Source organism: Orbicella franksi, chromosome 8 (assembly GCF_964199315.1).
Source record: "Orbicella franksi chromosome 8, jaOrbFran1.1, whole genome shotgun sequence".
Taxonomy (NCBI): domain Eukaryota; kingdom Metazoa; phylum Cnidaria; class Anthozoa; order Scleractinia; family Merulinidae; genus Orbicella; species Orbicella franksi.
The window spans coordinates 25,973,207-26,117,385 of NC_138152.1; the positions used below are offsets into that span (position 1 = coordinate 25,973,207).

The 144,179-nt window shown below is 41.4% G+C and overlaps 6 protein-coding genes, 1 non-coding gene and 2 pseudogenes across 7 annotated transcripts in view; 5 read left to right on the plus strand and 4 right to left on the minus strand.

Moving 5' to 3' along the window:
• The window catches only part of LOC145494020 (signal transducing adapter molecule 2-like), a 112,269-nt gene extending 75,926 nt beyond the window's left edge, over nt 1-36,343 (plus strand). The window contains exon 8 of the mRNA XM_081473488.1: nt 36,184-36,343. Coding sequence (XP_081329614.1) covers nt 36,184-36,270 — 87 coding nt within the window. The 3' untranslated portion in view covers nt 36,271-36,343. The remainder of the gene's footprint in view (nt 1-36,183) is intronic.
• LOC145495740 (uncharacterized) lies at nt 13,503-18,137 on the minus strand. The gene is made up of 3 exons (XM_081475334.1): nt 14,278-18,137; nt 14,094-14,161; nt 13,503-13,850 (listed from the first exon to the last, which is right to left on the minus strand). The coding sequence occupies exons 1-2, from the start codon at nt 18,135-18,137 to the stop codon at nt 14,095-14,097; spliced, it is 3,927 nt and encodes a 1,308-aa protein (XP_081331460.1). The 3' UTR covers nt 13,503-13,850; nt 14,094.
• A 9,703-nt stretch (nt 36,344-46,046) lies between the features above and the next one.
• Nucleotides 46,047-61,820, minus strand: LOC145494007 (hydroxymethylglutaryl-CoA lyase, mitochondrial-like). Its single transcript, XM_081473473.1, has 11 exons — nt 61,608-61,820; nt 59,823-59,894; nt 58,696-58,803; nt 58,088-58,183; nt 57,570-57,628; nt 56,697-56,786; nt 55,907-55,970; nt 54,623-54,695; nt 52,695-52,810; nt 52,157-52,282; nt 46,047-51,671 (listed from the first exon to the last, which is right to left on the minus strand). The coding sequence occupies exons 1-11, from the start codon at nt 61,725-61,727 to the stop codon at nt 51,555-51,557; spliced, it is 1,041 nt and encodes a 346-aa protein (XP_081329599.1). The 5' UTR covers nt 61,728-61,820; the 3' UTR covers nt 46,047-51,554.
• A 2,564-nt stretch (nt 61,821-64,384) lies between these two features.
• Nucleotides 64,385-64,456, minus strand: Trnah-gug (transfer RNA histidin (anticodon GUG)). The gene has a single exon. It is a non-coding gene; the product is annotated as a tRNA-His (tRNA).
• A 4,387-nt stretch (nt 64,457-68,843) lies between these two features.
• Nucleotides 68,844-69,674, plus strand: LOC145494019 (uncharacterized). The gene has a single exon (XM_081473487.1). It carries the CDS (start codon nt 69,081-69,083, stop codon nt 69,558-69,560), a length of 480 nt encoding a protein of 159 aa, XP_081329613.1. The 5' UTR covers nt 68,844-69,080; the 3' UTR covers nt 69,561-69,674.
• A 507-nt stretch (nt 69,675-70,181) lies between these two features.
• LOC145494006 (uncharacterized) lies at nt 70,182-71,340 on the plus strand. The gene has a single exon (XM_081473472.1). It carries the CDS (start codon nt 70,182-70,184, stop codon nt 71,271-71,273), a length of 1,092 nt encoding a protein of 363 aa, XP_081329598.1. The 3' UTR covers nt 71,274-71,340.
• A 5,453-nt stretch (nt 71,341-76,793) lies between these two features.
• Nucleotides 76,794-77,453, plus strand: LOC145494012 (uncharacterized; annotated as a pseudogene).
• Nucleotides 77,454-100,009: 22,556 nt separating this feature from the next.
• Nucleotides 100,010-106,922, minus strand: LOC145494003 (uncharacterized; annotated as a pseudogene).
• Nucleotides 106,923-130,975: 24,053 nt separating this feature from the next.
• LOC145494302 (signal transducing adapter molecule 1-like) lies at nt 130,976-140,885 on the plus strand. Its single transcript, XM_081473744.1, has 16 exons — nt 130,976-131,030; nt 131,736-131,844; nt 132,563-132,626; nt 133,004-133,094; nt 133,828-133,865; nt 134,294-134,380; nt 134,759-134,859; nt 135,885-135,976; nt 136,490-136,558; nt 137,164-137,198; nt 137,909-137,996; nt 138,341-138,395; nt 138,978-139,040; nt 139,356-139,470; nt 139,703-139,810; nt 139,892-140,885. Exons 1-16 carry the CDS (start codon nt 130,976-130,978, stop codon nt 140,261-140,263), a joined length of 1,542 nt encoding a protein of 513 aa, XP_081329870.1. The 3' UTR covers nt 140,264-140,885.
• Nucleotides 140,886-144,179: the final 3,294 nt, after the last annotated feature.

Sequence of the window (144,179 nt, forward strand, 5' to 3'; positions counted from 1 at the left end):
AGAAGCACGGCGTCTGAATCAAACTTTTGAATTAAGTTCGGCAAGCAATTAAGTTCGACAAGCTCTGCCGCGCTACACGACTCTGGCACGGCAGCGATTCAAACGTCGTGCTTCTCTCGCGCCAAACTAAATTCATAAATTATGTCAATGTGTTTTGGCGAGATTTCGTTCCCTCGGGGAGTTAGGAGGAGAATTGTTACGAGGCTTCAGTAAACCCTGGATTTGATTCGACTCTGGCACGACGTCTGAATCAGAGTTGATTTCCTGCCGTGCTACAGTCGAACCAAATTGCAATTTAGTTCGGCACGGCAGAAGCACGACGTCTGAACTGGGCCTAAGTAAGTTTTCAATCTTGAAGCGCGGTTTATCAGCTGTTTGATGATGTGACTGACTATGCAACCTGTAGGTAATTTGCTCTTTGAACTCACACGGTGTTTTAATTGTTTCATGGGATTCACAATCCCCTTTCGAATTGAAATAGGGAAAGCAAAATCGTTGTTGTTGTTGTAGTTGTTTTTCTTTGAATTTAGAGTCCGTATTTGGTTTTTCTGAAAGATTATGTTGCCAAAAGTCTGTTTCTCGTATTTCTTTATCTCTATATATGGTGTGAGAGGGAGAACCAAAGCTATTATATAAAGAATGGAACGAAGAGCGGCGAAGACTAATAATAATTTAGTGTATTTTCGCTCGTCGGGTTAAACTCCTTCACTAATGCGCAGGCTCTTTGGGTTCGTCTCGCGATTTGCCAGCGAAGTTTTAAGTTTGAGCACATAAAGACGACTTTCTGGGGTCTTTATTAATGTTGATATGTCAAAATAAGGAATAAAACTTTTAAGTCAGCTTCCCGGATCCTTTTCCCTTTGGAAGAGTTTCCATAAGATCGAAACCATCAAAACGACACCAACTATTTAAAGAGCAACAACAATAGCCTTATTAGACATTCAGGCTAAGATGTATTTCAGAGACAGACTGTACTTGTTACAATGTAATAAGGTAAAGGAAACAGAATTTCGAATTAGTTTCGATCGCTAATGATTACCTGTCTATCTATTTCCTCATTCTGTTCGTTTTTGAGTAGTAGAAAGCTGTTTGAAATTCCACACTTTTGTTTATTTTGTCTTAAAACCGTCCGGATATAGACATGACAGATCCAGAAGTGACAAGTAATAAAATTGTAGTGACTGAAAATGTATGCCTTTCTGAGCATTACAATACCGACGGCTAAGACCAACAAAGTACGATGACCGAAGGAGCTGGAGGGATATATAACTAGTAGTCATGTCTTTATTGACAAACGCAAAGCAAACTAGATTTCTTCATATACGTGTTTCTGGTTCAGGCCAAAACTTTCCTCCGGTACTTATCAGAGAGTACGTCGCCTAGGTAACAACCTGGACTTTAACCCTGTTTAAGCTATGCACTGATTGATCCGGGCTCGTACCGGGCTTGGCCAGATTAATAAAGACTTCAAATCCCTTCTCATCAGTTGCTCGCACCTCATTCGACGTGAAGGAGTAGAAGGGATGTGACTGCAGTTCTTGACGAAAACGGGATTCTCTCGACTCAACAGAAGTATTGAGAAACTCAGTAAGTATGAGATTCATGTAGAGTACGGTATCTGGATAAATGGGACTAGTATATAGGTGACTCACGATCAGTTGTATGAGAACGGAGTTCAGCCGCGTAAACATGCCTCGTGACAAAATAGGGCAATTGAATGGAAAAAGAACTTCATATACCGATGAAAATTTGAGCATGGCTTGACTACTTGGGAGCCGACTGATAAATGATGAAATAGGGGCACGCAACGGATCTGTTCCTTGAGATATCTGTTACTTCGCCAATTTCTTGCTGGCTGGCAAGCCCACGGAAACTGGTTATCCCCCCTAGAATGTACTTGCTGAATGGTTAAATTTCGTTTGTTTGATTCTCCCCGACGCAACCCCCACGCCCCCAATTTTGTTGTGCGTGTGTAAATTAGGGTGTTGTGTCTGCTAACTGGCAGCTTCTTGCAAGCAAGGTCGCTATGAAGCAGAAGTTAAGTCAATTCTGATAAGAAAAAAGGAAATCTTTACAGTTATGCATTTTCCAGCCATTGGAAAAAATCGTTTTAAAAATGTTAGTTTGTTCCTCTTTCGTGGCCATGATCTAGACAATGGTCCCAGCTGAATTATGACGACTTTGATAGCTCGTGACATGCCCATGCAGGAACTCCGACGCGTAAGATGAAACACTGCGTAGATTTGTCGGTAGTTCATGTGTGAATATTTTACTTCAGATTGAGACTTTGGCCATTTTATTCAGCGGTCTACCTTTTAAAGGCACGCCCTGAGATGGAGCACGGTTCAGGTTTTACAGTGTTTTTTTGTGTGGAGAGAAAATTAGATAATTAAGTACATTTTGCATATTCGCTTTCGCTGTCAGAAAATATAGAAATCCAACATAGATATATTTGTTTTGGTTCGTTTTGCATTTCTAAGTTACAGGTTACTGTTCCAGTTCATTGACCCTAACAGACACCTGCTAGTTTGTTGTAGGATCATAACTGTAATAAGCGTTGAACTGTAATTGCTACCTGCGATAGTCTTTTGTTAAACTGTTGTCTACCTGTGTTGTTTTGAAGGTTATTGGTCTTGTAAACGTTGAATTCCGTCATAGTCAATCGAGCTTTCTGAAATGTATTAGGTAATGTTTAGTTAAGAATTTTTGATAGCTTTGCGCAATCCTTTAGAATTGTGCTTTCGGCTTAAATAGTCGTGCCTTGTAAAATATTCCTTGGTTACATTCTGGCTGCATTCCGGTTATGTTCCGGTTGCATTCTGGTTGTGTTCTTGGATTAAAACGATATCGTTGGACCTAAGTTCTGAGTGCTGTTGACGTCTCTCAAGGTAATTCCCTGTAACAGATCCGGTACTGATCCCCGCAGCAAGAGAGTTTCCCAGGTTTTTACAGAAGTGCTTTCCCAGGCCAAAAACCTATTATCACATTTTGTCCTGGTCCCAATTACGGAATCCTCGGCTACTCGCCAAGAGCTGTTTGAAATAATTAACCCACTAAAAAATTTTTCGAATACTCTGCTTTCCATTTAGCGTTAACATTTGTCATTTCCCTGTTACTGAAGCGTTTGAAACGAAGCTGAGTGGCACAAAAACAAACAAACAAACAAATAAACAAGCATTTGTCTTGGCATGCAAGATTTACTTAAAATGACCATAATGTCACTCACGCAATTCCCTCTGACAGCTTTCTAGCAGCCTGATAGTATCAGCGCTCTAACTACAATTTTCCGAATATCTCTCTCTTTTCAATGTGAAATGACCAACTTATCGGCCAGACGCAACTTTCAGGGTACTGGCCAATAGCAATAGAATCGCAAAGATATTCCGGAATATTCTGCTGTTTATTTCAGTGTCAAATTTAAAGTTTCGTTCGTAGTCTAACCTGTCATAACGCGCAGGATTTATAAATAAACACCACAGAGTGTCATATAAGAACGTTTCACTCAAGGATTTCCATCAGATCGTGCCAATTGCTAATTCTTCCCCTTTCTTGTTCAGTTTTTGGTCATTTACTGAAATATACCAAAAGAGTTAACACCTAAAATAGGCCTGGAATGTTTATTGTGTCGTACCCAATCACCCGATCTTCAGACCACAGGAAACAGATTGGTTTTCATGGGTCACGGAACTAATTTCAAGATACACCCTCCTTCTTTTCATATTACGGAAATTCTAAGTAATTGCTTTACGTATTCCTTTGTATCGAGAACTACATCCCATAATTTAAAGTTGTCTTTAGTTGAACAAGAGTCTCCATTCATTTTGGCAAACGATTCCAATCCCTTTTGCCGAAAGAGACTGTGCAACCTAACACTAAACACCACAGCGCAAGGAATGTGTCTGCTCTCGGTTTGCATACAATCAGCTAAAAATTGCAGTATGCGTTCAGTTTCATCCATATCTCCCTTAACGTTTCGCTGTGCTTTATTTACGGCCTTACCTCTGTTAATATTGCGAAGATCTAAATGTTTGCATTGCGTACTAACTATATGTTGTATTTTAGTATAAATCTCCTAGCGTTCTATCACGAATACTTTTCTCTGATTGCCTACGCTACTCGCTACCTATTAAACAATTAGATTATGAGCTCGAGATAGAAGTCTAGTGCTCATAATCTAATTGTTTAGTAGATATATGAGTAGTCTAGCAGTGTGCGCTTGTTAACAAACTGGCTACCGCTCCTTTGCGCTTTCGAAAGTTCTGTGAAGAGGATTTAGATAAAGTTTTGAACGACTAGATTAGACTATGAGCTCGAGATTTCTATCGCGTGATATCTATCACGCATAGAAATCGAGAGCGAATAATCTAATTGTTTTAGTATAAATCTGCTGGTCTATTAGGTTGTGAGCTGGAGATTTCTATCGCGTGAAGCCCTCGTCAACTATCGGGCGATAGAAATCTAGAGCTCATAATCTAATTGTTTAGTAGATATATGAGTAGCTTTGCAGTGTGCGCTTGATAACAATTCAAACTGGCCACCGCTTCTTTGCGCTTTCGAAATGTCTGTGAAGAGGATTTAGATACCATTTTGAACGACTAGTAGATTTATACTAAAACAATTAGATAATTCCATGTCGATTTCTATGTGTGATAGTTGGCTCGGGCTGCGCCTTCGTCGACTATCACGCGATAGAAATCAAGAGCCCATAATCTAATTGTTACATATTGTATTATCAGGCATGCCGAATTTTCTTCACACATACATATGCTATTTACCGGAAGATAAAACGAAAATTGATCAAATCTGTCTTGTAACAAACAATCAGTGTTCACGTTTGCTGGTTGCGGTGCGATTAAAATCCGAGAACGCTAGCTTACCTTGCAGTTGCAAACATAAACTTGTGATCTGGCCTAACTTCCAATTTCTGTGATTTGAATTGGTATTTTAAAACAAAATGGTAACCAAATTTGATCCGAGCCCGATCTCTGAGGTCTGAAGGTCTCTCTTATGACTGGTTATAACACAATATATAACCATTCAACAAACATACTCAAAGCCATGACTGAACTTGGGGTAATAGGCTTGTAAGGATTACGTTATGGGTAGGAAAAATTTTACCCGGTCACGCAAGCCTCACCAAGTCCCTATTGAACTTTAGGTAGTGTAGCAGTTCTCGTAAGCTTGTAATTCTATTTGTCGTCATTGCAGCAGCTGTTGTGGTCTTGGGGCTAGGGGGCATTGTTTCTGTTCTTTGTTCTATTGCTATCTCAAAGGGTTCAGGCCATTCATGTGAGACCTCACGAGAGCTGCAACATGCAGAACTTTAGTCGCGAGGTTGCAAGCCTTTCTCCCAGTGGTGATCGAATCAAAAGGTTATCCCTCTTCATAATGGGCTGTTCTTGATCTTCTGAAAGGCACATGAGATGATGAAACAAACAAAAAAGTGGCATACGAGGCGATAGCCGAGTGTGTCACTGATGTTCTTGCCAAATTGTGACGTCGATCTTCTGTGATCTATTACTGAACAGACGCATGGCAACATGGAATCTGCTTGTTTTATATAATAAAGAAACAAAAAATGTTAATAACGTGATCTATACGTCTGACCTCCAATAGATAATAATTGAGAACCAATCAAAATGCGAGAATAATTTGACTTATATAAAATTACATGTACAGGTGTAGGCTGTGGTCTCGTCTTTATTGACATCTATAGCTGGCAATCTCGAGCACCATCACTAATAAAAATAATTTTACGATGTCAAAAGAAATGCAAGATCTGTAGTGAGTATTTCCATGCAGCTTATTTTAACACTACCATTGTAAGTTTTTATAAATAGTTATGTTTGTTTTGTTTTTGTTGTAGGATCTCTACTAAAGCTTTTAGTGATCAAAATGCGAGGTCATGAAGGTTGCTCGTTTCCCGCTTTTGACAACTCTTTTTGTAGTGGTTATGGCCGGATACGTCATTAGCCATTTAAGGTTGCGACCTCGAGGGTAAATGTTTTCGAATTTTCCTATTACGCTGTCATCACTGTTAAAGGATCGAACCAAATCGATTGATTGATCAAATCAAAATAGATATGTACCGTAAATCCTCAATTAGCGCCCGGGACGCTTATTTCAAATTTAGGAGAAGATGGGGCGCTTATTCAGGAGGAGCGCTTAACCGAGGTGAGGGGAAGGGGGACGCTTATTTAATTTTTTTTTTCCAAATCGTGGCCTGACATGATCAATTTTTTTTGATACATCATCTGCGCGTTACAACAACATAAGCTGTTTATCAACATAAAAATCTGATCCTTCAGTTAAAATCGCGGCACCGTTAGTACTTAACGTGTTCAACGTGTTCACTTGACGTGTTCTCAAACTGAAACAATGTACAAACCTAATACTGCACGACGAAAACTATACATCCTTTGTTGGTTCAGTACTCGTCCAAAAAATGAACAATGGTGAGGGGGGAGGGGGTGTGCGCTTATTCAAGGGGGGCTCTTATTTTAATTTTGGCCGATAGGAAGTGCGCTTATTCGAAGGAGGCGCTTACTCGAAGGGGGCGCTAATTCAAGGGTTTACGATACTTTACAATTAAAGAAGAGCAATGCAAAAAACTTGGTTCTGTGAAACACACACACACACACCAAACAAAAAACAACAAACGTAGCAAATACCATGCTTTGAATTACGTTACTGCAATTTTTCGCCATATAGTATCATCTTTATCCATCCCAAAGACTGATTCTTTGAAGATCTTGTGGGAAGGTGATACTCTCCGGGTCTACTCAAACGGCTACCGTCCAAAAAATTACTAAACTTGAAGTAATTGAAAGAATATACTGATACTATTGAATAATTTGATATTTTTCTCGAAAACTATTTGCAGCGAGCGAAAATGAAAATAGAAGCCGTTGATGTTTACGTTCCATATTAAATATTGTTCATTCGATGTTTCAGTTGTTAATTTACTGTTACGCCTTGGAACGTATGTTATCACGCACTTTTTTTCCTGTTTAATCATCATCACTTTAAATGTGACAGTCGCAAAACTGAATGAGACCTGGCTAAAATGCCTTTGAAAAAATTGACAAGTACGATGTCCCATATTTCCATGACCTTTTTGCAATGGAATCTTAGAAGCTTTGAATATTGACTAAATTCAGCAGAATAAATAAATCCATGGAGGTGCCTCAGTAAGGTAAGGTTTAAAATTCAAGACTCACCGAGGCACTGAAATCCTTGTTGGACTTAATTAAACGATGTTACAGGCCTGACAACACATGAAATCGAGTTTGACGTGGGATGAGCCCTTCAATGATCGTTCAGTGCCATTTTCCTTTTGTACTGAAGGCATGATCAATAATCCATGCAATTCTGATAATTTTAAGGTTTTTTTTGTTTTTTTTTGCAATTGAATAGCCTTCAGTTGCATTAAACCTGCGTTCCGGCGCTGCAGTATTTTACACAGGGTTAGGAACCAGTTGGCCCTCTGCTCGATTTCTTTTTTGTTGTCCAATTAGAATGAAAATTATTTTTAGAGGAAAAACGTTTAAACAGGAATAAGCCAAAGGTGGATGCTACGAGGCCGTGGGCCAGTCCTCGTTTAACAGATTTACAAATGAGAAGGCAACTAATTCAAGTTCTGGAAAGAGAGGCTCTCTATACTAAAGGTGCTTCCAGCTAAATACAGTTACATGTACTTGTGATTTTGCAGGCGGATGATACGCCTGGTCAGTCTATCTGTATGCCACTTTGTCAAGCAAAGAGCTGCAATGGAGAGGTCAGGATATATATAAGTTATTTGCCAATTGGGAGGTCCGTATAGTAAAAAACTGTGACCGAGGCTTTGGGTATTTTCAATCCCGAGGTCACAGTTTTTTACTAACACGGACCTACCATAGCCGGTAAATGGTTCAAAATTGAATTTAATTTTTCCCCCATCTTTCTCAAACCCTTGTGAAATGTTCGTGGCTAGTCTGACGCGGCGTTTCGTCTCGGCCAAGAGACTCTTCAGAGACCTTTAGAATTCAAAGGCAAACTCGTTGAGCATCACGCCCAAAGTCCCGTTCGCAAATTCTTGATGTTGACAGTCTGGTCCGCTATCGCAGAAGGATTCCCAACCATACGATAGAGGGCCAGACTATCAACATCAAGAATTTGCGAACGGGACTTTGGGCGTGATGCTCAACGAGTTTGCCTTTGAATTCTAAAGGTCTCTGAAGAGTCTCTTGGGCGAGACGAAACGCCGCGTCAGACTAGCCACGAACATTTCACAAGTATTTGACAATTGTTTGCTTTTGTATAAACTTTCTCAAACCACATTTATAATTGTTGACATTTTCCAAAGACACATCGTTCGCGTTCCCTTCCGTGACCGTGGTCAGAGATAGGAAAATCCGGACCGCGCCAAGAACCAATCAGATTGCAAGCTGATTGATTGTTTCAAACCAATCACTCGTTACCGCGCCCTGTTGGAACAAAATACACAGTTTATTATCTATTTTTGTGGTCGACGCATTTTAAGCTCTGAATTTTAATGAAGTATTAAGATTTGTTTTTCCTCTTGTTAGGGAAATATCAAAGTCTTCCACATGACGCCCTTATGGCTTGAAACGCACGGGTCTTGCATCTCTCTCGAAGACACAGCATCCGCTGCTGAAATCACTTTCAACGCGGGCTCATTAGCACTGGCTGCACTGCTCAAGGGTCCATTGACACCCGCAGGTACCTTAACAGATACCTTACAGCTGACTTGATGAGGTCACAGTCGCACATGACGTCAGAATTGGGCAAGGCACTGACAGCGATATCAAATATGGTATGTCAGACAGTACCAGATTTATCGGCTTTGCAACATGCGATAAGGGAAATTACGCCGATCATTCCCCCTGCTACGGAATGGAAGGCGTGTCCTGCGTCAGTTGAACGTCTATGAGACATGATCCAGTTGGTCCATAAACCAGCGACTCTTTCTACCCCGGTCAGTTTGTCTTCACTCTCAAGCTGGATGAACTCTGGGGATCGTGCTACACTGCGCATGACGCAGGCTTCGTGAGGTTCGCTGCCTACAACAAAAGACTCGTTCTCAGCAAGGGGCTCACTCTCGAGGTTTACAAGGGTGATGTAGGAGAGAGGGTCGGGATCAGGTTCATAATAGTCACTGTTACAAAAGATTCTTAGGCGAAAAAATGTAAGAAAAAGGTGATTTCAATCTGTACCTGATATAAATGCAATAAAATGACTTTATATGTCACCAGTATAAGGCCTTGAATATTAAAAAGTTAATTAATAAAGGTGCACTTCAACCGACGCTCAATTACAATTTTGGTGGAAAAGTCTCAAAACATGGTTGCCATGGCAACATAGGGTTACGTCGAGAGTAAAAAGCTATATTGGACCATATGCAAAAAAAGTTTCATCCATTAGTAAAGACTATTTAATAGAGCGGTTTTTTTAAGACCATATCCTTATCCCCGGTATTAAAAAAGTGATAAATGCTATTAATTTGCGTTTGAAAAGACTCCCCACATCATCCTCAGTTGCAAGTTAGTTCCAGTCCAATACCGAGTATACGAAAATAGTCTCTCGAGTGTCGTTAAACCAATAACAAAGCAATCACTCTGGCCAATCAAAACCACAGACAATATCCAATGAACCAATCAGAACTCTACGGAAATACATGTAGCTGATGCAAAGCGCGGGAAAACGAGTGCGAACGAGTGACGCTTGGTTCAGTTTTACTTCAATCGGCTGAAAAAGCAGTCAGAGATTGGCCAATCGCTTAGCGCTGTAACGCAAAACCAATTACTTTTCGAAGCTCAAGTAATTATTTTTGCCGGTTTTGCATTGCAGCCGTGCGCTTGTCTGTTGCGAAAGTATTACAATTAGAGTCACTACTTTGAAGACCCATCTTGTTGAAATCAGTGTCGCTTTCATCAGGATGTCTGAAGGCAATGGAGAATGAAAATAAACAGGACTAGGCCCTGTCAAAGGCCTTATTCCCACGTTAATCCCCATCAAGTTAATTAGAGCACTCTCGCTTTTAGAAAACCTAGGAGGGTTTTAGAAATATCCAGTACCGTGACGAAGATTGCACCCACGTGGACGGCCTAAAGGCTGATTTTCATTGATGATGGAGTCGTAGTCAGAGGCGTAATCGGAAGTGTAGAGCGTTACAATCTAGTGAAAATCAAACTGACGGAGCTGGAAGGAGAAAACCGATTCTGCTTATGAGTCGGTCGCTTATGATCCAGTCAAAACTAGATTGTCGGACTAGGAAGCAAAAGTGGAAGAATAAACCAATCACAATGCTCGATTTTGGGCCTTGTAATTGGTTGGTTCTTGCACTTCTGCTTCCGATTCCCACAATTCAGTTTTCACAGGATCATGAGCGACGGAGTCGTAAACTGAATCAGAAGAAATGGAAACGTTCTAATTCTTCCGACTTCTATTCCGTCGAGCTTCAGACTCCAATTTTCACTAGATCATAAGCGCTCTTCCGACTACGACTCCGACTCCGACTCCGACTCCGACTCCGATTCCGACTGTGGCACTGGTAAAACCCATCCTTAAGCGGCGTTGCGAGCGTTTTTATCCCCCTCGAAAACATCTACGCTACGCGAGTGGCAGCATTACCCACGAAAGAACTGGGTACCATGTCTAAAAATAACTTAAGAGAGATAACCTTGCGAATAAGGTCTTCATGGGGAATAATAGTCATATTCTTTATCCTTTATCCTTGGGTACACTATGGGCAAATACTCGCTCACAGATTGATCGACAAACATTAGTGAGATTACAAAGTCCGATAGCTGTGGCCAATGAATACATCATTGCTATGCATAAGGTAAAGCTTATGTCCAGCCCTTAAACATTTCTATGCTTCTCCCACCGCGGCAAGTGTAATAGACATAAACCTCACGCGCTTCCTTCAGAGAGGAGTACCTTTAAACGGCCACAAGCTTTTAATGTAACAATATTCTTCTGCCAAGATTTTAATTTAGTTACAGTTACGCCTTATCTAAATAGTCCATGCACAGCAGTGTGCTCTTTTTTACTAATTCTTTGCAGCATAATATCATTAAGGTGTTTTCAGCGTAAGGACATGTCTGCGTTATTAAACCGACGTTTTTCAATGTTTGCTGACGTTCCTAATAAAATAGGCAGGCTGCTTTGGAGAGGTTCGACTGTAGAATAGGAACTTTTCTTAATTTGAAAGAATGTCTGGTCATTTAAGAATTTAACTGGTTGGAGATTAGGTACAATTTCGTCCACAACTATTGCAAAGGATTACCGTGCCCTAATTTGCTTCTCCGATCAATTCGGTGACGAGTTCCCGCAGACATATCCACGTTACCCTGACTTAAATTGGCCCTTTTTTGGTCCTTAGGGACGGAGGTAGAAGAGAGCTTTTTAAGGCCCTAGCCTTGTAACTCTTATTAGAGAATGAAAGCTCTGATAATGAAATAAAAATGAAAAATATTTCCTTTGAGGTTCATAATTTGGAATGACGATTTCATATCACGTAGGAGTGTTGTCATTACTTCTAAAAAGTAGCCCTCTTGTATCCACCATCTTGAATTTCACGAGTTTTCAAACGTTACGAGATCACCAAAAGGGCTCAAATATACTCTAAACCGATGAAGAAGGCTAAAGTAATCCAAAAATGTAAAAGTTTACTCCAGAGTAATTTTTGCTCCAACCCTGAAAAATTCAAAATTTTGAAAACCATGCCCGTCAGAAAAGGCTGCCATTAAAAAATCAAGTGTCTTGACCAATCACGTGACATGCGAAACTGGTTCTCCAGATAAATTGAATGAAACTTCTCAACTTAATTTCTTCAATGCTTTTAAAATTACCAGCGTTAAAAACGGGTGAGGCTCTCCAAAGCTCTCCACTCCTATTTCAATAGAGCTATACTATTACTACGGTATACTATACTATTTCTGAGGTTAAGCTATACTATTGGTGGGAGAATATAGATCCAACAATAGGATTAAAATTAAAGCGAAAAAGTGTTTATAAAATGTGTTTGCAAATTGAATCCTCTTAACTGTACACAACAAATGAACAGTCACTCAAACAAGTCCTCAATTCATCTCAGCTGCCGAGTGTTCAAATTTCAATTCCTTCCTTCAGTTCCTTCCATGCAGATGGTAAACATTGTTAAGTCCTTCGGTAGAACAGTTCTGTGTCCATTAAGGTCCTCTGCTGTGTATGTACCATTCAGAAATACTTGGAGACAACAGGAACTCTTCTGTTAGGTCTGCATGTACTCCATGGCCGGATCGTGAGATTCTCTTCATGGCTGTACTGTCTTCTTTGCAAGATATGATTGAATGTGACTGGTTTACTTTGCTCCTCGGTCATGTCAATGTACGAAAACAGTTCTTCAATTCTTCGTTGCACAATGGATAAAAATGAGGCGATCATCTCCACAACAAGTAAGTCGAGGTCACTTGTGACAGCACGTTGAAATGCAAGACGTTGAGCACTTCAAACTATCTGCCTAAACTTGACTGAATAATATAATGATAATTATTTTGAAAACAAAATATAATGCAGCAAAGTTACCATATCTGTAACGAGCAAATGCAAAATTGCCCGGGAAATTGCCAACTTCGGTTTATCTGGTAAAGTTTTTTACGTTTTCATCCAGGCATGCCCATCCTTCGAAAATCTGGTCGGTAAACTCAGAAAAAGTGATTTAACTTATCTTAGTTTCATTTTCAAAAGTAAAAACCAAAAACAAGAGGTCTGTCACCAAGCGAAGAATAAAATTTAGCAGCAAAATACAACTAATAAAGAGGGTTGACGGGATTTTGGCGCGGCAAATTGAAATTAAAGCAAAATTTAAAATTGCGACATGTCAGTCCTTGGCAGCTATACGAGTCCAACCAGACAACGGCCCGGACTAAGCAAACGCCACTACTACCTAAAAAATGGAAATAGCTTTATACGTTATAGTTACAAATGAATGATAAAATCTCATTCGCTTTCCTAAAGTCTTTTTTGCTGATCAGGTAAAAGATCAAATCTTAGTCTGGAAATTCTTTTAAATATACCTTATGGCTGCTACCTGTATTAACAATTGTTGTAACTTTAATCTATATAGCTTTTAATTAGCAAATATTACTCAAAGGCAATGCACTACTGTCAACTTTATGACGATGTAAACTGAGACTTTCTTTGTTTTCTCTGCTCAATAAAACCAAAGTATAGAAAACAACAATAATGTATTCTTTGAAGTAAAAAACCATAAAAAAGTGTCATTACTATCTTAACATTCTTGAAAACGTTTTACGTAGGTTTCTGTTTAAACAGATAAGCACATCTTGTCAAACTTGAATAACGTTAACTATAATTCCCAATATATGTCAGGATATAAAAGTCTAAATACATAACGTTTCGCTATCTGTGTGCTCACTGACACTAGAACAAGTAAATAATCAAATCACCAACAACCTTCCTTCTTTTGCTTCTTTCTCATAGTCTCTATCAAAACGAACATTAAATCCGACAAAAAGCAAATTTAATCTAGAAAAAATGTCAGAAGGTAAACTTTTGTGATCACTGAGAATCGTGAGTGGCTTAATTTAAGAAAGGCTGCTCTGACCAATTTTTTGTAAGTTTTAGAGTATACTTGAGATTAACAATCTTAAGAGAAAAGTTACATCAACTTGTTACGATTATAAGACGTGCTTTGAATCTACAACAATGCCTCACACCAGCTAGTATCTTATAAAAATCATGTTTAAGCTTAAGCACCACGAGGAAAACACGGACTGCTGTAGGATATGATATGGGTCCAACTGGGTGGAGTTTTCTTCCCTGAGCTTGATTAGCTTCAGCTTCTGCCAAAAATATAAACAAAAGTTTTCAACAATAACTTGTGACTGTGCGGCATAGTTTGTAAGTTTCTTTACTTGTTTATTACTATTTATTTCGAATGTTTTGTAATTTGCTTTCGGATTAACACCATGGAGTATTTCTAATCATGGTCTAAACATGTTTGCATGCTTGGGAGATGACTAAATAATAATAGAGAACTCTTTTCTGATGGCTTATATTTTACTTTAAAAGTAATTATAACTCACCTCAATTGTCGTGTTGATTTAAGGATCGCCACAATTCAGGTGCATCCCTCCTATGCATACCGTCAACACTAAAATTTAAAATTTAAAAAGTACAAAATTAAACGGTAAACTAAAATTGCTAAGAACGGAAACTACATATTAAAACTACATAATTATTTTGAAATGACTCTAAAATACATCTTACCTACAATGCTCCTGCTCTTTTCCTCCAAAATCTAGTGTGACATCGTCACCAATGAGTACGAATGGAGCCCAGAACCTCACCTCATTAAACTTTGATGACTTCCGGAGACATTTCATGGCCTGGTTGAGGGACACATTGGCACTGTTTCCATTCCTCAAGTGCTGATAGAAGCTCTTCATGAACTCCATCGTGGCCTCGTCATCAATTGCCCAGAGAGACACCAGAACGGAGCGAGCACCAGCTCCCAGGAAAGACCGAGCAATACCAACCACTCCCTCAGCCTTGATCTCTCCTTCGCCACTATGACAGCAACTAAGCACAACAAGCCTTGCTCGTAGCTGAACAGCGTGTACGTCTGCTATCTTCATGATATAGTCCTTCTCCTCAGGATCCGAGTACCTCCGTTGTGTGTTAGGGGCTAAGAAAATTTCACCACTTCCCACTTTTCCATGTGCAGCAATGTGTACCAAAGCAACCGAACCAATCCGTTTCAGCACCTCATCCTTAGTTGCTTCCTTTCCCGTGAGCGGAGTGGTGTTAAGAATCTCGCCGATCATCTTTACTTCTTTTTTGGCATATGGCAACTGCGATATTTTGGGTTGACCAAAGATGTTTGTGATTTCCTCCAGACATGGATCTCCCACGAGAAGTACCCCAGTCTTACTGTGGTAGTCATCAGGACAATCAGCGAGCAGCTTCAAGCTTGTCAGCGACGGAATCATGCGGATCCTGAAAGATTCACTGAGGTATCTTGAAGCTTCATCCACAAACGCAGCAAAAGGAGCAAGGCCTAGTGGACCATCCGGGACAATGATTATTTCATTACCTTTTAGAAACTTCGCGATGGGGCTGAAAATGCTACGATACAAAACTTGCAAGGTATTGTTCTGGCAACATGACTGCTCTGTTTGGCAAGAGGCTTTTGTAACCTGTAGATCATCACCTCTTTGCGGTTCCAAAGAACGACCACACTTGTTTTCTTTGAAAGCAGCTTTTGTTAAGCTCATTACAAAGCTAAACGCATCTCCGTTGTGTACGTTGCTCTGTCTAAACTGAGCATCTTTTCCTTTGCTGAGTACCCATAAGTTGATCTTTTCACCCTCAAGTGCTGCGAAAACTATTTGAGAAGATGTATCGCTTGCTATGTCTGACATCATTTCTTTAAATTCAAGAGAAAAAGGCAGAGGTAATTTAAGGCCAGAATTTGATGCCATGAGATCCATTAACGCTTGAGCTCGTCCCTGTTCAGCAGCACTTAAAGCCTCGTCAGTCATGGAAAGCTTCAACAGAACTCTGACCAGACTGGTGTACGCTCCCTGACACGGATCACGAAAGCTCACTTTCCAGGTATCTTCAAACTCAAGAAGCATTCTTATGCCATTGAGAACGTTTACGCTGCATTGATAACAATCGAGAGCCTCCAACAAACAACCTGAATATTCACAACTTTTAGCTAGATGAAGATATGCACATCCCTCTCCACACATATCGCCGATTTCTTTAGCGACGTTGAGATGTAGCTTGAGGTATTTCTTGGCTAGTTTAAAATCACACAGTCGCAGATAGGCTTCTCCTAGACGACAATAGGCTTTTCCTTTGCCACTCTTGTCCCCTATCTCTTCCGCAATCTTCAGACTCTCTAGACAGTATTCTATGCTTCTCTTTGAATCACCGAGACTCCGATAAATGTCAGCCCGGTGTAAATAGGCAGCTCGTTGTCCGCTCCTGTCTCCCACTTCTTTGACAAAGCTTAGATGTTTCTCATAAAACTCCATGGCATTTCCCAATTTCGAAAGACAGTAATAACAATGGCCGAGACTGCCATAGGCACCTCCTTCTCCTGCCCTGTCACCCACTTCTTTAGCAATGCTGAGATGTTGCTCGTGGTACTTTATGGCTTGTTTAACATCGCCGAGACTGTCATAAGCAGTGCCGAGATTGCCATAGGCACGTCCTTCTCCTGCCCTGTCACCCACTTCTTTAGCAATGCTGAGACGTTGCTCGTGGTACTTTATGGCTTGTTTAAAATCGCCGAGACTGTCATAAGCATTGCCGAGATTGCCATAGGCACCTCCTTCTCCTGCCCTGTCACCCACTTCTTTAGCAATGCTGAGATCTTGCTCGTGGTACTTTATGGCTTGTTTAAAATCGCCGAGACTGTCATAAGCATTGCCGAGATTGCCATAGGCACGTCCTTCTCCTGCCCTGTCACCCACTTCTTTAGCAATGCTGAGATCTTGCTCGTGGTACTTTATGGCTTGTTTAAAATCGCCGAGTCCTTGATAAGCATTGCCGAGATTGCAATAGGCACGTCCTTCTCCTGCCCTGTCACCCACTTCTTTAGCAATGCTGAAATGTTGCTCGTGGTACTTTATGGCTTGTTTAAAATCGCCGAGACGTTCATAAGCATTGCCGAGATTGCCATAGGCACCTCCTTCTCCTGCCCTGTCACCCACTTCTTCAGCAATGCTGAGATGTTGCTCGTGGTACTTTATGGCTTGTTTAAAATCGCCGAGTCCTTGATAAGCATTGCCGAGATTGCCATAGGCACGTCCTTCTCCTGCCCTGTTACCCACTTCTTTAGCAATGCTGAGATCTTGCTCGTGGTACTTTATGGCTTGTTTAAAATCGCCGAGTCCTCGATAAGCATTGCCGAGATTGCCATAGGCACCTCCTTCTCCTGGCCTGTCACCCACTTCTTTAGCAATGCTGAAATGTTGCTCGTGGTACTTTATGGCTTGTTTAAAATCGCCGAGACGTTCATAAGCATTGCCGAGATTGCCATAGGCACCTCCTTCTCCTGCCCTGTCACCCACTTCTTTAGCAATGCTGAGATCTTGCTCGTGGTACTTTATGGCTTGTTTAAAATCGCCGAGTCCTTGATAAGCATTGCCGAGATTGCCATAGGCACGTCCTTCTCCTGCCCTGTCACCCACTTCTTTAGCAATGCTGAGATGTTGCTCGTGGTACTTTATGGCTTGTTTAAAATCGCCGAGTCCTTGATAAGCATTGCCGAGATTGCCATAGGCACGTCCTTCTCCTGCCCTGTCACCCACTACTGTAGCAATGCTGAGATGTTGCTCGTGGTACTTTATGGCTTGTTTAAAATCGCCGAGTCCTTTATAAACATTGCCGAGATTGCCATAGGCACGTCCTTCTCCTGCCCTGTCACCCACTTCTTTAGCAATGCTGAGATGTTGCTCGTGGTACTTTATGGCTTGTTTAAAATCGCCGAGACTGTGATAAGCATTGCCGAGATTGCCATAGGCACGTCCTTCTTCTGTCCTGTCACCCACTTCTTTAGCAATGCTGAGACGTTGCTCGTGGTACTTTATGGCTTGTTTAAAATCGCCGAGGCCTTGATAAGCATTGCCGAGATTGCCATAGGCACGTCCTTCTCCTGCCCTGTCACCCACTTCTTTAGCAATGCTGAGACGTTGATCGTGGTACTTTATGGCTTGTTTAAAATCGCCGAGTCCTTGGTAAGCATTGCCGAGACTGCCACAGGCATCTCCTTTTCCTGCCCTGTCAGTTACTTCTGTATTATTGCTGAGATGTTGTTCGTAATAATTGATGACTTGTCCTTCCCTTGCCCTGTTATTTACTTCTTTAGCAAGGTTCCGATCATGTTCGACAGGTACGCCACAGGTATCTTGTTTACCCTTTTCGCTGCTGACTTCCTTGGCTATGTGAAGATGTTGCTGATTTCTCGTAACAGCCTTTTCGTAATTTTCGTTGTTATTACCAGCTCTGACAAGGCGACCGTCGGCTTGTGTTTCTTTAACTGTGTAGTCTTCTTTTCTGATATTGCTTAGGCGTTGCTTCTGATGCTCTAAAATTTTCGATCTCTGTTGTTCCATTTCTGTGTTAACGGCAATGGAAATTGTTTAGCGTTCAAGTGGTTTTTTTATAGACATATTTCACAATAGATCACCAGGTTATTTCCGAAAGTAATACAGTCTAATAGTCTAGTAACCATTGGTAAAGTTTAACAATGTAACATAATTGAAGCTCAAAACTTTGAAGTCCTGCAGCCTATACACGTTTGCTGCCGAAAACACCTTTAGTGTTTCTGCTGCTTCTAAAGGATAACTCTCGCTAACTGTCTGGAGTGCATGGTTTGAAGTATAACATCTACGAACTACGTGCTGGCATTAGATTTCAGTGAGGTTAGCTAGTGTCATCAATGCTCTTCTCGTAAATGCTGGGAATTTTTTTTGTAATATGACATGGCTTTGCCAGCGAAGTCATATGCGGCAAGTCCTCCTCATCGTAGTCTCCGCTAACGCAGGTAGCAGCTGAGCGGTAGTGGCGAAAGGAGAGTATTCGGGGCCTTAATAAGACTTATTAAAGGGTCTGATTCTTAACTTCATAAAAAGCTACTTTACAGGTCTAGTCACAACATACATAAGAATAAGAAATTACCGGAACTTTTGACTACTGAGGGAAGGAAAAGGAAACCCTGGCCCTCCAGATTGGTAGTTGCGCGTGAGTCTTATCTAGTGTAATACAGACTACAATGGTTTCAGTACAATGCCGTGGCGGACTCTTGATGATGTCTTTATCAACTGGATTGACTATGAAAGAAGAAGAGGAACTCATCCATACTCTGAAAAAATCGCAGGCTGAACCAAAAATTAGCATGAACGTGGGATGTTGAAAAGTGGGTGATCAACACGTTACTGAGGAAGAGACCCCAGGTAAATTTGGTGTGGCAGGAGAGAGAAATGATAATTGGGAGCGCTTTAACTCCTTCTGCGCACTAAGCAATCTCGCCATTGTATCGACTATGTTCCCACACATTCGGTCTTCACTGAATGGCTAATATCTTAACCAGCAGCAGATCGATCATGTAGTTACCTTTACAGCCAATTTTAAATGATCTGTACAAAATGTTCACAATATGTTAGAGCATATAGAGGTGCGGACTGCGTAGGTGACAATAAGTTGGTGATCACTAAAACACTGCTTGAGTTTTACAGAACGGCCAGGAGAGTGTTACAAGTCAGAAGATACGAGACCAGCAAGTTGAACACGCCTGAAATTAGGAAACAATTTCAGTTGGAGTTAAAGAACAGGTTCAACTGTCTGTCAGTGGAGGACAAAGAACACGGAAACAGCTAGGTCTGAAGATGAGGATGAAGTAGCGCACGACAAATAAGTAGAGAAAAAGTGCACAAAGATCAGACAAACCTATTGTAACATTGCTCGAGGTGTGCTAGGTTAGAGAACAAGGAAAAGCAAAAGCTGGATCCGCCAAGAGAGCTGGAAAAGATTAGAGGAAAGGAGATGGCTAAAGCAAAGGTTAGTTCGTGCAAGGTCGGCAAGACTTAGCGCGAGGTTGCAAGAGGAATACAGCACGAAATACGTAGAATTGAAGAATAGTACGCAAAAGGGTAAGGGAGAATGGGCTAACAACATAGCCCATTGCGTGCAAATGAAAGGTGTATACGAGGCTACAAGGAGGCTGTGCAGCGAGCCACCTAAGAGAATTGACATGGTAAGGAACAAGGCCGGCAAGTTGTTGACAAACGAAGTATAGGTACGACAAAGGTGGAAAGAACACGTCGAAGAAGTACTGAAAAGACCCAACCCAGAGCATGTGGCTAGGAACATAGAGGTGATAGACGAAATAACCTCAGACCTAATAACTAAGGTAGAGATCAGGGGTGCTATCCCCAGCATGAGCGCAGAGAAAGCACCTGGTGTGGCCGGCATAAAAGAAGAGCTGCTCAACGCTGAAATGGCAACAGCAGTCGACACACTACACGATTTTTTTGTGAGGTATGGCTCTGTGGGTCTGTTCCTGCAGATTTGGGGAAGGGTGTTATCGTCAGAAACACCAGAAAAGGAGATATCGCTAAGTGTGGAAACTGTCGGGGTATCACTTTGATGTCTGTTGTTGCAAAGTGTTAGGCAAGGTGTTGATTAGAACAATATCAGATGTTTATGCAAAGTTACGGAAGGAGCAAGCTAGTGTTACGCAAGGAAAGAGCATGATAGAGCAGGTCTTTGTCCTTAAAAACATTGTGGAGCAAGCATTTAAATGAAATCCCAGCTTGTGTGAATGTTTCGTCGACTATAAGAATGCCTTTGATAGTGTTCACAGGGAAATCTTGTGAATAATCATGGAGGGTTTTAGTGGGGATTCCACTAAAACTTGTCGAAATGGTCAAGGCAGTGTATGATGGTAACCAATGTTCGGTACGCGATGACACAGGTCTAACAAGATGGTTTGATGTGAAGTCCGGTTTGAAGCAGGGCTGCAACATGTCGGGGTTTCTGTTCTTGTTTTTGATGGACTGTGCTAATACTGTTATCAGATGAAAATTGTTGTCCAAGTTAGACAACATAGATTTTGCTGACAATATTTCACTTGCATCTGGCACTAAAGCTCAAATCCAGAAGAACGTGTTGGGTTTCAGTACCAAAAGTAAAGCACTGGGCTGAAGATCATCTCCGAGAAGACAAAACTCCTCAGATTGAACGTAGCCAGCAATGAGAAGGTGCAATTTGACGAACAAGATGTTAAAGACGTAGAGAGTTTTGTGTTCTTGGTTCATACATCAGCAGGTCACGCGGCACGGAAGAACATATTCCAGCAAGACTAGGAAAAGCCCTTGCTGCGTATAACAAGCTAAGCAGGATCTGGAAGTACTATCAGTTTCACAGCAAAACCAATGGATGTGAAACGTGGCGAGTGACTAGAGCAGACGAGAAAAAGCTAAATGTGTTCTTGCACAAGGGCCTACATCGGATATTAAAGATCTACTTGTCAATGCGCAAAACAAACGAGGAGACTGAAATAAAAGCGGAGAGTGAACCAGTAAGCAAGCAGGGGGCAAAGAAGAGCTGGAAGTTGCTAGGTCTCATCCTTAGAATGGATCATCTTTTACATGTTCGAATCGCTCTCACATGGCTACCAGAAAACAGAAGGAATCGGGGTCGACCCGGAAAGACAAGCAGAAGAACAGCGGAAAGGGTTCTTAAGGAGAAATGGTTGGTGTTCTTCAATAAAGTTAAATAGGTGCGATTATTTGATTCTTAGTCGTAACTTTTGGAAGCGGAAGAACGTAATTGAACATTTTAAATGATTAATAGGCAACTTTGTAGAATTTTCGAGGGACAAAGAGATAGGGGGAATGTCACTCTTTTTCTTACACATACAACGGGAATTTTTTTTTCCGCCAACTGTCCACTTAGGTCGCGTTAATGGGGCATGTATGTGAACGATTTCTGGACATGCCCTATCATGGTTTCCTTAAAGTTGTTGTTGACCAGACGATTGGGCACGAGGAATAAATATGAGGCGTAAAAAATGACATATCCAGAAATCAGATAGAGTTTGTCTTCGAAAGAGCCCTTGCATGCAGAAACAGATCTACTTGTCGGACAGAACATGATCCATATCAAAGGGTATGGGAATGAGATACGGTGTTAAAAAACTAAGAAATCCAAAAATCAGAGAGGTGTTTTAAACTGACAAAAGTTCGATTGAGGCCTTACACTACTGTAAAACTATTGCAAAATTGATATTAAAATCTCCAAGCTTTCGCCGATCTACTGCATCATAAGGGATAAGAAAAAGTTTACCCCGTAAGGCTTATATACACATGTAAAGTAAACACGTGTGAAAAGCGAAAGAATGTGGAGAGTAAAATATATGAGGTAAACTGAATGAGGGATAAATATGGATAAAAATGAATAAAAAGCAATAATATGATCTAATGGGCGAGTGCCAAAGTACAAAGAGTCTCTAGATATGCTAAAATAGTTATTAGAATAAATGGTCCGCGAATTCACTGCATTCCTCCGGAGAGTTAAGAGCAGGTTTGTAGTTTCGTATATAAAACGCTTCGCACAGGCGTAGATTTGCGTGGTCGTTTTCTAGCACAATGGGCTTGCCTTGGACGCTTTTGTGGACTTTGTTTTGGCACTTTGAAATGTGTTTTTGGACTGAGGAGTTATCATTGTTCAGGTGTTCCTTACACGATCTTGGATAAAGCGTGTAGTGCTCCCGATGTAGTGTTGGTTGCAGTTGTTACAAGTGATTTGATAAACAGCGTTGCGTAGTAAGCACAGTTCGGTGCTGGAGATGGGGCAGTTGGCCCTCGTGCATATTCGTTCCTTGTTGTTGTGAGAGAGAGCTCGTCTCAGAGTGTAAGACTTGTGCGTGACACGTACTGGTATACCCTCTTTTCGGAAAATTTTAGTGATCCTGTAGTTGACTCGTTCGGAAATATATGGGATCTTCAGGTACGACCATTCTGTGATGAGAGATAGGGGGTCTTTGTGATGGCTCTGGGGGTGCTTTGTTTGGTCTATATTGCTTTCACGATACCGAGGATGTCGTCAAACATGTTTTGGTGTTTTGTGGTTGTCGTTTTTGTAAACCATTTATCTTCGATACGTTTTCACTCATTACCAATGAAGTTGATCTTTGACTTTTCCGGTATTGTTGATTGGTAGTGGACGAATAATGGTTTCTTTGCTGTCTTTCCTTTGTAAAATTTGAAAGAACTTTTGCTGCATTTCGAGATGGTAATTTGGAGATCAAGTAGTGATAGTGAGAGGCTATTGGGTGTTATTTCTGGTTTCCCAATTTCAAACTTTAAGTTAGGGTGCAGATTGTTCATTGTATGATGTAATTGGTCTGCCATTTCTTCACCAGTTGTCTGGAGATAAATGTCGTCAACGTATCTTCTGTAGGAGCTTATAGATAGTTGTGAAGAGAGAGCGGTTGTTTCCAGTCTGTCCATGAATAGGATTGCCAGAATGCCTGACATGTTAAAACCCATAGGTACGCCTTTTTGGGGGAAAACTTAACCATTGAAGGAAAAGTACATGTTGTTAAGCGTAACTGTGAGGTCTGTTATGTCTTGTTTGGCTAGGTGTAGTATTGGGGTGTGAAGTCTGTCGGTGGCGCTGGTAATGGCCTCTTGTATGGGTATTGGGGTGCATAAGGATACCACATCGAGGCTGCATGGATATGGTAGCGTTTTGTTGGTGGTGAAATTGCTGGCTCGGATGCACTTGATGAGCTCGAGGCTGTTTTCTAGGTGAGCTGGAATGTCCTTCAGCATTGGTTTAAGGGCTTTGGCGAGCAGCCATGACATGCACTGGGTTGGTTCACTGATGGTAGATACAATGGGTCGTATTTTAATATCTGGACCGGTTTTGTGGTCTTTATAACCTGATAGAAGCTTGGGAGATCGGTGTGTGCGGCGATGAAGCTTTTCCGGACATAAGGAGGCAACTCGTTCTGTAGGTAGATGTTTTTCCAAGTTGAGTTGACTTTATTCTCGACTGTTTTTGCTAACATGCGGGGTACCTTTTGATAGGTGTTGGAGTTTCTGAGGTGAGTTAGGGCTACGTGCGTGTACGTGTCGTGCTGTATTACGCAGAATTCTGTGCCTTTATCGCTGGGGAGGCAGATGTAGTTCTTCTCTTTGAGTTCTTTGATTGCTTTCCTATCTGCGTAGTTGATGTTCGACCACTTCCTTTGGGGTTGTAGCTCTTAAAGTGTGACTTGAAGTTTGTGGTGGATCCTCTGGAGTTTGTGGTGTCTCTTCTGGAGAGAGGTGTTTGATCATACAAGAGCCAAGAAACGGTTCTAGTTGCCTGACAAAAGATTAGCAACACAATTCTGACGACTCTTTGACAAAACGACTTAGAATGAAGCTGGGACAACCGCAAAGAGGCTTTTGATGCAACAGTGGAAAACGTGTTGAGCAACATGAAGAGGAAAAACGGTACCGAGGAAAACGGGAAAAACAAAGATTAGAACAAATAGCTATAAAAATGAAATAGAGAACGACACTAAAGAAGAAGATCGAGAACAAAAGTTCTGACAATAAGTTTACTGAACGATCCCCGATAAAAGACTTCAAATACTTCCTATGAAGACAGATGTCCTAGAGACTTAGGTAATAGGAGAGGAATATGTGGTGGAAAAAAGTTCGATAACGGAAGAGCAAAAAACTTGGAAATGGTGAAAAATAGAAGGTAGGCTGCCAATAAACATGAATAAAAGACGATGAGATAAGAAAGAGGAGTAGTGAACAGTTGCGATAGATGAAGCTGTCATAGGATGAGAAATACCAAACAGTGAAGAGATTAGGCCGGACCAGTAAAATCACAAAAGGAGAGATTAAATTGGCTGAGATTAGGTATGTAAAAAAAGGAAAAGTAGTAGGAATAGACTCCATCACCATTGAAATGCTAAAAGCAGAAGTACGCAGAATCGTAAGGTACTAGTACACATGAGTTATCGCAAACGTTTGGGATCAAAAGAAAAAGCTGAGAGATTGTGCCCTACAAACTAAAACAGCAGTGAGATCATTAAATTACCTACGAAAGGTCTTCTAAAAGTATGTGGAAACTAGAAAGGACTAACTCGTATGTCAACAGTAGCAAAGTTTATTTATTGAGCAGAGTGATCATTAAAAAACATACGAGATGACATCAATCGGCAGCTGTGAGTGGAGCACGCTGGATATAGAAGTGAAGAAGTACCACTGAGCACACATGTTTGAGTTTCCCAGTGTATATCATTGGACATGTTATTTAGTGGAATTAAGGTCTCTAGTTGCATCAATTTATGGAGTTTGAGAAAGCTTTGGATAGTATATACCGAGGCATCATTCGCACTATCCTGCTCGAAAAGGAGTTATAATTATGGATCAAAATATCCAGCCCAGGTTGGATTACACGTTAAACGTCCACGGAAATTTAACCAATGCGCTATGATGGGTGGGACCTTTCATTTAAGGTAGTCTGAAATGCTATCAAGGGTAAAGCATGGTTATTCTGTTTCAGGTTTCTCATTATCTACTGGGTAATGAAGAGAACAGTGGAGAACAACAAGGTTGGTATCAAATGGAAATGGATAAAAAACATCGATGCTTGCGATTTTTTGAATGATTTAGTTCTGTTGTCTAGAAGATGGAGTCAAGGCAATGCAAGTTTGCAAGAAAAGTACTGAGGTTAAACGTTCAATCAAGAGGAGACCAAAGAAACAGCACAACCCTGAAATGGTACGATTAAAGGTCAGTCGGGGAAAGAGAAGTGGAAGACGTGGAGAAATTTGAGAAACTCGGGCGAAGGAGGACAAACAGGCTGGCAGAAATATTGATACAAGACTTCAAATATGGGGAAAGTAGGAGTTGCATTAACAAGCTTCGAAGAGTATGGGAAAGCAGCCTGCTTAGGTGAAATACAAAAGGGTAATAATATCCATGAGCAGTGCGGTCTCTATTTGACTCTATGTTACCGAGTCATGGGGATAACCAAAGAGGATTAAAGGAAGCCAAGTGTCTTCCAGCATAAATGCGGAGATAAAATCCTGAAAGATTACTGGCTGATCCGGCATGTTGAAGGTCACTAATCAAATGATAACAGAAAGATTTGATGCAAGGGCAATCGATGAACAGATGACGATGGTAATGGTTAGGTCATGTTTTCAAGATGTCAGCAGACCAAAATATTAAGAATGCTCTAATACGGGCACCAGCAAAAAAAAAGCCTAGCAGGGGACACCAAGAGAGACTTGGTGGAGAACTATTAAAAATGAAACAAAAACCGTTGTATTTATAAATACAGTTAAAGCCTGGAGAGAAATAAAACTTGTAGCTAGAGACAGAGTAACTTGGAGTGCAAGATAACATAGCCGTACAGGCCGCTTTCAACTCTGTCTACCTGATCATGAAAACACACAACGTTTTAATTAGCCTTGGGAAATTTCTAGCTTTAACTCCTTTTTCAAAATTAACTAAATCAATGAAACGTTTTAATCCATTCTTTCGGCAATCACTGTACTTAAAATTTTACCTTACTTTACTTTACTTTTGTCAACAATGTCCACAACATAAGGCCGTCTAAAACGTGTTCTGTTGATTTTTGTGTCACTGACTAGAAAGTAACTCACTAAAATGGTACAGAATTCTTGATTTTTTGGGTTAATGTTTTGTCGTCAGCTAGTGGAGTCATGGCATGAATGACTTAGCAAAACTAACAGCGATGAATTGCACTGATAAACAGATTTGAAGACGGGAATCTGATGGCGATGTGATTTTCACTTTCTCAGTAATCTATCAATTTTCAAGGAGCACAACACCTTGTAGTGGCTTCCCTATACTTTCAGTTCCAAAGCGCACCATTCAACAGTATTTTAAAAACTACATAACTTTAGAGGGAACAACACAGGCATATATTACTCACATTATTGTAAAATGAAGTTGCAATGTCATTTTTCGCAATATTTCTTATTTGATGATAGAAATCTGAAGCCTCTCTTCTGCAACGATTAAGCTAAAATATTAGCTTGCAGTGTTCGTTTAAGAAAAAGGTGAATTTTAGGACTTCGTCAGATGTCGCTATTTATTTCACGAATTTAGGCAATATCTTTCAGTTTCGGGTTGTAGGTTTTTATGCTTTCGGATTTTACATTTCATTCTACAAATTTCGTCGAGCAAAGGTTTGAAACTTCTGCTGATGTTTTGACACTATCGTGACACTAGTTTAATCACTTAAAAGTTAGAGTTTTACTTACTGTTTTGACCCAACGTAACAAATCTTGGAGTTCACGAGCGAACTTGACCAACAAACTATAAGAGAAAACAAGCATATCAAATGTCCGCTTAGCAATCGCCATCGGCCATCGTCATTTTTTTTTCTTAAAAAAGAGCTTGTCAATTACAAAAGAAAATTAAGAACTTTAAGGAAAATCCATGTTGATCGTCTGCCATGACGTGGTGACCGACAAAAAGATAGTTCAACCAGATGTTTATTTACTGACATCATGGCAGGCTCGTTTCATAGTTGTCTTTTCATATCTAAATATCAGGAGATGCAGTTATTGTTAAATTTCCGTTTTCAGGGATGCAATAATTTTTCGAAAGTGTTTCCTTTGTATTAAAAATTTCGGGATAATTACAGAGCATGCAGATAGAAACTGAACTCTGCTCCAAGTGGCGTTTTCCATAACCAAGTACTACGAAAATAATCTTGAGAAAATTACAATATATGGCAAATAGGTACCATATCGGGGTGTTCTTCTTTGGGGAAGCAATTAATATGGCTGCCTTCAAGTTGTAACTAGATTTTATTAGTCATATCAGTACCTTCCTATTCATTCAATTATTATATCCCGTCTGAAAATTTAAAAGCAAATGCATAAAAATGTTCGCTTTCTCGACAACTCAGGAACATTATGCCATAATACTAGCTTAATCGTATCTATAACAAAATTCTCGATCGTGATTGGTTTTCCGTGCGCCTTTTGTCATGTATCACGCGATCACGCGGGCGTCCAACCGTTTTCTAATTGGATACCCCGTAATTCGCACGTCAATTACGCTCGCTTTAATGGCTTCGTCCGCATTGCTTCCTGCAGTTTTCAAAAGTTATAAAAGCGCAGGAGAAGTTCTAAATTCCGAAATTTATTATAGATACGATTAATTAGTAACTGGACCTCGTGTCGTACAATTCATGGAGTAATCGTACTCGTAATTTCGAATCTGCCAATATTATCAGGAAATCTGTATTATATTATATCACAATTTTATCATACTAGACTTCTGATTGTATCAATTGTTTGAAAGGAAATAGAGCACCCTTAAGACTGAATTAAGAGCCTACTCTTTTTTGGCTTGATGCGTGACAATATCGGGGATATTACCACATGCAGGTAAAAAGCGACTTACTTACAATGGAGTACTTCTGTTGCCTGTGTTTCTTTGAAATCTCTTTCCTGGAGTGACTGTGAGCTAAGCGATCTTTGTCTCTTTGCAGCCTAGTGGAATAATTTAGAATTTTGTTAGCTGTAGACATTTCTAAGTTTTATAAATATGGGCCTTTCAACTTTAGATTTTGATTTTCTTGAAGATTTGTGGTTTAGTTTTCAATTTTTTCTTAATCAGATTGATTTCAATTCCAATTGCAGCTTACTTACAGGTTCTTGTTCCAAAATAGCAACTCTTGTACTTCCTGGTTAAACTTTTCCAAAATACTGAACCTGCAAATAACCGATTCATACATTTAGTGCATACGCTTGGCGATTAAATTATCCGACAAAGACAAGGACTAAATGGAGTGTATCAAATTTTAAAACCAGAACAAGAACGGCAGAGTCTGAAATCTTCGCACAACTTAATTTTTTTTTTTAGGAAATAAGGGAACTTACCTTTTTTCATAAGATGTGATGAAATTATTCACAGTTGAAATTTCGATGTTAAAGGAATATAGTTCAGTTTCAAAGGGCTTGCGACAATTTTCTTCTCAACTCGACCTGTACATGTTAAAACCAGAACCAATCAATCAGTTCGAGAAAACTAGTCTTTGGACGTTCTGAATAACTGAAATACATTGAAAAATTATAGAACTGACCAAATTATGCCCTATCCTAAAATGCATTAAGAATCTGATGTAGAATTCTCTAAATATTCCGTTTTTTGAAAGATAGCTTATCGGTAATTCGTTTTCATTTCTGTAAAGTTTGTTATGCGAACTTTCCGTGTTCGTTCCGAAATGAAATCGCATTTGCTGTGCATGAGAATTCCTTTCCATGTGTTTACTATTGATGTATTTGAATAGTATTGCTAATATGTAACATTTAATTAATATGACTTACCAAAGTGACGCGTTTTCTTGTTTTCTGCAATAAGCTAAGAAATCAGTGTTCCTCTACCGACAAATGGATTTTTGAACGTCGCCGCTTAATTTTGAAATCTATAGGCTTTATTCTATTTTCAGGATTTCTTACTCTCGACATTGACAGCTATATATTCGCATTTGACGTTTAGATTTCGTTTTCCAAATCCACTTTCGATATTCTATTTTTTGGCCATGAGGTTGTAGCTTTCTGTTTCACTAACTGACGTCTGATTTCGCCGGATGTTGGTTTTCAGATTTCAAGATGTTTTTTTTTTTGTTAATTTCATTCAGTTTCGGAATTCAGCTGGTTTTTCAAGTTATTCATCAGCGTTTGTACCGTTTGTATCGCTCAAAGGTCGAAAACCTTAGCAAGCAGTAATTAGAGGACGGAAAAACAAATCTTGAAGTATTGCACAAAAGAGTTTACAGTTAACGTATTGCTGGTTTTCAGTGTCACGCAATTTAAAATAGATCAAAATAAAAATCAAAACCGGTCGATAGATAAAGTCCAGAATCTGGGAAATGAAAGAAGGTAAATATGCAAAGACTCTCGCCAAGATTCTGGTCACAGCAATTTTTCTTATGCGAGATATGCGGAGAAATTTTTTACCCAAATTTATAGAGATTTGTATGGAGACGCCATGCTGGTGCCCATCCGTATGGGCACCAACATGGCGGCCGGAAACCAACAGAAACATCTATCACTGAGTTTTGCTACAAGAGCGTGAATTTATCCCTCGAGGAACTCTAAAACATTCAAATAATACTTTTTCTAAGACATGAACTGTTCAGATAGCCAAGTTCCCCGAAATAAGTCACGTTTTTAACAATCATGACAGCTCTCTAGGCCGTCATGTAAATGCCGCGTCACGCAAAATCTTAGAAATTCAAGCGTAGTGTATCACAAAACCAAGAACCCATTCGGCGCGAAAATTTGTATGAATATTAGTTTTCCGCTGCTCTTATACATCATTTAAGTAAAATCTCAGGAAGATCAATAGTTTTGTAGTTCGAATTTTGGTGACGTCATGTGAAAACCAGCTACACCTCTTTTATTTCCTCAAATTTCTATTAAACCACTTTATACCCATACATGTTTTTAATCCTGTAAGATTTAAAAATCTTACAGTATCGAATCGTTATAAAGTGAAGTTTCCCCTTATTACCTGGGCTTCCGTAGGAAAGTCCGAGTCTTAAAATGCTAGCGTTTTGGTCGCCAAAAGGGTGGGCCACGGTCGCAGGCGTTCCATGCGTACACCATGGAAACTGGGGACGAGAGACGCGACATTGCTCGCTCTTTGTGACCGAATGCGGTGTTTTGCGAAGAACGTTTTGGCAAGAATCGCGCCTTATACGTTCATCTCACATACAAAGATGTCGATCGTTTTCAGAAAGGGTCGGTCCACGAATCATATTGCTTGAAAGGCAGCCAGGTAAGCAAAGTTCACGTTCGAAACGTTCTCGTGAGTTAACAGTTAACTGAGCCGATTGCGGTATGAGTTCAATCTACGAAAACACTGGCAAAAAATAGGCAGTCAAATGACGGTATGTGGCTACTGCTGTTATTATTTAGAACATTGCAGTAAAACAAATCATATTGCAATAAAACGAGCTAAATACGAAAACGTTTGTGAACTCGTAGCTAATTAAAAACATGTGACTTGCTTCTTGCACCGCGCGAAATATGTCGATCTCCAATGTTGTAAAGATAAGACTTTCGGTAACTTAAGTTAAATATCTTACCTCCAAGTTAGTTGGCTTTCAAGCAAGGTGCAGGAAAAAAATAACGTGTGAATCTGGAGGCACATTGTGAGGGAGAATTAAACGTTCGATTGTGCGGGGAATTGTGCGGGAGTATTGACGAACCAATGTTCTTGCCAAGTCTAAAGGAAAGTCTGCATTGACGATAGTTTAGCCAGTTATTTCACTAGTAGTTCAAATACTTATACTAATAGTGTCTGACGACTCTCTGACCGCAAAACAAAATCATGTTGCGTGACATGAACTAGACAAGAATGAAACCAAAATAAATAGCAAAACAGAATGCCGCATCTTCCCTTATAAATGAGAGTCCTTTTTAAAAAATACTCTTGTCTTGATTCAATAAAAAATGTGTAGCTTGAATATTTCTTCATAAACTGCGTTAAGGGTCGCAAATTCTTGGAAGTTATCCGCAAAACACACAACTTGAAAGTTTATGCAAATTATGTGCAATGCAATTTGAGCCTAGTCACAGGACTGTTGTTTTCGCGAAGGAGTTTATCATGATTCGTTTTGGCTCCCTCGAAAGGGATTATGCTCTCTCCAAAGAAGATATGACTCTTGAAAAGGGTTTAAGATCGCAACACGGCAGAGATGTTTAGCTACACAATTCGCCGCGACCAGTAAACAAACTTCGTACAATTTCTGCTAGCATGTACAAAGTAATCGCCATAAGTTGTAAAAATACCTCGAAAATTCTTTGCAAACAACTTCCCCATCAATGCGTAGACAGCTGTGCTTCATTCTTGAACCAAAATGGGTTAAATTCACAACTTGCGATAGGATGAGGAGGATACTAAACGAAGCAACTTGAATAGTAAATATCCAAGCGGAACTCTTGTGCTAAAATGTCCTGATTCTTTAGTTTGCTTTTATTGTGTCCAATACGCGTTTTCGTAAAGTACGATTTGATACTGTGGTACGAAGCCCGAGTAAACGCTCTTAGAGCGTTTAGTATTTTTACAGCCCTCGCGCATTTATTCTGATGCCGTTCACAAAGTCTAACTAAACGATCGTTAAGACGTTTGTGTTTTGTTCAGTGCCGTGGATTTCTTTTCCCTTTTATAGTGCAAAAGTTATACTGGGGAAAAAATGGCTGCAGGCGTCAGCTTCTATGGGGATCCGGGCGGGGCCATGCCCCCCCCCCCCCCGTGATATTTCCGATTTTACCCTCTAAAACACTATTTCCAGCATTCCTGACACATTTGTGAAGGCATACGCATGGTGTAAAATCTGCAGCCTTGTTCCCATGGCTTTCCCCCTTTTTTGGGGCCCCGGCCAAGCAAGGGAAAAGGCCATGGGAACAAGGTTGATAAAATCTGGAGTTTCCCGAAAAACAGTAATGCACTAATAAAGCAGTCGCGAAATATTCATTATCTTTTCCTAACTTGACGATCAGTCAGTTGTTGTAAGTGTCAAAAACTACGTTTAACACTATTTGTATTCTATTATTTTTATGATGAGTCAAATAAATAACAAAAAAAGATCCTCAAAAGTGGTGAGGGGGGGTGAGGGAGAGGAGTTGCAACTCACCCCACCCCTCCCCTTGATTCGCCTCTGCCTTCCACTTTTTAACGTTGAAAGACTTAAAAGCGGAGATGAATAGCACTCTTGTCAGCCTATGTTAGCTCAATTAGCTTGTACTTTGCCTTTTTGTTTGTTTAGGGATCCTTTCTCGTATGCTTCGCATGCTTTCCTGGCACGCATATTAGTAACGCTCCGTTCTAAGGGACCGTTCATTTTTTATCAGGTAGGGGGGGGCTGGTGGGATTTGGGGGGGGAGCATGCGAAAAAAAATGGCTTTCGAGGGGGGGCTATCCCAAAAAAATAAGGGAAAGAGGGGGGGTCACGTGAAATATTTTAGTAAAACTTTAAACTGGCATAATTGTTTGAATATCAAAAAAATTGCTATAGAATAAACATAGAAGGCAGGATACAAATATTACAAACTTTCCTTCTGCTTTAAAAAAATGTTTGGCGACAAAAAGCATTTGTAGCTACTGAAAAGAAGTATTTAACACAGTTATTTTCGAATGCAACTTTCACTGGCACTCATCTTCATCTTCGCTGTCGTCGAGTTCTTCGTCGCCGCTTGTGCTGCTATGGGAGTCTCTTTCACCGATGCTGCAAGAAGCAGCAATCCTTTCCGTCAGAGTGTACTCTTCAGGGTACATGAAGGTGTAAACATGATCTCTGACTTCCTGCTCAAGGTTGGTGGTGATTCTGCTTCTTGCAGCATTGGTGAAATAATTCCCTTCCAAGAGCTGTGCGATGTATGGCCCATCTCTTCTAAATAACGACGTGGCAACATCCTCAACTTTAATACACTCTTCCGGGACGGCCGTTCTAAGAGGGTACACAAGGCATTGTGGAAGATCATTTCCTAGCGGGTTTCCAACACAGATTCCATAAACTCGTTGGACGTTGTTTTCAGTCCGCTTCCTCTTTCTTTCTTTTGACTTTCTGCGGTTTTCTTTTTTCCTTCTCCTTTCGTTGATGTGCTGTTTGAGTATGCCCTTGAATATGCTGTTATAATTGCTCTTATTTTCTAGTGCTTCCATGTCCTGCGTGACCTTCGTCAACTTAGCTTCTATACATTTGATCTGTTTTACATTAAAACTGTGGGCATTCATCAATTCAGATGAGGGAGATGCCAATGAGAGGCCACCTGCCACACGCTCAGGGCGAACCATAATGAGGAGATCCGAAATTGACTTCTCTTTCTTTTGATTTGTTTTTCAAACAACAGCTCTCTGTAGTATAGGGATTGTAAATATTGTCTTCACAGTGAGCACAAAACGTGAAGTAGGGGTATAATAGAGAAATATTAAAAAAGTTGAAATCTAAATATTGTTTGTTCAATTTTTTTTGGGGGGGGGTCATCCCAAAAAATGACCGCTATAAGGGGGGCCACGTGAAAAAGTTGGTAAGCTGAGGGGGGTCATGCGATTTTTAAATGGTGCTGACCAAATCCCACCAGCCCCCCCTCCCTCATAAAAAATGAACGGTCCCTAACCTGCGTTCAGGCGTTCTTTTTTGTAGGCTCAGTCTCCAGTCGTGGCGGTGTTTCGGTACGCTCGCGATCCTCTCCACCGAGAGGATCGGGACCCAAGAAAGAAGACGATTGAGAAAAGTGCTAATTCACTTTTTTCCTGAGCTTCTCTCTCCAGCTCTTAAACGAGGTACGTTATTCGCTCCTTAAAATAGCTAACAGGTCAATATCCCAAACTCTAAAATACAAGAAAGGGCGGTTTTTATAACAGGCTGATAAAAAATGGATATAAGCGACCCAGTGATTTCTTTTAGCCCATAGATAACAGTTCATCGAGTAAGTGGAACCAAAAACATTACCGTAACGGTAGTTTGAATATCTCATCTTAATTAGCATAGTTTTTACGATTTTATATCTCCGTTTTTTTGTTAACTCGAAAAGTGTCCTTGTTTTTTAGAAGAAGCTGTTTTTTTTTATCATTATCAATAAGACCATCAACAAAAGCCCTTCACAACGCGTTTAATATCGGTATGAACTAGGCAAATAATTATAAGGCAGGTCTGAAACAGGGTATGGGTCAGGTCATAAAAAGGATATCGAATTTTTGGTCAGGTATGGAAATCGCAGATTTTGGTCATGAAGAGGATAATGGTTTTGTTAAAGCGGGCCGCACACCCCATGCAATTTTTCTGGAAGTTCTCCCGCCCCCCGCCTCCCGAGACGAAGTGTCCTCTGGACCTTCAACTTTTTCGTGTGACTTGCTTCTTTATCCTAACAGTTCAGTCAGAGTTTAAAACCAAAGTAAAACAAAACATGATTCCGGGGCGCGGTTTTACTCTGCTTTTTCGTTCTTTTGCATTGAAAAGTCGGAACATTTTACACTGGGCACTGGTTTTTTTTTCTGGAAATTGTAGAAGGTGCTTACTATTTCGCCAAAAAATCCGGAAATTTTGGTTGAAAGTCAAATGGAATAGCAATTTTCCCGAAAAGAGGCGCATGCTCTTCGCTGACCTTGCAAGAAGACTGTTTTTAAAACTACATTATGTAAGAACCCCTGACGAGTATATCGGTTATTAATAATTTTTTTTGCCAGCGGTTTCCCAGTGCAAAATATGCCTGCTATTTATTCATCACGTGTAAGCAAGCAAAACAAGCAAGGTCAATGATTCGACAGGTCCATGGATTAGGATTTCAAGCGTCTGTGTTGCACGTAGAGTTGAAATTTTTGAGGAATTCACAAGCTAAGTAAGTTTAAGAAGAACCTTTCGCTTTGAACACAAGATTGTATTTTTTATTCGAATTTGTATCCACTGGAAATGCTGGTTGTAAGAGAAAGCTCGAGGTAAGGTTAGCAAGCGAATGGCCTTCAAAACTCTCTGAAACGCCACAGTTTGATTTAGTAGCATGTGGATGGTTTCCTTTCTCGTGCTGGGCCTGAATTAATGTGACCTTTTATTTGTTCAGTTGTGCGTATTAAATAATCAAGGGTGGGAAACTTATTTTGGTGTAGAACTACTTGTACAAAAGTCAAAGAAGATGGTGGTTGTACATTTTACCATAAACGCCTTGCGAAATGGCAATTTTAGGCACATGTACATTCGAAATTCTTATTTTTGCGCAATTCTTCCCTGTACTAACAGCATTGTTCATTAAAGGTTTGCGATGTTTAGAGGTATTCTGTGGTTTAGTAGAGGGTGCGCTCAGATTAATTGCATGCAACCTAACCCTCCTCCCCCAACCCCAGGGATGTAAGGCTCTGACATTTGCTTCTTCTATAGAGAACAAATACGCCACTATAATTATGAGCCAGGTTCAGTTTGTCAATTGCCCTGCCCTCTGTTGGTTCATACTGGAAAATTATTTCATTTTTAAAGCTGTAAAATTTATTCACACACATCGTCTTCCTTTAATTTTTTTTAATCTACTGTACTATTTCTATTTTGTCTTACGACATAGGTGGCAACCAATATAATTTAGTTCTGTTTTGTGGACTTTTGTATTCTGAATGGCTAATTCCCTCTATGAGATGCTGCTGTGTCATGGTAATGTATTCATCATCTGGGACTGGATATTCAACTACAGTTGAACCCCTAGTAAACAGACACCCTTGGGAAAATGGATAGTGGCTGCTTTAAGAGGACAGGGGCCTGTTTCTTGAAAGCCCTGGAAACTTTTCAGGCCCGCAAAGCCATTTTTAGTTAATTGGTATTTAGAGACTGAGAGGTGTATACGCCTGAAACTTCCTGTATGAAGGGATCCTCTGTTCATCTTAAGAATATGTGCATAAAACAGCTCTGTAGTCATAAGGTTTGAGATTTTGCAACAGCTTTTCAGGTGCGAAAACTTTTCGGGAGCTTTGAAGAACAGGCCCCTGGCCACTAAATAAAGGTAAAAACAATAGAGAAGCCCTCATCGGGACTGATTACTGGCTGCCAAATAGGGGTGGCTGTTTAATAGGTGGCCGCCTAATAGGGGTTCGACTGCACCATGATTCCCTGCAGGTGCATCTCATAGAGGAAAGTGGCCATTGCAGATTACAAGAATTTCAGCAGGTACTCTGCAACTGCAATGTTTTCAAATTTTCTTAATTTCATTTTTTATTTTTCCTTGGATTTTCAATATCATCAGCAATTGAGAATGCAATGTACACTGTATTTACTAGAATACATGTACTTCTTTCAACAGTTTGTCGATGATTCATAATAATGGAACAAGTTGCAAATGATTGGGGAAAAGCCTCCTTAAGTTGTGTTCTATTGCATTACAGGTGAATAGTTTCTTCTCATAACACTAGTTAGCATAAATTATTTCCATACATCGAATATTGATATAGTCTCCTTCCTATGGTTACTAGTGTCGTCACACAATGCTTCTCTCTAGAGAGAAAACAGAAGTGCTGTGCAACAACCCAAATAACACCTCCACTATGTTAATTACTGTAGTACTTTTAAAGGTTCAATCATGATGATTATCCCTTATTTACAGTGGATGATGAATATGACCTACCAAAACATCTTACTTTAGTTTAAATGGTGATATCCCAACTTGGGCTAGGCAGGAAATAAGAGACTTTGATACTCAAGGACAACCTTACATGTATTTTACTCCATATAAAACAGACTGTAAAGGTACTTTAACATTCATCAAGCTTCCACCATCAGTTGTCAGTACAAAGTAAAGACTTGAGATAGTCCTTGTCACAGTTAGTTTTTCTCATTTGCATTGCAATGTAATCCAAGGTGGATTCGAGGCAATTTTGGGCTGAAACTACGAAACAGCCTAAAATTGTGTTGTACACGTGTTCGGTTATATTTTAATGCAAAGGAGAAAAGTTAACTGTGAAAAGGGCTAATCTTTAAAGTACATAACAGGCTAGATTGTTTGTGTTTTTTTTTACCCGCAACTTTATGCAGTTGCGTCAGTTGCCAGAAATTTTGGTCCTACAACATGCATGGCTCTGTCCAATTGCTACGTGTGTGTTTATCAATTGATAAACAAAGGTTATCATTGTCCTGTCTAATTCTTAGCTGGAAAGGATGGAATTTAATTATATTTTGTTATATTTATTTCTCCAACAGTTTCTGGATAAATTACTTCATTAATAATGTCAAAACTAAAAGATTGAGAGAGAAGTTAACAGTATCTTGATAGCATATGGTGAGTACAGTTTTCTTTTTTTTTTTTTAATAAAATGAGTATTCCTGAGAGACTGTTAAATGTTTGAATTTTCTTAGAAGAAAAGAAATACAGTCATGTAAATAACCTTTATTTACCGTCGGCAATGTTTATAGCACAAAGGCTAGTGGGGCTGAGGAAATTGTTCTGAAAAGTCTTGGAGGCTCTCCTTTGTTAAAGCAGCTTGTTTTCACTCCTTTTCAGGGCTTCTGATAGGTCGCGGAAGAAAAAGTCAAATTTTGCGGGATTTTCAAAGACAAATTCGCAGATAAAAGGGCTGATTTTGTGGGAAATTGTGGGAATTTTCAAGGCAAATTTTGCTGAGAAAGGATCGCCAAAAAATGGCTGATTTTGTGGGAATTTCCTGAGCAAATTTTGCTGGAAAGTGATCGGCTTTGCATTGCTTTGATGAACATTTTTACAATTTTTACGGCAATTTTACCATTTTGGGGGGGGGGGGGGTGGTGATGAGCGTTAATACCGACTACCTGTATTAAGTGTTGCCTTTCTATAACCGGCAATTTTGCAGGAAAATTTGGGCACCTCATTTGGACTATCGTATGTGTTTGCCATTTGTTTGACCACGAGGTTCTTTTTAACAGAGATCATGAATTTTAACAACAATATGCTCAACAAATTCGCCAATGGCAAAACTTTTTACATCGTGCCCACTGCCCAATTTTTGGCAACAGTTATTATCTAAGAATGCCTGGTAGTTTGGGGATGTTGTTTACTTATTGCAGTGGCAAAGTTTCACAATAAACTTGTAAGTCTTTGGGAAGTAAACAGCCCCAACAGCCATGTTAAGTTTCAAATATGTTGTAATGACATGCACTTGGTTAGATTCCCAGTGATCAATTTTGTGGTATTTGGCATGTTTTTGTGAATTTGGCGGGATTTCGCGGATTTACCTTGTACTTGAAATTCGTGGCCCCACAACTGGATGAAATTTCCGTAGACTGCCTTTTGGGTGGGACAAAGCAACATAGTTAATTTTCAGTAGGCTTGAAGTGGCTACTCGCTTCAAGAACTGAATTGTTTTGGAATCTTTTGCTTTAACATGTAAATACTGTAAGTTTAATAAATACTGGTATCTTGAATAAGAAAATAACAGGGTTTGTACGGGTCCTGGAAAACCTGGAAAGTCCTGGAATATTACTGTTGCATTTTCCAGGACTGGAAAGTCCTGGAAAAGGGCTAATGGTCCTGGAAAGTTCTGGGAATCTGTTAAACTCAAGTAAAAAATATGAAATGTATGCCAGACAGTAAGGAGAATTAACATTGAGATCTTGGGAGTGAAAGGGTTAATGTAAATTTTAGAGTCCTGGAAAAATCAATCTGAGTCCTGGAAAAGTCCTGGAAAAGTACTGGAAAAGTACTGGAAATTTGTTTCTTAAAAAGGGTACAAACCCTGAATAATTTACTGTTGCTGTTTTTGAAATTTCAGCTATAAATTTGATCTTATACAGGGTGGTAATTGTTTTCTTGCTCTAATCAGTGAATTGAAGTGCACTTTCCCTTCTTAATGCTGTGTTACTTTATACATGTAGTTTACAGGGAACATATGCCCTCTTTATAGCATTTCCAAATAAGCAGTTATAAAGTCAATGTACTTTCAATTGGTTTAAGATTTCTGATTCCTGGCCCTGTTATACATGTATATATGTTTTGTCCTGCAACAATAATGCAGTTACTAGAGGGTCTTACAGGGGGTCTCTGGCATGGGTCACGAATGGAAAAAATAGAGGATCACGGATTGCGGATATACTGTAAAAGTTTTGTTTTCCCAAATCACGAAAATAAGCAAGTAAGATACACTTTTTAATGACCTGTTCTTACACTAGAGGCAGTGTTTGAAGAAAGTAAAGTCGCGAATGGCTAAGTCAAGGCTCCATATTGCAAATCGCATACTTAAGTCACTCTCGATAGACGACTCTAATTATTCGGAGGACTTGCATCTGAAAATCACGTAGAATAGAATGGTAAAATCACGAATATCAGTTAATAATTCAGGTTCTTCACAGGTCACGCAAAATCTTCAGGTCAGGAGTCGCGAAGAATAATTTCCTAAATTCACGTTTCACGGAAAATAAAATCAGCTAATCACGCATCATGAGAATACCCTGTACGACCCTCTTATTGGTCAGCTGCCTGAAATAGTGGACTGGAATTCTGTTCATTACCTTAGTATAACATTGTCATCTCCTATAACAAGCTAGAGAGGACTGAGTTACTTGACTGTATTTTTTGGTTTTCCAACAGTTTCTGGATGACTGATGCCATTAACAATGGTCGGGTTAGGGATAGTTCCAGTAACTAACAAAAAAGATTGGAACAGGGAAGGACCTTATCTCCATCATAGGAAATGGTGAGTACAGTTTCATGAAATTTCTCTTTTTAGTAAAATGTATATTTTCCAGTGTATTTTTGTTAGTTTGTTTCTTTTTCTGAGGACTCCATGTTCCATCATCTTCTAAATTCTTCTGGGAAACTATTTAAATTTACTGTATCAATATTGGAGCCAAGAACCTGTGATCAAAGGACTAATCTTTTTTCCTTATGCAAGGCTGTCTTAACAGTACTTTCACTGCATAATTTAACAGACCTTTATTGTAAGCAAGTATATCATGGTTTGTGGTGAAACAGGATTTGTAATTTCTTGGTGATTATTTGCCAGAAATGATATGGGAATTATCCATAGTCTTTGAAACTCAGGCACCTGAATTAATTGGCAGTAAGATGGCTCACTCCGGTGGCTTTCACTTGCTTGCCTGTAGACCTTTGGAATGAGAATTATAAAATTATTTCATGCAAAGATTAATTACAAACTTCTGTCAGCATATTTCTGGCTTATTCCGGATACAATATGGTGCTCGGCAAAGGGAACACCAACAGTAATCACTTGCAAACTGTCTTCGGGGAGAGTTATGAATTTAAAATGGGAGGAAATTTTTTGTGGTGTTCAGTTGCGTCAGATGTTGTTATGTGAGTTTTTCGTGACGTTCCAGTTGTGACAAGTTTGTTCACTTGAAATGAGCTGGGAATGGAAAGTCCCTTAAACGTACATAATCATGTAATGTCAAAGCTAAGAAATTAATCTGACCAACCGTGTATATTAATTTTGAAATTTAACCACATGGCAGTTAATTTACATGTATTATAATCTTGCTTGGAGACTACTTTAAAAATATTTGCTTTTATCGAAGAGGCACAGACCACCCATGTTTTGTCATCTATGTACTTTTACGGTGTATGCCATTTAATTTTGGCGATATGGCCATCATTTCAATTTCCGTTGTTTTCCAAGTAAAGGAAGTTACCAATGTTGGTAACAATAATGTTCAGCATGGACCAGTTAATTTTAGTATAATTTTATTATTTTTATCTAAATCTAGTCAGTAGTAGTTTTGCGAAGCATAGATACGTATACAATGTATTGGGAATAATAATCATTTGTTCAGTCTGTTTAAAATGAAGGAAAAACTTCCACGATCACTGTGGGGATACCTTTCCCGCTATTAAAACACAGGAGCTACAGCTGTACAGCACTCGCTAGACATTGATATATTCATTTCTGGAACTTTATATGAGCACAACTGTATGAATATGAGACAGATAACCCAGTTCAAACAACAAGAACTGAATGAACGGCCAAGGAATGACCAGCCAAATGAACGTAAAGCAAATAAACACCCAAACACAACCCAACGAAAACAAACAGGCGGCTGAAAGCCCAGACAGATGCCAAGACCAGCTGTAGTGGTTTTACAAAGTATACATGGTGTGCAATGATAATAAATTAATACTTGATTTAAAGGCCACATGCAAAAATTTGTGACAGCTATTTAATTTGCTTCTAGCATTATTTCTCTGATACCCTCTGCCTCCCAATTCAATGTTGTTTAGGAGCTATAGTCTGTGCTGTCTAAGAAATAGACAAATCAGCATTGTTTGGGGGGGGAAGGGGGGGGGAATGTTTCCAAGACGTTTGAAAATCGAACTTCACTGCAAAGTGTCTCAACACTTTTGTTGCCCATTGTGCAGTTCCAGAAAATATCCATACTCCCCCCACAGAAGGCATTGGAATTTCTTCGGGGGTGGGGGTTCTGGAAGACCAAAAAATTCAAAGAGATGTATGAAGCTTAACTGGAATTTCCAGAGGGGTGGGGAGGTGTTAGAAAAAATCCCTTCCGTGGGGGAGGTATGGATATTTTCTGGAACTACACATTGTAGCTCTGTGATACTGAAAATTTTATAATTTTACTTTTTGTAATGTCAGGACTGTGAGCTGTTAGCAAAACTTCAAAGATAAGTCACCTTTTCACCTATGTGATAGCTTTTGCAAGCCACCATTATTAATAATGTCATGCAGCTAAATGTTTGGATATTTAAATGTGCCACATTTAAAAAAACTTATGAGGAACCCTGTTGCTTTAAACCGTTGTAAATCATCAAGTTCTTACTGCGTCTTATTATCATATGAAACTAAAAACTCAGAAGGATAGGTTAAATGTTTTTAAATTTGGAATGTGAGAAATCACATGTAGTGGAATTAAGGTAACCGCAAAACCTTGAACCGTTTTTTAATGCAACAAAAAGAAATTAATTATTTAGTTCGTATTTTTTTCCAAAGAAAAAAGTTGAATGAGACATTGTCTTAATGTTCATGTACATGTATCCTGAAATTATGTGGAATAACATAGAACAAATATTGCAGTCAGTAAGGAGAATCAACAAATTGAGCTAAGACGGTAAAAAGGTTCACCTAGTACATGTACAAATGAAATATATTCTCTTTACTCTTGTACTGCTACCTTAAATTTGGAAACATGTTGAAACTAAATTATAAGGAAATATTGAGGAAGTACATGAATTTTTGTATGCTTTGCTCTCAAATAAGATCACAAAATTCCAACTAGGTGAAGGATATCCCCACAAAGATATAACCTCACTCAGCGATCAGACTTTTTTTTGTTTTCGTTTTTTGTTTTTCTTTGTTGTTGTTGTTGTTGGAGAAGAGCGGCGGACAAGGGGGCGGGTAGCGGGGCGGAGGCGGCGTGGCTGGGCCCAGGGACTGATCTGATTGGCTACTATTGTCTCTGTTTTGGTTGAGCTTGCACAGGAGCCCCTTGCGTGCACCATTTTATATCCAGAACATTTTTTTCATGGAAATCAAGAAAGGATGATGTAAGAGAACCCACCCCTCATACATGGGGCTCTTCTCATGGTCATGTTTTCAATAGCCTGCAGTACAGGCGTATAGCGGGCTCTAGCGCGATACACAAGCGCACGCGAAGCGAGAGGCGAGAAAAATCCGCCTGTGGTCACACCATTGTTTATGCTCTACCGTCCCCTTGAAATGATTAGCATGAAAGAATGAGAGAGAACAAAGCAATTCAAATAACCAATTTACAAATGTATACATGACGCAAAACAGTCAACAGACGTGAACATCTAAATTTAGCTAAATTTAAATCATGTTGTGCCAGAACGAACAAAGGAGGTAAAAACCTAAACATTGAGCTCAGGAGACGAAAAGCTCGAACAAATTCAGGATGGAAGAAACAACTTTGACGACACAGAACGGATCTCCTTGACTACAGCAGTCTCTGGCGACGCCGGACAAAGCTAAATATGATCCGTGGTGAAAAGCCATATAGCTTAACAGTTTTAATCTAACAACCGGGCACGGCATCACAATATAGAATGCTAGTAGTCAACATTGATGCTCACCGATTTTGTCCCTCCGGAGCGAATATTTAAAGAGATACATTTCTGCAATAAACATACATTTCTACAATAGAAATGAGGCAAGACAAACCACACTACTCGGCACATGGCAAATTACAGAGGTGTCAAACTGAAACTATGCAGAGCTCTGACCTCTAACAGTCTATCGGCTCTACTCTACTTTAAAAAACTCATCCTGATAACACAACATTACGTGCCCTTCAAAAACAAGTGAAGAGCGAAATAAAAGGTTGAGAGGCTGGAATTTATGAGAGAACGTCAAATGTAGAAATGTCACGAGCTGTAGGAGTCCGTGTAGGCCTGTCATCCGAGTCAAACACATTTTGTTTTTTCTCGCGTCTGACGTCACGTGGGTGAAAGCAACCAATCAACAAAAACCGTTCGCCAGGCGAACGGTTGGAAGAGCATAAACAATGGTGTGACTACAGGCGGATTTTTCTCGCATCGCGCTTCGCGCGCGCTCGTGTATCGCGCTAGAGCCCGCTAATCCGCCTGTACTGCAGGCACATGTCGTGTTTACATTTGAGCTTTTACCAAGGTAAACAGTTACTAAGGTCAAGTTACTTAACCTTGGTACATTCGTCCAGTGTTTATACCGGCTCAAATAACTCAAGTTGATCTTTCAACATTCACGCGCGCTGCATTATCAACGTCATGAAATCGAACTTGGACGAGGATCCCACCGCAGTGGAACAGGAGCAAATTGAGGTGCCATCATTTCCATAAGATTACGGCGAAAATTCAGCCGCTTGATCATACTCAGAGTATGCATGGATACGTTGTATATGCAGCATCCTCCCTGGTGGCAAAATATATCGACAATAATTACACAACATAGGATCGAAGTTTGTCTAGAGAAGGTTGTTAATAATACTGAGAATGAAAAATAGTGCTCTCTTTTACTTGACGGATTGTTCGCTGTAAGAAGATCGATCCAATCTTTTCACGTTATCTGCCATGATCGCCTGGTGAAAACTGGAATAGAAACGCTTTGTCGACAATCGCGCAATCTGCTCACCGCGGGAAGTGAAATATTACGCCGCCACAAGCGGATATATCTGTCATCTTGACCTTGGTTACCAACTGTAACCATGCCTGATCACAGGGTAATTACAACTTTTACCTCGGTTAAATTTCTTTTGTCTTCTGCGGCGTTTACCAAAGTATCAGTTGGCGTTTACACACGGAAAATGTTTACCTAGGTAAGTAAACTCTGGTACCTCGGTAAACCGTTCAAGTCTAAACACGGCATATGTTTTCAATCTTATTCCAGTGCGTTGTTATATACAGTGTACTGCACTGCTATTTTAAGGAAGATACCTGATTACCCAATTACATAATGAAATTTAAAATTTGGTGTATGCCAGAAGTATGTGTCAGACACTGTTAATTATCAAAATGTATAGTAAAATTGTTTATTTTGCCCAGTGTGGTCGTCTGGGTAAAGGCAGTTTTGAATAAACTGTTAATGGTGAATGATTTTTCAACAACCTGAGCAGGCATTGCCTTCAGTATTGAAGGAGAAGTGTTATAAGTTAAATGAAAAATAGTTTCCACGTTATTGGATTGCCAGTCACCAACAACAGCTCTTTTCAGAACTACCATCACCAGGTCGCTCACACCATATGTACTACTGACCATAACCATAATCTCAAGACCATAACCTCCTCACTGTTCCCAGAACCAAACACAGGACATTTGGTGATTGCACCTTTGCACACTCTGGACCTTTTCTCTGGAACAAACTTCCTCGTGAAATAAGACTAGGTCCAACTCTCACTGTTTTTAAATGAAAGTTAAAAACTTACTTTCTGAAATTAGCGTATAGCATGCCATAGTTTTATAATATGTGTTTTAAATTGTATTATGTTTAGACACATTTTTCTTATATTTTCACTGTAATCTTAATCTTACATTATAAAGCGTTTTAGAGTATTTTGTAATTTTAGCGCTATATAAATTTATTATTATTACATTACTATTAGTACTGATACTCCTAGTTTCGAACCATTCACTAAAATGATGTCTAGAAATAAGTAAGGAGATTTTGTTGAACTTGCAACTGAGAGAGTTTAAGACTATATGTTGCGGGCAATCAAATCAACATGAAAACATTTTACCTGGAATCAGAAGCTACAATCCTTTCAAGTTCCCGTCTCAGTGATTGGAGGACGGGGGATTTACTTCAAGAAAAAAAAAAAAAAAACACGCAAGAAATCAACCTTGCAGTTTTGCATTTTGACAGTTCAATGTACTGTCGTTCGGAAAGGTATTTTGCGAAGATTTTAAATCCAGGTGAAACTGGCACATGCAGAATTTGTTTAGGCTCAACCGCTTGATTTTTTTTTTCTGAAATACATAAGCTCTACACGTTTGCATTATCTATCATACCAATTTGGCGAATACTGAAGAATGCTTTCATGAGTTTTCACTGTTTTGCTGTAAAAAGGCTTTTGCAGTAACAAGGCTAGATTAACCCCTCGGGTCTTTAAGATTTCGCTCCAACTTTAACTCGCTGATTTCTTTCGTTGCTCTAAAGAGATTTTGTTGATCAAAAAGGATTTTCGCATTCAAAGGCTATCAAATTCGCAAAATTAACCAGGCGCTAGTTCACGTTGTAATTCAATAGCTTTAAAATTTAGTACAAAACCTCACAACATTGTTTTAAATGCGTTACGATCATATGAAATGCCAAGAATTGATGTTGCGTTATAAATTTTGGAACTGTTAAAGGACAAAAGAAGATTGCCAAAAATAGCATCGATTCTAGCCAGTAGAAATATTAATCTTCTCATGGATTGTAATTTCACCAAGCTGACAGTCATGTTTCTTGTAACTAGGAGAGTACCAAACTGTAACCGTTTGACTCAAAACAGTATGCACTGAAAATGACTCGCGACTCACTAATTAAGTTATACTTGATTTTTCCTTCTAGATTCAAAGAGAAACATCTGAAAGCTCAGTGGATCACCAAAGAGCGAAGCAAGGCAAAGCAGATTGTAATAAAATGTTTGCTGGCAGAAAATAGTCCGGGATAAATGTTGTGCTTTTTAGATAGTCGAGGAAAAAGTCGACACAATTGTCTCGGATTAAGAATTTCCGCTTCCCTAAGCGAACGAGAAATTAGTCGGAAAGAAAACTAACGTGTTTGACGACATTATTGTCTTGAAGTTTAAAAAAATACGCTTTCAAGGCGACCGGGAAAAAAACAGTGTCTGGTTTTGAGTCAAAAATATACTGTCTTTTGGCGGGAAAAATCTTGCAACGGATGTGACCCATCAAAAGTCAAAGTATATGTTTGATTTCTGACAAGACTCTGTTCAAAATCGCAGAATTTTTTTTTTCTTTGTGGCAACCCTACATAGTGAAAAAGTAGTAAAAGAGAGAGCCTACATTTTGACTAGTTGCCAGTCCCCTTTCAAAAGCGCAATATTTTATTATTTGTTTTGTAAAATGAAATACAACAGAAAAATAAACAAACAAGTGAGGTTAAAATATTTTATTGTTTAACCATTAACGTTTCATTAACATAAATTTGCTTTCATGCTATTAAAGGAGCTGAAAAACGTGACGTCTGAAAACTGTTTGTAGAAACTAATAAGTAAGACGAAATTACTAATCTATGAAACACTAAGTCTGAAACATGTAAAATTATTACAAGGATCGCCAGAAGACAAAAATAATTCTCGCAAAAACAAATCGCAAAATGTCTAATTTTAAGAAATAGAGAAATCGAAACTACGAACCAGTAGTGAAAAAAAATCCTGTTATTTTTACGGAGAAGTATTTGACGTTATTGGTAAACATTGAAATAAATTCTACCTGGCTTGTAGCTTTTTTACGTCAGTTTCAAGTAAACGTTTACTCTGGTTTTGAAAGTGAATTCAGTTCACCAAATGCGCATCTATGTTGTAAATTGAAACCACAGAATATACAATTAATAGGCAAACTTATTTTCTTTTTTTTTTTTAATGCTGATAGAAAGGATTTTCCGAATGGTTTTAGTGCATGATGAATTCGGCTGTAGTCGAACAGCAAAATCTGGCGAGATTCAAGACAATTTCAACTGACCTCGTGCTAAGCACTGAAGCATACGAAAAAAAATAATTTACTCGCATGATCGACCAAACAAATCCATATTACAAATTGAAACGACGAGAAATACACTGTTCAACCGTTAGCTTTTAGTTTTTAAAATTTGACTGATTTATTGAAGTATTTGGCGAGAGCCAAGACAATTTCAACCGTAAACAAGCGAACGAAAGTTTCTCCCAATTAAAAAAAAGTGTTGCATGGCCGAGCAAAGAAATCCATGTTATAAATTGAAAAGATGCGAAATTCAAAACTTGAGTGAGACAACTGGTGAGAAATTTGGCGAGATTAGAGACAATTTCAGCTGACTGCAGTGTTCAAAGCAAACGACAATTTCTTCCAAGACATTTGTTGTAGAATTAGTCTGTGGTTTCAGTAACATGGATCCGCGTTTATTCAATCATTACGTCTCGAGTTCGAGGTATAAGTTCTCTTTACTAATTCCTATACATTCTTTTAGCATAAGTTGTGAGAATTTGCGATACATCAAGACATTACAATTAGTTGCAGATTTCCTTGTCACTTTCTACTGATTTTTGGAGGAAACATTGATTGTCGATCTTGTCACGCGGTTTTTGTCGATATAAGAATCTAAACTATTGTCCTTTACCAAACGACGCATCAAGATCAGAGACCACACAAGCATGATCCAGAACCTCCATGTCAGCAGGCATCTAGTGTCCAGTAAGAGTCGAAGACGAGCCATGAAAATCCACCAGTGAGAGTCCATCTGAATCTTCAGCAAGGAGTTACTAAGGAAATAAAACGAAAAGACCAGGTCAACATTTCTGCAACTAAGTACATATTCCACTCAGCAAATTGTAAATATGCACATAAAGGTCTGATCGCAAAATTTTCACCCTAGAAATCGACAGTCATTCAATTATTGTAAGTGTACTCGTGTACTTGTTGTTGCAGAACAATTTGCATTTTGTTTGCAATGTAATACAATGCATACGCGATAATTTCATATTATAAAGCAAGTTAGTTTTTCGTTTTTCGTTCTGGCTTTACTACGGCAAAAACACCAAGAATCAAAATGGTCGTTCTGAAAAAAATCGACTTTTCGTATTTAGAGGAGCAACAGCCAATGTTAAGACAAACTGGCTCTGAATCTAACAAGTCGGTTAAATTTTTCGCGCTTTTGTTCAGCAAACGCACGCAATTGTTTTATATTTGGGTGCATTATTTACTGCGCCTTTCAATAACATGCAGACTCTAAAATTCAAAGCTCAACCGACAAATGCGTTTTTCGCTACCGTCAATCAAGTGTTCGGCGGCTCCTCCCAGCTTCCGACTACTGCCGAGCGCGCGGTAATCAAATCGTTGAGCACAGTTCAGACAACGAAACAGTGCTTAGCAGTAGTCGGAAGTTGGGAGGAGCCGCCGAACATTTGATTGACGGTAGCGAAAAACGCATTTGTCCGTTGAACTTTGAATTTTGGAGTCCGCATGTTAATGAAAGGCGCAATAAGACTTATCTTAGTATTGTAAACAAAAAGCCGTTGTAAGAAATTAATCCAAATAGAATCTGTTTACCACGCGGAAATCACGTTGCTAATAATAATTAATAAACTTGCATTATAATGAAGCTTGACAGCTATGCAACCTCGTTCCCAGGGATAAAGAAGAAAGAGAGAGTGCAGGCCGAAACTCCTCCCCATCCCCCACCCCATCACTTTTCTAATGGTCCGTCTCTTAGCGGGGTTGCCACCCAGACATTTTTGTATCCAGCAAAATGCACCCTGCGCAATATTGCTCTCATTAATTTTAAATGGTTCCTCATAGAGCCACGTAGAAGCCAGACACAGTCACGACACAAAAATAGGAACCGCAACTAGAGTGCAATTTGTTTGGCTTAAATGAGATATGTGTAGCGCTGAAGAGCGCCTAAATTCTGAAACTAACAGGAAAATATTCGAATCCTTATATTCAAGCCCCAGTCAGGACCACGATTGTGTGTGTTGACGTCGACAAATTGTCATAAAGCGAATAGGTGACGAGAGAAAGCAACTATCTCGAACTTGGGCATACTGACTCGATGTACTATTAAATTCTCAGAACCGACATTAAAAGAAATGCATGACAGTCAAAGAGGAGAATACAAATTTGGAGCTTGTGACTGAAAGGTTCAACTTACTCGAAGCAATCTTGTCATGGAACACACCACTGGGATGTCTGCGAGTTTCATCTTCGTCCCTCAGTCCTCAGGAAAGAAAGGATAAAATTTCAACAAAAAATGACACGAGTTATTTCCGACACTTTTCAGGGATGTTGAAGCTTCCGGCCTTGTCTAATAGAGCTTGCCTGGGGAAAATAAATAACAACACTTGGAACACTTCGTTGCATTGCAACGAGTAAAAACAATGACCACATAATAAAAAAATGAGCGACTTGAAAGTCAACTTTAGAGAACAAGAAATCAAAAGTATCAAGCCTTTGAAAGTTTCCTATCACCATCGGTCGAATGAATTCACCGATATCAGAAGATCTAAATGTCGACGTGCATTTCTGAGTGGATGAGGTTTAACTAATATTTGAAGAGTTCTAATTGTTTCGAAATTTTTACAACTATTCGTAAAGAACGTTCGAAGAAGGTCAGGTTTCTTCTACAAAATACATTGGTTTTAACTTATGTTCTTACCTTGGCAAGGCGCAAAAACCATCTTAATTCGAAGCACGTGCTTGCAAGGTTTGCTTGAAGTAAGTTCTTGTTGTAGGTGTTGGTGTTTCGTTACGGCTCCAAACGAATTAAGGACAATTCAAAAACGAAAGCTTGGTACTTGTTCCTAGAAGTGACTGAGAGCGAAATTAAATTTCTGCTAGCTAGTTGAATTTTTAAATGTGGTGGAAGATGTAAAAAGGTAAAGTCTGCATACGAGCCAAGTGGCCCATCAGGCCGGAGCTTATCCCGCTTTCTGTAGCATGAAGCGACTAGGAGTATTTCTACTCCCCCCTGGATGGGATGCTAGTCCATCGCAGGGTTACCCCCAGCATTAAGTTCGCCGGTATCCATTTATACACCTGGGTAGAGAGAGGCACTGTGAGAGTAAAGTGTCTTGCCCAGGAACACAACACAATGTCCCCGGCCAGGGCTCGAACCCGGACCGCTCGATCCGGAAACCAGCGCACTAACCATGAGGCCACCGCGCCTCCCACGGTGGAAGATGTGCGGCCGAGGAATTCAGCGCAGCAAATGTTTCAGCGATGTATCATTTGCAATTTAAATTTGCACACTTTTTGCGACCGCGTAACGCATGGCTGATTAATTGCAACCATTTGATTGGTTCGTTTCATCATTTTAATAAGTGCGAGATATTCAAATTTCATTTGTATTCGAAGTTATAAGGCACCGCCTAGACTACGCCAGAGGAATTTGAAAACGGAGGTTTCGCTCTAAAAACGCATGAAATATTTCCTTCCACACTACGCCGGAGAAATTTAAAAACCCAACAATCACCGGTCATTTTGGATTTATGTTTGAGGAAAACTGGAGCAGGGAAATCACATGATTCTCGTGACGTCACCGTTTTCGAAAAGCTCCGTTTTTAAAGTGTTTTCCGTCCACACGAAAACGAAAAGCCGGCTCTTTCAAATTCCTCCGGATTTAAGAGTGCGTTTTCGAAAATCCTCGTTTTCGTGACGGATTAGTGTGGACGGTAGGCCTAGCCGTAGAAATAAAGCTGCGTTTTCAAATTTCTCCACTTAGCGTAACGTGGACGGCGTCTGAATGAAAAGTGTTTTTGCTTTCTTTTTTAGTCCTAGAAACTTGTGCAGAATCGATATTCCAACAACTCATATTCTTATCGCAAAGCAGAGGAGTATTAGCATACTGGATTATCTTCCAGGGTCGTCCAGTCTTTCAGCGGGATGAATTAAGAAAGACACCGGCCTAGAATCACGCCTTGGCAAAGAGACACATCAGTGAACTTATATAACGTTAAGCCTGTTACTCCCTGACCCTAAGATGAGTAATGCCCGTATGTTTATATATAAGTGTTGTATTTAACTTCTTTAAAATATTCTATAATGGAGGTTTACATTCTGAAATTTCTTTTTTTTTTCCAAATGGCCAGCCAACTGTGATTTTTTTTCTTCCTGACATCCGCTCTCAGACGCGGAATTCAATAAATATATAGTCAATATTCGTTCATTCCCACCGGTTCAGTTAATTCCTACCAGTTCAGATGACTTTTTCCGCGCTAAAATTGGTCTCGAAAATATGAGTACGGAAACGCTGTACTGTTCCCACAAATTCTCCGTACCACAATTAAAAGAAATGTTTCCGAGTCAGTAAGGAGAATTAACATTTCAAGATTAGAATGCACAGATCATCACTGTCTTTTAACGTTTATCAGCTTTTTGTGTCTTGAGTTTTTCTCCTCGCTTGAGCAACTTTCGAGGCAGTCTCTCGTTCCAGTGCTCGGCAGATGAAGTCTCCCGCATCCATAAGTTTGTCCAAGTTTACTTCCTAAATAATAATTTAAAAAACAAATTAAGTAATAAATAATAAAATTTGGCAAAGAAAAACACAGACCTAAGTGTCTGTCTGGGATCATTACGCCATTTGCGCGACTTAAAATATTTAGCCTACATCTTTCAAATAGACGAGTTTCGATATATTGCAATTCTAACTTGGCGCCGAGGTTTCGGGGAATAAATTAAAGGAAGCTATTTTCCACCCCAAACCTCGATTTCATTTCTTCTTTGTTTTATTCCCATAAGCCTCGGCATCAAGTTGGAATTTTATCATCTCGAAATTGGCCTGTTCATCAATTCTTTCTAACTCTACACGTCACCCAAACAACACCTGACAAGACAAAAAACGATTTGAACAAAACCCGAAATTTTTGTACGATAATAGTTTTTACAGTCACCTACGCCGTTGGTATCTTGTCATTGCAACGCATCTTTCTAGCACTTTAGACTTCAAAAGACCTTCAAATGAAGACTTACCGTTTCAAGGCCCATTCCATGTAACATATACACAACGTCTTCAGTGGCAACATTCCCAGATGCACCGCGCGCGTACGGACAGCCACCCAGACCACTGACTGACGCGTCTACCGTCCGGACACCCAGCTGTGAATAGAATAGACAACTGACACTCATTACGGTCGAGTCGTCCTGGACTTTCAGCTTAACACATTGTATGCTGTCAGAGAATTTCTCACTTGAGAGAAGGAAGTCTTTCTAGATTGCTTTGGTATTGGTTTCACGACGCTCAATTGAAAACTTCTCAACTATGCTATGCGATTGGCTTAGAAATCTCGCGCCACTTTGTCATCCAGTAAGAAGCAAAACCAAACTCAATCGTGACCCGCGCGGAAACGTTTTCCCGCGCTTCGCGTCAGTTACGTGTATTTATTTAGAGTTTTGATTGGTTCATTGATTAGTACTTTGTGATTGGCCAAAGTGATTACTTTGCTTTTAGTTTTCACGATACTCAATTGAAAACTGCTCTAACACATTCATACATTTAGTTTTTGCTTACTTGCAAGGCTGTGAGAATATTAGCCAAGGCTTGGCCATACGTGTCATGGCAGTGAATGGCCAGCTTGTCGACTGATACAGTGTCTAAGACACCTTCCAACATGGCTTGAGTTGTTCCTAGTAAACATTCAAAGTTCGAAGAAAACTATTAGAACCCTGAGAGCATGACGATTTTCTTCCATAGTTTGCGGTTACGGCCCCGGGGGCGGGGGATTTCCCATGTGAAAAGGTCGCGGGTGCTCGTCGGGAAATTTAAATTAAACCCCAAGAGGAAACCAATCTGGGTGTGTCTCGAGCTTTACTACGATTATCAGTTGAGTAAGGCGGGACGAAAGTTTGGTCACCAAGTTTTAACGCAAAAGTCGTGTTGTTGTCACGAGCAACTGGCTCCGTATCCGTTGGCAACTTGTCGGCCTTTGACGTCAATTGGCAGCAAAGCGCGCGAAATTGTAGGCGACGTGACAGGCGACCAACCGCTGTTGATATTGTTACCAACGGAAACGATGTAGGTTGCCCGTGGCAACACCATAATTTTGAGGCCAAAACTTCGTAACCAAACTTCCCTCGTGCCTTAGTCAACTGATAATCGTAGTATTTGACCTCTAAACGATACCACTTCACTTTATTTCATACTTACTGAGATTTTCGCATAGAATCGAAACTCATACGGAAATTTCTTCATCCAATCAAAATCGCGAAACGACTTTCTCACACGTGGGAAAAGCGTTTCATCCAATCAGAAATCAGCTGCCAAAATAAATTAGTCAGTTCGAAACGCTTTCGCGTTGTTGTTGATGCCTCTTCAATCTTCATTCACAGAAGTTTGTAGAGTTTCCACAAGTTGACTCCAGTTTTCTCGCAAATTAGCTACAAATCACAGACAATGGCGGAAAGTTCGAACAAGTTTATCGCTTTAGATAAACCCATTAAAAAGTACATCCAGGAACAGCAGAGCAAAAAGACTCCAGCAAAAACCCGACGAGACGTTAAGGTTAACTCGCTTAGCGAATTCCTCAAACAGAAGGAAGAGGCAAGAAAAGTTTTAAAGAAGGCAAATACGCCGTAAGCATTATCGATGACAAAGAGTTTTACCAAGCAAAGAAATGTCGGGAAGCTTGAAGCAAACGACTTTTAAAAAGGCAAGGCAAGGGAAACAAATCAAGCGCAGCTGAAACGTTGACTGACGACGAGATAAACATTCTGTACGAAAAATATTTACACTAGGGTTTTGAAGGAGCGACAAAGTGCTTGCACTCAGACGGAATAAAAAAATAACTTGACATTTGTTCTGCCGAATGAAGGGAGCAAATCTGGTTGAGTATGAAAATCTTATTAAGTATAAAATAAACAAATTACAGCATGGGAAGTGCTTTGTACGGTATTTACGCACCCGTTGTTTTTGCATCGGAAAACTCGTACGTAAATACTGTACGCGCGCACTTTCCATGAAGTAATCTGAGCGTTTGTTACCTAGAAATAAAAGAGTTTCTTCATTTGTCATTTTTTCGAGCAACCCTTAAGAAAATACCTTGATCGACAGAAATAGCGGCGTTTCGTTTTGAACACCCTAAGTGAGAGTAAAATCCGTGATTTACACTCCTAGAAGCAGGACGAAAAGCATTCCGACCTTTTCACGTGGGAGTTCTCCCGGCGGTTCCAGACACTGTTCAGCCTTCGGCCGATCTTAGCACACGCACCGGAGAGGAAACCTCCAATACCCATGAGTACATTTCCAATTCTAATGTCGCCACAAACATAATGTTCTTCATGTTCTACTGACGACATAGCTCTACTCTAAGTCCCCTCTGATGGTTGCATGATACGATGGTTGTAACAGTATAGAGCCATCAGTGTATCATTTCAGATCTCTCTCGATTGGGACATGAATTCAGCACATAAAGAGAGACTTGCTAACTGAAGACATCTAACCTGGTGCTCCAACACCAATGGTGTCACCAAGAGACACTTCATAACATCTCATGTCAAACAAGCTCTTTGTTACCTGCACAGGAAACAAATGATTCAGTTACTACACAGTTCACAGCCTCTCTATTTTTTTAACGCACGCAAAAGAAAACACGAGCGAAGCGAGAGCCAGCGCGAAGTTCGAGGGGATGGCGGAGGCGAGACGAGCCAAACGAAGAATAAAGAAGTCTCACGTCAAGTCTCCTGTTTTACCCTGGCGTCCAGTTCTCTTGCAACTCTTTGAGACACTCTCCGCGCGTTCACCGATTGAATAAAAATAAGAGAAAACGGAGGGCTGTGAACAGTCTGTGTTCTTGCTAAAGTTGCAGTTGTCTTTAAGGACGACACGGGGATGTAGTAAAGAGACTGCAGCAACTGGGATCATAACCACAGGAACGTAATTAACAGATACGCAAGCACATGATTGAAAGCAACTTTTGGAGTCAACTGCGACGGTGACGCCGAGGACAACGTCGATTAAAAAACGATTTTTCATTTATATTTTACAAACGAATCTTGCAATAACGCAGTCGAACCCCGAATTAAAAAAAAAAAAATTAAACATTATAACATGGTGACTTGGTCTCAGAATGACGGAAATGCAGTGTCCGAGGACCTGAATCTTAAAATTTTTCCGGGAGAGCATGCCCACGGAACCCCTAAAGGGGAATGCCTTCGACGGTCCGTATCTGGAAACCCCTTCTCTAAAATCCTGTATAAGCCCACTGTGAAACAGCGTTCGCTTCAAACGAGAAACTTAAACAATTCACCGTTGTGATTGGCGCAATAACACAAAATTTGGTTGTACGGAAGGTGTATTGGCATAATGGAATTTTTTATTTGGCGGGGGGGGGGGGGGGGTGCAAGATATGTTACTCTCGCAGTGCCTCTCTCCACCCAAGTGTATAAATGGGTATGAGCAAATTCTTGACTCTGCGTGATCAAATGCTGACAGGTAAGTTAACTATGTAAGTTGCAGTGGTTAGAATCCCACAAAGTGAGAGTAACACTGCTTTACTTGCCTTGAAGTATTACAACTGGAGTTACTGAAAAAACTGGCTAGATAAACAAAAACAATAGGGTTGATCAATATTTCCTTCTGCGGTTATTGTAAACAAGACACATTTTGGATCAGAGATACTTAGGGAAGGCGACTGTATGTGTATCTAAATGATTGTCGACATATCTGAGTGTGAAATCAATTTAAGTAAATATGACTAGATGCTTTTTTACAGTTTTAAATCTTACCATTGCTACAGCCTTGGGAGCAATAAATCCCTCATATGGACAACCAACAACACAGGAAACATATCTACAAATAAAACAAACCACAAGGATTATGAACTAATGGAAAACTCAGTAGGTAATCTCAGAAATTTTTTCACAAATATTTTGCCAAACCCAAACTAAGACAACTAACGCCTCATTTACATCAACTAAACTAGATCAACTAAATCAAGTTTAGGTTTTTCCAATTTGTCAATTGTGCCTTGCAGTCATTTTGAGAGGACAAATTTCAAACCATGTTAAATTATTGCTAAAACATTTTCATCAAACAGGGGTTTTTACCATGTTAAGTTGTGGGGTGTGCATGGTATGAGCAACTAATTTTTAACCTTGTTTAGTTAACCCACTTTTAAACATGGTTTAATTAATAAATTGTTGGTGTGAACAGGGTATTACATTATTACACTGTATCACTTGCAGATTTCAGAGCTGATAAAATTTCCGAGAACCAGCAAAACAACTGTCTCCCAGTGAAAACACTGAGCAGTATAACATCAAACCACAAAATACGACAAGCCTGGAATGCCAGTGATCTCCTGGTACCAGCATAAATGGCTACAATGCTGAGGGCAGGAGATGAATGACACTTCAAACTAAAAATATGACATGAAACGAGAACATAAGATGTCTCACTTCAAATGGCATTCTAATTCATTTTAATTCAGAGGTAAACATTTAACAAACAATATTGTTATAAAACATTCGCTGTACACATATAAGAACAATCATTAAATTACATTGAAAACCTCACCCTCTTACAGGAATATTGCTTTTCCTTGCGGCCTCGCAGACAGCTTCAAACCTTTGTAGGCTTTCTGATATGGAGCAGTTAATGTTCTTTCTAAACATAAATTAAAGGTAGTACATGTAAGAGTAACATTAGCATGTGTTATTAAACTCATTCAAACATATAAAATCCCAATTGACAGTCCCCAAAGATTTTTTGATATTTGACACACGAAACAGTCACAAATTAAAATATTTCAATTTATAATCCATCAAATATTTTCGCTTGCGCGCAATTGGTTTAAACGTGTCACGTGACTGAATATTCCCCTCCTGAAACTGGGGAGTATCCGAGAATATTCCCCTATTTTCGAAACTGCACGTGTTGTGAAAAATATTTCAAGGATAATAAACACAATAGTCTCCATTTGACTTTGAAAATATGCTCGGATATTTGTCCTTGGACATTATCTGTTCCTCCACGCTCACAGTTTTCCTCAAGCCTTGCTCTTGGAAATTTGTTTGCTTCTCAGAACAGATAATGTCCATGGACAAATATCCAAGCATATTTTCATGCCAAATGGAGGCTATTGTTTGTGTAAACTATACATCAGCATTTATCTTATTAATAAAGACCTTCAACTGATGTATCAAGAAAAAAAAAGGACACACTCTTACGATGTACACATGTATTGTATGGTCACAAAACACAACAGGCATCTGCCAACACAAGTTGAAAAATTTACAAAACAAGAGCCACAAGCCAAAATTTTTAGATGAAAGTTTTAAGTGAAATTTTCTGGCAGGGTGGTGGGGCTTAAACCAAGGAATCCTCTCTGAGGATTATCGATACGTCATGGAACAGTGCAATGAAAACTCCTTGACCACATTTTCTCACCTACTGAAGGACTCTGAAGCGACACCAAAGATGGCTACTTCCTTCACACCACAGTCCAGCTAAAAAGACAAAGTATCACCAGCTACTGTACAATGTACTTATCTACAAAAATGAAGAGTGGTGAAATCTGGTAATTGACTTCCATCTGGTCATGTAAATTGTCTGATGCTGTAAAGGAATGGCACTGAAACCAGAGTTGTTGCAGTATTACAACTGAGAAGATAATGGAACTTTCAAAATTTTCAGAAGATCTTTGTGATGTCATTTGCCAACACAATCAAAAAGTTTCTATATGTCACTTAAAATTTAAATAAACACTTGGTACTATTTAAAATATTTCCGTGGCCTATTATGAGAAAAAAAAAAGAACATTCAAAACACTGGCCCCATTTGAGTTTTGAACAGTTTGACTTCAATTTTAAGGTCTATAGGAATGTAGACCATGGAAAAAGGTGGTTGACCTTCAGTTCTTTATTGCATTATTTAAACCAAGCTATAGTATTCATGTAGCAACTGACCACTGCTTGAAAACCTTTGAGGTTTGGAGTGAGCACTGGGAAGGAAATGCCCGAGATCTTGTTTATTCCTCTTATGACTTGCTCATGGTCTGCCATCTATAACACAGCACATATATCGAGGTAAACAAAGAAACTTCTTAAAGTTTACACCTAACAATTTTATTTGAATCAGGGTGAGGGGTGAGGGGTGAGGGGTGAGGGGTGAGAGATTCTCAGTGAGAGATGAGGGGTGAGAGGATGCTCGGTGAGGGGTGAGAGGTGAGGGGTGAGAGATGTTTGGTAAGGGTTGAGGGATGAGAGATGAGGGGTGAGGGATGAGAGATGAGAGATAAGAGATGAGGGGTGAGGGGTGAGGGGTGAGAGATAACGGGTGAGGGTGAGAGATGAGGGGTAAGGGGTGTTGGGTGTTGTGGGGACCTTAGGGCTAAGGGCTGAGAAGTTATGGGTGAGAGATGCTCAGTGATGGGTGAGGGGTGAAAAGTGAGAAATGAGAAGTGGCAGAGGGTGATAAGAAGTTACAAGAGAGGGGTGAAGGGTGTACACATAAATATTACCACTATTATGGCTGCATCTCGATCACTATTTTATTTAATAATCATTCTGAATACCTGTGGAACCCATCTGGGAGATACAAAACTGGTTGCTTTAATCGATGAAAGGCCAGTCTCTGATAGCATATCAATCAACTTGATCTTAGTCTCAGTTGCTACAACTGCCTACAAACAAAAAAGAATCATGCAGTTATGAACAATTATAACCACAGTCACTTGTCTTTCCCTTCATACCTGAAAGGACTGGAATATTTGATCTGCCAAATCAATCTTTGCTGAGCCTGGCAGACTTGGCCTTGCTATTGTCATCCCAGAATATTTTCTAGACATTTTCCATGATTGTGTAAATAAATACAATAAACACAAACCAAAACACCCTTAGTCTACGTACTGAGTCTAACTATCAATCAAAATCAATGGCATTACAGTTGAATTTAAATACAGTCAACTCTCTCATAGTGACCGCATCTCATAAGCAACCACCTCCCGTAAGTGACCACTTGGTAAATAACTGTTTTGTTTCTCAGTCATCAAATACTGTTCCAAGAGCTCTCTCGTATGCAACCACTACTCAAATTCCTTAAGCGACCGCAACCAGTTTTTAGGCCAGAAGTTTGACGTATTCTTTTGTTTTCTGTTTCCGGTAAGCGACCACCCAAGATGATCACATATGATTGTTACGAAATCTTTAATCAGAGGTGACAAAAGTTTTTTTGAGTAATGATAATGCAGTCTAGATTTCACATTTATGAGACCCATGTTTGACTCTGTTTTCCTGGGTTTTGTTTGGCTTAGATTTCGATCAGGTGATTTTAATTAACAAGAGACACATTGACAAGTACACTCTATTGTACTTTTCCTGAAAACTGTTGCATGTGAAAAAAAAATCATTCATTCAAACAACTTAGTTTCTATTTGTCTAATGTAAGCAGTCACCTCCCGTAAGCAACCACTTTGTCTTGCACCAAGGGTAGTCACTTACGAGAGAAATGACTGTAATTATATTGTAAGTTCAAAAACCAAGGATGAAGATTCAAAATAATCCACCTGATATTGCATCATATGGCAGGGTTTTCATTATGTGAAAACTATTACCTGGTGTAAAATGCCTTTAAGAGTTAATTCTTCTTTTTCACAAAAAATTTGAAATCTTCTAAATTAACATTCCAAGCTGCTTCACATACCTTTTCATTCTGCAGTCCATCTCTAGGGCCTACTTCTACAATTTTGACTTTCTTTACCAGCTGACTGATAGGCTTAAAATGAAGCATGAAACATAATTTAGACTGTTCATGAAGTTGCATACACTACAACTCTACAACTGGCCATTTCCAGTGTGCATTAGATCAACATAACACTGATGGCCTAAGTCATCATGTGCATGCTTTACCGAGTTCTTCTAAGGCTCACATCAGAGGATGATTTAGGGGAGGGGGAGAGTAAGATTGAAAAAGACTGTAAACATTATTATGGTAAGAAAAAAGGCCAACAATCTGGTCGAGTAACCCACTATACATAATTTATACTAAGGACATTGTTAGTATTTTTCACTTAGGTTCCAATTTCCAAATTGCAACATTTTGAGCGCATGCCTCATTGATTCTGCAACCTGGTCAGTGTAAAATGCAGAATGCAGACTGTAGATTGTAGACTGCACACTGCAGACTGCAAACCGGGGATAAAATGCAGACTGCAGATCGACCAGGGGCAAAATGCAGATGGCAGAATGTAGACTTGGAAAATATATATATATATATATATATATATATATATATATATATCGTGTTATTTCCATTATCAAGTATTGACTGTAAAACAGGGTTATTCAGGCTAATCATAGTGAAAAGTCTGCACTCATGTTTGCCTGAATATCACTCTGGTTAGCCTAAATACCCTTCTTGTTAGCCTGAACATCACTTAGGTTAGCCTGAATAATGCTCCATTTAGCCTGTTTACACTTAGCTCTCAATGATGGAAATAGTAACATGAGTCAGTTAAAAAGTCTACAGTCTGGAGTCTGCATTTTACTCGTGGTCTGTGCTAGTCTGCATTTTACCCTTAGTCTGTATTTTACTCCTGGTCCACAGTCTGCATTTTGCAGTATGCAAGTTGCAGTCCACAGTAGTCTGTAGTCTGCAGTCAGCAGTCCACAGTCTGCGTTTTACCCTGACCATTCTTAACCCCCCTCCCCCCTTGAAAAACCCTGGATCAACCCCTGAGGGGTGTGAGCTTGAACATGTATAATTCATTTCTTAAACATTTTACAGAGAACATACTCTTTATGTACAGTTGTATTGCTAAATTCTGCGTGCATTGATTAATTTTAAATGCTGGCACATAAATTTTTAAAAACACCAGAGAACTGAGAAGTGGCTTCTCCTTCTTTGCTTTGGTCTGAGTTGTGGTCGAGTTCGTATCAGTTAAGGCTGTAGCTGCTCAGAATTCTCAACCAGGCATTAGAAATTGGTCCGTAATACAAACTCTCATTATTGCAAGCAGGTGTGAGATCAAAATTTTTAAAACTCACTCACATTGAGATCATAAGTCTCCACTAAACCCCATGGTTGCTAACCGAATTATCAAGATGTTTTCTGATGAATGTATTTGTGTGTAGGAGGGGTGAGGTTGGCATACATGTATACATGTACATGTAGATATGACTGGGGGGGGAGAGCTTAGTTGATCTTGCATATGTCTGCATTCCACATTGTATTCTTACAAGACGCGAATTAATTGAAAATGGTCATTGTAGAGGAAGAGAAAATTCGATGTGTCCTTCTGATCTACATGTACCTTCCGCAATTTCTTTGACTGTTTAAGCTAGAGTTTGTTAGCTGGAGCGTGTTGTTCGGTACAAGAGGACAGAACAGCGCTACAACTGTACATCGTGTGACTTCTTACTAATTGAGCAAACTAAACGATGTTACATTTCTTAAAAAGCAACATAAAACCTGCTTTAACTGCCTTACCTTACTAGACAACTGCCTTACGGTTCTTCGAATCATTCGCGCTGGGAACATTTCACTTGTCTGCGACGTTTTGTGTGGCCTAATACGACAATGATTACATGCGCACGAGCCAGCGATCATAGCAAGTACTTCTCCCCAGGGATTCTCCCCAGGGATTCTCCCCAGGGATAACCATCACATTTCTTTTTTCCTTTTTTCCACTATAAACTGGCATTTAAAACCGCAAAATGTTTGATTAAAGCAATGAGTCAAATGAAGTTTTGGATTCTTAAAGAACTTTATGTAAAAAAAAAAAAAAACTTTATGTAATCGATTTTCATGACATTTGCATGGATATGGCTCTTGACGAGCATAAAAGTGCATTGGTGATCATTCGCGTCAGAGACTTCTTTGTCAATTCGGACAAGAAAGAAAGTCTCATGACTGAAGGGGATGGGTCTACAAATAAACAAGTTTCATGTGCCATGTATGTACGGGGGCATGCATTGTAATGTGTGTGAGCATAAGGGCAGGCGGCGGGGGGGGGGTGAATAGGGAGGGAAACGGACATGGGTAGAGGGGGAAAGATTGCTTGCTACTAAAAGTAGGATTTTATGGTACTCAGTTTTTACTGAGCATACATTCAGACTTAGCTCAGTGTGATACAGAAAAAACCTGTGTGACAATCGTTACCTGTCATTATCGGTAGGAGCCGAATGGTCCATGATGGGGTAGAACTGTCACCTGTGCTCAACCATGGCCTGCTTTGGGTTGGACACATAAATAAACTGTTGTGTACGCCCTCTCATTGTGTCCCCAGTAAAAAGAAATAGTTTTAGACATGGATGGAATGTTACTAGTTCTGTCATCAAGTAGGAAAATCATAACTGCGCCGTAGATGGCTGTTAACCAACAGAGTGCAAGAAATAAGTAGCAGGCTGAGTTCACATAGCCAAACTTGAAACCGTGTTTCAAAATTAAAATTTTCTCTACGAGTTGTGGATTATGGTTTAAGTAAGGCCCAGTTCAGACGTCGTGCTTCTGCCGTGCCGAACTAAATTCAGGAATTAAGTTCGACAAAAGTACGGCAGAAGCACGGCGTCTGAATCAAACTTTTGAATTAAGTTCGGCAAGCAATTAAGTTCGACAAGCTCTGCCGCGCTACACGACTCTGGCACGGCAGCGATTCAAACGTCGTGCTTCTCTCGCGCCAAACTAAATTCATAAATTATGTCAATGTGTTTTGGCGAGATTTCGTTCCCTCGGGGAGTTAGGAGGAGAATTGTTACGAGGCTTCAGTAAACCCTGGATTTGATTCGCCTCTGGCACGACGTCTGAATCAGAGTTGATTTCCTGCCGTGCTACAGTCGAACCAAATTGCAATTTAGTTCGGCACGGCAGAAGCACGACGTCTGAACTGGGCCTAAGTAAGTTTTCAATCTTGAAGCGCGGTTTATCAGCTGTTTGATGATGTGACTGACTATGCAACCTGTAGGTAATTTGCTCTTTGAACTCACACGGTGTTTTAATTGTTTCATGGGATTCACAATCCCCTTTCGAATTGAAATAGGGAAAGCAAAATCGTTGTTGTTGTTGTAGTTGTTTTTCTTTGGATTTAGAGTCCGTATTTGGTTTTTCTGAAAGATTATGTTGCCAAAAGTCTGTTTCTCGTATTTCTTTATCTCTATATATGGTGTGAGAGGGAGAACCAAAGCTACTATATAAAAGTAGTGAAGCACGCTCATAGGGGCAGTAACCAATCAGCGTGCAGGGATTATACCACGTGACCAATCTTTTCCCATACATTCTCTTAAATTTTCAAATCCAAGATGGCCACTTTGAAACGCAAACATGGCGCCCAAAGTGGGTTTTGTCACGTGACCTGTTTATGGATGACGTCACAGCTCGCGCATGCCCAAATAAGGCGCTAGCCAATGCATGAAATCGAGGTTGTCACGTGCATAGTCAAATAAGGCTCGCGAACCAATGAGAGGGGGTTCGGATGGGAATAAAAAGGTTTGTGCGAGTATCGAGTGGGTATTGTTGTTTTGAGATCAGTGACGAGAAGATGTCTTCAGAGGATAGCAAGACGAAGGTGCCAGACGACGTTCAGAAAGAAGAAGATATTGCAGCGAGAGTGTTGGATGCCGTTCATGATGGTATTCTTGGAAAGATAATGAAAAGCGCCGTTTCTCACAGTATGGATGTCGTCTTGAGGAAAGAAATTACGAAGCTGGCGGATGAGGTGCTGATGTACAGAAGGAACCTGTCTGATAAGATGCTTGCTGACGATTCAATATCGTTTAAAGACCCTGTGTGTTTGGAGAAGTTGCCGGATGGATTTGAGGCCGGATGGAAAGAGTGGAGGAGCGGTTGGGGTGACAGAGGAGAGTTGGCGTACCAAGCATTTATCAAAAAAATTGTACAACCACCCCCAGAGTGAAAAAACGTTTTTAATGCCTGTAACAAAAAACCTAATAAAGATCCTTTAACGAGAGAATGTACATGGTTTGTTGTGTGATTTTTTGCATCATCTTGAGTGCTTGCACGTCATTGGTTCCCAGGTGCACGAGGGATAACATCATGGTTTGGGGGGTGATAAATTCTCCGTGAAAGCCTGAGGAGGATTCGAAAACGCGTCCGAAGGGCCAGACATTGGAGAGGTATCTTCTCAGGTACCATGGGTGGGGAAAATGTTGGGTGAGAAAGAGGAGCATGACATCCTCGTCGGGGTGGGGTTCGTCCAAATAGATTTTACAGGCCAGGGGTCTCTATGGAAAACAAAAAGAAAAAATGAATGCCCCGACCAGGAATCGAACCTGGGTCTTTGAGGCCACAACTCAACGTCTTAACCATTAGACCATCGAAGCGCTTACCTCTTTAGGACTTGGTTTTGGGGATGTCATGGTGAGGTTCTCCGAAATTCACAGTTTTACAATGAGGGCAGAGTCTTTGGGTAGGGTGCAGCCACCAATTGTGGAGGGCTCTACAGGTTCCGTGATAGAATTGGTAGCAACACTTGGTCAGGAAGTAGTCGTCGATACTGTAAATGGGTGCGAATCCTTCCTTACACCACATACATTTTGGTTTAGGAAATGACGACATGAGTCTGAAAAATAGAACAAAAACGACTTTTATTGGACACTACACTTGTTATTACAGTGTGGGACATGTGCACGATCCTATTGACCGGCGCCCTCTTCAGGATAACAATCAATAAAAGATTTGACGTGATTGACACGTGACAGGGCCTGGTCGTAACTGTTTCCCAGGAAGACGGGTTCGTGACAGTCGGTTACCACATTGTGGTACATGCCATAGATGACCCCGCAACAGGTTGCATAGACGCACCCTAGTCCCCAGTCTTTTCTCAGTGGTCCCGTGATTGCGCGTACGAATCTGGTGTGGTTCCCTTTTCTACTCAATTCTAGGATCCGTTGGCGGCAACACGGTCTCGTCTGTTTGCATACGTAACAATTGCCGTGTTCCATGTCTAAAATTGAAATAGTTGATGGTAAGTGTTGTGGACCCAGTCTACATGAATGACTAAATCATTGATCTCGTCCTCGTCAAGGACCCCCAGCATCTCTTCCAGGAACAAAAGATCTAGTTCGTCCAGGGCCACCCCGATGATATTTGAAAATTCCCTGTACAAGGGGGTCTCTTCTTCGTCCTTCATCCGCTCTCGCACTCGATTTCTCAAGGAGGTCAACTCGGTATTACATCTCTCTAATAATTCCATACTCACTTGGTACTTTGGGAAGCCACAGCAACAATAGTATCCACAGTCTTCTGTAATGGGCGCTCATACAAGTTTTTCTTCACTGAAACTCAGAGTGAAAAGTGAACGGTCCAACTCGCTTGTTTTATACACTCAGTACAACGGGGTCCAGTCTCCTACCGTGAGGGGTGTGGTAGGGGGATACCCCCTATCCCCTGGGTCTGTGGTAACACGTGACTTCGTCTTGAGCTGTGATTGGCTGGACGGATCTTCATAAAGCGAATCACCGTCGCCCCGCTCTTCACTCTGAGTTTTTAACTTGTATTGAGCGCTATCATGGCCCTTAGAGAGATTGGTCTGCAAAACCATGTGCCGAGAAAGCCTGAGGTCACCTATGAAGAAGCGATTGACCAAATGGACGAGGCCTGGACCCGATTTTACGAGTCCATGAATTTTCCCATCCGGGATTTGTTGTCGGGCCGACGTTGGCTGATACAGTTTAAGGATTCGAGTCAGTTGGAGGTGATGCTGCACCAGATCTTGTTCTTTATGGACGAACAGCGAGAGAACTGGACCCGAACCCAGCGCAAGTACCGGAGCATCGAGAATTGTTTTGGTAGAACGTTATTTAACGCGATCCTGGCTATACGTAGGAACCTTGTATGGGACATGAAAGTGAAGCCGCCTGTAGACCGAGTGACATTTCACCGAATGATGTTGTGTTACAATTTCGATCCTTTTCAGTCCACGTGGACTCAGAAACAAAGGAACACTGCGAGACGCTATGTCAATGTAATCAACTTTTATTACAGTACTTTCAACCAATGTAATCAGAACACAATGCGTTCGATGATCGATGCAGAAGATAGGTTGCCAAATGTGAAATAAAAAATCAGAGTGTGTTTTTTTGGAAAAATGGGCGGGGCGAGGTTTCGATCCTCGGACCTCTGGGTTATGAGCCCAACGTGCTTCCACTGCGCTACCCTGCCTTTCTTAGTTTGGGTTCTGTCCATTAATCAGTATGGCTTCGGCGACCCCTCGTGGGTATTGGTCGATCCATTGAAAGAACTTGCAGGTACGCTTGGGACACTTGAGATAGAGCCTGTCTGGGTTGGACTGGGAGTGAGAGGTAGCTAAGAACAGGGACTTGCTGCATAGACATCGGAAACGAGCTGGGTCGATGTTCCTGTAGCAGGGGTGGGTCTGTTCGTCGACGCGTTTCAGGTAGGCGCTCACCTCGTTAGCGCCACAGGTCACATAACACTTGGTGTAGAATCTGGAAGAGGGGCATCGGTAATACTCCCAGGTACTACCGTCTGGGGTTCGCACGCTTCCAAATTCCATGGGTACCATGCAACGCGGGCAGGTGTGATCTTGTGTTTTCAGTTGGTTCAGGAACTGATCGGGGTCGAATTCCTGCAACACTTGTACTTCGGTGAATTCCCCTTTGTCGTCCACTTCAGGTGACACTTCTATGACGTTGTCTTTCTTGAATTTGTCGAGTTCTATGGGTTCCAGGACTTGAATGGTTTGAGGAGGTGATTCTCTTATCACTGTCAGGCAACCGCCTTGAATGGCAGGTAGCTTTGAGTCTATGAGGAAGAGAGATGAGTTAGTATCCCAACAAGGTGTTTTCCCTTAGCATGGTTTCTAGGATATGTCTGGTTTTTCGCACGTTTTTTGGGGTCAGTCTTAGTCTTTGACGTCGATGGTTACTTTTCATATTGCTTCTGCATTCTTGACGTTTGATTGAAAAGGCGCTCCATGGATTCGAGAAGCCTTTGAGAGGTACGGTGGTCCAACTGACAGAGTCCGGTGTGATCTCTTTGAAGAGGACGCGTTCATTGAAACGTAGTCTGGCACGTGGTTTTTTGAATAACCATCTATCTAAGGTGGATTGTAGTTGTTTACCTCTTTCTCCTTCAACTCTCTTGGGTAGGAGCAGTTTCAGTTTCTTACGTGCCTCCTTCTTTTTGGACGATTTTCTTTTCTTCTCGGGTTCGACGTGTGAATCCATGACGACTGCCGAAAAGTGACTCGTGATGGAATGCGTGGTTCGACTTTATGGACGTTTTTACGACCAATCGTATTCGTGCGGTGTGATGGGATCATGTGACGGTCTTCATTTCGATTGGTGGATCTGAAAATGGCGCGTGATCCGTGAAAGTACGTGTACTGAGTGAAAGTGGAGCCACGGCGCGGGTATAAAAGGAGCCCGTTTGACGCAGTGAATCATTCTCGACTTGCTATTGGTGCGGCGATGACCCGTAGGATTTCGGATGACAGAGACTTTGAAGAGATCATTGAAGATCTGAGACGACATTTGAATCGAGCTTCTGACAATTTGGATATAACCGTAAAAGAAGGCAAGAAGGCGCCCTATACGAGGGTAATTAACTTGGAATTGCACGTTGTTGATCTCTTGTACTTTAGGCTTCAAAGACACCTGACTGACTGGGGAGACCCGAAGCACCATCCTGAATTGTCGTATCTAGGAAGAAAGAGGTTTGACGAGGCAAGATGACTTACTATAGCAACTCTAACCAGATTCGGGAACTAGTGGAGCGGACTGTGGATAAGAAGGTACACACTTTAAGAGATCTCGATGCCATTCCTGATGCAAAAGTGGACATGTACATTTTTGACAATCTCTTCGAACCGTTAGGGCAAATACCCGATTGTCTGTGGTCTTTTGAGCTCTTGATGAGACGTCGTCCTGACTGGGGTGGTACGATTTTGGAGTTAATGAAGAGGAACGAAAAGGTGTACCTTTTCTGCGGTGAGTAGTGTCGCGTGATGTATAGAAGTTGTACCAACCATTTCAAATTTATTCATTGTCGGGATCCCTCCCTGGACGCGGAGCGTTCCTGTTTGATAGCCACCGATAACCTCACGTACATGATGAGTGATGCCATCCGCGATCTGTTTGAACCCTTGCGGTTCGCTCTTGACCTATCACGACGGGTGTTGGAGTCAGACAAGAGTCCCAGGGTGGAGGAGATACTGACTTTCAACAGGTGCGATCACAAGGAAACGTGTCTGAAGTTGGAAGAGTTGATCCATGATGTATGCGTCAGCGTGATCTTTGGAAGGATCGGTTTTTCTTTCGTGGCCTTGAAGCTGATCGGAATGATCTGTGTGATGGGTGTAAGGAGAGTATGCGACAAGCATTCTATGTGAATGGGGACGAGGAGGAAGCCCTGAGGTGGAGACCCGGTAAAAGTGATTGTTGTTTTAGAAATTGTAAATATTATGCCATGGATACCTTTGAGGAAGACTATGATAATGAGTATAGCCAAGATTGTAAGAACAATGAACATGTTGAATACTTTACAGATTCAGACTAGTCTTTCGCCTTCTTTTTCGATAGCCAATCAGATCTGTTTTTTCGTAAGAACCAATCAGGCACGACGTTTTTGTACATATAAGAAAGTTGAAATAAAAAATTGGGTTCAAATCATTATGTCTCATGCATTGTGTTGGATGATCTCGAGAGTGTGAGCGACCATGCCCGATCTACGGAGTTGGACTTCCTTGTGTTCCAAGTGCACTAGTGTCTATGCGCGATACGGTCGAGGTGAACCCATCCCCGACAATTTCAGTGATTCGCCCTTGGAGGTGTTTGACTATACCGACGTCGAACACAACGTGATGCGTTTTGTCGTTTATATCTTGTGGTTGAAACAGCAACCCGATTCATTTAAGAAGTATCTCGAGGTACGAGAGCAACGTTTCGAGTTGTGGAGACAGTGCGTTTACAAACTTTGGCGACTATGAAGAAAGGTCAGAAGAAGCAAAAGCCGCTTTCGACCGGGACGTTACTGGGACGGTACCGGGATCCTTCTAGACCCGGTAGTCTGGGTGGTCTGACGCGATTCGCCCAGGCCAATAAGATCTCGGTACGACGTGCTCGCGAGGTCTTGCAACGGGATTTGGGGTACTCGTTGCACAAACCCAGACGTCGTCGGTTTCCCACGGTCCCGGTCGTGGTGTTCGGAGTCGACGAGCAGTGGACGGCCGACTTGATCGAGGTGATCAATATCGCCAGGTACAATCGAGGGTATCGTTATCTCTTGACGGTGGTGGACGTGTTTTCCAAGCACGCCTGGGTCCAACCCTTGAAGAGCAAGACGGGTAAAGCGGTGACGGAAGCCATGGCTAAGATCTTGAAGGGAGGTAGAAAACCCATCAATCTTCAGACGGACGACGGGAAGGAATTCTACAACAAGACGTTTCAGGATTTGATGAAGTAGAAAGGCATTCATCATTTTTCGACGCGTGGGGACACGAAATCCAGTGTGGTGGAACGGTTCAACCGGACCTTGAAAGAACGTTTGTACCGGTACTTCACCGTGAAGAATACGATGAAGTTTGTACCCGTGTTACAAGATTTGGTCCAAGGTTACAATCGGTCGTATCATCGCAGTATCAAGATGGCTCCCGATCAAGTGACTTTAGCCAATAGCGAGGACGTGTGGGAGACTCTACGGTAAAAAAGGAAAAAAGGGGCAAAAATCGAGACGCCCCTCACTCAAAGTCGGGGATCGTGTGAGACTGAACAAGAAGTTCCGACAGTTCAAGAAAGGGTATTTACCCGGTTGGACCGAAGAGGTGTTTGTGATACGCAGGGTGCGTCCTGGGAATGTCACTACGTACAAGGTGGAAGAATGGGACGGCACGTCGGTCGAAGGCACCTTTTACGCGCAAGATTTGCAAAAGGTGTCCGTGAAAGACGACGATCTGTTCCGCATCGACAAGATCGTCAAACGAAAAGGGGATAAAGTCTTGGTGCGTTGGAAAGGTTGGCCAGTCAAGTACGACAGTTGGATTGATAAAAAGGGTTTGTACGTGACCAAAAAGCCAAAGACAAAAAAATGAAAGACTTTTACGTGCAGTTGCTGAGCAATGCCAGTACGAACGAGTTTCCTGACAACAAGGCCAACAGTTTCAAGAATCGTCTACCGTATCCGCTCCTATTTGAATCCGACAAGGAATGGAAAGTGGGATTGGCGAGCGTTTCTTACCCAATACCACCTGCACGACCGCATCAAGTGCCTGTCCCTCAAACGCACGACTTTGAAGATGACGATTATTTGTTCGGTATTGAGTGGACTATTGAAACGTTCAGGTTGCAATCCGATGGTGTGACGTGGCTTCCATCGCGTTACCAAGTACCATTTGAAGTCACCGGGAAGGAACTGAACCGTGACCGACACAAGGTGACGAGTGACAGATCTCTCATGCGATACCTCATCCATCGTTATCACGAACGTATGTATCATTACATGGATCGCGCCGATGAAAGTCTAAGAGCACCGAACGGAAAAAAATACTACCCCGTGTTCAGATGGGAGGGAAACGATTTGATTATTGATAACACCGACACGTTCGTCGACGAGTCCGGAGACAGACGTCGTCCCAGAGTGTTTTTTGGTCCTAAACTGGTCAAGACGTTGGGTTTGATCAACGAGGAAGCGTTTTACTCCGTTCACATGACCATGAATATGATCAAGATCTTTCCGGACGACACCGTCCCGTCTGATTTCAAGAAAGACTGGACCAACGAACACGACCTTCGTAGCCGTAACTTCTGGGATTTGAGCGTCAACGGAGTGTTACAGCTCAGTCCCTATTGCAACTGGCGCTTCAGTTACCTGGACGAGGAATACGCCAAGGCCTATCGGGGAGTCGTCGTTCATCCGGACCTCCCTCCGCCTCGCAGTCCAATGTACCTGTATTCGAATGTAGGTCGTAGCACCATCACGGGGAATCTAGTGACGGACCTCTTGAGAGAAGTCCCCCACGACTCTACCAAGACGACGCACGAACCGACTCAGATTCAATATAAACCAGTGCGCAGCAATATTCTGGATATAGTGGAGGTGCAATTGGCCGAGAACGACGGAAGACTAGTGGACTTTACATCGGGCGTGACCTCGGTGACATTACACTTTAAGGATGAATGAGTCTCCCGACGACTTTTACGTGCAGTTACTGAGCAATGCCAGCACGAGCGAGTTCCCGGACAACAAGGCCAACAGTTTCAAGAATCGTCTGCCGAACCCGTTACATTTGAGAGAACCGGGATGGATAGTGGGTATCAGCGACCTCTCGTTCCCGTTGGCTGTGCGTAAGATGGGGTTGAAAGATTCTATTCTGTTTGAAATCTGGTGGATCGATATGTTGAACGCAGCTCGAAACCGGTACACTCAGGTCTCTGGAGTGACGAGAGAAGGCGATTTGGAATTCACGCCGAGGACCGGTACCGAGTTGCTGAACATGATACGAGATCGATACATGCATAGGTTGAGAGATCGAACGGATGTCGACGTGACCATGTACAAGAAAAAGAGCAAAGCAGACGATCCCACCGAATTGCTGTACACGGTCATGCATCGGGCCGAGAATGGAGAATGCGTCCTCGACAACTCGAGAACATGCGTCAGCCTCCTGATCAATGGTAAACGCGTCTATCCCCAAATGTCCATCGGCATCGAATTGGCCAAGAAGATGAAATGGGTCAAGATGGGAACATTGCAAAACGGTCAACCGGGTTACGTCTTGGGACCCCACTTGAGGAAAGAATTTCCCAAGGAAGTCGTACCCACAGCCACGGACTTGATCATAGGTCAGAATGACGGGGACGAGCTATTTTACAAGATCGACCCGGACACATTACATTTGAGTTGTTTCATCAATTGGGTCTTCACGGACCTGGATCGCAGTTACGAAGAAGCGTTCGGTCACGAGCGTCGTTCCTTGTTCGTGTATTCGAATGTGGGACAGAGTATGGTGACGGGGAATCAAGTCACGGATCTGTTGAAACAAGTTCGTTACGATCCGGGGGTGGTCGACCTTCAACCGAGACACATCCTATATCTACCGGTGCGCACGGCCGTCTTGGACATTGTCGAGACTGAGGTGTCGGAGAACGACGAACAACTGGTGAACTTTGATTCGGGTGTGACCACGATCACGTTGCATTTCAAAAAAGGATGAGTGATTTTTACATCACCTTACCCAGTAACAGCAGTAAGAACGAGTTTCTGGAGAACAAGGCCAACAGTTTCAAGATCAGGTTACCCAATCCCATACGTCTGGAGGGACAAGGATGGAAAGTGGGGTTGTTCAGTATCGACATGCCAGATGCGCACGTGACGCTTCCTTCTTTCAAGGATTCTGCAGGTAAAGTCACCTTGGCCTATACTGCGTGGAGACGCATTGAATCTGAATCATCCAATGGGTATACGTTTGGAGAAGCTTCATTCGACACGGATGACCTCAAAGAGGTTTACAGTAACGTGAACGGTGTTGAATTCATGAAATCCATTATAAGCCACTTCGAAAGGTGACGCGTCTTCAATAACTCTGGACCGAGAGTGAACTCAAAATACGTCACGAATGATGGGAGAAGAACCTACGTCGCGTTCAAGTGGGAAGGTGAAGACTTGGTCACGGATAACAAAAACACCTACCGTACCAGAAGGGAACCACCTGCATTACAATTTGACGCCGATCTGGCTTTGAAAATGGGATGGTTGCTTGAGAAGGGAAATGATTACGTGCTTGGTCCAAACTTGCGAATCGAATTTTTCGATGATGTCATTCCAGACATTCGAACCAGAGGAGACATACATGATTCGGATGGAAATCGTCTTTTTTTCCTGGTCGTGAAAAACCCCATCAAAAATACTGCATTCTTGGAACTCAGCATCTTTTGCAATTGGCGTTTTCTGAACCTGAACAGAGCGTGGGAGGTGCAAGTGTGGTAGGAAATCAAGTCACGGATTTACTGAGAGAGGTCAACTTGATTCGGAAAGGTGCCGGTGTTCAGTACTTTGAACCCACCCACATTCAATATATTCCCGTGCGCAAGGAGGTGCTGGACATTATAGAGGTGCAAATGGCTGAGGCAACTGGAGAACTGGTGACCTTTGGAGCTGGTAATACGATCGTGACGTTACACTTTCATAAACCATGATCGGGGGAACTTTGATACGGTTTCATCCCGACGGATACCAATCGGGGTCTGGCATGTTCGGTCAGATTTGGAAAGGCATCAAGAAACGAGGTCCCGGCATTCTCAAGGACGTTCTGAAAGAATCGGCCATGGAGGGTCTGAAAGGTTTAAAATCGGGTGGCGCAGGAGGAAAGCCCAATTGGAAAGGTGCACTCGCCGGGTTAAAGCGGGGAGCCATACGCTCCGGGAAACGTAAAGCGACGCAGGAGTTCCAACGCGTGTTTGGTGGTAAGAGAAGAAGAAAAGACCTGTTTGGATCATGATTCCCATCTACTCGAGACGCGTGAGACGTCTCCCTGGAGTAATACGCACGTATAAAGGCGGTTCGATCTTCCGCGCACGCTCAAAACTCCCAGACTACCGTTGGGGACGGTCAGCACTGAGAAGCGTACAACCACGACGACGAAAAAGACGACGTAGACGATGACGGACTTCGTGGCTCATGCTAGGTCAGCGGGGGTTCGTAACCCTCGCCTGGACATGTTCACCACCCCTCCCACGGATCTCAGCATGTCGTCTCGACGTGAAGTGAGAATCAATCCGTTCAATACGGGGATCAACCCAGTGACCTTCCAAATAGATCCTCAAGAAGACTTCATCGACATGAACGAGAGTTTCTTCGAAGTGGAGTTGGCCGTCAAGACAGCTGCCGGAGGCAATATAGCACAAGCGACTACCGTAGGACTCGCCAACAATCTGGCCCACACCCTCTTCAAACAGATCAATGTGAGATTGAATGGCACTCTCATCAGCCCCCAGACCGATACTTACCACTGCAAAACCTACATTGAAGCGTTGTTGAACCATGACCGAGACGACGGTGAATCGATCATGACACCAGAGGGTTGGTACAATTGTCTTGGTGTACCCAGTCGCGGAGAAGCGGATGTGATGACAGGCAATAAGTTGGATCCGGCTCACGACGATTACAAAGCTTTACCCCAAGATCTCAAGAACATGGTTCAAAGTCGAATTCAGTTTTTTGGTGGAAAGAGAGTGACTTTGAGGTTCAAACCTTACCTGGAAGTGTTTTATCTCAGCAAGTTACTGTACCTGGTGTACAGATCCAGATCGACATGTACTTCAATGCCCCAACTGTGTGGACAGTCCAATGGGCCGGTGCCGATACTCTCAGACTGACTGAAGCCGACGTGAAAGTGAGATTGTTCCTGTCTCAAGTGAGAGTGACTCCCTCGGTGTACCGAGAACTCATGACTAGCATGAAAGGCGGAAGAGTGGCCACTTACCCCACGGTGAGAGGTGAAATTCGCACTTACTCTCATCCCAATGACAATCGTCATTTTGAGTGCAACAATCCTTTCCACAGTAAGCTGCCTAATCGGTTGGTGGTGGTGTTGATGAAACAAACAGCCTTCAATGGAACTGTGACGGTCAATCCGTTCAGTTTTGAACAATTCAATCTCTCTTCCATCAAACAACTGGTGAGAGGTGAAGAGTACCCCTACGAGACCTTGGAGCTCAAACACGACGATGACAGTAAAGACCTGAGAGGTTACCAAAGATTCCTCAAAGCCTCAGGAGTCTTGTGCAGAGGAAAAGGAAACATGGTCCGAAAAGAGGACTGGGGTCAAGCCAAGAGATGCAACCTGTTTGTATTTGATAACACAGCCAATGGATGTTTGGACAGTCCAGTGTTGAACCCCAAGCAGGAAGGTGAACTGCGTCTGGTGATCGATTTTGGAGACAACCCAGGCTCAAACCTGACCATCTTGTTGTACGGTGAATTTGAGAACATGCTGGAGATCAACGAGAACCGAGTCGTCCTCTACGACGTGTACCAATGAGAGAAGAAAAAAATGGAGAGATTGGCATTGAATAATTTACAATTGGATTATTTGGCACGGACGAATCCGTCACTCTGCTGTGTTTTTCACGGCACAGTACCTTGCGATCGGCTTCCAAGGACAGTACCTCAAGAAGGACCGACCGCTTACATCGTGAACACGGACCCTCACGATAAACCGGGATTTCATTGGATCGCTTTGTGGGCCGACAGGGACAAGTGCGAGATCCTGGATAGTTACGGTCTGCCATTGGACACGTACGGAACAGCTGGGCCGATCCAAGCCTGGTTGGACCGTCATTTCAAGTACCAGATTCACAACGGCAAGAGTCTGCAGTCCCTCTTCAGTCAGAATTGCGGCGGTTACGTCCTGATGTTCCTGATCGACCGAGCCGAAGGTCGTGACATGAACGATTTCTTGAATCGTTTTAAGAAAAACGAGTTTGTGGAGAACGATCGTAAAGTAGGACAGATGTTGAAACGTTTGATCGTGGACGAGTTGGACTGGCGCAAGATTTGTAAAACCCCATGTCACCAGGACACGTGCGGTTCCTACAGAGGAGTGCGTCATTTGTTATAAAGTAAGCTGTTCGAATAAAAAGTGTTCATTTTTGAGAGAAAAGGATGTTGCGTGGTGAAGTCAGATGGTTCCCTCGATTCTTAGAACTGTGTCGAGACATGTATCTAGACTTGACCTCTGACGATCCTCGTCGAAAGGTCCTGGAACGCATTTTGGATTTCGACAGTTACCGTGGAGTCCGATTCATACTGGACCAGGAAAAAGATCATTGGCTGCGATACGATCTGTTCGACCTGCGCACGAGAGCCAGACTTCAAACAGACGCTTGCAGAGATTATAGGTGTTACCCGTATTGGGACGTTCTTCGCTACGGCGATAAGTTCTTACGCCATCACTTTGCGAGTGCATAAAAAGGTGCGGTGTAAACCGAAATTGTTCATTATGGAGTCACCGCCAAAACAAGGCACTTCTTCATGGATCTTCCGTTTCGAGGGCATAGACACTTGGACGACGTGATAGCCAGGTTAGAAAAACGCTACGGAAAATCTGGTAAAAAAACACCTTAACCGAGTGCAGCTCATTTCAAGAAAAACCAACCGCCAAAAAGACGACTCGATCTTAAAATACTTCAACCGGCAAGAAGACAAATCGCTCTTCAACCGACTCAGACGGCTGTCCTTGACACCGGTGAATTACCACCTACTGTAACCACTCGCAGGAAAAGCAAGAGAGAGCCCACCATGCCGAGGCTTTCCGAGAAAGAAGATAGGAAAAGAAGAATGAAAAAGAGGCATTGGTACGAAGACAAGTTTGGAGATTTGAGTAAATTCGTCAAGAAACCTCGAAAAAAGAGCTCGGCGCCTGCCAAGAGAGGGCGTCCCAAGAGAGCCGCTGCCAAGAGTGCCATGACCAAGATCAAGAGGGGAAAAGCGTGGTACGCCAGGAACTTCCAAGTGGGGAAATTCGCGAAAACACAGAGAGCCGCTCCTGCCAAGAGTCGAGCCAAGAAAAAACCCATCTGTTTCAATCGTAGAGTCACCCTATTGGGTCTGTTGAAACGCATCCCTGCCATCAAGACCCCCATGGCCAAGTTGTTCGGATAAAAAACGGAGCGTCTCGAGACCCTTGACCATTTCAAGATCATGGAACGACGCAAAGCGTTTCAATTTCACACTCCGTCGAGTTTGTTGATAGCGGGTCCGTCGGGGTGCGGTAAGACGGTGTTCACCACCAAACTGCTCTTGTAGAACGGCGACTTGTTCCAACAATCACCTAAGAGTATTCATTACTGCTACGGATCGTGGCAAGATGGTTTCCAAAAGCTCAAGAAGGGTGGGGTCAAGTTTTACGAAGGCATCCCCGACAGCGAACAGTTACTCCGATGGTTTCCTGGAGGGGGCGTGTTGGTCTTGGACGATCTGATGGACGAGGGTGGTAACGACAAGCGCGTGTTGGATCTCTTCACCAAACATTCGCATCATCGGAACATCACGGTGATTTACTTGTGCCAGGATCTATTCCCTAACGGAAAATTCGCCAAGACCATTTCCCGCAACGCTCATTACATCGCGGCTTTCAAGAACCCTCGGGATCAGTTGGGGATACGAAATCTATTACTGCAATCGTTTCCCACGCAATGGCAGGAGGTGTTGGACACGTTTCGAAAGGTCACCGATCGACCTTACGGTTACATGCTATTGGATCTTCATCCGGCCAGTCAGGACGATCAACGCGTTCTCAGTCACGTATTAAAAGACGAAGGATTCGTACGATGCCATCAGTTTGCGACACCGTCATGTTGAGGAGCGAGGTCGAGTGGTTTCCGCTGTTCATTGTCATTTGTAAAACCAGACTCAAATACTGCATGAATCCCCATGAAACGGACTACGAGCCGATGAGACAGGTCACAGAATGCGAGAATTATCGTGAAGTACGGTCCATCATAAACGCATATAATGGGGAGGGTTTCGATGATTTGGTTCATACCCAAAGAGTACTCGCTGAGAAGAAGATGGAAAGAGAAAGGGGAAGAGAGAGAAATGAGTTCTGGTGGTGATGACGAGTTCAACTTCTCGGCTCTGGAGGATTATTCGCCTTGGACTCCATTGGCTCGAACGAGTACTCCGATTCCGCCTGCAACGGGTGTGGGACTAAGCCTGAACGCTCTTTCACCGCTATCGTCACTGTCGACACCACCCCTGCGAGGGGCCTCGGCCGTCGGGGTAGGCACTCCTGGCGCGGGTACTGCACAGACCAACGTCACGGCGGGGGCTGGTAGCGCCGGTTCTGGGTCCTCACGCGCCAACGTCACAGCAGGTGTCGGTAGCGCTGGTTCGAGTACGCCCAATTCGTTGCGTCGAATGGCAGGACGTCCACCCGCAGTGACAGACGCCACACCTTTGGCACGAGCTGTTCGAGGAGGGAAACGACCGAGACGCGTCCCACGTCAAAATACGGCGACGTCCCCCAGTGATGCAGGGAGCCGCAGAAGAAGGAGCGCCAGTGGTAGCGGTGGTGGAAGAGGCAGAGGTAGAGGATGCGGAGGCGGAGGTGGAGGTGGAGGTGGAGGTGGAAGTGGTAGTGACTCCACACCGCCTTCGTCGATTAGATCGGGTCGCGGAGGAGGAAGAAGAAGGCGAGGTACCCGTGTTCTCGACCAAGCCCAGATGCAGCAACAATTGGAAGAGATTTTGCGCCAACAACAACAGACGGCTGCGGGTCGTCGAATCGCAGGCATCACAACCACGAATACGATCACGACTACCTATAAGAACGGACAACGTCCTACGGTGACTCGCAATTCGACCAGTGTGCGTAACTGAGAACATCATGTTGAGAAGCGAAGTCAAGTGGTTCCCCTACTTCTGCATCTATGCCGATGCTCTCGCTCTTACTGGGATGCGACCAGCATGGATCACGAAGACATGAAACGTATCGCGGACGAGTGCGATAGTTACAGACAAGTCCAGGATATCCTGAACCAATCCGTAGAAACTGCCTTCAATGACGAGATCTGGGAATGCGAGCAACAAGCTAAAAGGATCGAACGTCCCGACAGAAAGTCAGACTACGTTTGGCACTGGTTGGAAAAGAGTCATGAGTACTTCGGTCTGTTTATTGGATGAACCTTTTACCACCTTGGTGGATTTGGACGTGTTGAGACGTTTGGACGGTTTGTACGCTTTCTATCACAAGTATTGGTGGTGTCGAAGGCAGATGTTCGGTTACTACAAATTGTGTAACGCCATTCTCAACGGACTGGCCTTACTGGTCGTGGCAGCAAGCATCGTCGTGGGATCCGTGTGGAAAGACGGGTACACGGTGGTAGTATTGACGGCTTTCGCCACCGCGCTGAAAAGATGGAACGATTTCAAAAAGTATTCGCTCAAGATGGACATGACCCAATTCGCTTACACGACGTACGAAAAGACATTGACTGAACTCAGGAACTACGCTCTGGGTGGAGTGGAGGAATTGGATGGATTTTTGATCAAGATGCAAACGTTGGACGACGTGGTGACGGATTTCACACCTCCCACTTACGACCGATACCTTCGAGACTACGAAAAACGATTCGTTCACGCGCCTCTATAAAAATGGACACGTGATCCCTTCGTGAATCATTCAAGTGCGTGTCTTAACCCGACATGGTGAGGAGAAGGCGAAGGAGACGGCGAGTAGGAATACGCAGAAGGAGGATCCAAAGGGGAAAAGGTTTTTTTGGCAATTTGAAAAAAGCATGGAAGTTGTATTCAGATGTTCGAAGAAGAAGCAGAGCGGTGCAGAGAGACTCTATAAAAAGGACACGTGATCACCTACCTACGTCATTCAAGTGGAAAAGTGCGTGCGTGCCAGAACACGACATGGTGAGAAGGCGAAGGAGACGGCGAGTGGGAATACGTCGAGTAGGAGGAAGAAGGAGGGTCCAAAGGGGAAAGGGTCTTGGTAAACTGGTCGGCACCGTAGCCAAGACGGTGTTGAGCCTTCTCCAAGACTTGTGAATAAAAGAGCGCGACGAGTCAACCGGACGTTAGACGTGAACGATGAAGCGGTTGCGACGACAACGTCGTTTCTTGACGAGCGTCCTGAAAGAAGCCAATCGAAATAAACGTCAACAGATGTTGCATTACGCTGACAGAGATCAGATCAACGCCATCAGCGAGATGGTTCTCAATTTGCTGAAAAAGAGGATCCCCATCAACGCAACGACTTATGGGAAACTGAAAAGACATAAAAAGGTTTTGCGCGAGGTGGGTAGACGCAAAAACTCCCTCAAGCGTCGAAGAGAACATCTCCTCACCCAAAACGGAGCGGGGTTCTGGAGCGGATTACACGGTTGTTTCAAAGCATGTTGTGTACGGTGAAAGGACGCAACGAAAACGGTTACCCGCTGGAGGGTGTCGACGTCATACCCAATTTCCCGCCGAGAGAAGAAGAGTCCAACACCATTCCTAAACTCGTGCAGTTGTTGCAAGAGGCCAACCGTCGCGAATCCCGATGGAAAGACTCGTCCGAGTACTGGGGGAAGAAGTACCACGACCTGTATCAAGAGTACATGGCTTTAAAGTTCGGTGACTTCTGCCAAACCTGTCAAACGAAACGAGATACCACACTGCTCGGTGGGTGCATCGAGTTGTGCAGGGAGTGCGGTAAAGGCAAGCGAACCGTTCAAAGTCTTGAACTTGAGTTGGAAAAGAAAGACGAATCTATACGGTACTGGCAAGACTGTTACGAGACGGCCTTGAGAGAATTGTCCGAATTTCCTGACACGACCCTGAGTCAGCCGAAGGCATGAACGAAGTCGTGATGGTACCCGTTCAAGAATTCAATCGTTTGCAAGATTATTACAAGGGTAAGATCACCCAGAGCGCCTTGTTGAACAAAGCGGGACGTTTGGCCGCCGAAGAAGATCTCATCTTGAAAGACAAACGTATCCCCGCCAGCATGACCATCAAGGTGACCAAACCCATGGCAAACGAAGAAGTCAAACTAGTGAAACGTATACGGACGGGTATACGCGGCACTCCCACGTACCAAGGGACGACAGAACCCGAAGGCATGGCCGACGCACCCGTCGAACGTCTGTTGAAACAGATCATCAAGGGAGTCAACCAGCCCCCCGCAGCACGAGCCCCCGTGATCATCAAGCAAGAACCCGCTACACCTTCCACGTCAGGTCTCAAAAAGGAATTTACAAAAACATCCACAAGCAAGAAACCACCCGTTCCACCCAAACCGTACACGACAGGTAAAAAGAAAGCCATGTCCGAATCGCAAAAACAGTTCTTAAGATCCATCGGTGTCGCCGAGAAATACATAGACGACGACGGTGGTTACAGTCCCAAAGGCAAGGGCAAGGGCAAGACGTACAAGAAGGCCAAGAAGACAGAGGCAGAAAAGTTACAAGAAGGATGGGAAGATTTCGAACCCTGGAGAAAGGGACTGAAATATGACTCCGCCTAAGACAAGAAACGTTGGAAATTGTAAACTTTATTGTTGATGTTGTAATCATTAAATTACACACTTTGTTGTTTTTCAAAAAAGAGAGTCTCTTTTTTCTTCACGTCTCGCACGCCATGCCGTTGTGGTACAGAGTATCCGAGGCATTCGATGTCACAAACAAACGTTCGATCCTTATTTGGTCCCCGAACGTAGACGAAGATATAAATAACAACCTAAACCTAATCGTGGAGGTGAATTCGAACACTCTAAAAGGGGTATTAAAATAAAACATGCGATACACCTCCATGCGTATATGATCGTACGAAATGACACTGAGGGGGAAGAACGCGGTGCCGTGAATGTACATTGGACTTCGTCCCTCCGTGGATCGCGCAAAGGCCTCCATCTCGCGGTAGTACTGGAACCACACTGTGACAGGAAGGGGATAAGGCAAATGATTCCACGAACGCGTCAACGAATTGTGCGTCTCGAAGGGTTTTCCATTGTCTCTCATATTGGCAATGTCGTCATGAATCATTCTGCGATGAACGGCCACTGCGAAATGAAAAAATAAAAAAACAGTGTCAGGTCCATAGTCCGTCCTCATGGTAAAGCGAGGGGCCACCAGGAAAAGGTAATAGACACAGCTCCCGAATCTCAATATCCCTTTGTCCTTCTACGCGTCTAAAGAAGAGTCTGAACCTTTGAATTCGAATCAAGTTATACGTATAGTAAGGAGTGTTGTAAATGAACAGACGGTACAGATAACTTCTAATCTCTCGGGTCGGTTCCACTGGGAGACGCACACAACCGTGAATGTACAGGTCTCGATCCCGATACAGAGTCACGAAATTTCTGATAAAGGTATAATAACGTCGCCAAATGCCTGGGTCCAAGGCATACGGTAAATCATTCCACAGGTACGACCCCTCGTGATGACAGTGATTAGGTCTATCCTCACTACGATATCGCTCCAACTCTCGATCCAATCTAACTAAACCCTCATCATCACCTGACTTTAACGGGGCCTCGTCATAATCATCTTCCTCCATTTCCTCGTCGGTTTCCAACACGACCTCAGGCTGAATATCGTCGATCACGCGTCGGCAGTTGCCGCAGTTCATAACCCGTCTCTCCATCTCCTGGTAACAACGTCGATGCATGAACACACCGCAGCAAGGAGTACGTTGGCACACTGCCAGAGAATCAATGTGGATATCTCTCTGACAAATAAAACACACTTGTTGAAGCAACGTTTCTTCGGGTAGACGACCCTGAAGGCGACGACTACGTCTCGGTGGTTCATCGTCGTGTGATCGTGCACGACGACGAACACCTACTCGTCTCGGTGATTCTTCGGGGGACTGACTTCGAGTGCGGCGGCGTAGGTGGCTGCTGCGCCCAGATTCAGTCGACATGTCCGAAAAAAACTGAAAAACGCCGAATGCGTTTGCCTCGCTTTATGTCAGTCATGCACCAATCAAACGAAAAAAGCCGACATCACGTGTGCAGGGTGGACCCAGGGGATAGGGGGGTATTCCCCTTACCACTCCCACTCACGGCAGGAGACTGGAACCAGGTCGAGTGCAACCTGGGATCCAGTTTTACCGTAAGTATAAAAAGATCGGCTCGAACCGTTCACGGCACTCTGAGTTTTTGACTTGTATCGAACGCTGAAAATCATGGCACAGGAGATGAACCAACAGATGGATCAACATGAAGAAGCAGTGAGTATCTGAAACTTAATGGATGAAATAACGTGCACCCTATGCGACCAAGTCATCCTTAGAACCGAAACCTGCGCTCGTACCAAGTGCTGTCGTTATCACGTGCATTACGATTGCTACGTCCCTGTTCGGTCCCTTTGAGGACGATGATGTTGTTTAAAAATAAAAATAGATGTTTGTGACATTGTCTCATTTCATGTCTTTTCACAGAACAGACGGACCCACGACGAAGCCTTCTTCGACGACGATGACGATGACTGGATATTTGATCCGGCTCTCGACCGAGTGATGATCCAAACCGGAGGTGGTAGCAATGCAAGACCACTCCTAGAATTTGAATTAAGACCCGTAGGCGCTCGACGTAACTGGAGAAACGTCCTCAACAAACAACGATTCGAAGCCACGCTCAGACAACACAGAGACGTGACTCCCAGGGACAATCTGGGTCAAGAATTGACTCATGCCCTTCAACGATCCATCGAGCAACAAATCGCTCAGGATCCTACCCTGACACCCAACTCCACGGTCCATTTCACCATGCAGTCCAGTGCCTTCACGCACGCCTTTCAATCCACCACCCTTCACCATCCAAAACAAAGACAATCTCTGCTGCGCTCGCGCCATCGTCACCATGAAAGCTCTGGTAGATGCAAACGGGAATTCGCGAGACCAAGATTACCACAATCTCAAACAGGGGCTACCCGTCCAAGAGCGATTGGCCAAAGAACTCTACCGTCTAGCCCACGTCCCCGAAGGACCTTGCAGCATTCCAGAACTGCAGCAGTTTCAGGCCGCGTTACCTGGGTACCAACTCAAGGTCCTTTCCATCGATCCACCCCACATGCTCATCTACGCGGGACCCGAACCCTCGGACAAGATCATTCGTCTCGTCAAAGAAGACAGTCACTACGACGGATGCAATTCGTTTAAGGGATTCATAGACAAATCCTACTTCTGCGACGAATGCAATCGAGGATACGATCACGACGACTTTCAAAATCATCCCTGCGACGGTAAATGGTGTCCCGCCTGCAAACGAAAGGAATGCCCCGATTTCATCGAAGCCAAACGACCCCTAGCACGAGGCAAGTTTCCCGAACCCACCTCGATCTGCCGATTGTGCCACAGAAAATTCTTCGGAGCCCAATGCTACAACTACCACCTGCAACGGCGGAGCCTCAACATCCCATCCATCTGCGACACTTACAAAAAGTGCCCGGACTGTTGCCACGTCTACGAACCAAAGGATAGGAACAGTCGAGGAGGTGCCCGTCGTGTCCCCGATCACGTGTGCGGATGGGGCGAATGCCACATCTGCGAAAAGAAAGTCTTTCTGCCGACGCACCGATGTTACATCCAACGCATCCCCGAAGACGAAGACGAACCCAAAAAGAAACGCGTGGCACGCGACGAACTCAAAGGTCGACCCTTCGAAGAACCCGAACCCGATGATCCAGACACACGCGTCTGGGTGGACAGAGATCCGCCCCTTCAAGTATACTGCGACTACGAAGCCATCACCAACGCCGAAGGGAATCAGACACCCATTCTACTTTGCCTAGAAGACGATGAAGAGGATCAATTCTGCTCCTTCTACGGTCCCACATGCACCGCTGACATGTTCGACCACCTCGAATCCCTCGCCGTCGACGTGGACGGAGACGATCGGGACGTCATCGTCATATTCCACAATCTCAAAGGCTACGACGGGATGTTCATCTTACAACACTGTTACGCCACGCATCGAGAAGTCACGGACCAAATCACCGTAGGCACCAAGATACTGTCCCTGAGATCCGACAGACTGACCTTCAAAGATTCCCTATGCTTTCTCCCGTTCCCGCTGGCCAACTTTCCCGCCACCTTCGGAATCCACGAACTGTGCAAGGGATTCTTCCTGCACAAATTCAACACACTAGAAAATCAAGAGTACGAAGGACCCATGCCACCGCGAGACATGTACGATCCAGACGGCATGTCCGCCAAAAAGAAAGCCGAATTCGAACAGTGGTACCAAGAGAAAGTCAATGATAACTACCATTTCGTTTTACGGCAAGAAATGGAAGCCTACTGCGAGTCGGACGTCAAACTACTCAAAGCAGGCTGTCAAAAGTTCCGGCAAGAATTCAAACAAAACGCCGACTTTGACCCCATGGAGAAATGCGTCACCATCGCCTCCGCCTGCAACCGATTCTGGCGCAAGAAACTCGTCCCGCCCAACACCATCGCCTCCAGACCACCTCAAGGATGGCACGGGGCCAGATCCAATCAGTCCGTCAAAGCCCTGAAATGGCTAGCCTGGCAAGAACACTTGTTACAACACACAGCTCAAGGCGATCGTATACGCACCGTGCGAAACGGAGGTGAAGTCCGACTAGCCAATCACCTCGTGGACGGGTACGATCCCACCACTCGAACCGTCTACGAATTCCACGGATGTCTATGGCACGGATGTCCTCGCTGTTTTCCCCGACAACGCGACCGATATCCCATCTGCCACACCGATCGCACGCTACAGGAAGTCTACGAGTCCACGCTCAAGAAACACGACCTTCTCAGTCGCCAAGGCTACCAGCTCCACGTCAAGTGGGAATGCGACTGGGACCTAGAAGTCAAAACCGACCCAGATCTCCGCCGGTTCCTAGACACGTTCCAAATCGTCGAACCGCTCGAGCCACGAGAAGCCTTCTTCGGAGGGCGCACGAACGCTGTCAAACTGCATCACGTGACCAATACGGTCCAAGGAGAAAAAACCAAGTACGTCGACGTGACGTCGCTCTACCCCTGGGCCAACAAGGAAGGCGAATACCCCGTAGGACACCCGCAAGTCATCGTCAACCCACAAGATCAAGACATACACCACTACTTCGGAATGGCCAAAGTGGACATACTGCCGCCTCACGAACTATACCACCCCGTTCTACCTTTTCGGCACGGAGGTAAACTCACCTTCCCACTCTGCCGCTCGTGCGTGGAACACGAAATGACCAAACCACTCCTAGAGAAATCGCATCACTGCCCTCACACGACCGAGCAACGCACGGTACGAGGGACCTGGTGCACACCCGAAATCCAGAAAGCCGTTGCCATGGGATACACGCTCAACAAGATACACGAAGTACACCATTTCCCGCCAGAACAACGCCGTAAAGGACTCTTCGCCGATTACGTGAACACCTGGCTAAAAATTAAACAGGAATCCGCTGGCTACCCTAACTGGTGTAACACCCCCGAAGACAAGGCACGGTACGTTCAACAATACCAACAGAAAGAAGGCATCGCTCTCGATCCAACCATGATCCAGAAAAATCCCGGACGCAAAGCCACCGCCAAACTCATGCTCAACTCCTTCTGGGGCAAGTTCGGCGAAAACCTACACAAACCCACCACCCAAGTCGTCTACAACGCGGCGCAACTCTTTGCACTCGTTTCCAACCCCCTCAACGTCATACGACAAGTCAGAATAGCCAATGACGAAGCGCTAGAAGTCGTCCACGCCGAACTCAAAGACAACCAACCCGACAACGGACGAATCAACATCTTCGTCGCCGCTTTCACCACCTGTTGGGTTCGTCTCAAATTATACAGCTACCTGGAACACTTGAAACAACAAGTTCTCTACTTTGACACCGACTCCGTCATCTACTCGCACAAACCAGGCCAAGCCGATGTTCCCCTAGGCGATTACCAGGGCGAAATGACCAACGAACTCGACGAGGGCGATTTCATCACCGATTTCACTGCCGCTGGACCCAAAAATTACGGATACAGAACCCACCAAGGCAAAGTCTGCTGCAAAGTCAGAGGCTCCTCACTCAATGTACGAGGATCCAGGCAACTCAATTATGACGTCATGCGACAAAATCTACTCGACGAACTCACACAACCTCTCGAGCAACGACGCAACATCAATGTCGTCAATCCCAACTTCTTCTGGAGAAACCCAGCCACCAAACATCTCAAAGTCATCACACGGACTAAACGATACGGACTCGTCTTCGACAAACGCGTCGTAGACACGAACACTTTCATGTCGTTTCCATACGGATACACACCCATGTAATTTTTCACTTCCTGTAATCAATAAAAATCAATTTTTAAACTTACTTCCGGTCTCTCGCCTTATTTGGGCATGCGCGAGCTGTGACGTCATCCATAAACAGGTCATGTGACAAAACCCACTTTGGGCGCCATGTTTGCGTTTCAAAGTGGCCATCTTGGATTTGAAAATTTAAGAGAATGTATGGGAAAAGATTGGTCACGTGGTATAATCCCTGCACGCTGATTGGTTACTGCCCCTATGAGCGTGCTTCACTACTTATAAAGAATGGAACGAAGAGCGGCGAAGACTAATAATAATTTAGTGTATTTTCGCTCGTCGGGTTAAACTCCTTCACTAATGCGCAGGCTCTTTGGGTTCGTCTCGCGATTTGCCAGCGAAGTTTTAAGTTTGAGCACATAAAGACGACTTTCTGGGGTCTTTATTAATGTTGATATGTCAAAATAAGGAATAAAACTTTTAAGTCAGCTTCCCGGATCCTTTTCCCTTTGGAAGAGTTTCCATAAGATCGAAACCATCAAAACGACACCAACTATTTAAAGAGCAACAACAATAGCCTTATTAGACATTCAGGCTAAGATGTATTTCAGAGACAGACTGTACTTGTTACAATGTAATAAGGTAAAGGAAACAGAATTTCGAATTAGTTTCGATCGCTAATGATTACCTGTCTATCTATTTCCTCATTCTGTTCGTTTTTGAGTAGTAGAAAGCTGTTTGAGATTCCCCACTTTTGTTTATTTTGTTTTAAAACCGTCCGGATATAGACATGACAGATCCAGAAGTGACAAGTAATAAAATTGTAGTGACTGAAAATGTATGCCTTTCTGAGCATTACAATACCGACGGCTAAGACCAACAAAGTACGATGACCGAAGGAGCTGGAGGGATATATAACTAGTAGTCATGTCTTTATTGATAAACGCAAAGCAAACTAGATTTCTTCATATACGTGTTTCTGGTTCAGGCCAAAACTTTCCTCCGGTACTTATCAGAGAGTACGTCGCCTAGGTAACAACCTGGACTTTAACCCTGTTTAAGCTATGCACTGATTGATCCGGGCTCGTACCGGGCTTGGCCAGATTAATAAAGACTTCAAATCCCTTCTCATCAGTTGCTCGCACCTCATTCGACGTGAAGGAGTAGAAGGGATGTGACTGCGGTTCTTGACGAAAACGGGATTCTCTCGACTCAACAGAAGTATTGAGAAACTCAGTAAGTATGAGATTCATGTAGAGTAGGGTATCTGGATAAATGGGACTAGTATATAGGTGACTCACGATCAGTTGTATGAGAATGGAGTTCAGCCGCGTAAACATGCCTCGTGACAAAATAGGGCAATTGAATGGAAAAAGAACTTCATATACCGATGAAAATTTGAGCATGGCTTGACTGCTTGGGAGCCGACTGATAAATGATGAAATAGGGGCACGCAACGGATCTGTTCCTTGAGATATCTGTTACTTCGCCGATTTCTTGCTGGCTGGCAAGCCCACGGAAACTGGTTATCCCCCCTAGGATGTACTTGCTGAATGGTTAAATTTTGTTTGTTTGATTCTCCCCGACGCAACCCCCACGCCCCCAATTTTGTTGTGCGTGTGTAAATTAGGGTGTTGTGTCTGCTAACTGGCAGATTCTTACAAGCAGGGTCGCTATGAATCAGAAGTTAAGTCAATTCTGATGAGAAAAAAAGAAATCCTTACAGTTATGCATTTTCCAGCCATTGGAAAAATCGTTTTAAAAATGCTTATTTATTCCTCCTTCGTGGCCATGAACTAGGCAATGGTCCCAGCTCAATTATGACGACTTTGATAGCTCGTGGCATGCCCCTGCAGGAACTCCGAAGCGCAAGATGAAACAATGCGTAGATTTGTCGGTAGTTCATGAAAGAATATTTTACTTCAGATTGAGACTTTGGTCTTTTTATTCAGCGGTTTACCTTTTAAACGCACGTCCTGAGATTGAGCACGGTTCAGGTTTTACAGCGGTTTTTGCCCTGGTCCCAATTACGGAATCCTCCGCTACTCGCCGAGTTTTTTGAAATAATTAACCTACTCAAAATTTTTCGAATACTCTGCTTTCTATTTAGCGTGAGCATTTTTCATTTCCCTGTTACTGAAGCGTCTGAAACGAAGCTGAGTGGCACAAAAAAAACAAACAAACAAACAAACAAACAAGCATTTGTCTTGGCATGCAAGATCTCCTTAAAATGACCATTACGTCATTCACGCAATTCCCTCTGACAGCTTTCTAGCAGCCTGATAGTATCAGCGCTCTAACTACAATTTTCCGAATATCTCTCTCTTTTTAGTGTAAAATGACCAACTCATCGACCAGACGCAACTTTCAGGGTACTGGCCAATAGCAATAGAATCGCAAAGATATTCCGGAATATTCTGCTGTTCATTTCAGTGTCAAATTTAAAGTTTGGTTCGTAGTCTAACCTGTCATAACTCGTAGGATTTATAAATAAACACCACAGTGCGTCATATAAGAACGTTTCACTCAAGGATTTCCAGCAGATCGTGCCAATTGCTAATTCTTCCCCTTTCTGGTTCAGTTTTTGGTCATTTATTGAAATATACGAAAAGAGTTAACACCTAAAATAGGCCTGGAATGTTTATTGTGTTGTACCCAATCACCCGATCTTCAGACCACAGGAAACAGATTGGTTTTCATGGGTCACGGAACTAATTTCAAGATACACCCTCCTTCTTTTCATATTACGGAAATTCTAAGTAATTGCTACACGTATTCCTTTGTATCGAGAACTACATCCCATAATTTAAAGTTGTCTTTAGTTGAACAAGAGTCTCCATTCATTTTGGCAAACGATTCCAATCCCTGTTGCCGAAATAGACTGTGCAACCTAACACTAAACACCACAGCGCAAGGAATGTGTCTGCTCTCGGTTTGCATACAATCAGCTAAAAATTGCAGTATGCGTTCAGTTTCATCCATATCTCCCTTAACGTTTCGCTATGCTTTATTTACGGCCTTACCTCTGTTAATATTGCGAAGATCTAAATGTTTGCATTACGTACTAACTATACGTTGTATTTTAGTATAAATCTACTAGCGTTCTATCACGAATACCTTTCTCTGATTGGCTACGTTACTCGCTACCTATTAAACAATTAGATTACGAGCTCGAGATAGACATCTAGAGCTCATAATCTAATTGTTTAGTAGATATATGAGTAGCCTAGCAGTCTGCGCTTGTTAACAAACTGGCTACCGCTCCTTTGCGCTTTCGAAAGTTCTGTGAAGAGGATTTAGATAAAGTTTTGAACGACTAGATTAGACTATGAGCTCGAGATTTCTATCGCGTGATATCTATCACGCATAGAAATCGAGAGCGAATAATCTAATTGTTTAAGTATAAATCTACTGGTCTATTAGGTTGTGAGCTCGAGATTTCTATCGCGTGAAGCCCTCGTCAACTATCGGGCGATAGAAATCTACAGCTCATAATCTAATTGTTTAGTAGATATATGAGTAGCTTTGCAGTGTGCGCTTGATAACAATTCAAACTGGCCACCGCTTCTTTGCGCTTTCGAAATGTCTGTGAAGAGGATTTAGATACCATTTTGAACGACTAGTAGATTTATACCAAAACAATCAGATAATTCGATATCGACTTCTATGTGTGATAGTTGGCTCGGGCTGCGCCTTCGTCGACTATCACGCGATAGAAATCAAGAGTCCATAATCTAATTGTTACATATTGTATTATCAGGCTATGCCGAATTTTCTTCACACATACATATGCTATTTACCGGAAGATAAAACGAAAATTGATCAAATCTGTCTTGTAACAAACAATCAGTGTTCACGTTTGCTAGTTGCGGTGCGATTAAAATCCGAGAACGCTAGCTTACCTTGCAGTTTCAAACATAAACTTGTGATCTGGCCTAACTTCCAATTTCTGGGTCTCTCTTGTGACTGGTTATAACACAATATATAACCATTCAACAAACATACTCAAAGCCATGACTGAACTTGGGGTAATAGGCTTGTAAGGATTACGTTATGGGTAGGAAAAATTTTACCCGGTCACGCAAGCCTCAGCAAGTCCCTATTGAACTTTAGGTAGTGTAGCAGTTCTCGTAAGCTTGTAATTCTATTTGTCGTCATTGCAGCAGCTGTTATTTTCTTGGGGCTAGGGGGCATTGTTTCTGTTGTTTGTTCTATTGCTCTCTCGAAGGGTTTCAGGCCATTCATGTGAGACCTTACGAGAGCTGCAACATGCAGAACTTTAGTCGCGAGGTTGCAAGCCTTTCTCCCAGTGGTGATCAAATCAAAAGGTTATCCCTCTTCATAATTGGCTGTTCTTGATCTTCTGAAAGGCACATGAGATGATGAAACAAACAAAAAAGTGGCATACGGGGCGATAGCCGAGTGTGTCACTGATGTTCTTGCCAAATTGTGACGTCGATCTTCTGTGATCTATTACTGAACAGACGCACGGCAACATGGAATCTGCTTGTTTTATATAATAAAGAAACAAAAAATGTTAATAACGTGATCTATACGTCTGACCTCCAATAGATAATAATTGAGAACCAATCAAAATGCGAGAATAATTTGACTTATATGAAATTACATGTACAGGTGTAGGCTGTGGTCTCGTCTTTATTGACATCTATAGCTGGCAATCTCGAGCACCATCACTAATAAAAATAATTTTACGATGTCAAAAGAAATGCAAGATCTGTAGTGAGTATTTCCATGCAGCTTATTTTAACACTACTATTGTAAGTTTTTAAAAATAGTTATGTTTGTTTTGTTTTTGTTGTAGGATCTCTACTAAAGCTTTTAGTGATCAAAATGCGAGGTCATGAAGGTTGCTCGTTTCCCGCTTTTGACAACTCTTTTTGTAGTGGTTATGGCCGGATACGTCATTAGCCATTTAAGGTTGCGACCTCGAGGGTAAATGTTCTCGAATTTTCCTATTACGCTGTCATCACTGTTAAAGGATCGAACCAAATCGATTGATTGATCAAATCAAAATAGATACATACCGTAAATCCTCAATTAGCGCCCGGGACGCTTATTTCAAATTTAGGAGAAGATGGGGGCGCTTATTCAAGAGGAGCGCTTAACCGAGGTGAGGGGAAGGGGGACGCTTATTTAATTTTTTTTTCCAAATCGTGGCCTGACATGATCAATTTTTTTTGATACATCATCTGCGCGTTACAACAACATAAGCTGTTTATCAACATAAAAAACTGATCCTTCAGTTAAAATCGCGGCACCGTTAGTACTTAACGTGTTCAACGTGTTCACTTGACGTGTTCTCAAACTGAAACAATGTACAAACCTAATACTGCACGACGAAAACTATACATCCTTTGTTGGTTCAGTACTCGTCCAAAAAATGAACAATGGTGAGGGGGGAGGGGGTGTGCGCTTATTCGAGGGGGGCTCTTATTTTAAATTTTGGCCGATAGGAAGTGCCCTTATTCGAAGGAGTCGCTTACTCGAAGGGGGTGCTAATTCAAGGGTTTACGATACTTTACAATTAAAGAAGAGCAATGCAAAAAACTTGGTTCTGTGAAACACACACACACACACCAAACAAAAAACAACAAATGTAGCAAATACCATGCTTTGAATTACGTTACTGCAATTTTTCGCCATATAGTATCATCTTTATCCATCCCAAAGACTGATTCTTTGAAGATCTTTTGGGAAGGTGATACTCTCCGGGTCTACTCAAACGGCTACCGTCAAAAAAATTACTAAACTTGAAGTAATTGAAAGAATATACTGATACTATTGAATAATTTGATATTTTTCTAGAAAACTATTTGCAGCGAGCGAAAATGAAAATAGAAGCCGTTGATGTTTACATTCCATATTAAATATTGTTCATTCGATGTTTCAGTTGTTAATTTATTGTTACGCCTTGGAACATATGTTATCACGCACTTTTTTTCCGGTTTAATCATCATCACTTTAAATGTGAAAGTCGCAAAACTGAATGAGACCTGGCTAAAATGCCTTTGAAAAAATTGACAAGTACGATATCCCATATTTCCATGACCTTTTTGCAATGGAATCTTAGAAGCTTTGAATATTCACTAAATTCAGCAGAATAAATGAATCCATGGAGGTGCCTCAGTAAGGTAAGGTTTAAAATTCAAGACTCACCGAGGCACTGAAATCCTTGTTGGATTTAATTAAACGATGTTAGAGGCCTGACGACACATGAAATCGAGTTTGACGTGGTATGAGCCCTTCAATAATCGTTCATTGCCATTTTCCTTTTTTACTGAAGGCATGATCAATAATCCATGCAATTCCGATAATTTTAAGTTTTTTTTTTTTTGCAATTGACTAGCCTTCAGTTGCATTAAACCTGCGTTCCGGCGCTGTAGTATTTTACACAGGGTTAGGAACCAGTTGGCCCTCTGCTCGATTTCTTTTTTGTTGTCCAATTAGAATGAAAATTATTTTTAGAGGAAAAACGTTTCAACAGGAATAAGCCAAAGGTGGATGCTACGAGGCCGTGGGCCAGTCCTCGTTTAACAGATTTACAAATAAGAAGGCAATTAATTCAAGTTCTGGAAAGAGACGCTCTATATACTAAAGGTGCTTCCAGCTAAATACAGTTACATCTACTTGTGATTTTGCAGGCGGATGATACGCCTGGTCAGTCTATCTGTATGCCACTTTGTCAAGCAAAGAGCTGCAATGGATAGGTCAGGATATATATAAGTTATTTGCCGATTAGAAGGTCCGTATAGTGAAAAACTGTGACCGAGGCTTTGGGTATTTTCAATGCCGAGGTCACAGTTTTTCACTGACACGGACCTACCATAGCCGGTAAATGGTTCAAAATTGAATTGAATTTTTCCCCCATCTTTCTCAAACCCTTGTGAAATGTTCGTGGCTAGTCTCACGCGGTGTTTCGTCTCGGCCAAGAGACTCTTCAGAGACCTTTAGAATTCAAAGGCAAACTCGTTGAGCATCACGCCCAAAGTCCCGTTCGAAAATTCTTGCTGTTGCCAGTCTGGCCCTCTATCGCAGAAGGATTCCCAACCGTACGATAGAGGGCCAGACTGTCAACATCAAGAATTTGCGAACGGGACTTTGGGCGTGATGCTCAACGAGTTTGCCTTTGAATTCTAAAGGTCTCTGAAGAGTCTCTTGGGCGAGACGAAACGCCGCGTCAGACTAGCCACGAACATTTCACAAGTATTTGACAATTGTTTGCTTTTGTATAAACTTTCTCAAACCACATTTATAATTGTTGACATTTTCCAAAGACACATCGTTCGCGTTCCCTACCGTGACCGTGGTCAGAGATAGGAAAATCCAGACCGCGCCAAGAATCAATCAGATTCCAAGCTGATTGATTGTTTCAAACCAATCACTCGTTACCGCGCCCTGTTGGAACAAAATACACAGTTTATTATCTATTTTTGTAGTCGACGCATTTTAAGCTCTGAATTTTAATGAAGTAGTAAGATTTGTTTTTCCTCTTGTTAGGGAAATATCAAAGTCTTCCACATGACGCCCTTGTGGCTTGAAACGCACGGGTCTTGCATCGCTCTCGAAGGCACAGCATCCGCTGCTGAAATCACTTTCAACGCGGGCTCATTAGCACTGGCTGCACTGCTCAAGGTTCCATTGATACCCGCAGGTGTCTTAACAGATACCTTACCGCTGACTGATGAGGTCACAGTCGCACATGACGTCAGCATTGGGCAAGGCACTGACAGCGATATGAAATATGGTGTGTCAGACAGTACCAGATTTATCGGCTTTGGAACATGCGGTAAGGAAAATTACCCCGATCATTTCCTTGGCTACGGAATGGAAGGCGTGTCCGGCGTCAGTTGAACGTCTATAAGACATGATCCAGTTGGTCCATAAACCAGCGACTCTTTCTACCCCGGTCAGTTTCTCTTCACTCTCAAGCTGGATGAACTCTGGGGATCGTGCTACACTGCGCATGACGCAGGCTTCGCGAGGCCCGCTGCCTACAACAACAGACTCGTTCTCAGCAAGGAACTCACTCTCGAGGTTTACAAGGGTGATGTAGGAGAGAGGGTCGGGATCAGGTTCATAAAAGTCACTGTTACAAAAGATTCTTAGGCGATAAAATGTGAGAAAAAGGTGATTTCAATCTGTACCTGATATAAATGCAATAAAATGACTTTATTGGTCACCAGTATAAGGCCTTGAATATTAAAAAGTTAATTAATAAAGGTGCACTTCAACCGACGCTCAATTGCAATTTTGGTGGAAAAGTTTCAAAACATGGTTGCCATGGCAACATAGGGTTACGTCGAGAGTAAAAAGCTATATTGGACCATATGCAAAAAAAGTTTCATCCATTAGTAAAGACTATTTAATAGAGCGGTTTTTTTAAGACCATATCCTTATTCCTGGTATTAAAAAAGTGATAAATGCTATTAATTTGCGTTTGAAAAGACTCCCCACATCATCCTCAGTTGCAAGTTAGTTCCAGTCCAATACCGAGTATACGAAAATAGTCTCTCGAGTGTCGTTAAACCAATAACAAAGCAATCAGTCTGGCCAATCAAAACCACAGACAATATCCAATGAACCAATCAGAACTCTACGGAAATACATGTAGCTGATGCAAAGCGCGGGAAAACGAGTGCGAACGAGTGACGCTTGGTCCAGTTTTACTTCAATCGGCTGAAAAAGCAGTCAGAGATTTTTCGGCCAATCGCTTAGCGCTGTAACGCAAAACCAATTACTTTTCGAAGCTCAAGTAATTATTTTTGCCGGTTTTGCATTGCAGCCGTGCGCTTGTCTGTTGCGAAAGTATTACAATTAGAGTCACTACTTTGAAGACCTATCTTGTTGAAATCAGTGTCGCTTTCATCAGGATGTCTGAAGGCAATGGAGAATGAAAATAAACAGGACTAGGCCCTGTCAAAGGCCTTATTCCCACGTTAATCCCCATCAAGTTAATTAGAGCACTCTCGCTTTTAGAAAACCTAGGAGGGTTTTAGAAATATCCAGTACCGTGACGAAGATTGCACCCACGTGGACGGCCTAAAGGCTGGTTTTCATTGATGATGGAGTCGTAGTCAGAGGCGTAATCGGAAGCGTAGAGCGTTAAAATCTAGTGAAAATCAAACTGACGGAGCTGGAAGGAGAAAACCGATTCTGCTTATGAGTCGGTCGCTTATGATCCAGTCAAAACTAGATTGTCGGAGTAGGAAGCAAAAGTGGAAGAATAAACCAATCACAATGCTCGATTTTGGGCCTTGTGATTGGTTGGTTCTTGCACTTCTGCTTCCGATTCCCACAATTCAGTTTTCACAGGATCATGAGCGACGGAGTCGTAAACTGAATCAGAAGAAATGGAAACGTTCTAATTCTTCCGACTTCTATTCCGTCGAGCTTCAGACTCCAATTTTCACTAGATCATAAGTGCTCTTGCGACTCCGACTCCGACTCCGACTCCGACTCCGACTGTGGCACTGGTAAAACCCATCCTAAAGCGGCGTTGCGAGCGTTTTTATCCCCCTCGAAAACATCTACGCTACGCGAGTGGCAGCCTTACCCACAAAAGAACTGGGTACCATGTCTAAAAATAACTTAAGAGAGATAACCTTGCGAATAAGGTCTTCATGGGGAACAATAGTCATATTCTTTATCCTTTATCCTTGGGCACACTATGGGCAAATACTCGCTCACAGATTGATCGACAAACATTAATGAGATTACAAAGTCCGATAGGTGTAGCCAATGAATACATCATTGCTATGCATAAGGTAAAGCTTATGCCCAGCCCTTAAACCTTTCTATGCTTCTCCCACCGCGGCAAGTGTAATAGACATAAACCCCACGCGCTTGCTTCAGAGAGGAGTACCTTTAAACGGCCACAAGCTTTTAATGTAACAATATTCTTCTGCCAAGATTTTAATTTAGTTACAGTTACGCCTTATCTAAATAGTCCATGCACAGCAGTGTGCTCTTTTTTACTAATTCTTTGCAGCATAATATCATTAAGGTGTTTTCAGCGTAAGGACATGTCTGCGTTATTAAACCGACGTTTTTCAATGTTTGCTGACGTTCCTAATAAAATAGGCTGGCTGTTTTGGAGAGGTTCGACTGTAGAATAGGAACTTTTCTTAATTTGAAAGAATGTCTGGTCATTTAACAATTTAACTAGTTGGATATTAGGTACAATTTCGTCCACAACTATTGCAAAGGATTACCGTGCCCTAATTTGCTTCTCCGATCAATTCGGTGACGAGTTCCCGCAGACATATCCACGTTACCCTGACTTAAATTGGCCCTTTTTTGGTCCTTAGGGACGGAGGTAGAAGAGAGCTTTTTAAGGCCCTAGCCTTGTAACTCTTATTAGAGAATGAAAGCTCTGATAATGAAATAAAAATGAAAAATATTTCCTTTGAGGTTCATAATTTGGAATGACGATTTCATATCACGTAGGAGTGTTGTCATTACTTCTAAAAAGTAGCCCTCTTGTATCCACCATCTTGAATTTCACGAGTTTTCAAACGTTACGAGATCACCAAAAGGGCTCAAATATACTCTAAACCGATAAAGAAGGCTAAAGTAATCTAAAAATGTAAAAGTTTACTCCAGAGTAATTTTTGTTCCAACCCTGAAAAATTCAAAATTTTGAAAACCATGCCCGTCAGAAAAGGCTGCCATTAAAAAATCAAGTGTCTTGACCAATCACGTGACATGCCAAACTGGTTCTCCAGATAAATTGAATGAAACTTGTCAACTTAATTTCTTCAATGCTTTTAAAATTACCAGCGTTCAAAACGGGTGAGGTTCTCCAAAGCTCTCCACACCTATTTCAATAGAGCTATACTATTACTACGGTATACTATACTATTTCTGAGGTTAAGCTATACTATTGGTGGGAGAATATAGATCCAACAATAGGATTAAAATTAAAGCGAAAAAGTGTTTATAAAATGTGTTTGCAAATTGAATCCTCTTAACTGTACAAAGAAATGAACAGTCACTCAAACAAGTCGTCAATTCATCTCAGCTGCCGAGTGTTCAAATTTCAATTCCTTCCTTCAGTTCCTTCCATGCAGATGGTAAACATTGTTAAGTCCTTCGGTAGAACAGTTCTGTCTCCATTAAGGTCCTCTGCTGTGTATGTACCATTCAGAAATACTTGGAGACAACAGGAACTCTTCTGTTAGGTCTGCATGTACTCCATGCCCGGATCGTGAGATTCTCTTCATGGCTGTACTGCCATCTTTGCAAGATATGATTGAATGTGACTGGTTTACTTTGCTCCTCGGTCATGTCAATGTACGAAAACAGTTCTTCAATTCTTCGTTGCACAATGGATAAAAATGAGGCGATCATCTCCACAACAAGTAAGTCGAGGTCACTTGTGACAGCACGTTGAAATGCAAGACGTTGAGCACTTCAAACTATCTGCCTAAACTTGACTGAATAATATAATGATAATTATTTTGAAAACAAAATATAATGCAGCAAAGTTACCATATCTGTAACGAGCAAATGCAAAATTGCCCGGGAAATTGCCAACTTCGGTTTATCTGGTAAAGTTTTTTACGTTTTCATCCAGGCATGCCCATCCTTCGAAAATCTGGTCGGTAAACTCAGAAAAAGTGATTTAACTTATCTTAGTTTCATTTTCAAAAGTAAAAACCAAAAACAAGAGGTCTGTCACCAAGCGAAGAATAAAATTTAGCAGCAAAAATACAACTAATAAAGGGGGTTGACGGGATTTTTGCACGGCAAATTGAAATTAAAGCAAAATTTAAAATTGCGACATGTCAGTCCTTGGCAGCTATACGAGTCCAACCAGACAATGGCCCGGACTAAGCAAACGCCACTACTACCTTAAAAATGTAAATAGCTTTATACGTTATAGTTACAAATGAATGATAAAATCTCATTCGCTTTCCTAAAGTATTTTTTGCTGATCAGGTAAAAGATCAAATCTTACTCTGGAAATTCTTTTAAATATACCTTATGGCTGCTACCTGTATTAACAATTGCTGTAACTTTAATCTATATAGCTTTTAATTAGCAAATATTACTCAAAGGCAATGCACTACTGTCAACTTTATGACGATATAAACTGAGACTTTCTTTGTTTTCCTTGCTCAATAAAACCAAAGTATAGAAAACAACAATAATGTATTCTTTGAAGTGAAAAACCATAAAAAAAGTGTCATTACTATCTTAACATTCTTTAAAACGTTTTACGTAGGTTTCTGTTTAAACAGATAAGCACATCTTGTCAAACTTGAATAACGTTAAATATAATTCCAATATATGTCAGGATATAAAAGTCTAAATACATAATGTTTCTTTATCTGTGTGCTCACTGACACTAGAACAAGTAAATAATCAAATGACCAATAACCTTCCTTCTTTTGCTTCTTTCTCCTAGTCCCTATCAAAACGAACATTAAATCCGACAAAAAGCAACTTTAATCTAGAAAAAATGTCAGAAGGTAAACTTTTGTCATCACTGAGAATCGTGAGTGGCTTAATTTAAGAAAGGCTGCTCTGACCAATTTTTTTGTAAGTTTTAGAGTATACTTGAGAATAACAATCTTAAAAGAAAAGTTACATCAACTTGTTACGATTGTAAGACGTGTTTTGAATCTACAACAATGCCTCACACCAGCTAGTATCTTATAAAAATCATGTTTAAGCTTAAGCACCACGAGGAAAACACGGACTGCTGTAGGATATGATATGGGCCCAATTGGGTGGAGTTTTCTTCCCTGAGCTTGATTAGCTTCAGCTTCTGCAGAAAATATAAACAAAAGTTTTCAACAATAACTTGTGACTGTGCGGCATAGTTGATAGGACATTTGTTATTTGTTTGTAAGTTTCTTTACTTGTTTATTACTAATTATTTCGAATGTCTTGTAATTTGCTTTCGGATTAACACCATGGAGTATTTCTAATCATGGTCTAAACATGTTTGCATGCTTGGGAGATGACTAAATAATAATAGAGAACTCTTTTCTGATAGCTTATATTTTCCTTTAAAAGTAATTATAACTCACCTCAATTGTCGTGTTGATTTAAGGATCGCCACAATTCAGGTGCATCCTTCCTATGCATACCGTCAACACTAAAATTTAAAATTTAAAAAGTACAAAATTAAACGGTAAACTAAAATTGCTAAGAACGGAAACTACATATTAAAACTACATAACTATTTTGAAATGACTCTAAAATACATCTTACCTACAATGCTCCTGCTCTTTTCCTCCAAAATCTAGTGTGACATCATCACCAATGAGTACGAATGGAGCCCAGAACTTCACCTCACTAAACTTTGATGACTTCCGGAGACATTTCATGGCCTGGTTGAGGGACACACTGGCACTGTTTCCATTCCTCAAGTGCTGGTAGAAGCTCTTCATGAACTCCATCGTGGCCTCGTCATCAATTGCCCAGAGAGACACCAGAACGGAGCGAGCACCAGCTCCCAGGAAAGACCGAGCAATACCAACCACTCCCTCAGCCTTGATCTCTCCTTCGCACTATGACAGCAACTAAGCACAACAAGCCTTGCTCGTAGCTGAACAGCGTCTACGTCTGCTATCTTCATGATATAGTCCTTCTCTTCAGGATCCGAGTACCTCCGTTCTGTGTTAGGGGCTAAGAAAATTTCACCTGTTCCCGCTTTTCCATGTGCAGCAATGTGTACCAAAGCAACCGAACCAATCCGTTTCAGCACCTCATCCTTAGTTGCTTCCTTTCCCGTGAGCGGAGTGGTGTTAAGAATCTCGCCGATCATCTTTACTTCCTTTTTGGCATATGGCAACTGCGATATTTTGGGTTGACCAAAGATGTTTGTGATTTCCTCCAGACATGGATCTCCCACGAGAAGTGCCCCAGTCTTACTGTGGTAGTCATCAGGACAATCAGCGAGCAGCTTCAAACTTGTCAGCGACGGAATCATGCGGATCCTGAAAGATTCACTGAGGTATCTTGAAGCTTCATCCACAAACGCAGCAAAAGGAGCAAGAGCTAGTGGACCATCCGGGACAATGATTATTTCAACACCCTTTAGAAACTTCGCGATGGGGCTGAAAATGCTACGATAAAAAACTTGCAAGGAATTGTTCTGGCAACATGACTGTTCTGTTTGGCCAGGGGCTTTCGTAGGCTGTAGCTCTTCACCTCTTTGCAGTTCCAAAGAACGACCACACTTGTTTTCTTTGAAAGCAGCTTTCGTTAAGCTCATTAAAAAGCGAAACGCATCTCTATCCTGTACGTTGTTCTGTCTAAACTGAGCATCTTTTCCTTTGCTGAGTACCCATAAGTTGATTTTTTTACCCTCAAGTGCTACAAAAACTATTTGAGAAGATGTTTCGCTTGCTATGTCTGACATCGTTTCTTTATGTTCAAGAGACAAAGGCAGAGGTAATTCAAGGCCATAATTTGATGCCATGAGATCCATTAAAGCTTGAGCTCGTCCCTGTTCAGCAGCACTCAAAGCCTCGTCAGTCATGGAAAGCTTCAACAGCACTCTGACCAGACTGGTGTACACCTCTTCATGCTTATCACGAAAGCTCACTTTCCAGGTATCTTCAAACTCAAGAAGCATTCTTATGCCATTGAAAACGTTTACGCTGCATTGATAACAATCCAGAGCCTCCAACAAACAATCTGAATATTCACAACTCCTAGCTAGATGAAGATATGCACATCCCTCTCCACACATATCGCCGATTTCTTTAGCGACGTTAAGATGCAGCTTGAGGTATTTCTCGGCTAGTTTAAAATCACACAGTCGCAGATAGGCTCCTCCTAGACCACAATAGGCTTTTCCTTTGCCACTCTTGTCCCCTATCTCTTCCGCAATCTTCAGACTCTCTAGACAGTACTCTATGCTTCTCTTTGAATCAACGAGACTCCGATAAATGCCAGCGCGGTCTAAATAGGCAGCTCGTTGTCCGCTCCTGTCTCCCACTTCTTTGACAAAGCTTAGATGTTTCTCATAAAACTCCATGGCTCTTCTGAACTTCGAACCACACTCATAAGAAATTCCAAGATTGCCATAGGCATATCCTTCTCCTGCCCTGTCACCCACTTCTTTAGCAATGCTGAGATGTTGCTCATGGTACTTTATGGCTTGTTTAAAATCGCCGAGTCCTTGATAAGCATTGCCGAGACAGCCAGAGGCAAGTCCTTCTCCTGCCCTGTCGCCCACTTCTTTAGCAATGCTGAGATGTTGCTCGTGGTACTTTATGGCTTGTTTAAAATCGCCGAGACTGTAATAACCATTGCCAAGATTGCCATAGCTAGCTCCTTCTCCTGCCCTGTCACCCACTCCTTTAGCAATGCTGAGATCTTGCTCGTGGTAGTTTATGGCTTGTTTAAAATCGCCGAGTCCTTGATAAGCATTGCCGAGATTGCCATAGGCACGTCCTTCTCCTGCCCTGTCACCCACTTCTTTAGCAATGCTGAGATGTTGCTCCTGGTACTTTAAGGCTCGTCTAAAATCGCCGAGACTGTCATAAGCATTGCCAAGATTGCCATAGGCACATCCTTCTCCTGCCCTGTCACCCACTTCTTTAGCAATGCTGAGATGTTGCTCGTGGTACTTTATGGCTTGTTTAAAATCGCCGAGTCCTTGATAAGCATTGCCGAGATTACCATAAGCACGTCCTTCTACTGCCCTATCACCCACTTCTTTAGCAATGCTGAGATGTTGCTCGTAGTAGTTTATGGCTTGTTTAAAATCGCTGAGTCCTTGATAAGCATTGCCGAGATTGCCATAGGCACGTCCTACTCCTGCCCTGTCACCCACTTCTTTAGTAATGCTGAGACGTTGCTCCTGGTACTTTATGGCTTGTTTAAAATCGCCGAGACCTTGATAAGCATTGCCAAGATTGCCATAGGCACATCCTTCTCCTGCCCTGTCACCCACTTCTTTAGCAATGCTGAGATGTTGCTCGCGGTACTTTATGGCTTGTTTAAGATCGCCGAGTCCTTTATAAGCATTGCCGAGATTGCCATAGGCACCTCCTTCTCCTGCCCTGTCACCCACTTCTTTAGCAATGCTGAGATTATGCTCGTGGTAGTTTATGGCTTGTTTAAAATCGCCGAGTCCTTGATAAGCATTGCCGAGATTGCCATTGGCACGTCCTTCTCCTGCCCTGTCACCCACTTGTTTCGCAATGGTGAGATGTTGCTCGTGGTACTTTATGGCTTGTTTAAAATCGCCCAGACCTTGATAAGCATTGCCGAGATTGCCATAGGCACGTCCTTCTCCTGCCCTGTCACCCACTTGTTTCGCAATGCTGAGATCTTGCTCGTGGTAGTTTATGGCTTGTTTAAAATCGCCGAGACCTTGATAAGCATTGCCAAGATTGCCATAGGCATATCCTTCTCCTGCCCTGTCACCCACTTCTTTAGCAATGCTGAGATTTTGCTCGTGGTAGTTTATGGCTTGCTTAAAATCGCCGAGTCCTTGATAAGCATTGCCAAGATTGCCATAGGCACCTCCTTCTCCTACCCTGTCACCCACTTCTTTAGTAATGCTGAGACGTTGCTCGTGGTACTTTATGGCTTGTTTAAAATCACCGAGACCTTGATAAGCATTGCCAGGATTGCCATAGCCACATCCTTCTCCTGCCCTGTACCCCACTTCTTTAGCAATGCTGAGATGTTGCTCCTGGTACTTTATGGCTTGTTTAAAATCGCCGAGACCTCGATAAGCATTGCCGAGATTGCCATAGGCACGTCCTTCTCCTGCCCTATCACCCACTTCTTTAGCAATGCTGAGACGTTGCTCATGGTAATTTATGGCTTGTTTAAAATCGCCGAGACCTTGATAAGCATTCCCAAGATTGCCATAGGCACATCCTTCTCCTGCCCTGTCACTCACTTCTTTAGCAATGCTGAGATCTTGCTCGTGGTACTTTATGGCTTGTTTAAAATCGCCGAGTCCTGTATAAGCATTACCGAGATTGCCATAGGCACGTCCTTCTCCTGCCCTGTCACCCACTTCTTTAGCAATGCTGAGACGTTGCTCATGGTACTTTATGGCTTGTTTAAAATCGCCGAGTCCTTGATAAGGATTGCCAACATTGCCATAGGCACATCCTTCTCCTGCCCTGTCACCCACTTCTTTAGCAATGCTGAGATGTTGCTCGTGGTACTTTATGGCTTGTTTAAAATCGCCGAGTCCTTTATAAGCATTGCCGAGATTGCCATAGGCACCTCCTTCTCCTGCCCTATCACCCACTTCTTTAGCAATGCTGAGATCTTGCTCGTGGTACTTTATGGCTTGTTTAAAATCGCCGAGACCTTGATAAGCATTGCCGAGATTGCCATAGGCACGTCCTTCTCGTGCCCTGTCACCCACTTGTTTTGCAATGCTGAGATGTTGCTCGTGGTACCTTATGGCATGTTTAAAATCGCCGAGACTGTCATAAGCATTGCCAAGATTGCCATAGGCACCTCTTTCTCCTACCCTGTCACCCACTTCTTTAGTAATGCTGAGACGTTGCTCCTGGTACTTTATGGCTTGTTTAAAATCACCGAGACCTTGATAAGCATTGCCAAGATTGCCATAGCCACATCCTTCTCCTGCCCTGTCCCCCACTTCTTTAGCAATGCTGAGATGTTGCTCGTGGTACTTTATGGCTTGTTTAAAATCGCCGAGACCTCGATAAGCATTGCCGAGATTGCCATAGGCACGTCCTTCTCCTGCCCTGTCACCCACTTGTTTCGCAATGCTGAGACGTTGCTCCTGGTACTTTATGGCTTGTTTAAAATCACCGAGTCCTTGATAAGCATTGCCAAGATTGCCATAGGCACCTCCTTCTCCTAGCCTGTCACCCACTTCTTTAGTAATGCTGAGACGTTGCTCCTGGTACTTTATGGCTTGTTTAAAATCACCGAGACCTTGATAAGCATTGCCAAGATTGCCATAGGCACATCCTTCTCCTGCCCTGTCACCCACTTCTTTAGCAATGCTGAGATGTTGCTCGTGGTACTTTATGGCTTGTTTAAAATCGCCGAGTCCTTGATAAGCATTTCCGAGATTGCCATAGGCACGTCCTTGTCCTGCCCTGTCCCCCACTTCTTTAGCAATGCTGAGATGTTGCTCGTGGTACTTTATGGCTTGTTTAAAATCGCCGAGTCCTTGATAAACATTCCCGAGATTGCCATAGGCACGTCCTACTCCTGCCCTGTCACCCACTTGTTTCGCAATGCTGAGATCTTGCTCGTGGTAGTTTATGGCTTGTTTAAAATCGCCGAGACCTTGATAAGCATTGCCGAGATTGCCATAGGCACATCCTTCTCCTGCCCTGCCACCCACTTCTTTAGGAATGCTGAAATCTTGCTCGTGGTACTTTATGGCTTGTTTAAAATCGCCGAGTCCTCGATAAGCATTGCCGAGATTGCCATAGGCACGTCCTTCTCCTGCCCTGCCACCCACTTCTTTAGCAATGCTGAGATGTTGCTCGTGGGACTTTATGGCTTGTTTAAAATCACCGAGTCCTTTATAAGCATTGCCGAGATTGCCATAGGCACGTCCTCTTCCTGCCTTGTCACCCACCTCTTTACCAATGCTGAGAGGTTGATCGTGGTACTTTATGGCTTGTTTAAAATCTCCGAGTCCTTGATAAGCATTGCCGAGATTGCCATAGGCACGTCCTTCTCCTGCCCTGTCACCCACTTCTTTAGCAATGCTGAGACGTTGCTCATGGTACTTTATGGCTTGTTTAAAATCGCCGAGACCTTGATAAGCATTGCCGAGATTGCCATAGGCACCTCCTTCTCCTTCCCTGTCACCCACTTCTTTAGCAATGCTGAGATGTTGATCGTGGTACTTTATAGCTTGTGTAAAATCGCCGAGTCCTTGATAAGCATTGCCGAGATTGCCATAGGCACGTCCTTTTCCTGCCCTGTCACCCACTTCTTTAGCAATGCTGAGACGTTGATCGTGGTAGTTTATGGCTTGCTTAAAATCGCCGAGTTCTTGATAAGCATTGCCATGATTGCCACAGGCATCTCCTTTTCCTGCCCTGTCAGTTACTTCTGTATTATTGCTGAGATGTTGTTCATAATAATTGATAACTTGTCCTTCTCTTGCCCTGTTATTTACTACTTTAGCAAGGTTCCGATCATGCTCGAGAGGTACACCACAGGTATCTCGTTTACCTGTTGCGCTGCTGACTTCCTTGGCTATGTGAAGATGTTGCTGATTTCTCGTAACAGCCTTTTCGTAATTTTCGTTGCTATTACCAGCTTTGACAAGGTGACCGTCGGCTTGTGTTTCTTTAACTGTGTAGTCTTCTTTTCTGATATTGCTTAGGCGTTGCTTCTGATGCTCTAAAATTTTCGATCTCTGTTGTTCCATTTCTGTGTTAACGGCAATGGAAATTGTTTAGCGTTCAAGTGGTTTTATTATAGACATATTTCACAATAGATCACCAGGTTTTTTCCGAAAGTAATACAGTCTAATAGTCTAGTAACCATTGGTAAAGTTTAACAATGTAACATAATTGAAGCTCAAAACTTTGAAGTCCTGCAGCCTATACACGTTTGCTGCCGAAAACACCTTTAGTGTTTCTGCTGCTTCTAAAGGATAACTCTCGCTAACTGTCTGGAGTGCATGGTTTGAAGTGTAACATCTACGAACTACGTGCTGGCATTAGATCTCAGTGAGGTTAGCTAGTGTCAGCAATGCTCTTCTCGTAAATGCTGGGAATTTTTTTTTTGTAATATGACATGGCTTTGCCAGCGAAGTCATATGCGGCAAGTCCTCCTCATCGTAGTCTCCGCTAACGCAGGTAGCAGCTGAGCGGTAGTCGCGAAAGGAGAGTATTCGGGGCCTTAATAAGACTTATTAAAGGGTCTGATTCTTAACTTCATAAAAGCTACTTTACAGGTCTAGTCACAACATAAATAAGAATAAGAAATAACCGGAACTTTTGACTACTGAGGGAAGGAAAAGGAAACCCTGGCCCTCCAGATTGGTAGTTGCGCGTGATTCTTATCTAGTATAATACAGGCTACAATGGTTTCAGTACAACGCCGTGGCGTACTCTTGACGATGTCTTTATCAACTGGATTGACTATGAAAGAAGAAGAGGAACTCATCCATACTCTGAAAAAATCGCAGGCTGAACCAAAAATCAGCATGAATGTGGGATGTTGAAAAGTGGGTGATCAACACGTTACTGAGGAAGAGACCCTAGGTAAATTTGGTGTGGCAGGAGGGAGAAATGATAATTGGGAGCGCTTTAACTCCTTCTGCGCACTAAGCAATCTCGCCATTGTATCGACTATGTTCCCACACATTCGGTCTTCACTGAATGGCCAATATCTTAACCAGCTGCAGATCGATCATGTAGTTACCTTTACAGCCAATTTTAAATGATCTGTACAAAATGTTCACAATATGTTAGAGCATATAGAGGTGCGGACTGCGTAGGTGACAATAAGTTGGTGATCACTAAAACACTGCTTCAGTTTTACAGAACGGCCAGGAGAGCGTTACAAGTCAGAAGATACTAGACCAGCAAGTTGAACACGCCTGAAATTAGGAAACAATTTCAGTTGGAGTTAAAGAACAGGTTCAACTGTCTGTCAGTGGAGGACAAAGAACACGGAAACAGCTAGGTCTGAAGATGAGGATGAAGTAGCGCACGACAAATAAGTAGAGAAAAAGCGCACAAAGATCAGACAAACCTATTGTAACATTGCTCGAGGTGTGCTAGGTTAGAGAACAAGGAAAAGCAAAAGGTGGATCCGCCAAGAGAGCTGGAAAAGATTAGAGGAAAGGAGATCGCTAAAGCAAAGGCTAGTTCGTGCAAGGTCGGCAAGACTTAGCGCGAGGTTGCAAGAGGAATACAGCAAGAAACACGTAGAATTGAAGAATAGTACGCAAAAAGGTAAGGGAGAATGGGCTAACAACATAGCCCATTGCGTGCAAATGAAAGGTGTATACGAGGCTAAAAGGAGGCTGTGCAGCGAGCCACCTAAGAGAATTGACATGGTAAGGAACAAGGCCGGCAAGTTGTTGACAAACGAAGTATAGGTACGACAGAGGTGGAAAGGACACTTCGAGGAAGTGCTGAAACGACCCAACCCAGAGCATGTGGCTAGGAACATAGAGGTGATAGACGAAATACCCTCAGACCCTATAACTAAGGCAGAGATCAGGGGTGCTATCCCCAGCATGAGCGCAGACAAAGCACCTGGTGTGGCGGGCATAAAAGAAGAGCTGCTCAACGCTGAAATGGCAACAGCAGTCGACACACTACACGATTGTTTTTGTGAGGTATGACTCTGTGGGTCTGTTCCTGCAGATTTGAGAGAGGGTGTTATCGTCAGAAACACCAGAAAAGGAGATATCGCTAACTGTGGAAACTCTCGGGGTATCACTTTGATGTCTGTTGTTGCAAAGTGTTAGGCAAGGTGTTGATTAGAACAATATCAGATGTTTATGCAAAGTTACGGAAGGAGCAAGCTAAAACTTGTCGAAATGGTCAAGGCAGGGTATGATGGTAACCAATGTTCGGTACCCGATGACACAGGTCTAACAAGATGGTTTGATGTGAAGTCCGGTTTGAAGCAGGGCTGCAACATGTCGGGGTTTCTGTTCTTGTTTTTGATGGACTGTGCTAATACTGTTATCAGATGAAAATTGTTGTCCAAGTTAGACAACTTAGATTTTGCTGACAATATTTCACTTGCATCTGGCACTAAAGCTCAAATCCAGAAGAACGTGTTGGGGTTCAGTACCAAAAGTAAAGCACTGGGCTGAAGATCATCTCCGACAAGACAAAACTCCTCGGATTGAACGTAGCCAGCAATGAGAAGGTGCAATTTGACGAACAAGATGTTAAAGACGTAGAGAGTTTTGTGTTCTTGGTTCATACATCAGCAGGTCACGCGGCACGGAAGAACACATTCCAGCAAGACTAGGACAAGCCCTTGCTACGTATAACAAGCTAAGAAGGATCTGAGGGACTATCAGTTTCACAGCAAAACCAATGGATGTGAAACGTGGCGAGTGACTAGAGCAGACGAGAAAAAGCTAAATGTGTTCTTGCACAAGGGCCTACATCGGATATTAAAGATCTACTTGTCAATGCGCAAAACAAACGAGGAGACTGAAATAAAAGCGGAGAGTGAACCAGTAAGCAAGCAAGGGGCAAAGAAGAGCTGAACGTTGCTAGGTCTCATCCTTAGAATGGATCATCTTTTGCATGTTCGAATCGCTCTCACATGGCTACCAGAAAACAGAAGGAATCGGGGTCGACCCGGAAAGACAAGCAGAAGAACAGCGGAAAGGGTTCTTAAGGAGAAATGGTTGGTGTTCTTCAATAAAGTTAAATAGGTGCGATTATTTGATTCTTAGTCGTAACTTTTGGAAGCGGAAGAACGTAATTGAACATTTTAAATGATTAATAGGCAACTTTGTAGAATTTTCGAGGGACAAAGAGGTAGGGAGAATGTGACCCTTTTTCTTACACATACAACGGCAATTTTTGTTTCGCCAACCGTCCACTTAGGTCGCGTTTATGGGGCATGTATGTGAACGATTTCTGGACATGCGCTATCATGGTTTCCTTAAAGTTGTTGTTGACCAGACGATTGGGCACGAGGAATAAATATGAGGCGTAAAAAATGACGTATCCAGAAATCAGATAGAGTTTGTCTTCGAAAGAGCCCTTGCATGCAGAAACAGATCTACTTGTCGGACAGAACATGATCCATATCAAAGGGTATGAGAACTAAGAAATCCAAAAATCAGAGAGGTGTTTTAAACTGACAAAAGTTTGATTGAGGCCTTACACTACTGTAAAACTATTGCAAAATTGATATTAAAATCTCCAAGCTTTCGCCGATCTACTGCATCATAAGGGATAAGAAAAAGTTTACCCCGTAAGGCTTATATACACATGTAAAGTAAACACGTGTGAAAAGCGAGAGAATGTGGAGAGTAAAATATATGAGGTAAACTAAATGAGGTACAAATATGGATAAAAATGAATAAAAAACAATAATATGATCTAATGGGCGAGTGCCAAAGTACAAATAGTCTTTAGATATGCTAAAATAGTTATTAGAATAAATGGTCCGCGAATTTACTGCATTCCTCCGGGGAGTTAAGGGCAGGTTTGTAGTTTCGTATATAAAACGCTTCGCACAGGCATAGATTTGCGTGGTCGTTTTCTAGCACAATGGGCTTGCCTTGGACGCTTTTGTGGACTTTGTTTTGGCACTTTGAAATGTGTTTTTGGACTGAGGAGTTATCATTGTTCAGGTGTTCCTTACACGATCTTGGATAAAGCGTGTAGTGCTCCCGATGTAGTGTTGGTTGCAGTTGTTACAAGTGATTTGATAAACAGCGTTGCGTAGTAAGCACAGTTCGGTTCTTGGAGATGGGGCAGTTGGCCCTCGTGCATATTCGTTCCTTGTTGTTGTGAGAGAGAGCTCGTCTCAGCGTGTAAGACTTGTGCGTGACACGTACTGGTATACCCTCTTTGCGGAAAATTTTAGTGATCCTGTAGTTGACTCGTTCGGAAATATATGGGATCTTCAGGTACGACCATTCTGTGATGAGAGATAGGGGGTCTTTGTGATGGCTCTGGGGGTGCTTTGTTTGTTCTATATTACTTTCACGATACCGAGGATGTCGTCAAACATGTTTTGGTGTTTTGTGGTTGTCGTTTTTGTAAACCATTTATCTTCGATACGTTTTCGCTCATTACCAATGAAGTTGATCTTTGACTTTTCCGGTACGGTTGATTGGTAGTGGACGAATAATGGTTTCTTTGCTGTCTTTCCTTTGTAAAATTTGAAAGAACTTTTGCCGCCTTTCGAGATGGTAATTTGGAAATCAAGTAGTGATAGCGAGAGGCTATTGGGTGTTATTTCTGGTTTCTCAATTTCAAACTTTAAGTTAGGGTGCAGATTGTTCATTGTATGATGTAATTGGTCTGCCATTTCTTCACCAGTTGTCTGGAGATAAATGTCGTCAACATATCTTCTGTAGGAGCTTATAGATAGTTGTGAAGGGAGAGCGGTTGTTTCCAGTCTGTCCATGAATAGGATTGCCAGAATGCCTGACATGTTAGAACCTATAGGTACGCCTTCTTTTTGGCGGAAAACTTGACCATTGAAGGAAAAGTACATGTTGTTAAGCGTAACTGTGAGAAGGTCTGTTATCTCTTGTTTGGCTAGGTGGAGTATTGGGGTGTGAAATATGTCGGTGGCGCTGGTAATGGCTTCTTGTATGGGTATTGAGGTGTATAAGGATACCACATCGAGGCTGCATGGATATGGTAGCGTTTTGTTGGTAGTGAAATTGCTGGATCGGATGCACTTGATGAGCTCGAGGCTGTTTTCTAGGTGAGCTGGAATGTCCTTCAGCATTGGTTTAAGGGCTTTGGCGAGCAGCCATGACATGCACTGGGTTGGTCCACTGGTGGTAGATACAATGGGTCGTATTTTAATATCTGGACCAGTTTTGTGGTCTTGATAAGGTGGTAGAAGCTGGGGAGATCGGTGTTTGCGGCGATGAAGCTTTTCCGGACATAAGGAGGCAACTCGTTCTGTGGGTAGATGTTTCTCCAAGTTGAGTTGACTTTGTTCTCGACTGTTTTTGCTAACATGTGGGGTACCTTTTGATAGGTGTTAGAGTCGCTGAGGTGAGTTAGGGCTACTTGCGTGTACGTGTCGTGCTGTATTACGCAGAATTCTGTGCCTTTATCGCTGGGGGGGGGGGGGCAGATGTAGTTCTTCTCTTTGAGTTCTTTGATTGCTTTCCTATCTGCGTACTTGATGTTCGACCACTTCCTTTGGGGTTGTAGCTCTTAAAGTGTGACTTGAAGTTTGTGGTGGATCCTCTGGAGTTTGCGGTGTCTCATCTGGAGAGAGGTGTTTGATCATACAAGAGCCACGAAACGGTTCTAGTTGCCTGACAAAAGATTAGCAACACAATTGTGACGGCTCTTTGACAAAACGACTTAGAATGAAGCTGGGACAACTGCATAGAGGCTTTTGATGCAACAGTGGAAAACGTGTTGAGCAACATGAAGAGGAAAAACGATACCGAGGAAAACGGGAAAAACAAAGATTAGAACAAATAGCTATAAAAATGAAATAGAGAACGACACTAAAGAAGAAGATCGAGAACAAAAGTTCTGACAATAAGTTTACTGAACGATCCCCGATAAAAGACTTCAAATACTTCCTATGAAGACAGATGTCCTAGAGACTTAGGTAATAGGAGAGGAATATGTGGTGGAAAAAAGTTCGATAACGGAAGAGCAAAAAACTTGGAAATGGTGAAAAATAGAAGGTAGGCTGCCAATAAACATGAATAAAAGACGATGAGATAAGAAAGAGGAGTAGTGAACAGTTGCGATAGATGAAGCTGTCATAGGATGAGAAATACCAACCGGTGAAGAGATTAGGCCGGACCAGTAAAATCACAAAAGAAGAGATTAAATTGGCTGAGATTAGATATGTAAAAAAAGGAAAAGTAGCAAGAATAGACTCCATCACCATTGAAATGCTTAAAGCAGAAGTACGCAGAATCGTAAGGTACTAGTACACATGAGTTATCGCAAACGTTTGGGATCAAAAGAAAAAGCTGAGAGATTGTGCCCTACAAACTAAAACAGCAGTGAGATCATTAAATTACCTACGAAAGGTCTTCTAACAGTATGTGGAAACTAGAAAGGACTAACTCGTATGTCAACAGCAGCAAAGTTTATTTATTGAGCAGAGTGATCATTAAAAAATATACGAGATGACATCAATCGGCAGCTGTGAGTGGAGCACGCTGGATATAGAAGTGAAGAAGTACCACTGAGCACACATGTTTGAGTTTCCCAGTGTATGTCATTGGACATGTTATTTAGTGGAATTAAGGTCTATAGTTGCACCAGTTTATGGAGTTTGAGAAAGCTTTGGATAGTATATACCGAGGCGTCATTGGCACTATCCTGCTCGTTAAGGAGTTATAATTATGGGTCAAAATAACCAACCCAGGTTGGATTACACGTTAAACGTCCACGGAAATTTAACCAATGTGCTATGATGGGTGGGACCTTTCATTTAAGGTAGTCTGAAATGCTATCAAGGATAAAGCAGGGTTATTCTGTTTCAGGTTTCTCATTATCTACTGGGTAATGAAGAGAACAGTGGAGAACAACAAGGTTGGTATCAGATGGAAATGGATAACAAACATCGATGCTTGCGATTTTTTGAATGATTTAGTTCTGTTGTCTAGAAGATGGAGTCAAGGCAATGCAAGTTTGCAAGAAAAGTACTGAGGTTAAACGTTCAATCAAGAGGAGACCAAAGAAACAGCACAACCCTGAAATGGTACGATTAAAGGTCAGTCGGGGAAAGAGAAGTGGAAGACGTGGAGAAATTTGAGAAACTCGGGCGAAGGAGGACAAACAGGCTGGCAGAAATATTGATACAAGACTTCAAATATGGGGAAAGTAGGAGTTGCATTAACAAGCTTCGAAGAGTATGGGAAAGCAGCCTGCTTAGGTGAAATACAAAAGGGTAATAATATCCATGAGCAGTGCGGTCTCTGTTTGACTCTATGTTACCGAGTCATGGGGATAACCAAAGAGGATTAAAGGAAGCCAAGTGTCTTCCAGCATAAATGCGGAGATAAAATCCTGAAAGATTACTGGCTGATCCGGCATGTTGAAGGTCAGTAATCAAATGATAACAGAAAGATTTGATGCAAGGGCAATCGATGAACAGATGACGATGGTAATGGTTAGGTCATGTTTTCAAGATGTCAGCAGACCAAAATATTAAGAATGCTCTAATACGGGCACCAGCAAAAAAACAAGCCTAGCAGGGGACGCCAAGAGAGACTTGGTGGAAAACTATTAAAAATGAAACAAAAACCGTTGTATTTATAAATACAGTTAAAGCCTGGAGAGAAACAAAACTTGTAGCTAGAGACAGAGTAACTTGGAGTGCAAGATAACATAGCCGTACAGGCCGCTTTCAACTCTGTCTACCTGATCATGAAAACACACAACGTTTTAATTAGCCTTGGGAAATTTCTAGCTTTAACTCCTTTTTCAAAATTAACTAAATCAATGAAACGTTTTAATCCATTCTTTCGGCAATCACTGTACTTAAAATTTTACCTTACTTTACTTTACTTTTGTCAACAATGTCCACAACATAAGGCCGTCTAAAACGTGTTCTGTTGATTTTTGTGTCACTGACTAGAAAGTAACTCACTAAAATGGTACAGAATTCTTGATTTTTTGGGTTGTTTTGTCGTCAGCTAGTGGAGTCATGGCATGAATGACTTAGCAAAACTAACAGCGATGAATTGCACTGATAAACAGATTTGAAGACGGGAATCTGAAGGCGATGTGATTTTCACTTTCTCAGTAATCTATCAATTTTCAAGGAGCACAACACCTTGTAGTGACTTCCCTATACTTTCAGTTCCAAAGCGTACCATTCAACAGTATTTTAAAAACTACATAACTTTAGAGGGAACAACACAGGCATATATTACTAACATTATTGTAAAATGAAGTTGCAATGTCATTTTTCGCAATATTTCTTATTTGATGATAGAAATCTGAAGCCTCTCTTCTGCAACGATTAAGCTAAAATATTAATTTGCAGTGTTCGTTTAAGAAAAAGGTGAATTTTAGGACTTCGTCAGATGTCGATATTTATTTCACGAATTTAGGCAATATCTTTCAGTTTCGGGTTGTAGGTTTTTATGCTTTCGGATTTTACATTTCATTCTACAAATTTCGTCGAGCAAAGGTTTCAAACTTCTGCTGATGTTTTGACACTATCGTGACACTAGTTTAATCACTTAAAAGTTAGAGTTTTACTTACTGTTTTGACCCAAAGTAACAAATCTTGGACTTCACGAGCGAACTTGACCAACAAACTGTAAGAAAAAACAAGCATATCAAATTTCCGCTTAGCAATCGTTATCGGCCATCTTCATTTTTTTTTTCTTAAAAAGGAGCTTGTCAATTGCAAAGGAAATTAAGACCTTTGAGGAAAATCCACGTCGACCGTCTGCCATGATGTACTGACTGACAAAAGGATAGTTCAACCACGTGTTATTTACTGACATCATGGCAGGCTCGTTTCATAGTTGTATTTTCATATCTGAATATCAGGATATGCAGTTATTGTTAAATTTCCGTTTTCAGGGATTCAATAATTTTTCGAAACTGTTTCTTTTGTATTAAAAATTTCAAGATAGTTTCAGAGCAGGCAGATAGAAACTGAACTCTGCTCTAAGTGGCGTTTTCCATACCCAAGTTAGTACGAAATAATTTTGACAAAATTACAATACTTGGCAAATAGGTACCATGTCGGTGTGTCCTTCTTTGGGGCACCAATTAATATGGCTGCCTTCAAGGTTTAACTAGATTTGATCAGTCATATCATTACCTTGCTATTCATTCGATTATTATATCACGTCTGAAAATTTGATCATTAATTTCAGAAGCCAGTTACGCGCGCTTTAATGGCTTCCTCCGCAGTGTTTCCTGCAGTTTTCAAAACTGATGAAAGCGCCACAGACGCTTTCGGTCAAAAGAAGTTCTCAATTCCGAAATTTATTATAGGTACGATTAATTAGTAATTGGACCTCGTGTCGTATACAGTAATCGTCCTCGCGATTTCAAATCGGCCAATATCATCAGGAGATCTGTATTATACTATATCACAATTTTACCATAGACCTCTGACTGTATCAATTGTTTGAAAGGAAATAAAACGCCATTAACACTGAATTAAGAAATATATCTCTTTAATTTCACTTGTTTTGCTTGATGCCTGACAATATCGCGAATATTAGCACACGCAGGTAAAATGTGACTTACTTGCAATGGAGTATTTCTGTTCTCTTTGTTTCTCTGAAATCTCTTTCCTGGAGTGACTGTGAGCTAAGTGATCTTTGTTTCTTCGCAGCCTAGTGGAATAAATTAGAATTTTTTCAGATGTAAACGTATCTAAGTTTTAAGAATATGGACCTTTCAACTTTAGATTTTGATTTTCTTGGAGATTTGTAGTTTAGTGTTCAATTTTTTTAAATCAGATTGATTTGAATTCCAATAGCAGGTTACTTACAAGTTTTTGATCCAAAATAGCAACTCTTGAACTTCCTGGCTAAACTTTTCCAAAATAGTGAACCTGCAAATAACCGATTCATACATTTAATGCATACGCTTGGCAATTAAATTTTCCGACAAAGACAAGGACTGAAGTGAAGAATTATCATCGCAGTAAATTTTCCAATTTAAGCAATTGCTTAAATTGGAAAATTTACTGCGATGATCACTCCTCACTTTCATCTACAACCGCAGTTCAAATATGAATTATTCCATATATACTTCACATAATTTCACTCCTCAGGGGAAGATGTGAACTCAATTAATTTACCTCGCTCCCAACGTGTGGCTTCATAGCTCAGTTGGTAGAGCATCGCACCGGTATCGCGGAGATCACGGGTTCGAATCCCGTTGAAGCGCTGATTTTTTCAGGCTTCTTCTTTCCAATTGCTTAAATTGGAAAATTTACTGCGATGATCACTCCTCACTTTCATCTACAACCGTAGTTCAAATATGAATTATTTCATATATACTTTACATTAAAGACAAGGACTCAAAGGAGTGTGTCAAATTTTAAAACCAGAACAAGAACGGCAGAGTCTGAATATCTTCGCACAAATTAACCTTTTTTTATGAAATGAAGAAACTTGCCTTTTTTCATAAGATGTGATGAAATCATTGACAGTTGAAATTTAACTGTTAAACGAATATAGTTCAGTTTCAAAGGGCTTGTGACATTTTTCTTCTCAACTCTACCTGTACATGTCAAAATCAGAATCAATCACTCAGTTGGAGAAAACTAGTCTTTGGACGTTCTGAATAACTGAAATCCAAAGAAAAACTATACAATTGACCAAATTATAACCTACCCTAAAGTGCATTAAGACTCTGATTTAAAAGTCTCTAAATAGTCCGTTTTTTTGAAAGATAACTTATCGGTAATTCGTTTTATTTCTGTAAAGTTTGTTATGCGAACTTTCCGTGTTCGTTCCCAAATGAAATGGCACTTGCTGGGCATGAGAATTCCTTTCCCTGTGTTTACTATTGATGTATGTGAATAGTATTGCTAATATGTAACATCTAATTAATATGACTTACCACAGTGAGGCGTTTTCTTATTTTTCTGCAATAAGCTAAGAAATCAGTGTTCCTCTACCGACAAATGGAATTTAGAACTTCGCCGCTTAATTTTGAAATCTATAGGCTTTATTCTATTTTCAGGATTTCTAACTCTCGACATTGATAAGTTTTGACAGCTGTATATTCACATTTGACGTTTATATTTCGTTTTCCAAATCCACTTTCGATATTTCTACTTCCTGGCCATGAGGTTGTAGCTTTCTGTTTCAGTAACTGACGTCTGATTTCGCCGGATGTTGGTTTTCAGATTTCAAGATGTTTTTTTTAATTTCACTCAGTTTCGGAATTCAGCTGGTTTTCCCAGTTATTTATTAGCGTTTGTACCGTTTGTATCAGGCTCAAAGGCCGCCGGAAAACCTTAGCAAGCAGCAATTAGAGGACGGAGAAACAAATCTTGAAGTATTGTACAAAAGAGTTTACAGTTAACGTATACCTCTTTTAATTCCTCAAATTTCTAGTAAACCAGTTTATACCCATACATGTTTTTAATCCTGTAAGATTTAAAAATCTTGCAGGATCCTGTAAGATTTAGAAGTCTTACAGTATCGCCTCGTTATAAAGTGAAGTTTTCCCTTATATTTTTATATTCCTTGCGCATTTATTCTGATGCCGTTCACAAAGTCTAACTAAATGATTGTTAAGACGTTTGTGTTTTGTTCAGTGCCGTGGATTTCTTTTCCCTTTTATAGTGTAGAAGTTATACTGGGGAAAAAATGGCCGCAGGCGCCAGCTTCTATAGGGTTGCGGCCGGAACCATGACCCCCCCGGGAAATTTCCGATTTTACCCTCTAAAACACTATTTCCAGCATTCCTGTCACATTTGTGAAGGCATATGCATGATGTAAAATCTGCAGCCTTGTTCCCATGGGCAAAGGCCATGGCAACGAGGTTGATAAAATCTGGAGTTTCTCGAAAAACAGTAATGCAGTAATAAAGCAGTCGCGAAAGGTTCATTAGGCTGATTTAGCAAGAGAACAGGAACGTCACTTGACAACGGCGCGTGCGGTACAAGCACCCAAATATGGTCAAATTAGAACAGAATCCAGGCTATTGCGCGGGCGCCCTGCAATCGTCATCGGACGTTCCCGTCCTGTTGCTAAATCAGCCTATTATCTTTTCCTAACTTGACGATCCGTCAATTGTTGGAAGTGTGAAAAACTACGTTTAGTACTATTTTTATTCTATTATTTTTATGGTGAGTCAAATAAATAACGAAAGAAAAAAAGATCCTCAAAAGAGGGGGAGGGGGTTAGGGAGAGGGGTTGCAACTTCCTTCACCCCTCCCCTGGATTCGCGTCTGCTTTCCACTTTTTAACGTTGAAAGACTTGAAAGCGGAGATGAATAGCACTCTTGTTAGCCTAAGTTAGCTTAATTAGCTTGTGCTTTGCCTTTTTATTTGGTTAGGGATCCTGTCTCGTATGCTTCGCATGCCTTCCTGGCACGCATATTAGTAACAGTCCGTTCTAACCGCGTTCAGGCGTTCTTTTTTGTAGGCTCAGTCTCCAGCCGTGGGTGTTTCGGTGCGCCCTCGTTCCTCTCTACCGAGAGGATCGTGACCCGAAAAAGAACGCCTGATCGGTCTTAAGGGACACGCACAAGAGACAAATTGAGAGAGAAACTAACTTTAAGACGATTGAGAAAAGTGCTATTTCACTTTTTCCTGAGCTTCTCTCTCCACCTCTTGAACGAGGTACAGGTCAATATCCCAAACTATAAATTACAATAAAGGGCAGTTTTCATAACAGGCTAATAAAAATGGATATAAGCGATCCAGTGATTTCTTTTAACCCATAGATAACAGTTCATCGAGTAACAAGGAGCAAAAACATTACCGTAACGGTATTTTGAATATGTCATCTTAATTAGCATAGTTTTTACGATTTTATTTCTCTGTTTTTTGTTAACTTGAAAAATGTCCTTGTTTTTTAGAAGAAGCTAATTTTTTTTATCATTATCAATAAGACCATCAACAAAAGCCCTTCACAACGCGCTTAATATCGGTATGAACTAGGTAACTAATTATAAGGCAGGTCTGAAACAGGGTATTTATTAAGGGTCAGGTCATAAAAAGGATATCAAATTTTTGGTCAAGTATGGAAAATCGTAGATTTTGGTCGTAAATAGGATAAGGGTTTTATTAAAGCGGGCCGCACACCCCATGCAATTTTCCTGGAAGTACACCCCCGCCTCCCGAGACGAAGTGTCTCCTCCCAGGGGGGCAGTACTCCCAGAAAAATCGGGTGGGGGTGTGCGGCCCGATTCCCTAAACCCTTACTCTATTTATGACCAAAATCTGCGACTGATATTCCCTACCCTATTTATGACCTGACCAAAAATTAGAAACCCTATTTATGACCTAACCCTTAAATCAAAACCCTGTTTCGGACTTGCGTTATAATTAGTTCCCTAGTTCAGACCAATGTTAAATAACCGTAAACATAATTTGTGAAGGGCTTTTGTTGATTTTCTTTCCGATAATGATGAAAAAGTGGCTATTTCTTAAAAAACATACCCATATCAAAGCTAGAGTGCAAAAACCATACCCTATTTATGACCAAAACAGCTGAAAAACCATACCCTTTTGGGCCGCAAGTACCTATACAGCCCATGTAAGGGAGTAGCCCCCCCCCCCCTCCCTGGGTGTCTCCTGGACCTTCAACCTTTTCGTGTGAGTTGCTTTTTAATCCCAACAGATCAGTCAGGGTTTAAAAGGAAAGTAAAACAAAACATGATTCCTGGGCGCGGTTTTATTGTGCTTTTTTTGTTCTTTTGCATTCAAAAGTTGGAACATTTTACACTGGGCACTGGTTTCTTTTCTGGAAATTGTAGAGGGTGCTCACTATTTAGCAAAAAAATCCGGAAATTTTGGTTGAAAGTCAAATGGAATAGTAATTTTCCGGAAAACCGCCAACCGAAGAGGCGCATGCTCTTCGCTGACCTTTCAAGAAGACTAATTTATTCATCACGTACATACATACATACATACATATATTTTTGATGAGGCAGGTCTGCGTCTGGCAACCCAGAGGGCTGGTGTGGACCTGCCATAAAATATATACCTAGAAACTAAAATCTAAAATTATTAAAAATACATCCTTAGGACTCAAAAGCTAGTAAAAGATAATTTAAAATGACTTAAAATTTACATTTCTATTAAAATTAAGTATAAAAAGAGTGTTTTAAAAATATAAAAATGCACTATTCTTAGATTTAATAAGGCACGCCTCTTTCTCGAACTGTATTTGGTCTAATGTTTTTGAGGCTAGTTTAAGTTTTTCTTTAAAAAGCTGAAGAGAAGTAACGTTTCTTATGAATTTTGGGATGGAATTCCACACTATAGGGCCTCTATACCGTATGCTATTTCTTCCGAGTTCACTATGATAACATGCTAGCGAGAAGTCATTCGAGCGCCTTAATTTGTAACTAGTCTCATTTGTGCGAGTTCCAAGTAGGGCCGTAAGCTGCTCCGGTAGAATATCATTATGCACCTGATACATTATCGATGCGAGCCTCCGCTTGTAGATGTAACTCAATGGCTTCCATTTAGCTCTTTTAAGGGCGTCACAATCAGGAGTTCCACTAGGGAGTTTATGGATTAGTTTTGCAGCTTTTATGTGTAAATGCTCTAGGTCATTAAATGAAGACAATGAACAGGATCCCCATACGGCAATGCAGTAGGTTATGCTTGGAACAATGCCTTTGTAATAGATTTCTTCAAGAACACAGGTAGGCAGTCCTTTCATAGACTTTAGGAATTTTAGTTTTCCTCCAAATTTAGAGTGGAGCATTTTAATTTGAGGTTTCCAGTTCAAGTTGTGGTCGATTACAACACCCAAGCAGGTAGATTTGGAGGTGAAATATATGTATGAGTTGCCAAATATCAGTGGTCTCATAGGGCCGACAAATGCGTGTTTGCAGATTAACATTGCTTCCGTCTTGCCAGTGTGAACAGTCAAGCGATTTTGGTCGCACCAGCTTTTAAAATCAATTAATATTCGGTTTAACGCATCCACTATTTCTTCAACCTCCTTCCCAATGTAATACACGGTGGTGTCGTCGGCAAACATATGAATAAATCCGGTTGCGGACGAGTTGGGTAAATCATTTGCATAAATTGCAAAAAGTCTAGGACCTAGAATGGAACCTTGAGGGACCCAAATATTGACTGGTCGCAGCCCAGATCTTACTCCATTTAATTTACAGTGGCAAATTGGCATCTATTTGAGAGGTAACTTACGATCCACTCGTGGAAACCACCTGATATTCCTGCAGCTGATAATTTGAGTTGAAGGATGTTGTGGTCGACAGTGTCAAAAGCTTTTTTGAAATCAATAAAAAGTACTCCGACTTTGTGGCCAGTATCAATTGCCTTTTTCCATGTTTCAGTGAGATAGACGAGTAATGATTCAGTGGAGATTCCTTTCTTGAACCCCCATTGGTTTGAGTGGACAAGGCTATGCATCTTGAGATGATTGTCTAGAGAGTCGCAAACAATACTCTCTAAGATTTTGCTGTTTAAATTTAGCATTGTCAGAGGTCTATAGTTCGCACAATCTGACTTGGACCCCTTCTTGAAAACTGGGATTACTTCTCCAATTTTCCAGTTACTCGGGTGGAGGCCGCGTTGAATACTGTTCTTAAATATACTGAAGAGACCTTCACAGAGGGTGTCGCCTGCCTCCGCCATTTCACGTGACGTTATTTTGTCAGGACCCCCTGTTTTTTGTTTTATCCGAGAGAGTTTCAGCTTAACTTGTTTTTCGGACAGGCCAATTTGGTTTATGGTGGGTGTTATACGATAAATGGTCTCGAATGGCTGAGCAGTCATGGCATCGTGGTCAAACTTTTCAGCAAGCTGAGTTCCAATGCTTGCAAAGTAATCATTCATAGCTTCGGCCTTGTCGAAATCGTTTGTTAGGATGTTATTATCCCTGTCATAGACTGGTGGAATTGGTTTTCTCGTGCCGATGCCTTGTGCATTCTTTACCACTTGCCAGAATTTCTTGCTATTGTCGGTGTCAGCAAATTGTTCCCTCCAGTATGAAATTTTCGCATTATGGATCAATTTCTTTACGCGGTTCCTAACGGCTTTATACGAGCTCCAGGTTGTTGGATCTTTGTTAACTTTAAAGAGCTTTAGAAGCCGGTAACGGTTGTTTTGTTCTTTCTTTATCTCGTTAGTTATCCACGGCAATTTGTTTTCTCTCTTTCTGACTTTCCTGGTTGAGATGTGGTTAGACGCGATTTCCTGGTAGAAGCAAGTTGAAGCAAGAAGCAAGTTTCCGTGGAAGCAAGCAAAACAAGCAAGGTTAACGATTCCACAGGTCTATGGATTAGGACTTCGAGTGTTTGTGTTGCACGTAGAGTTGACATTTTTAAGGAATTCACAAGCTACGTAAGTTTAAGAAGAACCTTTCACTTTGAATACAAGATTGTATTTTGTATTCGAATTTGTATCCACTGGAAATGCTGGTTGTAAGAAAAAGCTCGAGGTAAGGTTAGCAAACTCTCTGAAACGCCACAGATTGATTTAGTAGCATGTGGATGATTTCCTTTCTCGTGCTGGGCCGGAATTAATGTCACCTTTTATTCATTCAGTTGTGCGTATTGAATAATCAAGGGTGGGAAACTTGTTTTGGTGTAGAACTACTTGTACAAAAGTCAAAGAAGATGGCGCCTGTACATTTTACCATAAACGCCTTGCGAAACAGCCATTTTAGGCACATGTACATTCGAAATTCTTATTTTTGCGCAATTCTTTCCTGTACTAACGGCATTGTGCATTACAGGTTTGAAATGTTTAGAGATATTCTGTGGTTTTGTAGAGGGTGCACTCAGATTAATTGCATGCAACCTAACCCTCCTCCCCCAACCCCAGGGATGTAAGGCTCTGGCATTTGCTTCTTCTATAGAGAACAAATACGCCACTATAATTATGAGCCAGTTTCAGTTTGTCAATTGCCCTGCCCTCTGTTTGTTCATACTGGAAAATTATTTCAATCATTTTTAAAGCCGAGAAATTTATTCACACACATAGTCTTTCTTTCTATTTTTTTTAATCTGCTGTAGCATTTCTATTTTGTCTTACGACATAGGTTGCAACTAACATTATTTAGTTCTATTTCGTGGAGTTTTATATTCTGAATGGCTAATTCCCTCTATGAGATGCCCCTGTGTCATGGTAGTGGTATTCATCATCTGGGACTGGATATCATATTTAACTACAGTTCAAGCCCTAGTGAACAGACACCCTTGGGAAAATAAATAGTGGTTGCTTTAAGAGGACAGGGGCCTGTTTCTCGAAAGCCCCGTAAACTTTTCAGGCCTGCAAAGCCATTTTTAGTTAATCGGTATTTAAAGACAGAGAGGTGTGTACGCCTGAAACTTCTTGTATAAAGGGAACCTCTGTTCATCTTAAGAATATGTGCATAAAACAGCTCTGTAGTCATAAGGTTTGAGATTTTGCAACAGCTTTTCCGGTGCGAAAACTTTTCAGGACCTTTGAGGAACAGGTTCCTGGCCACTAAATAGAGGTTAAAACAATAGAAAAGCCCTCATTGGGACTGATTACTGGCCGCCTACTAGGGGTGGCCGTTTAATAGGTGGCAGCCTAATAGGGGTTTGACTGCAGCATGATTCCCTGCAGGTGCATCTCATAAAGGCAACAGGCCATTGCAGATTACAAGAATTTCAGCAGGTACTCTGCAACTGCAATGTTTTCAAATTTTTTTAATTTCATTTTTTATTTTTCCTTGGATTTTCAATATCATCAGCAACTGAGAATGCAATGTATTTACTAGAATACTTCTTTCAACAGTTTGTGGATGATTCATGATAATGGAACAAGTTGCACAGGATTGAGGAAAAGCCTCCTTAAGTTATGTTTTGTTACATTACAGGTGAATAGTTTCTTCTCATAATTCTAGTTAGTATAAATTATTTCCATACATCGAATACTGATATAGTCTTCTTCCTATGGTTACTGGTGTCGTCACGCAATGCTTCTCTCTAGAGAGAAAACAGAAGTGCCGTGCAACAACCCAAATAACACCTCCACTGTGTTAATTAGCACACTTAAAGGTTCAACCATCATGATTACTCCTTAATTACAGTGGCTAATTGTATGGCCTACCAAAATATCTTACTTGAGGTTAAATGGTGATATCCCAACTTGTGCTAGGTGGGGAATAAGAAGCTTTGATACTCAAGGACAACCTTACATGTATTTTACTCCATATAAAACAGACCCTACAGTTACTTTAACATTCATCAAGGTTCCACCATCAGTTGTCAGTACAAAGTAAAGACTTGAGATAGCCCTTCTCACAGTTAGTTTTTCTCATTTGCAATACAATGTAATCCAAGGCGGATTCGAGACAATTTTGGTCTTAAACTATGAAACAGCCTAAAATTGCCTTGCACACGTGCTAGATTATATTTTAATGCAAAGGAGAAAGGTTAACTGTGAAAAGGGCTAATCTTTAAAGTACATAACAGTCCAAATTTTTTTTTTTACCTGCAACTTTATGCAGTTCCGTGAGTTGCCAGTAATTTTTGTCCTGCAACATGCATGGCTCTGTCCAATTGCTTCATGTATGTTTATTAATTGATAAACAAAGGTTATCATTGTCCTGTCTAATTCTTAGCTAGAAAGGATGGAATTTAATTATATTTTGCTTTCTCCAACAGTTTCTGGATAACTTACTTCATTAATAATGGCAAAACTAACAAAAAATTTGAGAGAGAAGTTAGGAGTATCATGATAGCATATGGTGAGTAACGTTTTCTTGTTTTAGTAAAATGAGTATTCCTTCAACTGAGGGACTGTTAAATGTTTGAATTCTCTTAAAATAAAGTAAATTCATGTAAATAACCTTTATTTACTTGTACTCTCAGCATTGTTTATGGCACAAAGGCTAGTGGGGCCAAGCAAATTGTTCTGAAAAGTCTTGGAGGCTCTCCTTTGTTAAAGCAGCTTGTTTTCACTCCTTTTCAGGGCCTCTGATAGGTTGCAGAAGAAAAAGTCAAATTTTGTGGGTTTTTCATAGACAAATTCGCAGATAAAACAGCCAATTTTGTGGGAAATTTGTGGGAATTTTCAAGCAAGTCTTGCTAAGAAACGAGCGGCAAAAAACGGCTTATTTTGTGGGAATTTTCTGGGAAAATTTTGCTGGAAACCAATCAGTTTTGCATTGCTTTGATGAACATTTTTAACAAAAAAAGACGGCAATTTTAGCATTTTTTGTGGGGGGGATGATGAGCAGTAGCCTCTACAATTTAACAACGGAAACTCTGACTACTTATAGTTGTTGCCTTTCTAAAACCGGCAGTTTTGCAGGAAAATTTGGGCAACTCGTTTGTACTAGCGTATGTGTTTACCATTTGTTTGACCATCAGGTTTTTTTTAACAGAGATCATCATAAATTTTAACAACAATAGACAATGCACCAATGGCAAAACATTTACATGTACATCGTGACCACAGCCCAGTTTTTGGCAACAGTAATCTAAGAATGGCAGGTAATTTGGGGATGTTGTTTAAATACTGATTGCAGTGATGAAGTTTCATGATAAATTTCTAAGTTTATGGCAAGTAAACAACCCCAACAGCCAATACAAGTTTCAAATATGTTGTTAATGACATGTACTTGGTAAGATTTCTAGTGAATTTTGTGGTATTTGGAATGTTTTTGTGAATTTGGCAGGATTTCATGGATATACTTGAAATTTGTGGCCCCACAACTGCATGAAATTTCAGTAGGCTGGCTTTTGGGTGGCACAAAGCAGTGTAGTTAATTTTCAGTAGGCTTGAAGTGGCTACTCGCTTCAAGAACTGAATTGTTTTGGAATCTTTTGCCTTAACATGTAAATAAGTTTATAAATACTGGTATCTTAAATAAGAAAATAATGTACAGTTGTTGTTGTTTTTGAAATTTCAGCAATAATTTCGTGTAAAGAGGGCCTTACCTTGATAATCGGCAATGGACACAGCAAATAACGTGACTTACCATAGCTTGGGGGACTGAACACGATCCCAAGGTCCAGCGTAAGACTACAAGATGGTGCGAGCCGCGATCAAGGTGGGCCTGTTAGAAAATCTATATTCATATATTTTATTTCCTACTAGTAGACCAGTCATAACTTACTCATCTTGAAATTAGAAGGGTATGTGGCCCTTTAATAGCTGCAATGTTACATACGTGCATACCATACCTACCTACTTACCTACCTACCTACCTACCTACCTACCCCCTTCCCCCCTCCCCAACACACACACAATTCATTACTTATCTGTGATTACAAAGTGAAAAACAAATACCGTCTATATGCCACGAAGCATTGGCTCCTTTTGAGCGGAACATCCTTCTCTTCAACTGTCGAGATCTCCTCTCTTCTACCCCAACAGGATCAATTTCCTTCATTATTTTTGCCACCAACTTGCGAGGAACATGCATATGATGTTGCAATCTGAGGGGTGCCAAATACTTCTGTAACCTGATAAACTTCCAGGACCTCTGATTTCTTCACGAATGATAGTTCATATTTCAGAATCATCCATTACCTCGGCATTACCTTTCCTCTTTAATCCAAGAGATCTCAGCCATCTCTTAAGTGTTCGCACACACATCTGAAGTCCTTCACGTTTCTCGAGAAGACCCACAATAACATCATAAGGATAATCTTGATGAAAATAGTGCGTTATTACTTCGTCTATATCTTTTTCAGCCACACATTTATCTCAGAAACTCTCTTGAACTTCCCCGATACCACAAAAACTACAAAACATCATGAATACTACTTAATCGACGAGAATTGCACGGATTTTGAAAAATGGAAGGAAATACTCGAGAGATACCCAGTCCCTTTGACCAAGTGCACACTCATGATGTGTTCTTTTTTATTGGCAGTGTACATTTTGTTTTTGTTTTTTTTTTGCAGCGTTCGTTTTTTGTTTGCAATGTTTCTGTTATTTGCAGAATACGTTTTTTAGTTGCAGCGTACTTTTTTTATTTGCATCGTTCGCTTTTTGTCTGCAGCGTTTCTTTCCTGTTTGCAGGGTTTCTTTTTTGTTTGCAGTGTGTCCCTTGTGGGCCATGGTATGTTATTAAACAGGTAGATGTAAAAAAGCTGATGAAGGTTTCTCTTATTCATGGTTTGGTCTCCTGAGAGAATGTTTGAACTTGAAGCAGGTTCCACGAATATTACAAATATTTAATAAGCTTACATCTTGATCGGCTGTAAGCAACCAGAGACAAAACTTGGACCAGAAAAACTCAGATCGCTGATTTGATGACAGCTATACAAGAACGAGGCAAAAACAGCAATTGCCGTTTTTATTTAAATCAACGATCACCAATTTGACCTGGTTTTGTAAATGCCTGCTTCATGTACAAAGCGCAGTGCATATAAACAGAGAAGTACGGATGGTATTATGACCTATTATGGCAACAAAATAAATCAGAATTGAAGTTAAATGTATTGCCCTGGTTTCTTTTCATCAAAGTGAATCTCAGAGCCATTCTGGCCTTGAGCATTTTAGTAGTTTCTCGGTCATTTGCATGATGCGTGGACATGAAATCAGATAACGAACACATGCTCTGTCGCGTTCTTCTAGGCAAAATGAAATGCTTTTAAAACACAGCATTTAAAAACTGACACTAACTTTTACCAAGTTACAGGCTCTTACAGATATTTCTGGTGAAGTTCATACAATGCAGCTACCAATTTCTTGTGTTATCAATCTTGTAACTGACATGAAATTGAATGATCGGCTTTATTAAATGCTTCTTTATGATGAAAATACGGAGATTCAAGACTGAGCATTTAAGCATGCTTTACAGAAAACAAAATGCTATCCAAACCTGACCCATCTTCTTTACTGAGGTAATACCTCGTCCAAACGTTGCTGCAGCAGGACGAATACCCTCCTCGGGTTTATCTAGGGAAAGACGAGGTTGAGTGTGGGAATACCACGTCAATGACACATTTAGGCCCCGTGGCCAGAACGCAGGAAATGGGTGAATACTTTCAGGCGGTACTGTAAATTATAAAAGTTAGGTATTCCAGGCACATTTGTTCAGATATATGTAAAATTTCAAAGAGTCAGTAGTTGTTATGCTGGCCTGTTCTCTTGGAGATTTCCCTTTTAAGATTTCTTGTGAGTGGTTATGATCATCTGTAAATAAATTGTTTCTGTTGTTTGCAATCTCTAAGTTGCTATCATTAACAAAGTCAGTTAAATTATGATGAGTTAAGGCTAGACAAGTACGTTTCTTACTGTAGGTTCATTAGTGCATACCTTCCTCAAAGTGGTGTGTTTTTCTCTTTGATAATTTAGCTCCTATCTGTTTGTGTGAATAATTGTGATAGAGTGTTCCACTTGGAAGTGTGCTCCAGGGATTTTGTCAATGAGGCAAAAAGTATAATTTCAAGGGTAAGTACTGTAATATTACAGTTCAGAAAAAAATTGCAAAATAATGGAAATATATTCTGCTTCTTCATCTTCTCATTAACTAATTAACAAGACCATAATGTTTCAAAACAGCTTTCTGTTTCATGTGTTGAGTGACAGTTGTACATACATGGACATCAGCTGGAGAGTAGCAGAAATTGAAAGAATAGTACGTTTGTGAAAAGTAGACCATTCTTATGCTTAACACTAGGCAATTAACAGAATTATGACCTGAAACAGGCTGCTGTGTTGTGGTCCTGGCCAATGCACATCCCAGGGGTGAGCACTCCCAGATAAAAATGATGTGGGTGCTCATTGTACCTTTTAGGGATTAAAAATGCAATTTTGGTACCTCTTAGGGTGTTAAGCCTCAAAAGGTCCACAGCGGGAACTTTTGCGGTACCAAAAAAATGTGACAGAAGATAATGTGTTATGTAAGAATTGGTACATGTACCTCTTAGGGGAGAAAAAAATTTCAAGCCATGCCCACGAAACAGGATCTTGGTACCTCTTAGGGATTCTTTTCAAAATTTCTGTCTTTTTAATGAGGGAGTCCCTCCCCCTGGGGCTTACAGTACACAGACATTAGTCTGTTTACTTTACCTTAGCCAGGTTCAACACAGTAACTTATAACAAACACAGCCCACATGTAATTAAGCTATCTAAGGCCTACTAAGAACACTGAACTTGACCGAACTGATAATTAGCGAAAATTGTTAGTACACTGTAGCAATTGTTTTTTGTGTTCTAACTAACCTTGTGTTGCACATTAGAAACAATCAAACTGCAATTCTAATCATTATTATTAATCTAGTCTCTTTTTGGGCTGTAATTAGTTAACTATGTCTTGCATGTTTAGATTTTATCTTTTCTTTTAATGATTGGAATTTTGTAATCATCATTTTCATATAGGTGTCCACATTTAGCTTACTGTTTACAGTAAGGTAGAAGTTTTGACCTGGTAATAAAGTTATTCATTCATTCAGTCATGACAAGAGATACATTGTATATCTACCTGCAGTTTTGAAAAAGGGGTCTGTTAATTGTGCTGTGAAGTCATTTTTGTTGGTAAACTTTTCAAGCCAGTTTGACTTGATTAATAGTCTTTTGGATTTTCTTGTTTTCAATTTCAATTTGAGTTTGATTTTTCTAGATGATGGTAGGGGCTGTACATCATAAACATGCGACACTGTCAAAATCAAACTGGTTTGTTATAAAGTTGAAGCCAAAGGTAAATTTTGTAAGCACAATGGGGTTGTTATAATGTACTGATCTTACCTCTCCAAGCCGACGGGCAGGTCAGCCTTACATGGGCTCAGACAGTGACTTAATCTGAGTGCAAAAGGACATGTAGTTTTACAGAAAATGTATGACCTCAAAACATAGAGCCATTACAATAGAGTCCTAAAGTGATGACGTCACAAAAATAAAATTTTTGAAATTATGGGATATGATGTCATATTCTTGTAGAGAATCCCAAAAGATGCCCTCATCCCAAAAATTAGCTCTGAATTGCAATTCCCAATAGAGATATAAGGGATCAAGGTTTGATAGCATACCATACAAACCCTTCAAAATTTGTTTCAGTTCCTTCAGTTTAGAACTGACTCCAAATTAGAGAGATTTATATGGAGCAGTACCAAATTTTCATCCTTTATCTTTCAGCTGGGAATTACAATTAAGAGGTAATTTTTGGCAAAGACCCTTTTTTTAAGGACGCTCTATTCGAAAATGGGGCCAAATCCCATAATTTCTCAAATTTATTTTTTTGTCACATCACACTTTAGGACTCTATTGCACTTTTCCTTGAAGTTTTGAAAAATGCATAGTATTACCTAATTTTACTCCGCGAGCTGTGCTGAAATCGATGCAGCAGGCATCAATTTCAGCTTAGCGTAGCATATTATTTTCCAGGGGGGCTCCATTACTGGAAAGTCTGGAGACATCTACAGCAGTGTGGCTAATTGTGGATACCTCTTTAGGGTCCCTGGCCCTTAATCCAAGGGGGGTGGGGTCGGTTTGAACTTGTGTCCATAGTCTCAAGTCAGTCTGACAGCTGCTGAGTGGAGTTCAGCTGGGTATGTACTTAGCTGTCCAATGTGACACAATCCTTAAAGTGCATGGAATTTCCCAAAGCTAAGTGGGTTTATTCTCTTGGCAGAAGGTTCCATTATTGTCATGAAGGGGGCTGATATGTGCAGAGTGGTACATGTACCTGGCCCCCGGGGGGAGGGGGAGATTTCAAGGCACTTTAGTTTGCTGTCATTAAGTTATGCTTGCAAAGAGCTTTTATCTGATATGATGACAGTTAAGCCTGAATTCATCCACAGGTTGCCCAGAGATTCTAGTGTCATTTCCTTTTTGCACTAGATGAAGTGTGGAGTGTAGAACTTGGTAAGCACTGCTCACATGACTCTATTAGGCACCAGGTGTTATTGGGCTGTTCGGACCTGGTTTTCAAAAGGTATGTATATTCTTCATGTTTTGTGAGCTCCACTCAACAGAGGTTGCCTCCCTCAGCCATCCAGGATCCTGTTCACACACAAATATATATAAATTAACTATAATTTATAACTTTTTAAAGGCTTCAAACAAGGGGCTTTGGGTATACATGTACCTAGGTCATTGCCCCCCTGGATCAAAAGCAACAAGTTTGAGCCTGGCCTGGCTGTTCATGGCTTGTCAGCTTAGGGTAAATTATTTATCAATTAAATGCTTGAAGATAACATGCAATTTAGATTCTGCTCATCACAGGATGGGCTTGAAGTACTGTAATTTTATGCATACTCAAGCATTGTGCTAGGAGCCACTGGGTTGCTCTGACCCCAACGAATACCCACCAGTTAGTTTCTGTTTGTTGATAATTGGGTCTCCAATGGATGGGTCATAAACATTAGGTTTTAGTAAAAACTTGTAGATTTTTGTAACAAATTGTCAAATAATGAATAAATTTTAAAAGAAGAATTTGCCATACATATCACTACTTTGATTGATCACTTGTCCCTGGAAAGGCACCTAAGGTTGAACATTCCAAAGCTGGTGTAGGCCTCAGTCTGTACTTGTACATGTTATTGAACAAGGCTCAGAAGGTGGTTTCAATGGAGACTGTGCTGTGTTTGTAGCATGGTTTTGTTTGTGATGAACACTTTTCAGGATGGATTTTGATCAGTTTTACCATGTTCATCATTTTGTTTCTACGGACATCCCAAAGTAACCGAAACACTGAAAAGCCTGATAAAGGAGTGGTCTGTTAGCTTCAAGGATGACCCACAGTTGAGGTATACAGTGTGTGTTAAATTTTTTGTTGACAATTACAGTTGAACCTCTCCATGGATACAGACACCTCTCTAATACAGACAATTTCCTATTTACTGACAAAATTCTCAAACATTTCCTCTTTAAAAACCTCTATAATACGGACCCTCTCTAAAACGGACAATGGACACTAAATCGCGACCCTATGGAGCAAATTCATACAAATGTAACCTCTTTGTTATGGACACTCCAGGGATCAGGTGTTGATAATTTGCGGTATGTACCATTTCCTGTCGGTGGTTACACAGACATTAACACTTTGTCATTCAGCAATACCAATACCAGAACAATATCAAAATGTTAGTTTTCAAAACTTACATTTTACAAATGCAAATACAGTACAGTGTAATCAAAAATACTTCTGTGGAAACTTACATGTAAAAGTGACGTCATCATAGTGACCTCCAATATGGACACCTCTCTAATATGGACACTTCGCTCTGTCCCTTCCGTGTCCATATTAGAGAGGTTCGACTGTCCATGTCTACTATAGGGTGTTTTAAATGGGTACCAGATAAATTATGGAAGGTACATGTGGATGTACAATAACATTTTACTACTTGAAGCTTAATACAATGAAACCTGTACTAAGCAGACACCCTTCGGACTCTCATTAGATGATCAGTAATAGAATTTCATGATGTGCAATTTTTAAGACTTTGTCCTCTTGTTCAATTTCAGTCTAATACCATCGCTTTACAAAGAACTAAAAGCAGATGGAGTTAGTTTTCCTCACAGTTCCAAGGTGGGCTTATTTTACACACTTCTATTCTATTTCTTGCCTTTGATTCTTTGTACCTGCAGTGCAATTTGAGCGGCAATAAATGATAGCAATGAGGCTATTTATTACACTGTATTTGTGAAGAGAAAGTCTGAAATTCAGATGAAATTAAATTATGTAGTACACAGAGAATGTAAACAGATAGTGAAGCACCGTGGTTGAAACTAAATGCAAAGTGTTTTGGTAATTTTCATAATCAAAATCTATTGAGTAGTTTTGACTACTAAAACTACAGTTTTTAGAGAACAAAATGCCACTTTTTTCATTATTTTATTTATTTTATTGACTTTTGTATATATTTTTATATAGTATTGTATTGTTTGTAATTATACTGTTTATAGGACACAAGTTCAAGTTCACCAAGTTCATCAAGTCATTCTTCAGCTCCTGCAACAGTTAGTGCACAACAAGAAGATGAAGATTTAGCAAGAGGTACTTGAACATCACACACTACACAGGTCTACTCATTCCGACAAAAACTTGAGAAAGGATCTCTACAAAAAAAAAATCAATTTTGAAGCAACTTCAATGCTTTTAACTGTTTTGTACATTACACCCTTCATTCAGCGAGTGAATACTTTACATTTTGTTGAGTTTTCACATGACCTTGTGCAGTCACATGACAAATAGTCAGAGATGAAGGCGTCAACCTTCCCTTGCCAATATGCAACCATAACATGGTACAGTGTGTAGCAGGCATGATCGCGACAGCAAATTGTTTTGGCAAAAATCCTGGCATCATTTTTTAGCAAACAATTCTTGCCTTCAGCTACCTTTCTCAAACTCATAATTCATTGAGTAAAAAAAGCAAATCACAACTGTGAAGGAGGTTTGGATACCTGGTCTTAATTAACATACAAATACTCTGCTGCCCGTCGTATTTTCAACTTTCTTCTCGGGTGTTTGGATATCCTGATGAAACACTGTCTCTCGTGTTTGATATATTACTTCCCTTCCTCACATCAAATGCAATTCTGAATTGGAATTCTCTCCACTGAACTATGCGACCATACATGTATTTCAGCATTGTTCTAGTGGGAGATTTCTGTGGGGTTTGGAAGGTGTCTGTATGTTGATGATTTTCCAAGGGTGTTTTAACCCAAGATTCTCTTGCCTTCCTTTTCTGATACAGATATTTGTCATTTTTTTTCTTTTTCACCTTCAGCAATTCAGTTGTCCCTTCAGGAAGCAGAAAGTAGTAAGGTAGAGCATACTGATTTATACTATGCTTAAGTAGTCATCGTTTTTTACTGTGTTGTTCAAATCATTGCTTTTTCAATGAGTTTTCTCTTTGCGTTCTTGAAAGTCAGTGGTATGTGATATGCTTTGTACACAATTGGGAGCTTTTCCTCAAAATTTCATGATATTGACCTTTCTAGTGATAAACCAAAAATTTGAAATGCCTTGAAATATCATCGTCGTGCAGTTTTACAGCTGTCTTTGATTTTGTTCAGCATATAAATACTTAATATGTAAGTCTTCTCTGGAACAACATTGAAAAACATAGCTGTAACAGAGTAGGCATGTTCTTGTTTGTGTAAACAGGGTGCAGATCAATTGATTTTGTTTGGTGACTAAGCTGTTGATCATTCTTTTGATGTCCCTTCAGTTGTTTTTCATGACTCTAGAAGTTTGATTGTTTCATTCAATATTTGTACCCCAAGGTCTCTAGTTTGTATCCAAGCTTCAGTTCACCTTCACCAGCTCCTGCAAGAAGGGTAGGTGTCCTGTTTGAACCACAGCATATCCAGTTATTTGATCTGCTTTCAACAAGTCAAAATTGAAATTATTAGTTATCACCTCTATGACATCTATGTAACAGGATTCCATTCTGTTTGGTTTGATCAATCATATTTGAATAAATTTCAATGGCATGTGGTAGGGTGGGGGACATTGTCTTTGTAACACTTGCCATTGCCATGGCAACTACAACCTGATGCTTGAGTGATTTTGATTAATAAGTTCTCTTTGAATCCAACAGAAATTTATGAAACTGAAATGCAAAAACATTTATCAGTACAAGCAAAAAAAGCAAGCTACGACCTTAAAGAAAGACAATATAGCTTTCAACTGAATGTCTTTTTGTATTATGTTAGGTTGAGGCCAAAAAAGTCCGAGCGTTGTACGATTTTGAGGCAGTTGAAGACAATGAACTTACATTCAAGTCTGGAGAGATAATATCTGTTCTTGATGACAGGTTGGTTCCTAACCTAATCTTGTTTTGCTGAACATTTCTTTTATCAAACGCCTACTGTTTGTTGTCCGGAGGGGTGGGGGGAGGACTCCCAGATGAAAAGGACTGGAGTGCTCGTCGGAAATTTTGAAAAGAACCTCTGCCAAGATCCTGTTTTGTGGGTGTGGCTTGAAACTTTTTTCACCCCTAAGAGGAACCAATTCTAAAACAACACATGCTCTCCTGTCATTTTGTTCGACCCAATACCCTAAAAGGTACCGCAAAAGCTTCTACTGTGGACCTTTTGAGACTGCACACCCAAAGAGGTACCAAACCCGATCTTTTAACCCCTACAGGGTACGACGAGGCACCCTCGTCCTTTTCCTATGGGAATCCGCTCCAGGAGGTTTGTTGTTCCGTAGACCACAAGCGATCCCTGCAACCAGCCTGCTAAACTGCTTTCCAAGAGTACAAATACTGTGAGACACTTGTGTTCAGTTCGGCGTTATTTGTACTCTGCGGAGTGCATTTGGATGATAAATACCTCGTACTAATGGAGTTCCAGGTCCGCACTGCAAGTTATGGACCAAGGTTTTTTTTCCTCCTTCGATTTACGACCAAAGCATGAAGCGTGCTGGCCATTGGTCAAAGGAGAACTTACAGTACGGACCGTGATGACGAGATATCTCTACTATCGTACGGGTTCGGCAGACCATTTCGTAGAGGTCAAAACCAAAATGACTCAATTCGAGACATGTCGCCAACGTTGAGAAATCTTGACGATAAATAACGAAACGCTTTCATCCTCATCATTCTTTATAGCCCCCAGTGGGGCACAGGGGCGCTTTGGCAACAAAAAAATAAAAAAATAAATAAATAAATAGCGAATACCGCCTCTAACTTAATCAATCACAGCGCGCGTATCAACTGAGATATATAATATCAATGTTATTAATATAAAACACTACCTAACGATAAAGAAAGATGGTCAAATGTTTTCCTGCTCATAAACTTATACCTCACTATATGACCGTCATCTCTTTTTCCAGTGATGTGAACTGGTGGAAGGGTGAAACAGCTCGTGGCGTAGGACTCTTTCCTTCTAACTTTGTGACGTCGGATTTGTCTGAGCCCGAAAGTCGTAAGTGTTTATTATGTTAAATCTACCCTATATAAAACTACCCAGATTCTGGCCATGCAGGGTCTCTGTGTTGTATTCTTGTGCAACGCTGTGTTGTATTCTTGTAAGTGATCATTACTTTTTTTTTCTTTCTTTCCTTTTTAATATAAACTCTTGCCCCCGCCTCGATTAGTTCTGGAACTAGTTGCGGTGACAAGCAAATTTTGTACATGTAACTATATGTAAGAAAAGAAAAAAAAAATTAAACTTAAACTTAAACTTAGACTGAAACTACAAGTTTCTTTACTCTCAAAGTCCCTTTTACTATTGTGCCGAAAAAATGAATATCTGGCCACTTTGGAAACGAGAAATGGCATGAAAACAAGCTGTTTGAATGACCCACTCTAAAACGTGAGCACAACTATATGAAACAGCTTCTCAGAAGTGGTAGTCTTACTAAGTTTGCAGTGAATTGAAAGCCTGTCTTCTACAAGTTGTAATCGATATGTTTTATTTTTTTGCTGTTGTCATCAGCGTCGAAGATGGAAAAGAAGAAGGTACGCTGGGCTGACGAACCTAGGCACCAGGCCCCGACATCTGAAGGTACTGTGTTTTATTTACGGACCTTGTATAACCGCAAATGATTTTCGATAATTTGGGAATTTCATTAATTAAAAAAAAAAGAAAGCAAATTTTAAAAACGAATTAAAGCCCTAGGTGGAATTGAATAGTTCGGGTTAAGCACTGTCATATGAATAGCTTCGCACGGAGACTCGTTTTCACACAGGCAAGTAAGAAATGGCCTATTCAAGAAAATCTCGCTCACTGACTGGCCATAAAGGCGTGTTATTAAGCGTGAAATCGCCATTGGATGCGGCTATATTTCAAATGGCGTTTTAGTACTCTCAGAGACAAACTTGGTCCCTGAGTAGATAAGTCACGTAAAGCTATGTGATTCAAATGAAATTCATTGCCAGACTCGTTCGTTCCACGTTCAATGCATGATATGTACCACAGAACTCACTCGTCACGCGGTGAATTTTTCCGTGGTACACCGCTGTTGACACTTTCCTATATTGTTCTTCAAGAGATATTTAGTTGTTTTTAAACAGTTGTTAGCCCGCTTAGTAGGCTAATGAGTTGTGAAATGTTCCCTCTCGGTGTAGCTTCGAATTTCGTCACTTTGATTTTCTTTCTTTGTTATCTAGAGTCAACAGTACCAGTGAAAACAGAAATCAGTGAGGTGAGATTAGAGCTATAAAGTGATGAATAAATATCTTAACTGACAACTTACTGAGTGGGGCTTTTCAGAGGCATTGAAACAATTTTCGTAAATCAATGCGTCAATAAGCGTAGTAAAACAATTGATAACATGACATCAATGCGCTTTTCTAACGTTTTACTTTGAAAAGAAATATTTTTAAAGAGCGTAGCAGGTTATGCAGGTGGAAAGGTTGTAAAGAAACTTTAAAATGAAGATAGTGAGAGCTGAGGCCAAGGAAGAAATAGAGAGCAATGGAACCCCTGCCTCTCCTCCCACCCACCCTTCTCCCCTCCCTCATCCCCTCTTCCCCCTTTCGCCTCCTCCCTACCCCCCTTCAATCTCCGTTCAGGGAAGGCTTAACAGGCCACGTTCCATATATCAATATTGTAACATGGCTCCGACGTTTTCAGTGCAAAATTGCAAATTTGTTAAGTTTCTCTTTTCCCCTCAATTCCCAAATTAAATGGGACTTGGTTTAACGCTGCGATGGACTAGCATCGCAGGGTTGAGACGAAGAACAGGCTAAGATTTCATGTCGGATTGGCTTCAGGTTCTCATAGAAACAGTCATAAGTCGCTTCATGTTACTGAAACCGGGATAAGCGCCGGCCTGATGGGCCACTTGGCTCGTATATAGACTTTAACTTTACTTTACTGTTGTTAATACCATAACGTTTTATCTGCATTTAGGAAAAGATAGACTTGTGTACAAACATGTTAAAGGGAGCCAATATCGAAGGCGAAGACGAACAAGAGGAAACAATTCAAGATATGGAAGGTTCGTTTTGTTGTAATGAAAATTGTGCCACTCTGCACTTGAGCAGGGTTGAGATGAAGAGCAGGCTAAGATTTCATGTCGGATCATCGAGCTTCAGCTTCTCCCTGCTACGAATAAAGAGGAATTCTTTGAAAACTTACGAGTCTACTTGAATGGGCGGAGGGGACGACTGTAAGTTGAGACCAGAAGCCGCTACTAAATCGGACATTTGTATTTAGCTGGTCAGGGAAATTTGAATTTTATCTGTGGCAACCATGTTGTTAAATTACGGGCACGGGATGTTCTATAGTTAATAAATTGAGGTGTTGTTGTGTTAATTGACTAAGCTCTCCTATACATCACAGATGAATGCTACAGAATGGAGCCTCTTGTCAAGGGCAAGATTGAAGAAAGTGAAAGGTGAACCAAACCTCTTTATTTCTTTTCTTTTTTTACAACTAACAAAACCCGCTTTTAGTGATCGTGTTGTTTTGATGGAAGCTATCCTTACATTTGTGTAAAACCCCATGTATGAGAATTTATCTAGCTAGCAGTTACATTTTTAATAAGTTACAAACCGTAGGAAAAATAGATGGCGAATTGCTCATTTACCCATAATTCTTACAGAAAAGTTCCAAACAGTTCAAACCAAGCATACACAATGTCGTCAGTTCAGGGACAAGTGTTGCATTTAAGTATGGCTTTCCTTGTACTTTATGGGCTGTGCAAAGTTTGCATGGGATTGTGGTAAAATGTACAGCCGCCACCGTTTTTCCTACGGAATGTTGTACAAATCAACTTGAGCAGTCACGAAAATAAAGCCTGAAAAAAAAAAAAAAAAAAAAAAGCCTTGAACGTCCTCCTCCAAGTTGTCTTTGACTTTCTACGTTTTCTCCTCCCTTCAGGCTTTTTATGGACTGCTGATTTCGGAGTAAAATTTCCTTCCATCCTTAGCATATGATCGGTTATAAGTAATACATCATCTTTTTTCCCTTTTTGTAGGAAACGCCAAGAATTATCATCAATGAACGAACAATATCTACAAGCGTTGAGTTTATACCAGAGGTAATCTCTTGATAGTTTTTTTCTTTCATTGCCTCCCTCATAATTTAAACTTACTTCTCGCGCAAAAATGTGGGGTGCTATCATTGCAACTTAAAATGACCCCTGGCACTTGAGCTCAAAAATTTGATCACAAGATGTCAAGTAGACTTTTTGCTGTGGAGTTAAGGAATGGCTGACAGAAGTGTGCTGAATCTGTCTAAAGTGAAAGCTTAAAAATGTAACGCTCTCTTTCTGTTTGTCTCTCTTGTTCGTAAAAAAAAAAGAAAATATTTCAAAAACAGTTTAGTAAAGCAGGTTTTTCTTTTTGTATTACAGGCTGATGAAAGAGCCATTACCAGTTCCTACGCTGCCTTATGGATATGGCGCTAATCCCCAGGCCTCCATGGGCATGTATCAGCTGCCTGGATCAACAGCTCAGCAATACCCTCAAGTAAGATGCATAGAACGTCCCTAAGAAACTCTACCGGATATTCAATGTTGGATATGTTTTTTCTTATGGTAACAAAATTCTCAAAACCATCGTCGCAAGGTTTGTGGAAAGGCCGACATTTTCACCCCGATTACGGTTCGATTCACTTTCTACATGTGTAGAAGCCCTGGGAAGTAATTCACATGGACGTTGCCCTGCGTTTACACTAACTTGTCCCGTTACTCTTTTCCAGGCCACCCAGCTCTATGCCCCACATCCTGCAGGTTATCCCCAGGTCTCCCCTCCAACGTCACTTCAGTATATGAGCGAGCCTGGTGCCGTTCTGGGGTCATCTGTTATGGTGAGTGTTTGGAGGAAATCTTAATTCTTCATGCTGTCGGCACTTTTTCCAAGTAATGTTTGTTTCTTCCACGGTTCGTAGGGCACGGCATACTCGAGCCAAGGGCCTGTGCAGCCCTACGCAAGTCACATGTCCAACCACGTGACTTCAGCGCCTTACCAACCGACTCAGCTCAGCCAAGCGCAAGCTCCACCCCAGGCCCCGATGCAGCCTCCAAGCAACGTCCAACAAACGTTCCCAAGCCAACAGCAAGTTCAACAACCACCAATGTCCTACCAGCAGCAACAGCAACTTCCTTACCAACAGGGGATTCCTGCGGCACCACCCGAGTATCCGTCCCAGAGTGCACCGCATGATTACTATGCCCAGTCTCTAGCGCAACCTAGCGTGGCGGGCTACTCGAGTTTTCCCGCGCAACCACAAATGGTTTACTCGCAGCAGCCGCTGCTCTGATAGTGACTGCGGTCTCGTAAATTCCTGGCTTTGATTGATTAGTCGTTAGTGGTAAAGTTTTGTGGCTTTAAAAGGAAACACAAAATTCCCTTTCACTAGACAAGACGAGCGAAAACAAGCCCATTCATAACGGTAAACAATTGAGTTGGACCTGTCTAGGTCAGAAACGTCCTGTTAAGAAAATAACGTTGATTGATGAATTTTTCAGAGCTCAACTAAATGTAACACCAAAACAGTTTAAGATTTCAGAGTTGAATGAAGTTTGGGAAGGAATCCCTTGATAATAAAAACTGGTGTAATGAGTTGTATTCGTTGTTCAAAACCAAGGTCCATACATAACACTGTAAAATGGTGCTTGATTAAGACGATTTTTAAGTAGGATTAGACGTTATTTGTGAGTTATGTACGGTGCAATATAGATGTCGTGAGCAATTGTTTTACAGTTCCTCAATACGAAATGCGTGTAAGATATCATTTGTTAGTATCACCCAACTAGTGGATTAATGCAAATCCTGCATTTTGATTGGCTACGCTACTAGGGGACTATTAGTAATAGTCATCGAGTAGCCATCGAGCGTGACGCTTTCTTTCTTTTTATTCCCAAATAAATATTTCTTCAACTTGCATTTGCTAACTTTATTATTACCTTTTCTGTCCTTTTCTGTCCGGCTTCGCCTCATGGGCTATTGACCCGTAGCCCTTGCGGGCTACGGGTCTAATTGTTAATTATAAAATGTTTTACGTGTAATAGCCAAATTTTATGCACGTCCAAAAAGGAACGTAATCAACATGAACTGCCATGTGATAAATTTTTAACGCCTTTAATTGTAATCTCATGTCTAAAAAGTGTTCGACAAACTATATTCTTGAACGACTCCATAAATTAGGGTTTTGATATCATTGGTTCACAAAAGACACAGTTACTTGATTGCGATTGGTTAAAACATGTCGGGTGACTGACGTGAGCAAGTGAAAACTTGATTAACCGGATCGACGGAAATCCAACGACATTATAGGTTTATTTTTTATTGTGGAGGGCATAAATGAACTTTAAATTCATCAACGGGATTCCAGCATAACCCAATGGTTGAAAAATGCTACTTTGGGTTGAACTCAAGTAACAGTTCTAACAGAGCACTTGCTCTTGTGTTGGAAATTTTCAAAGGGAGATTGAAATTACAGTCTGTACAAAATCCCCTTGCTTATTTTAAATTGTGTCAAAGGATAGAGCACGTGCGTCTTCTGTTTTAGTGATAGTTTCACTTAATCTTGTTTATAAACCACTACAGTACTCAATAGCTGAATGGTCATACATTAGGGATAAAGTTAGAACCCCCTTGTACAGCACAGTAAACAGTACCACATGAAAGTAGTGTACAATAGCTTTTATTTGAATGGTCACACACTAGGGTTTCATCCACAGACTTAAAAGTTAGAACTACCTTGTACAGAATAATAAACAGTACCACGTGAAAGTACTGCTCCATGGCTTTTATTTCATTGGTAATGCACTAGAGTGTCGAGTGGTAAAAGTTGTTTTACAAGTGAGGCTAATTTTGGGGAAATTCTACGCCAATTTGTGAAAGGCTGTCTGCATAGAAACTATGTAATTTTACCTTCTTCCCGTGTCGTATTTTGAGCTTTCTAGTTTTGATTATTACCTGTTGTTGTTGACTTCGTTGATGTTGTCTTTGTTGTGCTTGTTCGGCACATGAGTATTAGTGGACAGTCATTCTAAAAATAGCCTTGCTTGATAAATCTTTGACTGACAAATGACAGCACGTGAATACTCCACTTGATGAGCTCCTGTGTAGGAAGAAGAAAACTAGCTCCAATAGTTCAGGTAGCTAGTGATACTGTCTTGTTAAAAACTCGATGAAGAAGAGTACGCTTTGAATTTGCAAACAAGATCTGGTCTAAAATACACAGGAATAATGTTATCAGTACGTGTATAATAGAAATAAACTATTAAGAGATACATAATTTTGTTCAATAATGGCCACAAACTTAAGTTCACCATCCTCGTCATATAGAGGGAGGGGACGGGGTGAAGTCGATCTAGGTCACTTGGTCAACCCAGCTTACATTGGTACGTAGCGTGGAGCAACTTAGAATAAGGTTGCCACCCCTGGGTAGGGTGCTAGTCCATTGGTAGTCTTTCCCCCTTTCTCCCCCCCCCCCCCAGATCACTCTATCAGCTGTAACCCACTTGACTCCCTCACACTGTAACTCTTAGAAAATTGAAAAATATGTTTCCCTCGGGGCCCATAATATGGAACAATGACGTCAGGTGACGTAGTGATGACGTCATCATGTCCAAATTTCTTTGGATCCACTAATTTTGAGAAAACGTTACAAAACCAGCGAACGTGGCTGAAAAATATAGTCAAAACCGGCCAAAAAAAACTAAAAATAAAAGACGTTGCTCTAAAGAAGTTAGAATTTTCGTGGGCAAAGTTGAAAATTTGAAAAGCATGCATGGTTGCCAAAATATGATTGTTATGTAGACATCAAGCTCGTAACCAATGACATGTCACGCCCAATTATTCCCAGAAATATTTCGGAAAAGGTCACCAAATTTGGGACTCATGGCCTTAAATCGTTTTAAGGTTACAAAGTTGGCAAGGGCCTCAACAGCCCCCCCCCACCCCCACCCCCGCTTCTCCCACTCTCTCCCTCATTCTCCCCTACGCTTGTCTCAATAGGGTTAATTAAGGGGAGTTATCGATCTCGAGTTAGAATCTAGCATTGTTTAAAATTAATGAACGAAGGGAGCTGTTCTAAATTAAATGTAATTTCTCTGTCAGTTCACGTCATGTCTAGTTTTCAAATGCCGCTTTTGCGAGCCAAGAATCTTAAAATAAATTTTAATTACGACATCGTGCGAATTTCACATTCGGTTTCCTGTGCAAAAAGTCAGCTGAGTCAACATATGCCTTCAGTAAGATATAATAATGTTGACAATATGCAGGAACATCCCACTGATGATGCCTTTAATGTACTTAAGGGGCCGTTCATTTTTTATAAGGTAGGGGGGGCTGGTGGGATTTGGGGGGGTCATGCGAAAAAAATGGCTTTCGAGGGGGGGCCATCCCAAAAAAATAAGGGAAAAAGGGGGGTCACGTGAAATATTTTAGTAAAACTTTAAAATGGCATAATGTTTGAATATCAAAAAAATTGCTATAGAATAAACATAGAAGGCAGGATACAAATTTATTACAAACTTTGCTTCTGCTTTAAAAAAACGTTTGGCGACAAAAAGCATTTGTAGCTACTGAAAAGAAGTATTTAACACTGTTATTTTCGAATGCAACTTTCACTGGCACTCATCTTCATCTTCGCTGTCGTCGAGTTCTTCGTCGCCGCTTGTGCTGCTATGGGAGTCTCTTTCACCAATGCTGCAAGAAGCAGCAATGCTTTCGGTCAGAGTGTACTCTTCAGGGCACATGAAGGTGTAAACATAATCTCTGACTTCCTGCTCAAGGTTGGTGGTGATTCTGCTTCTTGCAGCATTGGTGAAATAATTCCCTTCCAAGAGCTGTGCGATATATGGCCCATCTCTTCTAAATAACGACGCGGAAACATCCTCAACTTTAATACACTCTTCCGGGACGGCCGTTCTAAGAGGGTACACAAGGCATTGTGGAAGATCATTTCCTAGCGGGTTTCCAACACAGATTCCATAAACTCGTTGGACGTTATTTTCAGTCCGCTTCCTCTTTCTTTCATTTGACTTTCTGGCGTTTTCTTTTTTCCTTCTCCTTTTGTTGATGTACTGTTTGAGTATGCCCTTGAATATGCTGTTATAATTGCTGTTCTTATTTTATAGTGCTTCCATGTCCTGCGTGACCTTCGTCAACTTAGCTTCTATACATTTAATGTCTTTTACATTAAAACTGTGGGCAAATTCTTCGCC

Excerpts from the sequence above, each read along its gene's own strand:
- LOC145494006 (XM_081473472.1), top strand. The coding sequence starts at position 70,182 with ATGAAAGACTTTTACGTGCAGTTGCTGAGCAATGCCAGTACGAACGAG.
- LOC145494007 (XM_081473473.1), bottom strand. The coding sequence starts at position 61,727 with ATGATCGCTGGCTCGTGCGCATGTAATCATTGTCGTATTAGGCCACAC. Across the intron at positions 58,804-59,822 it reads ATGGACTGCAGAATGAAAAG|GCAGTTGTAGCAACTGAGAC; the intron begins GTATGTGAAGCA and ends TTTTGTTTGTAG. Across the intron at positions 57,629-58,087 it reads TCAAAGGTTTTCAAGCAGTG|CTGGACTGTGGTGTGAAGGA; the intron begins GTCAGTTGCTAC and ends TTGTCTTTTTAG.
- LOC145495740 (XM_081475334.1), bottom strand. The coding sequence starts at position 18,137 with ATGGAACAACAGAGATCGAAAATTTTAGAGCATCAGAAGCAACGCCTA. Across the intron at positions 14,162-14,277 it reads AAAGAGCAGGAGCATTGTAG|TGTTGACGGTATGCATAGGA; the intron begins GTAAGATGTATT and ends TTTAAATTTTAG.
- LOC145494302 (XM_081473744.1), top strand. The coding sequence starts at position 130,976 with ATGACTCTATTAGGCACCAGGTGTTATTGGGCTGTTCGGACCTGGTTT. Across the intron at positions 134,381-134,758 it reads CACCAGCTCCTGCAAGAAGG|GTTGAGGCCAAAAAAGTCCG; the intron begins GTAGGTGTCCTG and ends GTATTATGTTAG. Across the intron at positions 138,396-138,977 it reads AAGATTGAAGAAAGTGAAAG|GAAACGCCAAGAATTATCAT; the intron begins GTGAACCAAACC and ends CCCTTTTTGTAG.
- LOC145494019 (XM_081473487.1), top strand. The coding sequence starts at position 69,081 with ATGAAGAAAGGTCAGAAGAAGCAAAAGCCGCTTTCGACCGGGACGTTA.